This window comes from Cyanistes caeruleus, chromosome 1, assembly GCF_971803275.1.
Source record: "Cyanistes caeruleus chromosome 1, bCyaCae1.hap1.1, whole genome shotgun sequence".
Taxonomy (NCBI): Eukaryota; Metazoa; Chordata; class Aves; order Passeriformes; family Paridae; genus Cyanistes; species Cyanistes caeruleus.
Genome location: NC_141701.1, coordinates 120,604,299 through 120,726,194, shown reverse-complemented (window position 1 = coordinate 120,726,194; position 121,896 = coordinate 120,604,299). Strand labels below are relative to the sequence as shown.

Below are 121,896 nucleotides of genomic sequence, written 5' to 3'. Positions count from 1 at the left end.
GTGCTGGTGGGAGACACAGCTCCTCCCTTGGCACCGTGAGGCTGCACAAGCTGGGAGGGCAGGGGGTGGAAGCCAGATGGTGCTCCTGGGTGAGACAGGGATCACAGTGACACCACAAGTGTTGGAGGCTGGTGACTAGGTCTGTCCCAGGCAAACCACCAGGGCAGGAACCATGAGCTTTCTGCTGTGCTTCCAGGGATGTTTTTCCTATGCTCTCTCCTCTGTGTACTTCACAGGACAAGTGGGGAAGGAGTAAGAAATCAGATGTTGCAGAAAAAATCATCCAGACCAAGCCCCAAAAGAGAGCAAGATCTTATGGAAGCTGGAGAGTTTTTTATAGTATCTCTGTGATAAACATAGCTTTCCAGTCCATCAAAACCTTAATAATTGCTTATAAGACATCCCAGTTACACCTCTGGAACCCCTGCCCCTGTAAAAGTGCATGGACTAAAGGGTGAATCCTGCACTCAAATCACCTTCAAGCAACAAGCGTTTCCAAACTTGTGAAGGTTGCAAGGGCACCTCACAGCACTCAACAGCTAGAGCACTCCTGAGGCAGTTTTCTACTTCTTCAGCCTTCTGCCAAAAAAAATTAACATAGGGAATGGTTTTATTAGTGTAATAATACATGGCTATCCAACAAAAGTTACCTTAAATGCTTGGAGTGTGTATGGAGTTGTGGAATGGATACATTCCTGCTCCCATCCTCCTCTTCCCCATCCTGCTCTTCCTCCTGCTTTCTCATTTTATCACCTCTGTTTCAGCAGACTAACAGTTGCCACAGGAATTTAAGAATCTGCACCTGTTCCAAGACAAAGGAAGCTGCCATTAAAATTTCCTTAAAAAACAGATATTACCTGAAGTTCTGGTCAAGAAAAAAAGATGAAGATGTATTTTAAAAGATCAGAGAGGTTGGATCCAGGCTGGAGCAGACTTTGGTCCTATTCAGACAAGCAAAAGCTGAGGTCTTGCCCCTGGTGACACAAGGAGTTGCTCCCCCACTCACTTTTGCTGTCTCCCCCTGCCAGGAAGGAGGAGTCCCAATTGCTTTGGATTGTCAGGGGGTTTCTGACTACCCAGTAGGGGAAATAAGTCACTATTTTTCTCCTTGTGCCGAAGTGGAGCAATAATAAAAATTTTTGGGTGACTTGTATCAGTAAGGGGCAGTTCATGTACCTCCGTCAATAACCTAATTCTCATCTCCAGCCTTACTGCAGGAGTCTTCTCCGGGGCACTGTCTGTAGATCTGCCTCCTTCAGATCTTTGTGGTGCCTGTCTCATCAAACAAAACCTTTCTCTGACACTGGCTTTCTTTCCCAGCTCCAAAGCTGATGTTAAAACTCTCCATCTCCTCAAAGTTACGTTTCTGCTTTGGAACACCAGTGTTCTGAGGCAAGTTAGTGCAAAACAATCAGCTCTTCTACTCATTGCTCCATGGAGTTTGGGCTCAGGATCCCTTGCAGTGGGATAGGTTCATGGTTAGAAAACAAAGGTTTTGCTTTTAGATAAGTTTTGGGTTGCTCATTTTTCTCCAAATTTTAGTAAAGTTGTTCATTTGACTGGTTCCTCCACACTTCCCCTACTGTGGATACCCCTGCCCTACTCTCTACTTAATTCTCACTATATTTGCTTACTTACCCCTCTTATGCATTAGAGTTCTCTTGCCCACTTTCTCCTTTCCCAGGCAGCTTACAATGCTCCTGAAAGTCGGACACTACACAGTGGCCACAACAGGAATCGGAAAAACTGAGAACTGTAAAATGTTCACTTGTGAAAAAATATTTTAAAGATGCTAAAGGAAGAAATAAGCAAGTAAACTGCCCACTGTGGGTGTTCATTTAAAAAACAGGCATATCCTTCACAGGTCTAGCAATTGCCCAGCTATCTGCTCCTATTAGTGAATGAAATTGATTAATAATATTCTTAGTCAAAGAAGAGTTGCAAAAGTCACAAAGAAAAAAACAAAAAGGCAGGCAGAGGCTGCTTCTGCATTCCTGGTTGTGCAGTTCCAACAGGCAATGAAGTTTTCCTCTGTGAATAGCTGGAAATCCACTATTTCCCAGAAAAGTTGTTTCTTTTTGCAGTTTGGGAGCTCAGGTAAAATTATTTCTTTCAAAGTTTTCTCAGTTTGAGGTTTTGATACATTCTAGCCAGGTATCTGCCTCTTGATTTCACTCTTCTCTCCCCTCAGGATTTCAGGTGTGCTGACTGAACAGTGTTTGGTCTGGTTGTGTCACCACACCAGGGTTTGAGTGAGCACCTCTGCTTTTCTGCTTTTGGAGACAGCTGAGACGCACACAGGCACGGAGAGCAGCAGCACCTTGCTCATCTCGAGGTACACGTGGAGGTGCCAAACCATCTCCTGCTGTTTCACCTGGGAAGTGCCCAGGTGTGGGGTCCAAGCTCCCATTCTGGCTGATCTCTGTGCAGGCTTGCCTGCAGCCCCTGCTGTACTGCAGCATGGCTGTGCCTTGAGTGAAGGCTCCACTGAGTCTTTCTCACAGATACAATGCAGAAATATCTTTCTCTAACTAAAAAGAAAAGGTTGGAGGCATGGCAAGGCAGGGGTTAAGCACAGATGGAAGGGGACAGAAGCAGACATAGATTCTCTTTCTCTGTGCTCCCCTGTCAGAGATGGGCACCAGGGACCCTCATGAGGAAAAAATTAACTTTTTTATTCATTGATTTCTGGACTCCTCTGGTCATTTAAAAAGAAAATCTGGAGCACAAGTAGCACCTTCTTTCCAAAGGACTCAAACAACAAGATGGCCACAATTCAAGCTTTCCAAATACTTCTGCTCCCCACAGCCCAAACACAATACCAGTTACTTCCAATCCTACCTGCTCAGACAGCCACTGGAGCAGCTGGGCTTGCAGCACAGTGTGGTTGGTGGATTTGGAAGCTGCCCCAGAGTAGGTGATGGAACTGTTGAATCTCTGACCGAGCACTTTTCTCTCCCTCTCTACCTGGGACTGGCAGGGCAAAGGATGGGAATCCCCAAGGTGCTCCTGGCTGGCATCAGTCAGTGCTCAGCTGCAGGAGGTCTTCAAGCTTAGCAATCCTCAACCCCCAGCTTTGGCAGCAGAGAAACAGGAGACTATTTTGGCAGCAGCAAGATGGGAGAATGTTCTGTCCTTCCTAGGGCTGGTGGTAGGTAGAGGAGCTCCCAGGTTTTGCCCACAGCAGTCCCCCAGATTTCAAGGTGGGGAACAGCTGAAGCCCAGGGACCTCTGTTTGACAGTGGGGAGCTGGGGGGTCATCAGTGGTGGGGAGTGAGCCAAACCCACTTGGGTGCTACTGGTGGGAGGTTTAGACTGTATGGTCAGCCTCTGGACTGGGCTGTACAACTGCTTTTTGATTAAACCAGGGATAATCACTGTCCCGAGTGACTCTGATTTCTGCAGTTAAGATCTCAGGTTTCTCTGCCTTTGAAGGCCTAAATTAACTCTGTGGTACAATCAAAGATGTGCTAAACTGTAGAAGTTTAAGGGAATATTAAAATGTGGATTCTGTAATATTTTTTAAATGTCTTGGTGTTTGAGTGCTCTGCAATGTGCAGCTTGCAGACACTGCAGGGGTGCTCAGCAAGGAGTGGCTTCCCCACCAGCCCTGGACTGGGGACATCATGGGTGGGGTGGAATAAGCATGGATTGAGACATGGGGCTCAACCCTCTCCTCAAACTGAAGCTCTTTGTTCCTTCATCATCTGCATCCACATGAGAAAGAAACCTCTTGTAATTTTTAGCTCCAGAACTGGATCCTCTGAAAACTCATCTCCAGTGACATTTGCTTGGGACCAGACAGCCCAGTCCTTATGGCTGTCCCTATGCATGAGGCTACTCTTATGTGTTCTGTCAGTATTAGCTTAGGCTTCCTAAAGTTATTTTTGATTATATAACATTGTTCAATCATCTTTCACAGATCCTCTTGCGAATCGCCCACCATCTTCCAAAGCTGAAACAGACAAAGTAAAAAAGCACTGGAAGAAGAGCACTTATTAACTTCATCTTCATATGTGGAAAACTGAGAGCAAATCTTCTCTCCAAGGTTACCCAAGCACTCATCCAGTTCTACATTCCCACCATATCAGGTATAATTTCAGTATGAATTTTCCTTTCCAGGGAATATTTTCAGCTATATCAATATTTAGTCCAGTTGTTAACTTCCATAAGGTTTTGTCTTTTTATATTTTGAAGACCTATTGTTCTTAACTCCTTTCTGCGAAATTCACAGACGAGTTGCTGTATGGGTTCCCTTCTAGCCTCCAGTAGATAGAAATTATAAAAACAGACAGTATATAAAACCGTCTGGAAATCAAGACTTCGACAGAATGTTTAATTTTAAAACAATAAAAAGCCCTACACTTTATGTTCTACTCTGCATGTGAGCCCAGCAACAGAGGATTTTAGGGTTTTTAATGAAGTTTGGTAGCTCTTGCTACCTTTTCTCTCAAGTGCCAGCAGTGGATGTGATGGTATCACACGCAGCCTTGGCAGAGCCAGCTGTGTTTGGAGGGGTGTTCAGGGCCACCCTGACTGCACAGCAACATCCGTGGTTATTTGTGCTACTCTCACTGCTCAAGCAGAAGATTTGGCATCAGCCACTTTAAATATTACTTATATTTGTTGTAAACATATGAAGGATACTTGGACACAAGCAAGAATGTGGTCTTCAGCTCGGCAAATAACCCTGCCTTACCTGCTCTAAAGAGGCAGCAGATCTGCTAGATGTTCCTTTGGACACGGTCCAGTGGGATGAGGCTGGCATCTTCCCTGTTCAGATGTCCGCTGATACATGAAGAAGAAAGGCTTTGGAATGTGAAATGCAGGTTAGGACCTGTTATCTCTGCTTTTTTTGCCCTCTCTGCCAAGGAGAACAGAGCATTTGGTACATTTTCCTGTGCTCCACACCTTGCAGTGGGAGGAGAAGAGAGCCAGTGAGAGCAAGAGGTGCTGAGCAGCAACCCCACACCTGGCTAGGGGCAGCAGCTGGGCAAGTCAGTGTTTAGCTAATGGGAAGTTTGACTACCTGTAATTAACCTTCCTCTAAAGTTAATTAATTGCTGTGAAGGAAGAAAAATATTCATGCCTCCTAGAACTATAAATTGTCAGATTGAAGTTGTATTTGATGCACTGTTAAATTCTTTGGGGCTTGGGGTGTTTTTTCGTTGCGGCGGTGAGAATCATTGTTTTGAGGGATTTTCAAGGTTTTTTTTTTTTTTAAGAGACCAGTCCCTAAGCATTTACCACACAAAACTGTTAAAGATACAACACAGAAATACAAATTAGCAGCTCTACCTGGAAGAAAGTATCATCAGCCAAACAGAATTCAGCTGTAAAATAATCATGGGATTTGGCATTTGGGATTTTTCAGTGCAAAAGAGATCACCTTTTTGTTCCCTAAATGATACTCCTCTCTCCCCAGTCCTGCACTGAATCCAGTGGTCTGGAGAAAGCTGAAATCTAGATCAAGGAGGAGACAAGAAATAGGAGCACTAGGATAGCATATTAGATTGTGAAAGGTGAGAAGCAGGAGACAGCTGCTGGCTAAGTCCTCCATTCTGCTGCCATCCTACCACAGCTCAGATCATACCAAAATACCCCAGCAGTGCACACAAGAGTCATCAACCAGTTGAATGCTCCCTGGTGAAGGCAGTTTGTGTGTTTATTGTGAGATTAGACACTAGGCAATATTTGTAATGATGTGTGTTGTTAGTGTAGTGGAATCATGTATCATCAACAGTGATTTAGTAATCAATGCTCCATGGTTCCTCTCTCCTGCAGTTGTGGGAGTTAGGCATCTGCTTCCACAGAACCTGCAAAAGACAGAGTCACTGCAAATTATTAAATCCTAACATCATATAGTGTATAAACATCAGCTACCTTTAGCCATCCATCAGGTTGTCTATCTCCACAAGTTTTATGGGATTTCTACCATGAGACAAAGAAGGCCATCTTAGGATTCTTGAGGTAGTACTGAAAATACACATCTCCCTCATAACCTTGGATCCAAACTGGCAAAAGACTGGCTACTTATGCTGAGAACAGGAGCAAAATGGAACAGTGAGAAAAAGGGGTCTGCGCAGTCCATGGTTCTTCTGTCTAAAGAGCTGCAAGACCGGACTTCACACAGAACTGATCCACTGTTCTACCCAGTTACTTTATAGATTTTATTTATTTATTTGAAGAAAATATAAAGTTCTATACAAGCTCCTGTGATACACTTGAAAGCTACTTGAGGAGTTCTCTGTCTGTACTTCAGGGTAAATCTTGAAAGACAAAGAAACATGATGGAGGATTACCCTGTGCCACTTACCACCGCTGCTGTAATCCAAGTATTATGGGACTGGGTCAGCACGAGAAAATTGAGCCTGGAAGTTTTGGCAGATTCTAAATTACTGAACTTGAACCTGTGCAGAGAGTGCATCCTTGTCCTAATGCAGTACTGGAAGAAGAACGAGTGTGGACTCACAGATCAGACTGGTGGAACAATTAATTACACCAATATTAGCTTTTGGTAACCACAGTTCTCCATTCTTGACCCCTAATGTATCAGATTCCTTCACAGCTGGAAGGCTCCACCAAGTACAAAAGAAAAAAAAGAGAAAAAGGGGGGTACAGAGAAACAACTACATTTTAAGCTTAAAAAATAATCTTACACAGGAAGCACCACTAGCCTTTTGTGCAGTGGGACAATTATTTGCACCGTAGCTGCTTGTTAAGAACTAACCTAAAGAAAATTTTGCAGACCTTTGTTGACAAAGATCTTCTTTTATGTTTTGCCAAGACAACTTAGTTGCTATTTGAATGTGAAAGAGATCTACCATTAGATATCAAAAATGTAGCCTCAGTTGCTACCACAAGGGTTAAGAAATGATTCTGTGTAAGGTGGTCTCTCACTTCCTCAGGAAATTCAGCAACAGACCCACTGAAGTGGCTGGTAGCCTTTCCCAAGGCCATTAGTGTATCTGCCAGTTTTAGTGAATGTTTCAACTTCTGTATCTAAAGCAATAGAAGGAAAAACATTAGGGTTCATTTGTTCCAGTTTAGTAACAAGTTACCTCAAACTGAGAAAGTGTGATGATGCTGTTTTTTGAGCTCTCTGCACATACCAACCTACTTAAGGCAGACTGTTTTTTACCTTTACTTGATCAAAGTGTTGTATTTACAAATACAAGTGTATGAAACAGAGAAAAACATTCCTCTGCTGAACCTAACAGTCCCTACCTGTCCATGTACAGATGCAGTACTACCTGAAAGATTTTATACAGAAGTAAAATGTCAGCAAGCAAGAAATTGTCTTCAAGTCCTGCAGGTGAGGCGGCTTAAGTGCATTTTGTGCTCTCCTTTATGCTGCTGTTTAAAAGGCAAGGGCAGTGACTGTGAGAATGAGGGAAATTCACTCACATCATTTGCGCAGCCAAAAAAAAAAAATTGCTTTTGTAGAAAGCAATAGAAAATGTTTAGCCCAGATTGTTTTTCTTCTCTGGTTATTCACATGAGTTCTAGAGGACTGCAGCAGCTAAGGAGACTGACAGTAAAGGGTGGCAGTGGTGTTAAGTCTGCCTGACCTGTTGTTACTTTGCGAAGCCCTGCAGAGAAGGTGTTTTCCCAAAAAGCATTCTCTAGATGCCTGGGCCTCACCATGCCCACATCATGCAGCACTACAGTCAAAAATGCTTTGCTGAGTACTGCAATACCAAGTCTTAACGTCAGTACAGATTTGAAGTATAGTTACATAGGACAAATGACTAAACAACAGTCTTAATAAACTTCACCTCATGTGCATTGTCCATACACACAACCCCTCCTGGAAGATATTCTGTCTCCACATGTAAACCAGTATGTCTCTTAACTGTTGTCATTGGGTGCAAATTTTCCATTACATACACAGTCTCAGACTAGCCTGGGTAGCAGCTGTTGTGAACTTCTTGTGGCCACTTCTTGGAAGCATTTGGGAACACAGCATATTTAAGAACAAATGTTATCTTGCATTCTCTAGGCTACGCCTAGAATTGAGGCTATACATAAACCTTGATAAACGTCAGGTTTGTCTAAAGTCAGTATTTAAATATTCCCTGCAGTTCATTCTGAACTTCAGCTTGTGTACTAGCACAGAGTATTATCAAGTTTGTTTTTTTTAATTAGGTTGACTTGTTTTCATTTTGTTGCAAGAGTGTAGTATTTGTTCAGAGTTCTGACTACACTAATAATTCACCTAGGACTAAAAAGTACAAAAATGTCTAGAGAAAAGTATGTATGTTTCAGTAGCTGTGTTTGGAGAAACAGTATAAAAATGACTTTCACTAATTTATTTCATATATAGAACCTGGAGCTTAAAGAAACAGTGTTCCTAAATCCATTGACAACAAAGCAGAGATGAGGCTTCCATTCCTGGGGAGAATGCAAACCACAAAAGTTAAAAAAAACCTGCTAATCCAGAGATCTTTGCCCAAGTGATCTCAGTTAAAAAACCCCAACCAACCAACCAACAAACCAACCAACCAACCAAAAACACCCCACCCACAAATGAGGAAACAGCTGCAAATTACCTTGTCCTTTTCAGGACTGCCAGTTTTAGAGATGGCCAATTAAGTCCAGCAATTATTCATACATTTCAGACATCTACAAGTATGTCCAGGACAGTAAGAATTACCACTTTCACCTGTTCTTCAAGTTGACTGCCTTACATCACTGAACATGAAGCATAAAATGAGCCATGTAATGCAATGCTGCTGTCACTGATAACTTTATATGGACTTGTGCCAAGTAGGATATTTAGGCCAACAGATCTATCTGTTGGAAACAACAATCTCCAAGCTAAGTGTTGCAACACTCCTTCAGCTTCCAGACACCATGTTTGCTGAACTGCTCTCTAGCCAGCGAATACAACTTCTCAAGCCTTGACAATTACAGGCCACAAATACCATAAACTACAGTAAGTAGCCACCTCTCTCTCACTTCCTTTTATCCTAATTCCCTGTGCCTGAATGCCTCCCTCAACCTGCACTGCAACTGCCCATGCTGTTGCATCTGGCTGCCCCACTGTTCTGATACACTGCTTTCCATAACTCACACAGAATGACCCAGGCTGGAAAAGACCTCTGAGATCAAATCCAACCTTTGACCAATCACCACGGTAGCAGTAAGTGCCACATTGGAACACACCACCTCCCTGGGCAGGGAATCCATTCCAACGTGTGACCCTTTCTGTCAAGAGACCCCTCCTAATGTCTGACCTGAACCTCCCCTGGCACAGCTTGAGGCCATGGTCCTCTTGCTCCATCACTTTCTGGAAGAAGAGACTGACCCCCTCTGCTCTACAGCTTCAGGCAGTTGTAGAGTGATGCAGTCTCCCAGAGCCTCCTTTTCTCCAGGCTAAACCCCCTCAGCTCCCTCAGAGATTCCACACAGGACTTGTGCTCAAGACCCTTCCCCAGCTCCACTGCCCTTCTCATGACATACTCCAGCACCTCAATGTCTTCCTTGAACTCAGGAGCTCAAAACTGTGGCCTCAACAGTGCTGAGCACAGGGGATCAACCGCTGATCTTGCTGTCTACACTATCCTTGATCCAAGCCAGTCTGCCATCGGCCTTCTTGGCCAGCTGGGCTCACTCCCAGCTCAGGTTCAGCCAGCTTATGGACCACCATTCCCAGGTGCTTTTCTGCCAGGCAGCTTTCCAGCCACTTTGCCCCCAGCCTGTAGCACTGTCTGGAGCTGCTGTGACCCAAGTGCAGGACTTGGCACTTCAGCCTGCCCAGATCCCCCTGTAGAACCTTCCTATCCTCCTGCAGATCACACTCCCACCCAACTTGCCATCATCTGTGAGCTTGCTGAGGGTGCACTCAGTCCCCTCATCCAGACGCCTGAGAAAAGATATGGGAAGTTCCCTGGGGAACCTTCTGTGACCAGCCAAGAGCTGGATGTGGCACCATTCCCCTCCACCCTCTGGGACCAGATATCCATACTGTTTTTCATTCAGTGAAGAGCGCTCCAGTCCAAACCATGGGACTGCCAGCTTTTCCAGGAGATTGCCAGGGGAGACAGTATCTATCCAAGGTATTGCTGCAGTCCAGACAAGACCCACAGCCTTTCCCTCATCCACTGAGTGAGTCACCAGGTCACAGGAGATCGGGCTGGTCAGGCAGGACCCACCTTTCCTAAACGCATGCTGTTAGGGCCTGATCCCTTGGTTGTCCTGAGTTGGCACCCAAGATACCTGCTCCACAACCACCCTGGGCACCAAGGCCTGTAGTTCCCTAGATCCTCCTTCCAGCCCTTCTTGTACCTGGGTGTCACACTGGGTAACCATGTTTTGAAAGAACAAAACCAAAATTAAATATACCAACAGTTTCTTGTCTTGCGATATTGGGGCCTTGCTTTAAAGAAAATAATTTTCTTAATATTTCCTAATTTGTCTGGATCACCAATAATTAAGTGGTAAATTCATCAGAGTTGAAAGATTTAACATCACTGTTTCAGCTACTCTGCTTTCAATTTACTAAGAATTTTCAACTGCAACTTATGGATAAGACATCCTGGATTCAAAGGTATTGAGAAGTAACCAGTTAGAACTTGTTTTGTCACCAATTTCTCCTGGTATATTCTATCAAGCTTTTAAGATGCGTGATGGTGTTTTTTTTAACTACTTGTTAAGAGTTTCTGGAACCAAGACTAAGAAATAGCTAATGCAATTACATTTCATATACTTACCCTCTTAAAATCATGACAAACTCTTCTGGTAGCCTTCCCTGACAATCAGGATGGAAATTTGCTGCAAGGGCTTTGTGGTCTTGTTCCTTCTGCTGCGGCAACATCAACATTCAACCAGCCACTTGCCAGAAAGCTAAACAAAGTCAGTAGTGTTTCTCTCATTCAACCATCTCACCACAACTCCAGCAAGTGACAAGGATGGCACAAGAGAAAGCTGGACTACCCACCCTGCTTAGCCATCCCACATAACCACATACTGATTCTCGGGGAATACAAGGTTCCTGAAAAGACAGGTAAAAGCTGACTGTATCATCCACACCCCAGTACCAAGTATGGTTTAACCTATATTCCAAAGTGACACAAAATGCAGAATGAAAGACAAGAAACTACATTATCAGTGGACTTAACTTTTATTGAGGGGAAAAAAAAGGTTTACATGTAGCTGTAGGTTTTTCCATCCATACTTCCAAAAGTTCAAAAAGGATTGGAAACAAAACTTGCTCCATCATTATTTCAATACCAAAAAGTTTGTGACTTTTTCTTTCATGAACAGCAAATTATATAACTAATTGCTATGTTCAATAAATATTTTTTCTTCTGCACCAATTAAGGGGAAATACTCAGCCAAGTACCACAAAGACCCCAGGAATTAAACAATTTTAATTTCAACTGTTATCCACTGTGTAGCAATCCAGAAACTTTTTCTATAAAACACACAGCCTTAATTTTGAGTGTACAAGGATCTATTCTCCCAGTCAGTCAAATACCAAATTCTGATCTAGCTCAAATAGTCTACTCTCAAAGCAACTACTTGACACATTAAAAAAAAACAAATCCAACCAAAAAACCCCCCAAAAACAAAAAAAAAAAACCAATCCTCTGGTTCATGACTATCTAAGCAAATTTATCATTACAGAAAAGGCTCAAAGTCATTACTTGTTTATCAAAGTAATAGGTAAACATTTTAACAGAAAGATTAACAAGTTACTTGGAAATGCAGGTTTATGTTAAAGTATCCGAGTGTGTATACTACATATGACATGCAAGCTTTAAAAATATCAACGCTCTCTTCTGATTAGTCAGGAGTCCAACTGTTGTAAAAACGAAATAGGAATGACTTCCAAAATGTATCAGCACTTCGGGTTTCTCTATTTCATTTTACTCAAGATGTTTTACTACACAAAAACTACAACAATTACAATATTTAAGAGTATTACAATAAGAAGGGATGGAAAATAGGAATACTTCAACTGAAAATATGTATATTCTAAATGAACCAAAGACTTCTGAAAGAGCCGGAAGGAGAACAAGAAAGGGAAGATGGAAGGGAAAGCAGTAGGGATGCTAAAGATCTGAACTTTGTATTTAAAAATCAAGTCCTCAACTGTAACTCTTCTAATCTTCAGTAGCGCCCTGGAAAAAACAAAAGATGACACAATTACTAATTAAACAATCATAAACTAACTGTACACATTATCTCAGCTTAACTGTGCCCAGCTTTTTTTGCTTTCACATTCAGAATTCCCATTGATCAATTCATATAACAATGTTTATGTCAGCCAGACTCTGTTTATTCACTTGTATTTACTTACTTGGACTATAGGAACGGGATCTTGATCGCGATCGGTATCGACTATAATAAGGCGATGGTGATCGTCTCCTTTAAAGGAAATTAAAAAAGAAACCAAACAACTTCCATTATGAAAGAACCCTTATTCACATCACTTCTACAGAACAGAACCACTTCCTTAGCACTGAAAGACTTGGCCTGCATGAATGATTTCTGCTTTATTTGGCTGTGGCTTATGGTTATTTAACAAATGCTTTCATATTTCTCTATTTGATGTATTTAAACTTGAAGATATTCCCAGACAAAGAATTTAATAAACTCTCACTAGCCTTACATGAAGTGCTTTTCCAGATGCCTACAATTCTTGCTGAACAACATTCTCTGAAACCAGATAACTTTCTAAACAGCAAGATGGTTATGAAATGTCAAGCATTAAAAATCCCATCTACAAATAATCCCTTTTTAAACAGCAGTGTGTATCAGCTGTCCCTGGTTCTATATACAGCATAGAAAAATGAGTTCCCTTTTTATCTGTCCACTTGATTCCTGGGGTATATGCTCTACACCTCCTTCACATAGCAAAATTAACGCCCTGCCCAACAGAAAAAACAAATTCCATAAACACTGAAGATTCTGACTACTTTAATCCCACAAAACATATGTGAATGAGGCTCTAACACACAACAGGCATGAATGTAGAATATTACTATAAACTGAATAATGTGTTTTGTCATCCAACTTTTCAACAAATCACCAAACCCACTGTTAAAAAAATAAAATAAAGATTAGGTACCTGTATCTGTAGTCATATTCTTCATATCTGTCATATCCTCTGTCATACCCCCTGTCATAATATGAGTCCCGGCGACGACCTGCTCCACCGCCACCACCTCCTCCACTGCTATTAGGGGAAAAGATAAAACAAAAACAAAACCCCCTTTATATATCTAGTCTTCACCTTGAGTTAAATTATTAGATAAATTATTACAAATTATTTAAAATATTTTTAAAGTGGTAGGGTAGTAAATCAGACACTGGAAGACTATACCACAAAAATATACAAACAAAATACATAAATAAAAACACCTGCAGAAACTCCCAGAAAAACAATGGATCTGACTCTAATTCCCATCAAAATCAAAGGCAAATGGCCACCTTAGTATTTCAGCAGGCTAAGGATACATCAATTGATGATGCTAGACATTGTTTTTTAATAACAGGTCCTTCAATATTTTTATAAATAAAGATACAATAAACTACAGTAGTATTTAAGAGTGTATGTGAACCACAGTACTGCATTCTTTATATTAGTAATTTCTTCAACCAGAATCCAGCATTCAGTTTAATCCTATTGAACTTACTGTGTTGGCCTGCCCATGTAGATGCCTGGGGTGGGTGTATGTGCTCTCTTGGTGATGGAGTAATCCACTCGAATCCTCCTGCCATCCAGCTCCATTCCATTTGCATGCTCCATCGCCTGCAGGAGAGACAAGGACTGGTAACTATGGAAGGCAATGTAGAAACACATTATATTCCACCAGAAATACAAGCCCAGGACCTGTCTTGTTTAGACTGGTTACTAGTGCCCCACTGTGGCGACTGGCTCATCTCTTGTCCCCATGCCTGTCTGCCGGTGGTTACAGGACTGCACTGGGGTGCCGAACTCATGCGACTCTCAATCCCTTCTTAAGGGAGCACAGGCTAACCACTAACACAGCCACTCTCCCTAGACTTTATCTTCTACCCATTTGAAAGGTAAATTCAAAGTCAAAACAGCATTTTTCTGAAAACTGCATCTTTCCTACCGCCGTCTCTGACCCAGAGGGGACGGGCGGATTCAAAAGCTGTGCAAAACAGTGGCTTCCTGTAGGGTGCATATGGCCGGATTACTGCTCGTCGGCTGCCATTTCATGCTCTCCCAGCCTCCTGCCATCTCCCTTACAAGGACCTACTTCAGCAGAGCTTAGTAAAATGGCGGGTTCAGCCTACATGGATACCTAATTACAACCTTCCTCCCCACTCCCTCTCACAATAGCAGCTCGCTTAAGTGATACACACAAGGGTCTGCGCTCAGACGCCCGTGCCCTCAGAACCGCCCGCAGCCCCTGCACACACTCGCTGGGTGTTCCAGCCCCAGCTTCTTCACTCTGAGAATCAATACAATGGCCTTTCACAAACTCAAACCATCAAAGTAAGTTTTTCAAAGGAGCACAGCGTACTTTTGAGAATTTTATTCAGGCAAAAGTAACCTAAAAACACAAACCCCAACAAACAACAAATCCACAACAGTTAATTTTAACAGCTAATGATGACTTGAAAGGATTTTTAAAATTTTGCTTTTTGAATTTTAATAGATTTTGTTAGCTTCTACAGGATCTCTGAAATACCAATACACACCTCTTACTTCTCAACACTAAGCACAGCACTTAGTCCAATACACATGATTTTAATTTTTCATGTGTGGAGAAGACACACTGTTACAATCTTGAGTAAAGAACATAACCACTTTGCAATTTTTTTATCGGCAAAAAACAACAACCAACCTCAAAACATGAAGCTGCCTCTTTAGCATAGATTTTTTTTTTTGTTGAATAATTAAACATTTATTCAAAAATCTCAACTCTAACAAGAGCCTTACTGAACTTACATACGTGCCATAAAGGAGACAGAGAAACCTGACATCAACATGTTTTAACTGCTGTGCCCAAACTGGGAAGTGACTGATGATCACTAATGCATTTATCAAGACTGAGTTTGTATTTTAATAATGCTGTTTGTGTCCATACTATATCGCCATCTAGTGATTTGTGTTCCTGTACAAAACTAACTACATTTAGCCAACTGCAAGGCTTAGCAAAGAGCATTCCAAGTCCTTCAACATACACTAAGGTATACTTTGTGACAAAAACACACTCCTCATCTTTAGCCTTCTAGCCTTAACATCTTTTTTTTTCCCATAAGGATGACGTAAATTAAAATAAATCTGTGCATGCATCCTAGAAAAGTATGTGTGCACAAACCTAACAATGAAGGTTGCAAATGTCTGGCTGAAAAATTACCTTTATGATGAAAAGCATCTTTCTGGAAATGCAGCAAGTTAACTTTTAAGTAATTTTCTGCTGCATGGCATTTTTAAGTCCAGTCAACAACTTGCACAATAGTAAGCTTAGCTGACAAGAAGCCACCCCAAATCCAGAACATCTGGCATATCTTCTTTAGTAAAGCCAACAAACACCTCTTCAAGAGGAAGAATTCTCTGACAGGGGGAGCAATACAGAGAAGAGCAACATACCAGCAAGAGAAATGAAGAATTAAATTTGAGAGTTGCCTGTTTGTTTTAGAAATACCAGGAAATGTGTTACATTTCAGTGGATTAAGATTCGTTCATGGTTACCAGACTGCACAGAACTCCTGACACCCTGGTCATAATGTCTAATGTCCTAACAAATATTAAAACATTAATTTTCTTATGGTTCAGCAGCTGTCAGAAATAACCGCCAACTAAAAAAATTTAAAATAAAGAAAATCTTTAATAGATAGACAAAAACAATAAAGCCTCTTGAAATTCTGACAGCATCCCTAAATGCAGGAAAGCCAAAACCTACAACAATTAATAGTATGGATCACTCACATTCAGTAATTAGCAACTGGAAATACCTTCTAAAGGGGTTCCCAGATTCTCTGCACCACTCTCAACGTGGACGCCTCAGCTCTTTGAAGTAAAGTATTTAAGCTGACATTATAAGGTAAGAACTGCTGCAAGATGACCAAAAGACCTCTCTGAAAAACTGTGTTCACATAACTGATACAACAGTATTTATTTTGTATGAAGGCTGTAAAAATATATTAGTGATCCTAATCACTGGCATTTCTGTGCTTTATTGAAAGTTAAAGGAGTTTACAAGAAAATTTTGGATATTACAGTCTTCTTGTATGCCATATTCAAAACAAATTTCAGTTTCCTTTTCTTGCTGGTTTTGGGAGTGCATGACTGCTGTGTTAACACTATTTGAGTGTCAAAGAGAAAAAATTGCATATTCTTTCTAACAATGCTGAAGACATTCTCAAATACTGTTTACAGTGACAAAATGAAACTTTAAAAAAAACCCCCAAATATTATTTGATTTTTAAGACACACAATGCCCTCTTAGGAGTCTAACTGTCACCAATCTATTTTTATTACAACCTGGATTCTTCTCCAAATATCTGAATGTTGTTAAAAGACTTGTATGGTTTTTGCAAGAGGACAGTAAGCAAGAAAACAGCATTCCTATAAACATGTATTAGTTCTGGTAGCAAATTCTATGGAAAACTTGATTTTTGTAGTCTAGAACACACATCTATATGTCTGCAGTCAGAAAATAGAACTAGGACTGGGAATGGCATAGGTTCAATCTTGGATTACATTTTTCAAGTTTTACAGTTTTAAACCTTCAGCAGACTATCCATAACAAGAGAACTGATTATCTATAAGGTGTTGGTTTGACAAAATGAGCAGTTCCTGAACTACAGGAGGCATCTCCAGTGGCTCAAAGACAGAAAGCATTAAATTTAACAAAGATTTCAATGTAATTTGATATTTAATAAAGTATGTGATGTTTTCTACGTGTATGACCAGTTAAGGTAGAGTATAACAAGTTTGGAAACACAACTTTTAATTAAATGCACAAACTTACATGGGTGGCTGGTATTAGTTAAGCAATCAATAACCCACTAAAAAAATTAAAGACTTTCAGTCTGGGTAACTATTTCAATAACTTGACATCACTACAAAGTCAGCAAAATACAGACTGAGTACACTTATATAGTCAAACATGAGCAGCTTATATTGTGACTTATTTTGAAAATGTGTTCTCACAATTTAAAAATAACACAAGGTAGTGCCTTTTATTTTGTTCCCCTCACTGTAGTTTTGTGAGTTTGTTTTTTTTTACCAGAAGTTCTTCTCTACTGCATTTAATGCCACTGACAAAAACATCACTTCTACTCTATCACAGGTACAGCAAGGGATAAAAGACACAATGGATTGGATTTTCCCCCTCCAGTGTATCAATTACCCATTCAGTTCTGGATTTACTGAGAATAACTGAAAGAAAATAAAATAAAAAAAAAAACAAAACAAAAAAAAAACCAACAAAAAATCTGATGGGAATTAATAAAGAAATTAAGAAACTCATCTTTTTACATCTGCTGCAGTCTGTCAAGTTCAATTCAAGTGTCCATTTCACTTTTGAACAATACTCCTTTTCACTTCTCTAGTTTGAGATTTCAACTTTTAAACATATAAAATTATGAGATTAAAAACACTGACAGATTTAATGTATTACCTTTAAAGCATATTTTAGAGCTTCAGAGTCAATACAGGATTTTAGAGAATATGAGGAACTGGATGTTCCTTTACGTATCAGTAATTTCATGGTATTTCAGAGTCTCCAGAAGTAACTTGTAATTCTGAACATTTAAGACCTTCTAGTACTCTTTCCTGTTAGGGCTGTTTTTGAACAATACTTTAATCATTTTTTCAACAAGCCATGGGAGTTTTGTTCAATAACATTGGTTCTAAGCTCATCTGCTTGTACCACAGATTATATGTTTTTCAAATTGAACTGATGAACTCCATAATTATTCTGGTCTTTGGCAACTGAATGATGTTAATGGTTTGTGCTGATTATTAATTACTGTTCATTATTAATGAACAGTACATCAGAAAATGGTTCTGGAAAGATGGTAAAAACTTTTTGAAGAACATTTAACTAACATTAGAAAATTCCGTATTGCCAACAGCTGCTGTAGCTGCTGCTTCTTAGATGAGTTCCTCCTACAGACAGTACATTCACAGTAGCCTCAGTTTAAACAACTAACACTTCACAGTCTGAGCTACTGAAAAGCTGATTTAGCAGCATATGAAATCCCTGATAACTGTTTTAAGTTACTAGAACAGCCCTAGAACAGCCAGCACTTTTCACTCGTGATTTTCTCAACTTACTGTTAAGTAAGACCCTGACACAATCAATTCCTCCCCCATCAACTAATTTTTTTTCTCATCAAAGTACATAGAAGTTTGTGATCCTCTAAAACACAGGAAGAAAATCCTTATGTGATGGGCAGATGAATATCCTCTATAATTTAGTGAAAATATTGCAAAACAACATTACAACACTGGCTCCATGCCAGCATTGCCAATACTGCAAACTCCGTAAGAGTGTGAGAAACAAGTCTTGAACTGATGTTTACAGATTTTGCATGTTGCCCACATAGTTCTAACTTGGAAAAGAGTGGCAAAGACAAGACACTGCACCACCCAAGGCAAAAAAACAATAGCAAGTATTTTTTTTAAAAAACAACTTTTTGAAATAAAAGAACTTCACAAAAAATGAAACCCACTATACCCATTCTAAAAATAGGTACATAATGACAGAAGCTTTTCAAACAGGCTTTGAACAAGGTGACAGACAAGAACATCGACATACCAAAACCTCACATTTCTAGATAATGATTAGACATTCATCAGTTGTTTCCTAAGACATCATCAGTCCTTGATATTTACTGTTATCACACTTTGAACTCAAGACAGTGTCCATGAATATCTTCAATATGGATCAAAACCTAAGAATCCAGTCAAGTGTTATTTTGCACACACTATACCACTGCAGTAAGACATCTGATGGGAAGGGAACCTTCTGTCTGATCATAAAGTTTCATCTTAACCTCAGCAGAGTTTCAAACAGAATAGAACATATTCCACAAGTAATCTCCTGGATTGGACACATGCTTTGAAAACTTCCTCAGCCCTGTTATAGTGGAATGTCTGAAGCTACTGTGATGCTTTTGACAGCTTCTCTGTGTAGTAATCAAAAGCTAAGCTTGTGTTCCTCTTTATAACCAAGATGCTCAGGAACAGCTAACAAGGCTGCTATGGTGTCAAAATCTGAGATTCTGAAATTTTAAAACAGTCTAAGTAAAAATAAATTTTAAATCTGCCCATTCAGTGTTTTCAGGACACTGAGAAGTATCGTATCACTCTGAAGAAATTCTATTTTACATTGTCTTTGGAGTTCCAATACATAGAGAGCTAGCTGACAATTCAAAATGTCTTTACCAACTTATGGTACTGTACAACTTGGTTTCATAATCATGACCCAAAGCAACATTTTAATTAGTTCAATAACTGATCCAGTTTTTAAAAGTGGTAACAGGGATGACAAAGATCCTGTGGGATTTCAGCTCAAGAGAATCCATGCACATCTGACACTGATCAATCTTCAAGTTATGAAAGTTTAAACAACTACTCACAATTAATTTGATGTAAAATTTTAGTACTACCTGTATTTCAGAGCATGTCTGCTGAGATGCTTCCCCGTGTTAGCCTTTCTGAAGGGCGACAGTGAAGATTATGGAAAATCCTCATTTTCCTGTAGAGTTCTACTCTCATTTAATCCATCTATCTTTAAAAGGGCTGGAGTTTAGTTCAACAGCTCATCTCTTTATTTAGATGTTTAGCATGTTGAAGGTTTGGAACTCTGGTTATTGTTTTTGGTTGGTTGGAGTTTTTAAAATTATTATTTTTAAAAAGGGTTACCTACTCAGAACAGAAGTAATTCAAGTACCATTGCTTTAATGCAAACTCAGCTTTTCAGACTATCTTCCAAACAGAGAACAAAATGCATACTCAACTTTCCAGACTCTCTTCCAAACATTGCTTCATTTCCTTCATTCTTCTCCTAAAAGGCCTGTCACAAAATTTCACACCTACAGCTAAATATCTATCTATACCTACATTTGTATGTATGTATGTACCTGCATTTATGTATCTCCCCTTTTCAACAACAGTTGACATTTACTGCAATCTTCAAATCTGTCCTCAAGGCCCAACAAATAAGTCAAATAAACAAGTTTTCCTTCTGTCCTTCTTGCCAAAGTATTTCAGTTATTTAAGTTCCAGGTGTTGGGAGGGTTTGCATCCTTTCCCCCGCTTCAGGCACCAGCCCATTGGAGAAAAGAAAAATGGGTTTAATTACATTCCAAATTATTTCAGTTTCTGCTTCAGGCTCTAATCTTGACCTCCATATTTCTGAATGCAAGTAACATCCCTTTTTGTTTTCCTTCACATTCCAGTTTCACAGCATCTGCCAAAACAGCTTTATACTAAACAAATTACTTCATGCTATTTACATGGAACATTTTAAGAAATGCATGGTCTCACGCATGACCATTGCCTGTGGCAACCAGGAAAAAAAACTACTTCTAAAGACATATGAAGCTGTAAGACAGACAAAACCTGTATATGACCGTGCCAAGGAATACTGTGCAAATATTTTGGATGTGAAGTGTTTTACAAAACAGCCACTTTTTAAAAAACCCAACAAATTCAGTGCGAACAGAAATACAAGGCTAGAAGTTAGAAGAGAGCAGGCCCTTAAAGACAGATGGATATACAGCTATGCACCCCATGAACCTCTTTACCAACCTGTTCAACTGAGACTTCAAGAAAATATACAAGGGACACTAAAGTTTTGCGTCCTTTTACATACCTCTATAACCTGCAACAACCACATATAAATACATACACAAAGACTACTCTTCCCATAAATTGATTCTCAGTTGGATCATACTAGAAGTCAGACAAGAAGTACAGCTCAATCAAGTAATCCACAAAACAGGTTTTTTTTATTAAAATATCAAGTAGCATCAGAGTTCTTATTTTTCAGCTCCTGATAGGTTCCAGAATTGTCATTCTCCCTGTCTTTAATGCTAAATGATCTTTAAAGAGAGGGGTTGTATTTAGTATCTCCTTATAAATAAACTTAACAAATGCACACAGAATCAAACAGCACATCTGCCCAAACCTATTAATTCATAAACAAGATGAAGTGTATGACTCAGTTTATCCCAAAGAAAGAGATAATCACACAGTACAGGCTTGAAGACTTTTTTTAGAGGGCACCTTTACTTTTAATAGCAACTTAATCTACAAATTTCAGTAAATGTGGTTAAGTTTATGGTAGCATTACAGGGGTAAAAAAGTCTACTGCTTATTGTATATTGTAATGTCATGAATTGTAACACAGGCTGCTGTTCATATTCTGATTCTTTCCTTACAGATCAATTATACTAACAACTCAGTCTAGCTATTAACAGCTATCTGTTAAACAACCAGGAAAACAATTGACCAAGGCACAACTCAAGACAAACCCCACCGATTTTCAAACGTACAATGACATGCCTAAAAGGAGAAAATGCAAACGGAATGTCCAGAATTTTGATCCAGAAAATGTAAGATTTTCATTTCCAAAATATTTCAAAAATACTTTAGATATAGAAGCCTCAATGATTTATTTGCATTTTGAAGTAACAGACTAAAATTGAAGTCCAGTGCTCACTGGTGGTTTAATACAGACAGCTTATGCTCAAAATCTGCCCATGCATCTGAACACTGGACTCAAATGCTTCATTTGTTTAGAAGTGCCACATGACTTGAACAAAACATTTTAAATTAATCTCAGTGTGAGAATCTCCTAAAGAATACACACTCAAAAACTTGTTTTCTTTTTACAGACAATTAATGAAGATAATGCATAAAGAGCACACCTGAAAAAAGTAGCAAAGCATGCATTTACCTCCTTAGAATCATCAATTCTCTCAAAATAAACGAAAGCAAATCCTCTTGATCGTCCAGTCCGTTGATCATAAACCACATTGACACCAGTCAAAGGTCCGTAACGGGAGAAGACCTCACGTAAATCTCTCTCAGTAGTGTACAAACTGAGACCAAACACTCCAAGACAGGTATTAGGATCTGGATTAGCCTGGTAACACAAATATTCAACTCCAATTAATTTTATTTTTAAAAAAATAAAATTAAATATTCTTATATCAAAAATCATCAATTATAAAAAAAAATAATCTGAAGAAAACTGAACAGGCTAATACACAGCTTAACACTTCAACAGTTATCACTCTAATTATAAGATAATTTCAAAAAAAGCAACTACTTTCAATGGTTTTAATTTTATAAAAAAGACCAAGACAGATTTCGCATGTTGGTAAAAAACTCAGTTGATAAAATTTAAACATTCTGATCCACAGAAAAGCTACAGAACAAGAGGAACCCATGTTATTAGTATTTCATACCGAAATTACCAAGAAGGGGCACAACAAGGACACGACATAAAAATCTGTGCTGAGAACAGGTCTGCCAGCCTTAACTCCAACCTTCAGCCCTTTTGCATGGTCATCATAGGCACTATAGAGCATACACTGCCTCCAGCTGCCCACACTACACGTGAGCACTTGAGCTTCTAAGCACAGACAACTGAACTATTATCCAGCTTCTACTGATACTTCCTCCACCTCAGCATTTCCTATCCAACTATAGTGAAAGTCAATATTTACATTTGTAAGTTAATCTTTCCACTTGTCAACTGGATAAAAGGCACCTGCTTCTTTCACCTAGAGAGCAACATATGTTTAAGGCCAGTAGTGTGAAACTGTAATCCAAAAGCATGCATATTTCTTTAGCACAAAACTCTTGACTCTCTAACATTATGTGGGATACTTCACAGGTCTCACTTCAACTAGATAAAGTCAAATATGTAATAGTACAAGGTACAAGTTCTCTTTTAGGATTAAAATTTCTCTACATGCTAGAGAATTCATAACTAATGCCAAAACCTCTGTAAAAATTATTTTGATCAATCAACATGTTTTTCACTTCTGTGTCTGGTACCTGCAATACTAGAGACAGCAATTTAAAATACCAGCAACAAGCACAGAGATTTAATGTTTCTCCCAAAATAACAACTGGAAATTGACACATCTGAAACTGAAACACAAATTTCAGCTAAGCATAATAATTTATGCCTCAGAGCCTGCTTTTCAGCCTTATTCAAAGACTGAAAAGGTTTAGATCTCCTGTTGTAATTTTTTTAAGAGCATTTGTTCAGGACTCTATTGTGAAAAAAAGATGTCCACACTATTAATATATTTGAAGTCCCTTTTTTCCATTTGTCCAAGTTCAAACTTCTGCTTTAAGACATGAATCTTCTGCAATTCCTCACTATAGTGGAAGAGTAAAAGACCTGGCAGTTTGTAATTCAAAAGTTTTAATTATACACATCAAGATACGTATTTTTTACTCCATATTTCAATCTGATAGTTCAATGGCACTGGCAACTATGCTCATTTTATTACTGAACTCCTCTAAGTATAATGAAAACTGTCTTTTAAATCATTGTTTGGGTAAATTCCTCCACACATCCATACCTGTTGCCCTTTTTTAACATCTCTCTTACATATAAAGCGTATTAATTTTTCTGAGGCAAGAGATGTCCTGAGATCAGTCTGCAGACCTTAAGTGACAAGTGACAACTATACAACCACTGGAAGGCCAAAACTGACTGTGGAGGACTAAAGGGCATTTGTATTAGGTTTCTGTACTGCCTCCCATCAACCCAGTATGCAAGCTCTCTCTACAAGAAAGGAAGTGGCAAAATTGCTAGCAATTTTCCTGGTGTCATTAGGACCTTGTTATAAAGGGGATTTCAAATCTTGTCTGATTTTAATTTCATTTTGACACTGTTAGAACTACTCCTTAGAAATACTGAAAAATTCACTGTGAAAACACTCGTAGTGTTTCACAAAGTCATTTCCAAAGGCAGAAAAACATCTTCACATAGCAAAGCATCCTAATAATTCCTAAAGTAGTGAAGTGGATTCTTCTACCTTTCCACAGAAAGATGGCTAACCCTCTTGAAGTTCAGCTATTCCTGCCTATTTTTCAACTCACTAGATTAATATTTACTTCATCATGATTAGATGCTGGCAACAATCCATAAAAAGCTACTATGTACATTGCTTCACCACAGCTTCAGCCACTGCATGCTAGCACTGCTGGAGTCTTGCCTCTTCCCCCTTTTTTCTGCTCCCTCACATTGGTACTAACCTGCTCCTGGTGATCTGCTTCACCAAGATAGGACAGCAAAAAAACTCTGTATGCTTTTTGAAAGAATTCATAAAAAAATCTGCAGACCAAACCAGATTAAAACTAAAAGGATCAGAAATATATCACTGCCCTCAACAAGGAAAGGGAGAGCTGTGTAGCTGTGTGCAGTGACATTCATTTAGATCAGCCTGGAGTGATGTGAAACAAGAAGCTAAAGCACTGAAACAGGTTAGACAAGAAACTGGAGTGGAGGACTATGAAGATGATTAGAAGATTGGAGCGCTTCCCTTATAACGAAAGGCTCAGAGAGCTGGGCCTGTTTAAATTGGAGAATAGATGACTGAGAGGGCATCTTATCAATGCATACAAATATTTCATGGGCAGGCATCACAAAGATGGGGCCAGACTGCCCTCAGTGCTGCTAAGCAACAGGACAAGGGGCAACAGGCACAAACTGAAACATGGTACATTCCATCTAAATGTGAAGGAAAATTTCTCTGAGGTTGTCTGAGCACTGGAACACACTGACCAGAGAGGCTGCCAAGTCTTCTTTTCGAGAGGTGGTCAAAACACACCTGCATGTGATCCTGTAGAACCTGCTCTAGGTGCACCTGCTTTAGGGGGAGCTGGACTAGCTAATTTCCAAAGATCCCTTTCAAGCCCAACCATTCTGCTGTTACAAAGAAGGACACAGAGAAATATCAGAATGATAAGATTAGTATTTTAGATTTTGATTGGTGTAACTATACTCTCTCCTGCTCATACAGAGACACTTCTCATTTACATTTTGAAAGACTGACTGTACCTCCTTTTCACAACTGTGAATTCTTCTAGTCCACTATAAAGATTTTCATATTACCTAACAGCACAGGGCTTTACTTCAAGATAAAGCAAATTAAATAATCAGAAGCATAAAATCACAAGCAACTTGCAACATATTCTCTATAAGCAAATAAACATTTGGGGATTTCTTTCTATGGGTCCCTATGTCAATCTTATCAATACTGTCAGGTTGCCAGCACACACAGAGGTGGTCTCATCTTTGTAAAGGGTACATATACTTGGAACTGTACAGAAAAAAGGAATCAGAACTGCTCAACTTCTAGAGCTGATGGGAGCCCATGTCACTGTATCTGCACATACTGACTTGCAATAGAATGTTTTTCAATTAATTTCCACAACTTCCCTGTCAGTTGCAGGCCCAAGAAATAAGTGCTCAGCTGTAAGGATAGTGACTGCTCCACACACAGCCCCCACTCCCAGCCATTTCCCATATCCTCCAGTGATATAACAGCATGTCGAACTCAGCCTGCAGGTAACCTGGACTACACTGATACAAGCAGCAATTGTTTTGTCGATACTCAGCCCTTTTGAACATGACATACTCTGCTGCCAGTGTGCCTTCTCCTGTTGGACATTGGAGAATGACTACGGCTCCTTCGACGACGGTATTCTGGTGTGTACGATCTGCTTCGAGAACGTCTCCTATGGGAATGAGAATGGGATCTGGACCGCGTGTAACGTCTGTGAGAATGTCTTCTGGACCTGGATCTTCGACAAAGACAAAGCCTTTAGTCAGGTCATGCATATGGTCATATTTTATTGAACTGTAAACAGTACATTTTCTAGAGAACCAACTTTTTTTAGATGATGCCTACAATTAAAGCCATTGAGCTTCTTCTACCTTGCATATCCAAAGATTGCATGGATCTCTAATAACCTGCTTGACAGCACCATTTTTAACTCTTTGAGAGTACTTCTCACGTACACTGAGGACTATACTCACAACAGTTTTCAAGAATTTCAGAGGAGTTTAAACTTACATGAGCTTGGCTGCTTATCTAACTAACAACTGTACAGTGACACAGAAACTAGATATGCTACACTGAAAGGGACCATTTTGACTGAAAAACTGAAAAATTTGGCAGGACTTCTTCAGTGCTGCAATATCTACAAGCAAAAAGCAAAGCAAAGTCTGTCCAGGCAAGAAAATTACTCCAGACCAAAAAAAAAAAAAAAAAGCCTGCTCTACTCCTCAATCTTGCTGACAATAAGCTGTTTAAAACAGGTAATCATCTGGCTAAACATTGCAAGAAGAGAAATTGTAATATTAACTGAACTTCGGCAAATTCAGAGCACAGCAACTCTTTCAGTTGCTCTGGTATAAAGCATATAAATAAAGATGTATTACTGAACTCTCCCAAGAACTGGGAAGGAGAAACAACATAAGACTATTCCTTCTTCCCCTGTAGCACTACAAATGCTGTCTTCTGGTTTCTCTCTTGGTTATTAGATTTGGTAGCTCTCTCCATTTTCATCAGTATGTTGGTAAAAGGGAATAAAGAAGACAGGTAGTATAAACCAGGTAATACTTATGGCACATTTAGAGAAAAAAGCCCAAGACATTCTCTTCTGATCTGTGCAAGCTCCATCAGAACCAAGAGCTACAAAGCTTTATCTCCACAAATCCATACTTGGGGCAGAGAAGTACAGTGAAAGACATGTGCAGCATTAAAAAATGAATTAAAATCTCAAAACTCTCACAAATCAAGAACCTATCCACACCCAATTTAAGACATAGTTTTTGATTATATTTTTAAAGCCTCCAATGAAAGAATGTCAAGAACATTCACACACACTGTTTTTCCCATATTTCCAACAATTAGACAGCTTACACTTCTTATCTAACCCTGATGCCTTTGCACCAGGTCTCACCTGACTTGGTTTCTTCCCCCTAAAGGAAAGGTCCACACAAGAATTCCCCCATAAACAGTTTTGGGAGAAGGAAGCAGGAGCTCCACAGAACAGAAATGCAATTCATTCTCTCTCTTCTGGAAGAGACAAACCTACGTATTTCAATTGTGAGTTCTACATTACTACTTCTAATTATAGTATTCTCTCTATTCATACCCATTAAATAATTTCCCATCTTTGTCCACCTATATGAGAACAAACAGGCAAATTAACATATCCCTGTTAAGATATTCCAAAAAGTTTATCATTTTACAACAGGGGAAAAGAAATTTCATCAACCCACTAAAATAACAGTAACATTGAGCTGACATGAATAACTTTCTGAACATACCTTGACTTTGATCTTGACCTAGAGTGCGATTCAGAATGTTTGGAAGCCCTCGACGGACTGCGAGATCCTGACCTGCTCTCTGATTTTACACGAGCAGGACTCCCAGCTGGAGATTTTGACTGGGAGCGAGACTCCTAACAAAAAAGACAGTATTAAAAATGGTATTGGTTGTGTAAATGCCTAACTCCTAACATTTAAAGAACAGTAATTCTATTATATTGATTGCTCCTGAAAAATAAATGGTTAGGCAATACCCTCCAAAACAAATTTCATTTTGCTAACCCACTGTTAATATTGTATGCTCGCCTCAAATAGGTCCCTGCTTGAACCAGATCACCAATTCGCTATTAACTAAGTAATCATGCAAATTCATCTACAACTTGATCATACAGACACTGGAACATAAACCATACATTTACTTAACCTAGGACCCATTCATTCTTCCAGATTCTTTTAATTCTACTTCACTCTTGCTTTCTACTTTTCTTCATTCTTCATTGAGTTTTTCATTTTTCATACTTCGTGTATTCTTCCCCAATTCAAACAATTCATTATAGCCTTAAAAAAATATTCAAGTGCTTCTATCTGACCAATCTTCTGTTCAATTTTTTCCCCCATTCAATTTTAATTTTCTGATCTTTAATACTTTTCATTAGCCTTCTTTTATCTTGATTTATCTTCCACATTCTTGGAAAAAACTCTTCAATTTCTTCACGAACATTAACCTTAATGGAAAAAGAACATTTAGTATATTTAAGCACGTGGGGATTATAAAACTCTGCTGGAGTTCAGATGTTATCTACCAAATTGAAAAGCCAGCAGGTAAAGTGCAAGAAACTATTTTATAAAACAACTTTTTAAAAAAATATCTTTAAAACTGTATAAGTGTCTATGTTCTAACAATAAGCTTACTGAGTTCTCAGTGTTTTACTGTATTTGCAAAGCTACCCTCCTCCCCTCTGAGATTTTTTTGGTAAGATACATAGATACACTAAAAACTAATTAGCACAAATATATTCAAGTATTAGTATCAGTGATTCCCCCCCCTAAAATAGTAACTATGTGCTTCTCAGTATCAAATATCCCAAATTTTACTCCTACAGATTACTAAGACACTCTCAGTTCAACAGAATGGCCAAAGATTTCCACTCAAAACCTATCTATGCACATACTTACTCGCATAATACATGCACACAGGTATAAGCAACATAAATTATTATTCTTGCTAGTTTTTCTTCCTCATTGTTATCCTGTTTTCCTTATATAATCCATATAAACTAAGATGTAGAATCATATAGTTAAAGCAATCCAATAGAAGTAAAAACCGGGAAGGGTTTTTTCTTGCATGGCAAGGCACACAAGAAAAAAACTAGGAAAACAAGCAAACAAAGAGCAGGTTAGGATTTCCTCACATTTTATAGTGTACAGCATTTCTAGGGGGCTTAGCTATAAAAATCCCTACAGAATAGTATGCTATATACATTTGCAACTTCACAAAATACTTAATGAAAAAAATGCATAGCAAGTTCCCCTCACAAAGATATTACATTTCATGTTTATTTGCATGATTTCTCCTCCTGACTGTCCTCAAAATTTCTTCTTTCTTACTCTACCTACGTCCAGATTTGCATTTTATTTTGCAGTTAAAAGTCTTCATTACTTTGCGCTGGAGTTCCTTTTCAAAGGATGCTGTTCTCCTCTTTCAAGACAGTAAATTCACCAGAAATGGAACCTGAGAGGCTCCTTATGAACAACTATTAGAGCCACACTACTATTCCCCTTTACCTCGATAAAAAGGATGAAGGATTCACAGAAAATGTCACCTACTAGGATGATGGGCCTGCCAAACTTAAACAATGAAGGCCAGATTCAAAGCTTGGCTGTGAAAGGCAGACCATGTCATCGGGTCTGCCTAACATGTTATCCTTATGAAGATGGGCATGTTCTGAGCTAACCACAGGACTTCAATGAAATAAATTATGTACATGCCTTTAAATATTACCAATTGGTTGTTTTGACGTTTGAAATCCACTGTTTACAATAAAGAAACATTTATCTTATAATCACTAACACAATTTTTTTATCACCTCGCCTCTGTCTTTGTACTGTTCAATGTTTGACAGCCTCCTAAATTCTTCTTTTTATAACTCATCCCTTGCAACAATTGCCAATTTCTCTGGGAACTATTTATATTTCTCTCCCTAGTAAAAATCATCAGTAATAAAGAAAAACATTCAAAGTGACATCAGATTTAGAAAACACCTGTAAAAAGACAAAGAATTCACCCTCCTCAGACACTCTTCCTTCATAAGGATACTGCATTGTCCATACTTTTTACATCTGAAGGATCAATTCCTGAACAAGAACTCTGGAAACTTGAACAAAGGCAACCTCCCCACCCCCACCCTCCTGATCCTGCAAAATCTAGAAGTATTGGGAGATGCCAAAAATACCATGGACCAAATTGCTCCCATACAATGTTGAAGTCAGTTTAGTTCTTAGTTATTCAAGTGAAGTATCTTACAATACCACCCACAGAGCCTTTAATAATATCAGCTAAGACACCAAATCTGTATAAAGTTGACAAAAGTAAATATAATATAATATGGGTTAAGTCCTTTTGGAAATATCTGTTTAAGACCTTTAGGGGCTGTATTTACAAACATACAACTTGAAAACTGCAGTGACAGACGGGACCATGCAAATTTTAGAGATTTCAAACTTCCTCAACCAAGTAATTGTAGGTGTAAACTGCAGCTGAAGAGAGATTACCTGATAGCAGTTGCACATTGGCATTGGCAAGCAAGTACATCTCATCTTCTGATGCAGCATAGTTCACCTAGTTATAACTCCTACAATGCTTCCTTCTAAAAGAGACTAAGGGGATCACAATAACCTGCAAAAGTTTAAGGACTTAAGGATTGATGCTGAAAAAGTACCTAGTAGTATCTGCATCAACAAGACTACAGGCAGGGATTAAGGGATTCAAGGAGATATAAGGGGAAACTTCAAAGAATTTTTCTCCTCTACTTCCCACTATAATTAAACAATTAGCGAGCTGTATATTAGTCCACACCATAGACCAACGCAATTGTTCTTCATAAACTATTTATATCCATTCTGCAATATGTATGACAGAAGTATTCAACATTCTTAGTGTATCATCTCTAATGTAAGAAACCAGACAACTCTATTACCCCAAAGCACTAAAATACCTCAATTTTGTACCGGTCTTAAAGCAACCTATGCATTCTCAGCTGTTCTTACCACAAAAACTAAATATTTTTTAGTGGAAGAGGAAAGACTAAAATTGCACTTTGGATCCTCAGAACTTTATCTTCCTGTTTTGAAGATCCCCAGACATTTAAGGGCCAGAGACCAGACTCAGCTTAAACTCAGCTCCTCATCCCACCAGCTTCCAACTAAACAGTACCTATCTTAATGCCTTGGGCTTCATTATGCAGCTGTCCAGTCACTACTTTCATCTTTACAAACTTGTAGGCAGATAATTCACTATCCCCATTTCAAACTATCTATATTTGCTGTCACTAGAGCCTGCAGGAAAAGAAACAGAGCTTTGTAATATTCTTCAGATCAAACTTCCCTTTCACAACAAATCCTGCATCTGCCAATAATACTTTTGCCAGCAAACACCTCTCCCCAAAACACCCACCCACCCACATAAAAAACATACACCCTTCCCTCCCCACACAAATACCAAAAAACCCAACTGATTGTAACAGTGTGCTTCTTGAGTGCATCTTCAGATGCATCTTGTGCATCTTCAGAGTCAGATGTAGTGGTTTCCTCAAAACACACCAGGAAAGGGAACTAATGATTCACCAAGAATTACAACTTAGATACAAAATCATAGATAAAACACAAAATCTAAGGTTTCAACTTACTGATTCTCTGGATAAAATGCACAGCTAGAAGCATTTAAAGAAAGCACCGATGAGAATTTCTTATCCTTGTTACCTTCTTTCTTCCCAGGAAGAGTTACAAACCAAAGTGATATGGAAAAGATCTCTCCTCCTCTCCCATTACTCCACAATCATACAAACCCAGACACTGAACAACTATCAACAGTGTTAATGATCCATTTGAGCCAGGCATCAGTCAGTCCATGTATTTCATCCAAACCGTTTAACTGATCCAAAAGTTCCATCTAACACTTAAATTCCTTGAATTTTTTCAAAAAAAATCCTATTTAACAAAGAACATGGAGGGGGAAACACAACAAAACAAACTGACCAACCAACCAATATTCCCATCAAACCAACCCCCTGTTTTTCAGACTGCTCTTCTGTCCTGAACTTGTCATGCCTTTACCTAACTCACCTTACAATTTCAGAGTATGACTGAAAGGCTATCAAAATTTAAAGTGAGATGCTAAATGAAAAATAACAATGTAAAGTTAAATTAAACTTTCTATAGCAAAGCAAGGGAAATGAAAAAAAATACCCAAACCATTAAGCCACACAGAAATTTCAGGTGAAATTAATTTGATCTGGGGTGAAAAAAAGGCCGGGATAAATGGTCTTGCAAGACCATTTCCAAAAATCCTGTTAAAAAATCCTACCCAAACCAAAAAAAAAACAAACAACCAAACAAAAATGAAGTCGAACTGTATTAAAAAGGGACAGAAAAATATAAGCAGTCAAAAAAGAAACATGAATTTAGCAGCAGCCCACATTTGCTGGATAAAACTGTTAAGCTACTGACATCTCACTTATGAGGACAAGATCACACTTTGGCAGCAATCTATCAACTTTCCTTGAGACTCACAAGAGAAGTTAAATCCTTTTTGCTTAATACTGTGTTCCGTCCCTATACTAAAAATAAAATGAATCCCTTAATTAGCTACTCTTCTATAAATGTTACAATAGTACACATAATAAGCTGTTGTATAAAAAGTATCACATAAATTGTTACCTTGAAGACATGGGTATTTTAAAAGCTACTAACACAAGCAAACTATGTCTTCCTCAATGATCCCCCTTATGAAAACAAAGGAAAAAAAGAAGCTTCAACAATAAACTATTTGGAATTACAAGTTAATCTTCTCACTGAAGGAAGAGTTCTGTAGTCATTCCTCTATCACACATGGAAGACAGTAAAGAGAATTTGTGTTCAAAAGGAGCAGTCCTCCCAGCTGACAAGGTCCAGAACAACGCTGAATATATTAAGTTTGATTAAAGCAACAAAAAATAAAAATTTGACTTCCAGAAAAACTCCCACACTGGTCATTAAACACTGCAGGGTGATCAGAGCACCCTCCAAGTAAGTGCAGAATCCCTGAGCATTAGCAGTCCATTGTGCTTGTGTTTGAAAAGGTGTGGGAAGCAACATTCCTTCTTTTCTGTAGAGGTGGCAGACTGCCACTGCAGGAGAGATGGAAGAGCTAAGCAAGCCCGACCCTGACACCGCTGGGGTTTTTACTGCCAAAGAAATCAATTTAAAGTTCATCAGTTAGGTAATTCCATACTTGTTTAAGTATTTTGCATCCAAATTTCATGAAGCAAATATAAGGCACTTGCACAGCTAAACTAACCCAAAACCAACTTGTGTACCTATGAAATATACGTATTTCCTTCAAAAAGATGGGCCTTGTGCAAAATCCATTTGAAAGTCCATTTATTGAAATGTTTCATTAGATTATACTATTTATGTCACTGTAAGATCCTGCATAGTGCAGGATCATTTAGAATGAAAATAACAAATATAGAGTTGTAAAATGGAATTTTGCCTTTGTTCTGATAAAAGTTTTTGCCTATTTAGACAAAACAACATATTAATACTGGTGGAAAATGACAAAACGGTTAAGATTGCAGAAATTAAATGTTACCAGAAGCTCAAAAAAAAAAAAAAAAAAAAAAAAGTCAAAGTATCAAGTTGAGCTACTGAAGTGCACGTCTGTTCAGACTCCCTTTTGTCCATTGCTCTGGGAAACAGAATATTGCACCACAGACTGAACACGAAATAAATAATAGCCTATAAAAAATAACAAAAAATATGAAAGGAAGTAAGTGTTGCCTGCTATCTGACAGAAATAAAAGATAAAAAAGGCCTCATTTGTCTAATCTGCTCACAAAAATCTTTCAATGATGACAAAATACTTTCATGTTTGCAAAACCAAGTCACAAGATAAGAAGCACAATTTAATATATTTTTTATTCTTAATGTCTAGAAACTTAGCTCTAGCACATCTACTATATTTTTAATTCTTCTGTCAATTTCTTTCCATTAAATCATCATGCTTGAGGAGGGGGCTTTCTTCTGTTCAATCAGCCACATTCTTAATAGAGAGCTTGCTTAAGTTGAAACAAAATGACACAAAAACAGAGCAGACAGATATTGATTACTCCGAGCATATTCTATTAACATTTGCTTTTAAAAAAAGTGCAAAGGAATGAGCTCAAGAAGGAAAGGCCCTACAGTGATTTTATGCAATACTTTAGAAATGGAAGTTTTTGAAAGTGCAAACTAAGGTATTTCATTGGGAAGTTATTTCCATAATTATTAATTTCCTGTTCAGATTAGTTAATATGATTTTAAAATCATAAATTAGAGACAAAGCACACACAGTATCTTACTGTTGATAAAATTAGCATTTAAAAAAATGATGCTCATCCTCAACTTTCGCTGAAGCACTTTTAGGACAATAAGCATCTACACAAATATAAAAGGCCTTAAACTAAAAACTCCCTTACTCCTTTAGCATTCAGTTTTTAAAAGCACATCACACTAATTAGCACTTAAACTGAGAGGGGGTGGAAGAACTGAAAGGGTACTCAGAATTGTTATTTGTGCCTAATTCCACAAAAACAGGTTCTTTACAAACTTTCTTCCAGATTCTGCAGTTCTTTCTCCCAGTGAAAACTTCTGCTTTACTTTCAGTGCTCCGTGCCGGGATGTAGCAAACATCAGGACATTCAGTGCGTGATAGAGTCCTATCCATTTGGGAATAGCAGACTGAACACCACAGCTTCAAAATTACATGTACTTAATTTTATGTTTGTGTGCACTTTCATTTGAAAATGAAAAATAAAACATTAGTCTGAAATATAATTTCTTATTTCGAAAAATTTAGTGCCATCACAACAAAGCAGTATTACTGAAGATGGAAAGAAAAAAAAAAAAAAAAAAAAGGCTTACAAATGTTCTTCAGTAGAACTACAAAATCCTCAACTAGAAATCTATGAAGTACCTGCCATTATGCTCAGTTATGCCATATCGATTGAGAAATTTCAGTGCAGGGAGCAAAAACAAAAGTAGTTTTCCAAATGAAGACTAAACACAGTCAGCAGTTCTTTCCAACAGGTAAATTTTCCATCACAAAAAAAAAAGAACAACTGATAAGCCGAAGTCACAGAAACTGGTACTGCAGGACTTTTCAGACTTCAGGTACTCTCAAAACATTTTACTTCTACGTTTGGCAGGCGGTAGTGTGCAGAAATACTGAAAGTACAGAGCTGTAACAGCTTTGTAACATAAACAACAGATCCATCAAAGATTCCAATACCAATGTTCTGACAATTAACCTAATTTCTTTCCTAACAATTACCCACACGGTGAATACAGACAAGAAAATAATCTTTAATATAAATCTTGACTGTAAAATGGGAGATTAACATTATCCTAAAAAAAGAGAAAAAAAACACCAAACCCAAGCATACTCATTGCTTAAGTTGCTGAGACTTAGTTGTTTCCCCTACAGAGATCTGTTTATTTACCCCAGTATTGCTTAGCTACGCAACCACCTTTTGTCCAAGCAATCAACACAAGAGCAGATTTTGTTTACCTCACTCAAAGAAGCAGCAGCAGTTATTGCATAGGTAGGTAAAGAACTTGCAGCCTATGAATTCGTTTTTTAATCACCACAAAAATGGCAACAATAGTCATGTAAAATAAATTTTTGGAAGGTAATGCCATTCTTTCAAGATTTTATTGCTTGTTTCCCCAGACAGTAACTACATATGTACTGCAAAGCTGCTGTCACTGGATCATCAGAGAGAGCCACCAAGAGGATGCTCAGGTGTTCCTCTAAAGAATCTCTTAAAAGCACAAACAAAAAGAAAACCTCTGCAAATTAAAAAAAAAAAAAAAAAGTAAATTGCGATGGAGGAGCACACATTTCGTTCCTGTTTCAAGCAGCTACTAGTTCTTGCTTGCCTTGATCATTACTAAAAAAAAACAAAACAAAAACAAAACCACAAAAACACTGAAAATGGAAGGGACCTGTCACACGTGTACATGAAAACCCGCAGCCATCAGACGGAATACATAGGCCTAACGAGGTTACAAAGCCACAGCAGCTCGTTCGAAGCCTTCAGCTGCACGATCGATGACTTTCAATGGTTTAATAACGACGGCCGGACCTCCCCAGTGGTCTCTCTCCTGAGCCGGGAGAGACCGCGCACCTCGCACAAAAGGACGCGGGGTCCCTCCTCTTTCGGGCGGGAGGAGGCCTCGGCGGCCCGGCCGCGGCCGGGGAAGCGGGAACGGGCAAGACAGGGACCTCCGGGCCCGGCGGCAACAAGGGGGCTCGGGACCGCGGGAAGAAAGCAGAACAGCGGGGAGGAACACCGGGGCTACGGCAGCGCCGTTTGCACAGGATCAGCCCGCGCTGGCTGGGCGGGGGCCGAGCCGCAGCACCGGGACCCGGCGCCCGCACCCCGCCGGGGCGATGGGAGCGGGGAGCGTGAGGGAGAGACGCGGGCAGCGGAGAGGGACGCGGGCCGTCACCCACGGCCCAGGCAAGCCTCGGGCACCTGAAGGAGCCATTTTAGAGCCAAGCTGCACTGCCCCCACCCCCGCTAGGCCCGAGAACGCCAAGTGCCGCCACCCACCGCCCCCCGGTCCCATGCCCCTCTCGACACGGCCCGCACAGGGGAGGCCACTCACCCTCCCCTCGAAGTTGTTCTCCTCCACGTCGCTCATATCGGCAGAGTCCTGGCCACGGGGCTGGGGCAAACGGGGGACACTAGTCCCGATTAGCAGCAACAACACCCACGGCCACTGTTATCGCCGCCGTTACCGCTATTGCCGCTACTGCCGCTATTACCGGCACCTCCACCGCCACCTCCCGCCCGCGCCTCCCGCACCGCCGCAAAATGGCGCCGCCGCGGCCGCTCCGTCTGCGCCCGGCACCGCGCTCGGGGCGGGGCCGCGCCCGCCCCTCACAAAGGAGGCGACGAACGCTGCGGGGAGACCAGCCGCGCATGCGCGTCCCCACCGCCCCGGGAGCGCGCCCGGGCCGCAGCGGGAACGAGCGCGCTGCTCCCCGGCCCCGCCCCGCCAGGTGTGGGGGTGTTGTTGCTGCTGCTGCGAAATGTGGAATATGTAAACAAATATCCTTTGAAAGGATACTTTTTGATGTCTGATATTTGTGAGCTTTCAAGCCTAATCAGTATGAAGGGAGATTTAATCCCTGAAAGAGGCAGCTAAGAAGCAAGCGCTAAGTGATGTCCAGGCGTTAAAAAGACAAGTTAGCCGTCGATAGAATTGCTTTGTGAAGGCTCAGGGCTGGACTCGTTTCAATGATATCCCACCTAGGGGGAGGTTAACAAAGCTTGGGAAGAGGGATGTACCACTGATAGTAGACACAATGAATGCAGAATTCACGGGCCACAAGGACATTTGGCAGAACTCCTACGATAAGGAAAAAAATATTAAAGACAACTTGGCGACTGTGCTGAAGCAGCTCTGACTGGGTGAAAGGTAATTCCGGCAGGGGGAGATCTGTGACCGACTCACGGACCACCGACTCAAGAAACCCACCGACCCAAAAGAAGAGAAAGACTAAGCATGCAGGCTAGTGAGCCAGAGAAGTGAGATAATAATTAACCAATAGAATATAGAATACTAATTAAGAGAACGAGTTAACTTGTAGCCACTGAACATTGGCGCCTTTGTTTGCTAAAATGTATAAATAGTGAAAAGTTTCGGGAGTCATGAAGGCTTTGTAGATTTCCTACCGGGCGCCCCTTTCTGCACAGAGCTGTCAATAAATCAAATACCTCGATTCTGTGTGTGTGGAGTGGCCTTTTGCACACCGGCTGAAAGGAGCTTATTTCTGGACAGCCCCATACCCCTCCTGCCACTCCACACACAAAGGCCTCCTCCCGTCTCCTACGAGGGCTGCTCTTGAATGTGTTTATGCAATCATATGAATTTGTATGGGTCTGTGTTTTTTTATGGCAAGAGGATATTTAATATGCAGCGCTGGAGGGCTGCTTTTATTGTACACACATGGAGGCAAAGTCACAGGATCTGGTCTTGTAAACTTCTACGAAACAAAGGCCTAAATTTTGTCTTTATGAGAATTGCATTTGAACCATGAGTTTGCTGAAAACTTTATCCTTTCTGCTCAGTCACCACAGAAAGGTTTCCCCGACCCTGGATCCTGTGCAGTTTTGGTGCTTCCTCCTCTAGCATGCACCAATAGCTGTAGCAGCTGGTATCTTGCAGGCATTTCAGACCAGGTATGTAGTTCCTTAAGTCAGAAAATTTCCCAAGATGAGGAAACAGCTAAACTTGCTCTGTCAGTGCAGGAAAACACTGGGTTCACAACAGGTGGTTTGTCCCAGTGGAGATGTCATAGGAACACTGGTAGCCAATGGTCACCACAGCTTGAGCTTCTAACAGAGCCTTGACATACACTCTTCTTTACAGGAATAGTTCTGTTTCTTCCTACCTGGACCATAAATGATGTTACTTTGTGCTTCTGTTGTAAAGGGAATGCTGGAACTGTACATGCCAGCCCTTGCTCCTTTTCCTTGGTGATTCAGATGGAAATAATTGACTAACGAGTAAATTATCTTGCAGTGGTAAAGAAGGCGGTATTGAGGAAAAGTCTTCCTTGTCATCTAGGTCTGCAAAATATTAAATTTTGTGTAAAAGTTTCTTGCAAGTCACTTAAAAAGTTTCAGTCAATTCCTTAGTCAGTTCCTGTTTAATTACAATTAAATTTTCATTCCTAGGACGCTGGCCTGAGATTTAGCCTCTGCTGATGGCTCACTTTCCAAAACCAATTCTGTATCCATGTCATAATCTGCCTTTTATAGCAGCTCTACTCTGTTCAGCTCTGGTAGATGGATTTGGTCATCTCCCTTTTCAAATGTAACTTTATTAGTAAAGTACTTATTCTGCAAGATCACATACTGTCCTGGCATATTCTGATCCTGTTGTCTGTATTCTAACTACAGGAACAAAAAGGAATGAGCATGAAGGACATGCTTAAATTCTGAGATGAAAATGCTAATCAGTCTTCTACCATAGAATGGATCACAGGAAAAAGTGGAGTATGTAGGATGTACATGAGATCTAGCTATAGGTCACATTGTGATTTCAGTTCCTGAAAGTTAGACTAGGTCTGATGCACACATTCAAGACATTTGCATTATTCCAGCAGAATTTTTTAATTTCTGTTATCCTAAAATGCTCTGGCAATTAAATGTAAAATGAAAATAGCAGTTGCTGATAAAAATACCTATTTTTCAAAAATCAAATCAATTTTACATTTTGAAATGAAAACTACAAGCTGCCTTCACCATTTTTTCCATAACTTACCTGCCTTCATTGTTCTCTGCGATGACTTCACTGTAGTTTCCTGGACCATAAAGACAGTAATTATTTTATTTTATTTCAGTTTACACTAGTTAATTACTAAGACTACAAGGTTGATCTGGGTCTTTGGGAGTGTCTCTCCTAAATGGAAGATGATTTTAACACAGAAAACATCTAGACATGGCCTAAAGGATACACTGACATGACATAATTACATGTTTTCAAGCATGCCTTATAGAGGTTTCTCAAGAAATATTGATACAGTAGTTTAATACAGTGTTTGCTTTAATGCAGTAGTAAGTAAGAGTATTCAAAAATTTTGGGAAAAAATGTATTTCTGGGGGAAAGATAGGCTCATATCAGGTCCATTCCCTAAAGTGAAAGGGTATAAACCACTGGTAAGGGATCAGGAAGAGGGAAAAATAGTAGTGGCAGTAAGGCAAGTACAAAGTTGAATGTATTCTTATCTGCATATACAGATTATAGGATTAACTGGTTAAGTGAGGAGGTAGAAGCTATGCTAATCACAGAGCATATTGATTAGTGTGCTGTTCTCTAGCCATTAACACTTAGCAGTTTAAACATATTGAGAGGAAATTCATAGTACATATTTGAAAAGGACAGAGCAATAGCTATGCAAATTAAATTTGAAAGGTCTACAGATGATTGGCAGGAGAGGAATGAAATAATGTTGCAGCAACAATCTAATTCTGTTTTTTGTTTGTTTGGGTTGGTTTTTTGTTTTTTTTTTGACAAATAATACAGAACACTGCAACATACCTGCAGTCCTAGGCTTTTATCCGCCCTTGAAATTATACCAAGAATATTGTTACCCACAAATATAAGGACTATATAAATCCTTTTATGGTTTGATTTTCATATGTCACTGAAGAGAAACATGGTGCTTGATACTATTTTGTCATGAAGTTTTTACCACACATCTCAGATTCATCATCTAGTACCTGCCAACAGTTTTGTCTGTATACTTAGGTCTAGGCCATTAACCACTCTGATGTATCAATATTCCTTTTTGTAGAACAGCATTGCACTTAAATGACGATTTGTCCCGCATCTAACCTGTGCAGAATATGAAGGTTGAAAAGCAGGGAGAAGCCAGATGGCCTCTGATGTATGCTGGAAGGGAGACACGTGCTGAAGGGATTGAGATAAGGTGACCAACAGGTACTTCTGAATGCTATCAACTGCGCAGCTGTTGAACGTGTTCTTTACTTTGCCCTTATGTTCACCTTTCTTTAACTGATACTAACTTACTTCCTTTAAACAGCACCTTGCAGGAAGGGCCTGGGGTGACTCTCTAGCACAGTCCTGCACTCACTATGAATTTTGTTTAGGCAATCATCACGGGTGCCGGGGGGAAGAAGGTTAATAACACCTCATCTACAAACAATCAGAGAATTGTTAGGGTTGGTTAGAAGGGACCCCTGGAGATCCCCTAGTCCAACCCCCAGCCAAGGCAGGGTCACCTTGAGCAGGTGACACAGGAACGAGTCCAACTGGGTTTTGAATGTCTCCAGAGGGGGAGACCCCATGACCTCCCTGGGCAGCCTGTTCCAGTGCTCTGCCATCCTCAACACGAAGAATTTCTTCCTCACGTTGAGGTGGAACTTCTTGTGTTTTAGTTCACGGCCTTTGCTTGCCGTCCCGTTTCGGTGCACCACCAAAAAGTCTGGCACAATCCTCTTGGCACTCGCCTTTGAGATATTTAAATGCACTGATGAGACCCCCGTCTCAGTCTTTTCTGGACTAAACATGCCCAGTCCGGTCCCGCTGCCCAGAGCACGGACGAGGTCGAATTCCACGCAGAGCCGCGGGGCGCGGCGCCCATCCCCTCACGCCGCTGCCGCACCTCCCTCCCGCCGCTGGGGGGCGCTCGCGGCGCCGGCCGGGCGGGGGGCGCGCGCTGCGGCGGGGGCGGGGCTTCGGGCGCGCGGCGCGGGCGGAAACGGCGCGCGGGCGCGGGCCGGGAGGAGGCGGCGGAGGCGGCAGCGAGCGCAGGTAGCGCGGGGCGGCCGGCGGGGGGCGCTGCGCGGGGGGCGCCCCGGCCCCGGCAGAGCCCCAGAACCGCGCCATCGGCCGGGGCGGCGGGAGCGTGGGGGGAGGCCCGTCCATCCGTCCGTCCACCCGCTCGTCCGTCCGTCCGTCCGTGCCGTGTTTTCACGGGGGAACGGCTGGGGGGTGGCGCACGCTCGGGCGGGACCGGGATGGCGCAGGGCGGCTGCGGCTCTCCCGCACACGCGGGTCCGCACCGCGCCTGAGCGGCCGCGTTGGTCCGCCCCTCCTTCGGGAGTTGCGGGACAGGCTCGTCTTCCTTCGGGCTTCCTTGCCGGCGGGTCCCGGCAGCTGCGCGGCTGTCGAGGCGGCTGCGGCGCTGTCCCTGCGGGCCCCGCCGAGGCGCGGTGAGTTGTGCTGGGCTTCCTGCGGCCGCGAGCCGTGTGCCAGGGCTGTGATGCAGTGTCCTTGGGTGGCGAGGAAGCGCTGGAGCAAACGAGGGTGTTCTGGTTTCCTTCACCTCTAGCGCTGGTCTTCCAGTCTTAAGCTGTGCCTGCAGTGACTCTGCAAGATCGATGCCTTCTGCTGTAAGGATATAACTTCCAAATAGGCGCAGCATAATTGCAGTGATGTGATGGAACTTACAGGAAGGAAAAAAAATAAATTCATATTCAGGCAAAGGCAGGATCCCTAACAATGTCAGATTAAGTGATCTTCCGGCACTAACAGGTCTGTATAAAAAAACCCCAAAACAAACGGGTTTCATTTCACTGAAATTGGTCTCTTTGGTACTATTGAAGAAATAGGAAAAAGTAATACTGAATGATGTCTGCAAGATTTGAAGCATTCAGTTTTAGGAGATTATAATGTATGGAATTTCCTGACAGCAAGTGTTGCAGAATAACACTTCCTTCTTACAATATAATAAAATGGCTTTTATCTGTAACATCTGATGGTGTTTTGACTGCACTTACCTTAGATTAATTTTATTTTGGTAAATATATATAATGTACTATTATCTCTTCCTTACTTTGGTAGCTTTGTTCATCATTCATTATTAATAAACTCTCTCTTAAGTTCCCTAACCTAACATGGTAGTATCCTGTAAATTCTCTCTTATGTCTCTTGTCATCTAAAACGTACTGACAGCGAGAGTGGAGTGTAATTTCTGTGTTGGTGTGCCACAGAACAAGCAGAGAAAATTTTTGTTCTATGCTGTGACATGATGTGGGGTTTTCTTAGAACAGTTCAGATTGGGTTAACTAGTTATTTTTGGTTACTGTTTTGCCCCCTCAGTGGGTGACCTGGGGCCGGACAAATGTGTTTTTTCATTGTGAAAAGCGATCTTTGTAGGAATTGCAACCTCTTTTATTTTAAGAGAACTTTCAGAATATGAACATGATGTACATCCTAGTGTGCATGTGATTTGTCCTAACTGTAATATAGTGTTAATTTTGGAGCAAATGTAATGAATTGCTGTTTTACTGTCATGAGAATATCAGAGAAAGGAGACAGTATGAAGATATATTAGATTGTGAGTAGCATCTTCTGGTAGTGTCTCAAGCAGTGTGGTTGCAGTTTTAGATCAAATACAGAAATTTATTGTTATCTTTGTTCCTCTTTTGACTTTATGGACATGGGTATATGCACATGTGTATAAAGCCTAAGTTTTTCTGGCCTCTTTTTGTTATTTTAGGTGTTAAAATATATAGGCATTTAATAGGTACCTGAGAGCTCCAGAGAATTAAGTAATTATGCTGGAATTCCTTTGGTCTGTTTCCTGAAGTTTTTTACAGTTGGAAATAAAGGTACTTCCTTTCCTCCCTCCCATTTCCCTTTTTCTTTTTAAAGCTTTTGTAGTATCTGCTTTTAGAGACTCCTTTTGGCTGTTATCTCCTTGAAGGAGGCAGTGGTATCAGCTAATCACAGATTGTGATGTATCTTGGGGATTGGATGTCATTTAGCTGCTAAAAGTAAGATATTTCCTCTGGAGTTCATGATCACTTGTACATTTTCCGAGAATAGTAAAGGGGACTAGTTCTTGCATCTTGCCTAAACTGTAAGTAGGATAAATGCATGCTGTCAGCTAAAATTGTCAGCTGTGTAGTCAATGTATCTGAAGACTAGTAAGTGTCAAAAATAGCCATTTTCGAGTAGGTGTCAAAAATTGCTGAGGCTAAGTCACTCAGATGAATCTGTTTTTCCTGATACAAGTTTACTGCTAAAATATATTTTATATGCTATTTGGGTTTTGTGTTTTTTAACTACCTCTTTCACCTGTGATTGATAATTTGTATCATTTTATGAGCTGGGTTTTCTCAACTGAGCATTATTAATAACAGCCTCTTATATTTTCTTCTATGGTTTTCAAAAAAACTTTACAAAAAAATAGGTATATTAGCATTTGCCTATGTAATTTAGGAGATTAATTTTGGATTGCTCAGAACTGAATGGGTACTTTGCCCATGTAAAATAGGGCCTGAAGTAGAGGCCTAGACAAGGGAATGTAAAACTTATTCTAATGAAATTGGTGTCTTCAGTAATACTAAAGAAACAGGAGGCTACCATGATATAAATAATCCAGTTAAATTTCTGGGTGCCTTTTCCTCCATGTTAAGAATAAAGTATTTTGCAGTGCATACCACTGAGGTGTTACAGTTAACTAGTGTCTGTCATAACCCATTATTATGCTACATTGAGCTGACAAGTCAGTCTAGAAATAAGATTGTAGAAGAAAAGATGTAGAAAAAGATCACTTGTCTTTAATATTTCCTCCAGTGTTACTTTTCTCAAATCTTCACTTGGGTCAGCCTACCGGGAAGGAGCATGAATCCAAAGCCTCATCTGTATTGCAGTTTTGCCATAGAAACATAATTTTGTTGGACAAATTCATATTCAGATTGAATTGTACAGGTTTCTTGAAAGAAAACCAGACAAGTTAAATTCTTCCTCTCTCCCCAGTGGAACAAGTCCTTTTTTTTTTGTTGCCATTCTACAGGAACAGTGCTTGTGTGGTGCACGTGTGGCAATTTCTCCCCCATTGCAGCTGTCACTCTGTTAGTTGTCTGTGCCCTCCCCTCTTAATTCTCTTTAAACATCTGCCTTCCTTTTAGGTCTCTTTAAAATGTTCAGTGAAAGTCCCTCTCTTAACAGTAACTTATGTGCATCATGTTGTAGGCTTGGCTCTCTGTAAAACTAGTAAAAATTAGCTAAACATTATCATCTCAGGAGGAAGTTTTGGAGTCTCAGGGGCTTTGGAAAGAGAGATACAAAGACAGCTGTGAAATTTCCCAAGGGAGTACTATGGGGGTACTTGTCATAGCCTGCAATTAATAAATTGTGGCAGTGTTACTGGGAAATGAGAAGCCAAGAAAGTGCCTTGTGCTCAGTCATAAGTGACTTATCAAGGAGCAAGGATACTACAGTGACCTGATTGGTGGCAATAAAGCATGAAGAGAGAAAAGTATCCCAGGGAAAATGAAGCTGAGATTTTTTATTTTTTTTTAATATTTCTTCACTATTATTATTTTTAAGAATCTGATACAGAGATAGATGTAGAAATGTTTTGGGGCCCAGATGGACCTAGTGGGAGGAGGGGAGGTTCAGCAGGTGTAACATACTGTCGTTATTGATATACTGTCCCAATTGATATACTGTCCCAATTGATAGCTGCTTGCTTTAATTTTCTTCACAAGCCTTGCCAAGCCATTTCCCCTCTCAAACTCTTGAATCTTGGCTGACTGCCCATAGGCAAGGAACAAAGAATTTCTGTTTTTAAATGGTTGGTTTATTTGAAAAGCATTCACTGGCACTAGTAGGCAAAATAAAGGGGAAGGTGTTGGAAAAAAAAAAAGATACTCTTAGGTACTTGAGGAGTCTTCTTAGACACAATGTAAAATTAAAATAATTATTGGTAGAAAGTGTAAAACAAAAATGATTAAAATAGGAATGCACATATTTAAATAGAAACAGCTCTCCAGTATTTCTTTAGTACTGACAAAAGGTAGTCTAGTGTTTGGGCTCTCAGATAATTTTATACCAGAGCCACTGTAAGCTTGCTGTGTGGGTTTTCAAATCTAAAGCAGTATGTTTGTGCTCTCAACTCGAAGTTCATCCACAAGACAAATTGGTGCTGTTCTTAGAAGCCTGTAGGAGGTAAAACCGTTCTTGGTTTAAGATATGTCTGAGGTAGTCCCAGCAGCTCGTCAGCAGCAACGCTGTGTCTGCTTGATGAGCTGTGACTTTTGTTGGCCATATATCCTTCGGCTGTCTTGAGAGACAGGAACTGTTGGGAATGCACAAGATTTTCTTCTTTCTTTGTAGAAGAATAGGTATTTTTGGTAGTTACACGTTTTTGCTATTCCCATAAACCTCATGTTTCTTTCACTTGGAATATCCATTGAAGGTGTTCCCCAAAAGGCAGCTAGCAATAAGGCAAAAAGATTTTTTTTTCAGTGTACCAAGGTAATTGCAGGTCTTGGGCATGTAGAAGCAGGGAATGAAGGAACACATGCTGTAGGAGAAAGTATAAAGATAGATGTCCTGGAAAAGACACAAAAGCAGACTCCTTTGGCAGCATGCTCTGAAAGTGATACAGAACTGCTAAAACCTGCAGCCCAGCAGCCTTCATAGTGATAGTGCAGCCCTTTTTTTGCCCGGAAGTATGCCTTCTTACCTGTTCTTATGATAGCAGCATGTTTTATAGTACTGTTATTTTCACTTGAATCTAGCAGCTATTAATATAAACAGTCTCTACTTATCTGTGATGCAGTCTGACCCTTGAGTTTCATCAGCACATTTTGGTGGGCTCTGTTTTGTCAGGCATTGCTGAGGTTTTGTCAGTAGACTATCCTCTTTTCCCTCTATGCTGTGATGCTTTTCTGTTGACCAGATTTTACAGCAGCAGTAGTAGGAATACTTGAGGTGCTAAGAGTAAATCTTATCAAAAGGCAGCTGAATGTGTATGGGAACTGGCACTGCTGTTAATGGTTGGTTCTGAGTGGAATATCCTGCTCTTTCATGGCGCTGTACAGCTGTCTGAGTGAGCCTGATTAATGAACCTGGGAGCCAAAGTACAGTGTTGGTCTGCAGCAATCACCAGTATGGATGTGCCAGTACAGGACAGTAGTTTCATTGGCATCTTCTCAAGAGCTTGTGTACTCATAAAAATATGAGGAATGTGTGTCTTCCTTATGCAGCAGTTTTAATCAGGGCTCTGTGTAAACACTTCACTTCTTTGGGCACCTGTTGGTCAGCTGCACCTCATGCAGATTTTTCACCTACAGCCAAACAAACAGCCATCTAAGACTGCAAATTGCCCAAACACAAACATCATTTTTGGCATTCCAAAAAGTCTCAGCATGTGAGCTTCTGGGCTTCTAGCTTATTTTATTGTCTCAGTCTTCTAAAATTAATTGGATAGTGAATATGTTCTCTGCTGTTTCGATGTGTGTCAGTCATTCTTTAGACTCCCCATTTTCATTGCTTCGCAGAAAGGACTGAGGGTTTTCCAAATAACATAGAACCAGCCTGTCTGCTTTCAGAATGGTCAACACGATTGAATAGTGAGCTGAATGATGCTCAAAGTTTTCTGTAGAAAAATTAGGAAACAAAATTCTTTGGAGGCCACAGAGGTAAATGGGCCAGAGGGTGCACTCTGCAAATAGATGCAAAAAAAGGGAAAGTAATAGAATGGAGCTTGATGCTACTGTGGAAATTTTTTTCCTGGTGTTCTGTAATGCCCAGTGATTCTTGTCTTCCTGAAATGTTTGTTGGCTAATGCAATGAAGTATCACTCTGCATTTTTAAAGACAGTTTCTTGTTTACTGATACAGTACCCTCTCTGTACTGAGGGATGTTTGTTGCCATGAATTTAATAGTAATTTCTTGTACCTATGTAATTTTAGTACGGTAATTTTAAATTGTTAATAATTTAATAATATTTTTTGTGCTCCCACTGAGATGGTAATAAATTCCAATTTTGTACTGTACAATTATTTTATAGTAATTATTAATGTCAGCTTTTATTTGTACTGTCCTGATTTCTGTCTGCTGGCTGTTCTATTGCAAGATTTTTTTTCCACTTCCCCTTTAATTGGAAGCATGCTTCTGTGACTGTATATGGCTTTTCTTTTTTAAGCTCTGTCTTGATAAATCACTTCTTTTTATGCAGTTAATATCCGGTTGCAAAGCCAGACCTGCTTTTGAATGCATGGTGTCATGTTGTTGTTGATTATAAATGAGTTTGTTAGAGACTTGTGTAGGTCTTTAGAACATCACTGAGGCACTACTGCCTTAATATTTGAGATTCTGTCTTTCAAAACATATGACCAAATAGGTGACTTTATTGGATTGTATGTTAACAATATTCTTTTCACTGCATTTTTCTTGGCTTTATTCTTAGAAATATTTTTGATCTTTGAATGAAATGGGTTTCTCTCTGGCTTTGGTTTTCTGTATGCTTTGCATCTGCAAACTGCTTATTAATAGCTACCAAAAATACCTTATGGACCTGCTGCTTTCTTTTTCTCTTACAAATAATTGCTGTCATCAATCCTGTACATTTTTCAAAACTAGAAGGTACACAAATCATCTCTACAGGACAGGTTTAAATTAGCCCTACAACCATTTCTAGTGGTTTAGGAAGGCTGGAGTCTCTTGGGCAGGCTAGAAAAATTATGATGAATATGTGCTGGTCTTTCATGAGCCGATTGACCAACAGAAGTGGCAGTGCTGTAAAGTGCATTAAGCTTTTAAGGATTTAGGTATGCCTTGTTTTTCTGATAACCTGAGGTTGTTTCAGAGCATGTGTGAGGCATTCCTTTGCATTATAAACAATTTAATTTTTATGTTGTATGTTAATACAATCTCTTGGTTTTTCTGGGAATGGGTAAAGCAGAATCTGAGGAAGACTTTGCAAAAAAATTCAAGAAGGATGTTTTGTAAGTATGGGCTGGTTTCCATGGAGAAGGGTCAGTATTCAAACTGAAGTCTGATATTACTTAAGTAAGTTAACTTTCCTTTGTTATGGAACATATAATGCGTTTTCTGTAGCTCTTTCTTTTGCCTTTGCTCCTTTTGTTTCATGCTGTCAATAATATAATTTATATATGACTGATTCTGAAATACAGGATAGAGACATTATTTTGTTTTGGAGTGGATGAGTGCCTTAGTTCATTGTTTTTCTTGCCAGACGGATGTCTGTGTTGTGGTACCACTGGATAAAGTTGTATCCACACTGGTAAGTTTTGGCAGTACTTTTTGACAATCAGCAGTGGCAACAGTGAAGAAAACCAAGCTCTTTATATGTCTGTGGAAGGCAAACCTAGTGTCAGATCCTCATTCAGGAATTGGTTGTTTGCTCCAAGTTCTTATGTTGTTCCTGGCTTGGGCTTGTAACTTTTACAATAATTTAAATATGCATGCTGATTTAAAGTACTATGCTGATTTAAAATACTTCTGAAAGCTGGCACTTGAATTGGTTACTTTAGGCTGCTTATTGAAAGGATTATCTGGAAGACATTCTCTTCTTCATGGATTCTTGGATTGCCATTTTGTCTGAAGTCTACTCAGGACTTTTGTTTGATTTGGGTTTGTTTTGTGGAATATTTTGTTTTGTTTTGGGTTTGCTGGTTTGGGGTTTTGTTTCTTTTCTTTCCCTCCTCAGATTTTCAAATTTTGTTCTGGTTGTATTCCTTCATCTTCACGGTTGTCTTGTTTGTCTCAGTCTCCATGTTTGGAGATGGTAGGAATTGCAGCAAGGTGTAGCTGTGACGCATTGTTTTTTCCTGTTGCTCTCTGCACTGCTTTGCCTTTGCCACAGAAGTCCCTCAGCTGCATTTGGGAGAGTGGTGTGCTAGCATTTCTATCCAGGATAAATCTGTGAAGAAGATTTCTCAGCTTCTTTTTTTTCCTGCTCAGGGACGATTTCCAGCTCAGCATATTGTGTGCTTTTAGATAATGAGGAAGAATAAAGATCACGAGAGGCAGTGTACCTTCTTTAATATGTGCTGTTATCTTACGGGCTACTACCTCTAAATTACTGAAAACAAAGGTCCATTCTGAGTCCAAGTTTTGTTGAAATGATAATGTTCTTGTAGAGAACTGCTGACCCCTCAGGGCAATGAGAGGTACAAGAATATTCCAATCCATCCATTTTACTGTGCTATTTCCTTCCTAATATGTATGCTTGCTGCTCTGGGACTCTTTTTTTCCCTACTTCCAAATTATGTGGGTACAAGCTTCCTTTTTCTTTTTCCTTTTTTAAGCCCCAAGGGTCTTGCAGGGAGTGTCTTATGAGTCACTAGGAGTGCATGCAATTCAGGGGGAAAGAAGAGATCAAATCTCCAGACCTTTGAGATTATGCTGGAATTCATGGAAGGGGAATGGCCTTTAAAAGTTTGTAGGAAAAGTGACAAGTACGAATAGTTGCCTTCATTTTGGTAAACCTTGCTCCCAATTCCTTTGCCTCGTGTCAGTATGTGGGTGTTATGCAATTTCCCAGCAGGTTAAGTCCTTGATTTCCATTAGTTCCAGTAGTCAGCGTGTGCCCTGTGAATCAGATATACATGGTGATGGCCCAGTCTGCAATTCCTGCTGCTGCCTGGCAGTTTATTCAATCTCTTCCACTTGGCTAGACCTCTTATCCTGGCTTGTGGTCTTATTTACAGTGTGATGGCAGAGTTACTTCTATTCCAAATGACTGTAGTGATACTGTCTAAATGCTTCAGGATGAGATATGGCTGGAGCTCTATGGAGAGCTGAACTAAATTTAAGTTTTATAAGAGCTATCTGTTCTTTTCAGTCTTTTTTTTTTAATAGAAGAAGTAGAGACTTGTGGGAATGGGGTTTGAAACTTGTGGTCTCTTCTTGAGAAATACTGTTTGGTCTTCTGAGCCATCACATGAATACTCTTCTCCTGGACCTCATAATGTTTTACATCATATTTGATACTGTTTAGAGATTATGTAGATGCATATTGATGTGTGTACAGTTTATGCTTTAAAGTCTGAGTTCAGAGTCACGGATTTGGCACAGAGCTAGGAAGAAGAGGTTTTTGTTAGTGCATGTTTGGGGAAGATCTGTTTCAGGAAATCTTAAACCACACAGATATTCGTGCTGTGGAATGTAAGTTTTTACTGTTTTCCCTCTTATTTTATGTACTTAAGACAAATTAATATCTTAAAACAGTTTTGGGGGGGATAAGCACATTCCTTGAACAAAGTACATCTGACTTACAGTGGGAGTTGAAATTACTGCGTGCTGTCTGTCTGTCCTTGTGCAGGGTCATACCCCCCAGTGCAGGGTGAGCTGTTCCTCGCTCACTGACTTGGGATTGCCACTTGCATTAGTGCAGCCAGCAGTAAGGGTTTGTGTACTGGCAGTGGCTGCCATAGGGCATTAGACACTCAACTGGTTGTTACTTTACGGCAGCTTTGGTGTCCAAGTCCTAATGTTGCCCCTGCCTTGGGTTAATAATTTTCAGAATAATTTAGATATGCATGTTGATTTTACAGCACTTAAAACATTTGCCACTTGAATCAGGCATGCTGGCTTGCCTGTTGAGGGGATTATCTGAAGAGTGAAGGTGAAGGGTAAGCGACAAGCAGGGCTCGGCGCCCTGCTGGCCGTGCCTCTTGTGTTGGCAGCAGACAGCAGGGTGTTGGCATAAGGCCGATGGAACTGGCCAGTGGAGGGGATGAAAAGTGCCATGGAGGCAGAGTTAGGTTTAGATGAGAGCTCAGCAGCACGAGAAACTCGGTCTCAGTGTTCTGATACAAACCCAAGGCGTAAGTGCCAATACAGAAAGTCTGGTGAGGAACTCTATTGCTTGTGTAATTTCAGTCTAAAAAATGCTTGTGTGAGGTGGTATGTGGGGAAGAACTGGGAATAGTGAGGATAAATGTAACTATTGTATAAAATGAGTAGCTTTATCTGTATGATGTTAAATAATTGAAATTCTCTTTTCAGAAAATATTGAATAATTGGAGTAGTGCCAGAGATGGATGAAAAATGAGAAATATGAGGTATACACATGGAAAGAGTCTAAAAATGTGGGATCTGTTTGACAGTTAACAATTAGTAAGAGAATGATGCCTATGTAAATATATGTGCATGTACATATATGATGAATCTGGAATGTCTGTTGTCACTGTCTTATAACACAAGAAGAGATGCTGAGTGAGATTCTTACCAAGCTTTCTTTTAAAAGGATGTTGAATTATATTGGGCATTCAAATGCATGCATTCATAATAAAATGGAGAGTAATTCTATGGTCTCCCATAACAAGTGCTTGAAGGTAGGTTTGAAAATGTTTTAAAAGCATGTAGCTTGAAGCCTTCAACTGCAACTACTCCACAGGTAAATGAAGATATCTTCACTTTTTGTTTATATCTTTCTTTTTTTCCCAGTACAGAGATCCCTGAAGATGTGTGGCTCAAATTGCTTCAAACTGTCTGAACATTTGTTATTTAACTGCTGAAGCTTTCCTACCATTTGCTTTCCTCCTGAAGCCTTAATCCCGTTGAAGGATCAGAATTGGGTACTATGGTAAGACATTTCTTAAAGTTGAAGTAAAATGGTGAAGTGCAATGTGCCAATTTATTTTGGTTATATCTCTTTATTCAATAGTAAGACACCAAAACAAATAAAAAACCTTAATGGTATACAAAGCCAGGAGAGGAAACTTTGAACTAGCTAACCAACCAAGAAACATCATTCCATGTGTTGTCTGTTCACACTTGCACTGTACTTTAAAATTAAGAATGAAAAGTAAATAATTTTACAAGAACTTATGTGTAGATGTATGTGAATAACTCATCACAATGTTGTACAGAAATGTTATACAGGTCTCTTCTAGACGCTGCATTTTCTTTCAAATGCATTTGTGTTTAATGTCACTTTAAATTCAAGTATTTAAAATACTTAAGGTGCTTTGTGGAAGCACAGAAGTTCTGATTTTTGGAGAAAAAAAATCAGTAAAAATAGGAAGAACAAACCCTGTAAACAGGTGACAAGAAAATATAGCTGAACCTTGTAACTGAATTGAACCTTATGACTGAACTGAAAACTTGTTTTCTAGATGATGCAATACTGTATTTGGAAACTGATACTTGTTCTTAATCTCAATAACTATAGCAGTTTTGAATAACCAAGTGGTACTTTGCAAATTTCAGGAATCAAGACCAGCTAAAACATGAGAAGATATATTCAAGATGATCCAGGCAGAAGATTTTTCACTTCATAAAAATACTATTTTTGTTTAATATGTAATATAATTTGACAAAGCAAAATTCAGTTACTTTTCCTGAAATTAGGACGTGCCTGTGGCCTTCATCAGAAATGTTTCTAACATTTTCAAGGAAGAATATGTCCCAGAAACTGAGTATGTTTTTACTAGTCTTTGGAATCATTTGGGGTTTGATGTTGCTACGCTACACATTTCAGTATCCAAGACGCCAAAGCAGTGCTGAGTTGCGTGGACAGATACTAGATCTCAGTAAAAGATATGTCAAAGCACTGGCAGAAGAAAATAAAAACCTAATGAATGGTGGTGGTGGAGCCTCTATGTCAGGATATGGTAAGAGGAAGAAAGCCATACTTGTTATTTGAATATATTCTTTTTCTGAAAATTGTAAAGTTATAATTTTTTTTTTTTTTTAAGTAGTATATGCTCTTCATCAGAAAAAAACCTCTCTGTATAAATTGATTTGATTTTAGTTTATTCTAAGAAGTTGAAGATTAAGATGAGTTGCAATATCAAGCTTCAGATCCCTTCAAGTACATGAATACAGTTACTTACAGAAGTAACAGTACATTTGTCCTCCTTTGAATCTTCAGCTATTGAGGAATAAGCATGTGCTTGACACAGGGACAAAATTTTATATTAAGTCACGTCAACATTCCTGATTCTTCTAGTACCTCATTGCTAACTTCTTGCTTTTATTTCTTCAATTTTCTTCTTCTTAAAAAGGCAATGACAAAGCAACATATTGAGTTTGCAGTCTGGAGACTGCAAGGCGATTAGGAATTTGGCAGAATCTCCCCTTGTTTTAGAAGCAGCCATAAGAGATAAGGTCCCTTGTCTTGCGAGCTGTAATACTTGGTGCATCATATCTCTGATTTGCCTGTCTTGTAAATATATACCTAACTTGATGAATAGGTTGCCAGTGTTTACTGTCTTCTGAAATACTGAAAAGATAATTAAAAATGTTTATTTTTAAAAATAGTATCTCAAAAGGTGTGTAGTAATGAACTTTGATCCCCTTAAGATTTCCTTAATGGATCTGCCTGTTATAGGATGCCCTTTATAGGCATTTGGTGAGAGTGCAAGTAGCAAAAACATGCCTGAAGTCTTTTTGCTGCTGCTAAGGAAGAAGGAAGCAAGTCTGTGATGAGTTGACTAAGATGTGAAGGAGCAACCCAAGAGGAGTAGGACAGCAAAAAGTGTTAAAAACTTTAATCCTTTCATTCTCAAAATTAATTTTTATGACAGTAGGAGACTGCCTTCTCTTTTCTTCCCTGTTTTCTCCTCCTACCTTTTTCTTTTTTGTTATCAAGGACTTTATTTATTTATTTATATTTATTTATATTATTTATATATATTTATATTATTTATTTATTTATAATTTATTTATAAATTAAGTTTCTCTGCCATTTAAAAAAACCCAAAAAATCCTCATGTACTGCAGCTTTCTCCTCTCTCTAAGTCTTACAGTGTATTTCCAAATGAGACTTGTCTTCTGCAGTTTTGTCTGAAATTTAATATAAGTCATCTCTTGATCTGACTGCTGATCATTAGAATTAAAACTTGACAATTCCCTCCCTCAGACTGTTGAGCAGAAAATGATACTACAGAGTACGTCCTACCCTCTGTTATTGACAGCAGACCCTGTTCTGACTTGAATTGTTAAGCATTTTTTTTTATTTTTTTGAAGTTAACATTACTTACTAAACAAAAACTAGTTAGAGAGAGGTACTTCTTTATTTGAAATTTAATTTGCTACTAATTTTTAATTTTACCTGTTTTAGTCCTATTTTTTCACTTGGATGCCTGTGATTCTTCTACTCCTTCTGCTTTATTTAAGAACTGATTAGAAGGCAGTGGGTAGAGAGACAGAGCTTGTAGATGTCTTCATGTGTAGGGGGAATCTAACAGCTTGAAAAACCTGGTAACTTTGTTAATGTTTTTCAAATCTGAAATAAGATGGTGATTGGCAACAGTGTAAATCGTTTTTTTGTTGAAAGATGTTACTGGTTTTTTTTCCAGAACATGGTAATTTTTTTACCATCTTTCCTCTTATTTTTCATTCAATGAAGATGTAGATAGATGTTTTTTTTTTACCCGTGCTTTATAGCTTACATAAGAACCAATAAGATAGCTTCTAATAACAGTTTTTCTATGGGCTAGAACTGTCATTTAGGGGAAAGCCATTAACTACCTTTTTTTATGCTGGAAAGTACTTAGATATAATCTCTTGCATCCGGGGCTAAAACATGACATAGCTGAGTATTTCGATGCTGTTTGGATGAAATTTGAAATAATACCTTTGAATAGCCACTTGTAATGTTCCAACTAGTGGTTTTGGTCTCACACTCTAATGTTTAATCAACTGCCTTCACAGTTCCCTGTTACAGTGCTATCTGCCTTCCCTAAAATAACAAAGAAATGTTATTAAAGAAAAATTTCATTCTGTACTTCTAGACCAATCTGCACTCCTTTCCAAAAAGTGTGGTAGGGAGGATAGCAAGTCTTAAGATGTGTGAATACATTGAAGTGGCAGTTCTTTTCCACACAGAGTAAATAACAGGCTGTAAATTGTTTTTTCCATTATCTTCAGCTGATCTTAAGAGAACAATTGCTGTTCTTCTGGATGACATCTTGCAACGCCTGGTGAAATTGGAAAACAAGGTTGATTACATCGTTGTGAATGGCTCAGCAACAAATAACACTAATGGAACTAACCATCAGGTGCCAGTGACTTCAAATAAACGTGTAAAGCCAGCAAGCAACATTAGATAGCAAACAGGGCCACTTTGTGTTGCTACATCATTGATGGATAATATTTAAGATAAGCTTTTTGTCTCTGGTTAGGGCAAAGCAGTAGTTGACTCTAAAACAAGCGTAAACTATTGTATTCTACAATGTGCTTGGATCTATGTAGGCCTAACATGTGCTTAGGTTCTCAAAGCATTATTTCATTGCCTTTGAGCAGTGCTTCTGAAGTGATCTTTGTTGTCTCTAAAGATATTTTGATATGATTTGATGTAGTAGGTCATTGGATAATTACAATACGTGGAAAGCAACAGGAAACTTATAGGTAGGTTTCTAAATATATTTATTTAAGTATGACTATAACATATCTTTTGGATAGGTGAGCAGTATTGTAGCTTATTCATTTTTTGTGATCTGCATTAGGCCAAGGTAACTGAGGAAAATGTGTTGCTAAACAGATGCTAGAAGATGTGTATACTTAAAATATTTTCTTACTTATTTACTAAAACGATATTAAATTGAGGATAGCAATGGTGGTAATATTTTAAAATTGTGACCCAAAGAATGTCTTTATTTGCACTATCTGTCAGAATAGTTAAAGAGAATTTACTGTATATTTAAGAAAATTTATTATAATAGGAAAACACTCTAGGTAGTAACACTGTCCAGGTTTATCTTTATGCCAGAGATAGGGCAGTTAGATTATCAGAAGCAAATCATCATCTGTGATATCTTAGATGATTATTTCTTAAAAAGATATTTAAGTATATGTATTTTGTAATTGCAGATAAAATTATTTAAGTGATGGAAATAAGTTTTGGATATGTGAATACAGTTTATTTTTATTCATTGCTGTTTGTTATTAACATTTTAATGCCTTGCAGTTTGTGTTTGGAAAAGCACACCATCTCCCTGAATTGCTTTCTTGATCAGAAGAAAAGCAATGAAGGGAATCAAGGCATCTCTGCATTTAACAGAAGTATATGTACTAAGGGTGTCTAATCATGGCATATTTGAGAGCTAAGGTAATGTTTGCCTTATGTCTAAGTCAGCCTTACAGCAAAGTGAACTGCATGCAGTGTGGGTGCACTGTATCTCAAATGTTACTGAAATCATGTTGAAGTGCCACTGAACCTGTTTTTTAAACTGTACTGAATGTTTGAGGGGGACAGAATGTTCAGGGACTTTTGCCAAAAGTGTCCTGTAAGTGAACTTTTGGGGATGAGTAAAACCAGAGGCGCTGGGTGATATACCAGGCAAAATTATGTGATTTTTTTCCTTTCTGTTTCCCTGCTGATAATCTTGATGGTTATAAAAGAAAATACAATTGCAATCTTAGTTAGTACTTCTTTAGTATCCAGATGATTTTTTTTTGTCACATTGTGTGTAAACATGTACTCACTTCAATGCAGAAAGAGAAAAATAAATTTTTAATTGCACTTGTAAATGTTCCTGGGTTTTTTTTTGGTTGGTTGGTTGGTTTTTGATTTTTTTGGTGTTTTTTTATGTGATTAAATGGTCTTGTCATTCTTGCTACACGTGCTCTATCAGTTTCTGGATTGGAAAATTGTACATCTCTGAGTTTTAGTAGTACTCTTTCTGGTATTCTTCCTTCTTAGTCACTGAGTTCTTCTGCTCTTGAAATTCTAATGCCCTGAAACTTTCCTCAGGTGAGAGGTGAGGGGAGAAAATAAATGAAAATAAAAGAACTGATTTAGATATTTAATGGTGGAGACTTCACTGTTTAACCTAAGAGTAAAGAAGATACGTGCAGAACTTCTTTTGAGCCTGAAGATTGACAATGTGAAGAATAGAAGGATAGATGGATAGAAGGATAGATAGATAGAAGGATAGATGGATAGATTTTTATAGGTTTATTTCCTAGATATTTGATTGTTATAAACCAAAACCTTTGTGCTATAAACACACAGTTCTTTTCTGAGTGGCAAAACTAAACTTAAGGTGTGCAGACCAATGTAAAAAAGGGTAAAGGAGGGATCAAGGGAGGGTCTCAGCTGACTTCCCTCTTAACAACAGTAGTAGGAAAACATTCGCATGTTCTAGCCTGCAGCCTCCCATATAGGACATGTGAAAGGTGTGGCAGCCCTACAAAGGTAGGAGGTTGTGTAAAGAACCCAAGGGCTTGTGAAGAAAAGCAAGAGAAAGCCTACAACTTAGCCCAGGTCCAAAACACTTGATAGTATCACAGGATTTGATTGTATTGCCAAACGTATTTTTTCTTTCTGAGGAATATTTAAGTAGTATTTCTGCTGTGCTGCAGTTTTTATGATGTAACTGTATTCTCATTTCAGATGACATCATGAAGCCCCCCAAAGTGACCTCATTTGAGTTTTGTGTATATGGAATCTCCTTATGGTTGGTTGGTTCTTAGGCTGGTTGGGGTTTGAGGTATTACTTCCTTTTCTTTCTTCTCCTTCTGTTCTTTGAAAGGCAGGAGGACATATAACCTCTATTATATAAAAAACTGCTGATTTGGGGGATGGAGGTGTGTTTTGGTTTTGCTCTTGAAATCTTTTGGTAAATTAGGGGACATTAATTTTCTCAGCTGTAATTTGCCTCATGAGTGTTTAACAGCTGATTTCACTAGATAATTGGCAGTACTTCTGTGCTGCTGATTGATTGCTTAATGTAGGTAGCAAAAAAATGTTCAAGATCCACTTCCAAACAAAAGTTCTAATGAAGGAAAATAGAAGAGTATATATTGATTGCTGTCTAAATAGAAAGAAACAACAGAGGTCTCAGTACAAGCCCTTGAGTTCTACAACTAAATACCTGGCAGGCAAAAACTTGGGGAAACTGTCTTTTTTTCTCATCCTTTTGGTTGCTTTTCTCATCTAAATAAATAGTTTGGAATCTCTGCATAGTAATCTTAACGTAATGAAGATATTGAAGCATTTTCTCACAATGGTATGTGAAATAGAAGTGCTGAGTGGTTCCACATGAACTTCTGGGATTAATGGATGGACACATGGACAGACACTCCTCTGAAACACTGAGACAGCTCTTAACAAGCAGCCTATGCACTGTTAAGATCACAGAAGTTTCCTGATACGGTTTAAATGAAATAATTTTAAAAATACAGAAACTTAGCCCAGGATATACAGGTTCTTGTGCTTAGTGTGGTGAAACATCAGTTGTCTGATGTTGCGTAATATTGCAATATGATATTGGCACCCAATATTATGCATCACATATTGCACAGTTGTCTGCTTTCCCCAAGTAACTTCTAAATCCTGGGTTTTCAATAACACAGTCATTTTAAGAAGCTAACTAGATAGATCTGAATTCTAATTGAAAGTATTTGCTAATGCAGAGGTTTCCAAACTGTGTCATGTTTGTGATGTGTGCAAGTTGCTTTAGCAACCAAGCACCTCCTGTGCAGGTACATGTTCTGGGGGTATTTGAGGTGTCACAGCCTTTGTTTGTGGGAATGCAGAAGCAGAGTAAACTTGGGAACCTCTATCAAGAAGTTATTTAGAGAAATGATTGCATAAAATTAAACATCCCTGTTTATTATGTTTTCTTGAAAACCTTTTAATTCCTAAAAATACACTGACTAATGGAATGAGCTGAATGTCTAAAACATTCTTATGTAAAATAGGTGTATTTTGAAAGGTGATCTATAATGTCAATTAACAATCCAAATATTACCCTTCTTACCTAATGATTGTGCTCTTTCATAATTTTGTACTTTACAGAACAAGGAGTCTGCTGTCTTTGGGGTTCAGTTTAGTGTATCTGATAGCATGCCATCTTCAAAGGCAAGAGTGAAATGGGGGACTTTCCTTTGTAGCAGCCAAAAAAATGAATTAGACTTCTGCTGTTTTTCATGTGGAAAAGACTGGTACTGAATGGGTATTTCACTGATTTCAGTTTGAAGAAAGAAGGAATGACATACATAGGCATTTGAAAATACCCTTTAGGTTATTAAAACGAAGCCAAATTTTAAAAAAATTAACATTACATACTGTTGGAATGCATGAAATAGAAGCCTCTCTGAGTCCCTTAGAGACAGAAAGGAATGCAGGGATTGAACTGGAGCCTTAGAGAAACTGAAATATATTAAGCCACAGACATGAAGTAGGAGTGTAAGTTTTAGTTTTAAGTAAGTAGAAATATATCTTAAGTGCCTTAAGAGACTGTGTTAGCTAGTAAAAAGCCCTAAAGCCTAGTTTACAGTTTAGTAGTGTTACCTTTTACAAAACCAACTTAGCTCCAGACATAACAAAAACATAGTAGAACATTGCTTGCATTTCTAGATAGAACAGGTAGAACTATTTGCATAAAAAGATAAAACTATATACATAGATTTTGGGTAACAACTGGCGCTACTTTCACACATTAGAATTAAACTCAGTATGGTGTAGGAAGAATGTGTTAGAATCGTGTTTTTAGCTGATTGGATGATTTATGAATAAAATCTCCCTGTATTGGGGTGAAAAAAACCCACATGAAGAAAGAAGGAAAAAAGAAGCTGCTGCTGCTTGGAACATTGGGACTCTATGCCAGAAAGCTTTTAGCACAGACTTTTAATACTCTGAACTCTTCGCCTTTGAGACTGATGTATTCATGCAATAAACAACTTTACAACAACCAACAACTGCTATTGCCTCTACTCAACAACATACATTCATGGAATCACATCTCTTAAGCAGCAGTGGCGTCACGTGCTGCTGAATTATCTCTAAGTGATCTTAATTACTACAAGTTTCCCAACTGTGTTTGTCAGTACCTCCAGCAAAAACCTTTCATTATTAATTGATCCTTGCTTACACATGAGCTTCCATAGTCCCTGTGGCATTCATCAACTTACTTTGTCACTTGGTGTCTAATTGGGTTCTGATTCTCTGATAGCAAAACTGAAGAAAAACATGTTAACATTTTTAAGTACTGTAAACTAGGTTTAATAATACACAAACTAATTTTTGTTGTAGCATAGTACATGGTCATGGTTAGAAGTTTATAAAATGGTACTTGCATTTAAGCATGTTGGGATATTGGTAACACATGTGGAGGGAACAATTTGGCAGAAACTGCTTCTGTTATGCTTTATGCCACTTAAATTCTTCTCATTTTCAGAAGAGCTAATCAGATAGTCATTGACCAGATCCATAGAAATACAATGACTGACTACTGCTTCAAAATGTTGGCTTGAGGTCTAAAATATAAAACCAGGTTTTTCCTAAATTAATTGTTTTTGCATTAGGGAAGTGGCTGTCCTCAATTTATAGATGTTTCACTAAGAATAATTTTAAGCACTTGTCAAACTTGTAAGGGTTTTAAAAAATTTAAAGGGTTACACATTTTATTGTTAACAGAGGGTGTTGAGGGAGACTGTCAACACCCTGTGAAGCATTAAGCTGTTGCCTTTGATGTGTAGGCAGCACCTTAGGTCTCAAAGAGCTGTACTGTAAGTATGTGTCCATATGTTCAACCCACTTTGATGTGTTCAGAGATCTTGGGCCAGCAGTATCCGTATGCTACATCACAACTACAGGAGGTAAAACATGCCATCTGGATTCCTGTTTTTACTTACCTTGTGTCATAGTTTCTTTACGGTAGCAGAAAACCTTCTCTTTTTTTTCTTCCCCACTACTCAAAATTATTTGGTAGTTTACCAAAAAAAAATTTGTTTTGAGCAGTCTTTAATGAATTTTATTTTGGATGTTTATTAGCAATCTCCTAGAAGGGATAAGAGACAGGAATGGGTTTTCTAAATTCAAAATGTGTTCCAATACTCATGCTATGACAAAAAAGGGAGTGCTTGAGATACCTTTATTAGCTAAGAACTCCATTTCTGAGTTACAAAGTGTCCTTTTTTGTATATTCCCAAGTAAGTCTATTGATCCAGATTTGGATCCAAGCAGATCTTGAGGTGCAGGGGTCTTATTAGCCTTGGGTGCTAAGAGACTGGACACTGTATGTATTGCAAAACTCTTGCTGTAGTCAAATCCAGGGGAAAAAATCCCCATTTTTTCAATGGGAAGTAGTTCATAGGACAGATGAACTCTGTTTTTAACAAAGATCTTGCACAGATGAGGCACATCAACCCATGACACAGGAGATCTGCTCATTCTGTGTAAACCAGGCTTGCCAGAGCTCTTCCTCCTCCCCACACCTCCCCCCTTTATTGGCAGTGCTGGGATCCCTGGCACCAGCAAAATGTGCATACAGATGAGGTATCTGAGAGATCTTCTGTTTTGTGCAGCTCCTGTGGAGCAGTGTCTTCCTCAGTATATTCAAACTCTCTGTCTGCAGAGCTTCTAATCTTGGTTTCAAGACCCCATTTCCCCCATTTGGTTTTTTTTTTAACTCTTGGTCACAAGAGGAATTTTCTCCTCTCTGACTTTTCCCAGATAATGCTGCTTTTTTTTCTGTGATTTTATTTTCTTCCACTGGGTTACTTGAAGATGTATTGACTGCAGTGAGGACTTGCTCCCATCTCTTTCCTTGCCTTTGAGGGTGACCTGTTTGTGTTCAGATCTCAGTGTGACAGAATGTGTCAGTGTTGCAGTGCTGTTTGCTCTGCTGGAATTTCTTATACATGTGGCATAGCCACAGGACAAATGCCCAGACCATATGCCCCATCACCTTATTTGGATACTGCTGGGAACCTGAGAGTGTCCCTGTTGTTTCATCTCTCTCTCTGGGGTATGTTTTGGCAAACCATTGCCTTGGTACTGACATTTCTCTTCACCTTCTGCTGCATTGCTGGTGGCTTTCCCAGTTCAAAACTATGTGGAGATTTTCCTGAATTGCTGTATCTTTTATTTCCAGGGAAGTATCATTGTATGGTGTGGGAAAAACCTTCCCTCTTGGATCTCAATATGACAGTCTGAAGGCTCATAGCTTATGCCAGCAGGCAGAGCACAATTTAAATACCAATTTCCTAAAGCTCTGATAAGGAAAATGTGCTATAGTTTTTCTTCACATGTTTGGTCATTTTGTGGCCAGTCTGTTTGTATCAAGGGGAAGCAGTCGATTTACACAGATAGTGCAGTGTCAGAAATAGCAGCCTGTGGTGGATTTACTAAAAATGCATTGAAGGAATTGTTCCAATGTGGTTACATTGATTGTAGCATATGGAGATGACTTGGGACCTGCAGGTTGCCAGTCTCAGAACCATTTTTGGTTAGAAATGTTTCCCAGAGTTGGCCTCCTGTAGTCCTGAACTATGAGCAAAAGGTGTTTTCTAATGGAACATATATTTTATTATGTAAAGGAAGAGGAATCAGTGACCAACCAAAAATACCTCTCACCTACCCACCAGAAAAGTGGTGGTCGAAGCAGCAGCAGCAGCAGAGGGCAATGTGGGTACAGAGCAGGCACAGGAAGGTCTTGGGTGCTGTGCTGTGTGGCTGGTGGCACCCAAGACTGTGGGTGCCCTTCTGAGTGGCACTTGTGGGTGTGTGTGAGTGTGGCCGTGCCCTGGCACTGCTGTTGGGAGCGTGTCCATCCCAAGGGGCACAGGGGGTGACTGCCTTCCCACAGCGTGCGCACACCACACGTGTCCCGTCCTCGGTATCGAGCCCCTCAAGATCTGAGTCAAACTTGGCAATTTTTTTTAGTTGTTAATCAGTAGCCACAGCTGGACAGTTATGGTTGAACAATTGCACTGAGAATTTCATTGTATGGTTGGTTAATTTTTTGTTTTAAGGAAAAGAGAAGACAATTCCAAGCTGAATGGACTGTTTGGATGAGAGCCACCGTGACTGAAGCCAGCAGAACTGAGCAGTAACTGGGGGAAAAGGTAATTCCAGCTGTGGGCCATGGAGACCACGTACTCAAAACAGACCCCAGGCTCAAATGGGCAGAACCGTACCTGTGTACTAACTAGCATGACAAGTGAGAGGTATGACTAGCAAATAGGGGGCTGAATACTAACTAGTAGAAAAATTACGCAATTTGTAGCCAACGAACGCCGATGCCTCCGTAAAATGTAATAAATACCACAAAGTTCTGATGACTCAGCCTTTTGTGGGCTACCACCTAGCTCGCTGCTTTGCGCAAGCTAGCATAAAGCCGAGAAGAATAAAGACTAGAATAAAGGCTCGCCCCGGTGTGTGACTCGTCGCCCGGTAACGAGCGGCAGGGACAGCGCCCGGCGCGGGGCTGGCCGTGCCCCGGCGGCCGCGCACACCTCCCGGAGCCGCCCGCTCCCCCGCCTGTCCCCGCTGTCCCCCGCCTCCCGCAGCCTCCCGGAGCCTCCCGGAGCCTCCCGCCTGCGCTCTCCGCGCTCGGGCGGCGCCGGGCCCGGCCGGCCGGCAGCGCGCTGCCGCGGGCATGGAGCGGCTGCGGGCGGACGCGCGGGCCCTGCAGGAGTACGCGGAGTACCGGCGGTGAGCGCGCAGCGGCGCCGCGCTGGGGTCGCTGGGGCGGGGGACGGGCGTTTCCAGCCGTGTCGCAGCCCCTGTAGCCGGCCCGCGGCCCGGGATTCCTCCGGGAGGGATGCTCGGCCCCGGCCCTGCTGAATTGGCCGCTTCGGGGTCTGTGCTGAGCCGCACGCAGCGCCCGCCGCTCCCTGGCGCGGTCGGAGGTGCCGTGGCTGGAGCGCCCTGGAGAGGACGCGTTGCAATGCTTGGCTGTCAGCGGTGGAGTCGCGCATCGTCCCTCGCATCCCGGCCCGCCCGGCAGAGGAGATTTGCTGTGGGGGGCCATCTGGTCTACCAGTGGCATCCCTGCCCACGGCAGGGGCGCTGGAATTAGGTGGTCTTTAAGGTCCCTCCCAATCCAGACCATTATTTGATAATCTGCCAGCCGTACTGCTCTTCCAGAGCACGCGGACTTCTGTGCATCACGAGTTCCGAGTTTTGCATTGCATAAATCCCCTACACTGCTGCGTGTCTTCACTGATCTCGTCAGCAGTCCTCTCGAAAGGCCGAATATACACGCAGTTGTAGTGCTGAGATGAGATCTTAGTTTAGTTTAGGAAAACCTGGAGTAAAACACTAGAGAAAGGCACAGTGGTGTTCCTTACGTAAGATGTGCAGTGATTCAGTGGGTGTTGGCTGGGTTGACATGCAAGTGATAGCGTTGTGTTGGCATGTTATTCTGGTGCTGTACAGTGCTGGCAGTGCACAAATCCACAGAATATTTGACAGAGTCACTCTTTCAGCATGTTTTAGCATAAGCAATAAAGAATAACTGAAATATTTACAGACATTAATGAAATCACTTTCAGCACAGGTAAGTGCTGCAGTTAAGTCTGAATTGTATTTTACATATTTTTTTATTGTCCTTTGTTGTTTCCATAAATGCAGAATTTGGATGCTGCTCCAGAGTTACAGCTACTCAATGACCTTGAACTTGAACACAGTGATTGCTTAAACAAATGGGCCTGTCTGAACTGAGGGATACAGCTCCCACCAACTTCAGCTACAGAAACTAGCATAGCCTTCTTGCAAATCAGAAGGCAACTTGGATGTGTTGTTTGTTACTTTGATGGCAGTGGGGTTACCTGCTTGCAGATGAATACTCAGACTAAGATTACTCTCCTGATACAAATTTGCAGTACACTTGGGTGTAGATGGGTGAAGTGACTTGCCAGAGGTCAGTCGAGAAGTCTGAGGCAGAGCTGACTGGTTACATGACCCTTGATGCTCATGACTTTTTTTTTTTCCAAAAGAACCCCTGGTAGTTTGCTGTATTAATTTTTTTCTTCTTTCTTAGAACTGGTTTCCAGTCCATCAGAGCAAATTTTTTAAAAGAGCATTATTCAAACAATATTCTCTAAAAATCAGCTATAGTTCTGTTAAATTATTAGAAGAGCAATATGAAATACAAGATTTGTTTTGCATTTACAGGAAAAGTTCTGTTATATATTATTTGAAAAAAAGAAATCTGCAGAAACCTACTTTTATTGTCTTTATTTTCTTATGGCTTTTTTTATGCCATGCATGCAGAATTGTAGGTGATGATGATGGAGGAAAGCTCTTTACGCCAGAGGAATATGAGGAGTACAAAAGGAAAGTATTACCAGCTCGGCTACAGAACAGGTTGTATGTGAGCTGGAGATCACCAGCTGGCATGGACTGTAAGCTTGTGGGACCAGAGACACTGTGCTTTTGCACTCACCGGTGGGTACCTTCCCTTCTTTTACCCTTTAGTATTTTTAAAAATCAGGAAAATGTGAAATATTCCCAGAAGCACAGAAGCAAGTTTATTTAAGGGTTGAGAAAATTATGTTTTAAATAGTAAGAACTGTTTGTAAATTCAAATGTCAATATATTTTTGAGACCAAAATGATTTTGTAGTCTCAATAAATTCGGCTGCAAGGCATGAGTTAACTTAGATCAGATTGATTCTGCTAGTGCTCTCAAAATGAGACATAAGGATACATGATATTTATGTAATGGATAGATGCAAAGCCACCTGCTATTTCATATTTAATTGCAAATTCACAATAAAGAGTAAATAATACAATTAAAGCTACTTCAAAACAAAACTTGTGAGGTAAATGGTAAGCCTTTCAAGTAGTTCTCTGATAAATGCTAACACTAAAGTAATAAAAGTTATTGCTTTTCCTGTTTTAGGTATAAACAACACAAAACAGACTATGAGGTGCTTCCCAAAGAGCGCCCTATCTGTGTGCCTTGCAGAGTGAAGGGCTGCCCGTGCCAGTCCTACCACTTTGTCCCCCTGAACGGCACCCAGCCCGTCCGCTGCCGCTGCAAGCACTTCGCTGACCAGCACAGCCCAGCACCTGGCTTTGCCTGCAACTCCTGTAAGTTACTGCTGGGCTTGCAGCACTCTTCGCCAGGAAACTCAACAGGAGCAGCGTGTGAGGGGGCTGTGCTCTGCCCAGGGTATTGGGTGTGTGCTGCTCTAGTCACCAATGTGTGTTTTCATCCTTGAGGAAGGATGAGAAGTGGGAAGGAAGACATCACCTTTTGCACAGGAGGGTTTAGAACAACATCCTTCGTTTCCCCAGGTCTCGTAAAGAGTTTAAATCTCCGAATGCTTCAGATAGGTGATCAGGTGCTTATGAAGACAGATGCCTGGAGATAGACAGTAAGAAAGCACCCTGTTTGCAGTTTGTCACTTCCATCTGCATGCACATGCCTTTTCTACCTGAACTTGGTAGTTTGAGGCCGAGAACTGTTGATCTCCATTCTTCTATTGACTAGTTGACTATAACATTAATATATTTTTATGTCTTTTCTCAACTCAGTAGGAAGGAGCATACTGTTCCCAAATAATTCTATTGCTAGCACTCTAACAAAGTGGCTCATGACCATAGAGATTGTGGGTCCAGAAATTCAAACGGGAATGGAGTTTCAGCAAGATCTTAAAGAATGGATTAAGAGGAATCTTTTTGCTACAGTTGTTTGAGGTTAATGTTATGAAACAACAGCAATTATTAACCACAGGAAATAAATAATGCATGAAGATGTTTTAGTTTGAAACCTCAAATTATGTAAGATGAAGATTTTCTTTTTGCTGGAGTTCTGTACTGTTATTAAATTTCATTCATGGAAAGTCTCTATTTTGTACAGAAAAAAAAGTAAACAAAAAAACCCAGTAAACAACAACGACAACAAAAAAACCCAGCTGTTATCCCACAGAATAAACCAAAAATATCCATATGACAGCCTTTCAGAATTTGCACTAAATAATGTGAAAATCTTAAATTGTTTATCTGGATAATTCAGGCTGAATGCATAGAACAGGCTGTTTCCAATGTTAATATATATAATGCTTTTTGCTTAGTGTTTCTCAAAAAATACCAGACACTTCTGAGGGCTTTACAGTTTTCAAAGTGAAGTTACAAGAATTGCTTCTATTTTGGACTTGTTGTTTTAATGTAAAGGTATTAGTCTTCTCCAGTGTTGATAAATCTAATGCGACAGATAAGTTATTACTGAAAAACTTAACTGCTTTTTGCTCTGTATATATTGCATATACTGTATTCTGTGTCCAAACACAGAGTTCTGTTACAGAGGAGTGCCCAAAATAATATGAAAAAGTCTTTAACATTACCAAGAAATGGGATCAACATATTACAAAAGACTTAAAGAAATCTTTCATGGTGCTCTACAAAACGAACTGTGAGCTGGAAGCAGGGTAATTTGCAACATAACTTCCTCAATTTCTTGGTCACATCATTGCTCTAGAGGGGTTTTGATGACAGTTTTAGATGTAGGTAGGGCAGACAGGTCACTTAATTCTTTCTGAATGTCATATAACATTTGTATAACTATTTCAATTACATCCTGTGGCTGTGTAAGCTTAAAAAAACCCTGAAAGTCAGTCTAATGATACTCCTGTATAGAACCCATTTTGTTGATTCCACAGTCTCTATTTGCTACTGAGAAAATTTTGCTCATTTTAAAAGACATTTAAATTGTAATTTGTGAAATAAATTATGATATTAAGTTTCTTAGCCCTGCAACACTGATATAGCCCTGCTAAACACCTTTGGAGGGAATGATGCCAAAATGATGGCAGGTTGTCAGCTTTACCCAGTATCAGAACATCTTTTCTTTTTATTCGTTGTAAGCGGATGGAAGGGCATCTTGTTAAAGGCAATGAACACAAGTTGCAACATAACAAATACAGTCAGACACCAGAAATTTCTGATCCAGCATTGGTCCAGGCTGCTCAGAGAGGTGGAATCTCCATCCTCAGAGGTACTTGGAACTTGGCTCAGTAAGATCCTCTGACTAATGATCTAATCCCAAGAGTGGTCCTTTCTCTTTTATACAGCCTTTTCATGCACCTGGATGCTTCAATCCCATCACCATCTCACTCATTTATTTGTTTCTCAGGTTCCAAGTGTTCAGGCTTTCATAGCTGCTTTACCTGTGCATGTGGGCAGCCAGCATATGCTCATGAAACAGTCGTGGAAACGAAAGAGGAGCGCTTAGCCCAAGGAAAGCCCGTGGGGCAGGATGTTCCTTACGCTGCCATGGGAGGACTGACTGGTTTTAGTTCGCTAGCAGAAGGCTACATGAGGCTTGATGACAGTGGAATAGGTATGTGCAGCTGACCTGAGATGAAATTTTAATTCTCCACCTAAGTTTTGAAAAGTGGAGTTTCAAATTTGGAAGGCAAATTGGATGAATAGGGCTAGAGCTGCAGAAAGACTGTTCCTTTACAGCTGTCCTCAAGTGTTAAGGGATCACATTGTCCTCCCTGTAGTGAGCTGATTAAAAAACTATTTTTCAACAATTCTGGTGTTCAACCCAGTTGCTTCTGCTTGAAATGCAGCATATCCTTTAGAGAGAACCTGTAAGTTCTAATACTTCCTGTAACCTGGTACTTCCATGTTCTATTTATGTTAGTCCTTTAGCCCAGTACTGCCCAGGTATTTTTTGGTTATATATTTACAGCATTTTTGTCTCCAAACTCAAAGGTTAATAGCTATTCAGAATTAAAAAAAGAGGTAATTGGTAGACCTTTTTAATGGATATCTTAGTTGGTCTTGATAATTTTTCTGCTCCTTGATTCTGTGTCATTGAATAATGCACATGTTTAATCTATATTATTTTATCTATTATTTTTACTTTTATTTATTATTATTATTATTTAATTTTTAATTTAAAAAAGGTATTTAAATTTTATAATTTTTATTATTATTTTTTATTTTATCTATTATTGCCACATACCCATAATTTATTTTTTAAATTCTGATCTGGATTCCTGGATTTGTCTGAAATTTAGAAACTAAAACATTACTGTGGTAATTGAAGAAACAAAGCTTTTCAATCCTTTTGAAGCCATCCTTGTAATGCTTTTGTTAACTCCAGTTTATGGGGTCTGTGCTGAGAGTTGTAGATATGAATCTGTAACCTTGTTTTGACCCCAGGCTATGTATTAGGACTGTATCTTCTGGAGTTAATTATTGTTTTCATTCAACTTATTTTCTGACAGGTGCTCCTTCTGCTGAACTTTTAGAAGCCCCCATTACTAGCATGGATCATCCATTTCTAAAAGCATTCCAGGGGCCTTCGAGTTCCGCTCAAACCGTGCCACAAATAGCAGGTGATGTATAAGTAGGATAATATTGTTATACAAAAAGAATTTTATATAAAATTAATTGATTTTATTAATGAATTGAAGGATGCTCAAGGCATTAAAATGAGTATTGAAGCCTTGCTGTGTGGTTAATACAACATTCATATAATTCACATCTTTGAATAACTAAGTGCTTGCTGATTTTGCTTGCAATGTTTTTTTTACCTTAAATTAGTTTTTTTCTTAGTGTTTCTTAGTGTTTCCCATCAATGGTGCCATGTATTCATTGGTTCCGTTTTTAAAATTCTTAATTTCTCTTAGAAACTCTTCATTTCTGAATGGGTTGTGCATATTCAGCACAATCCTGTGAAACTGCCTTCTGCCAGAAAGCTTTTTCTAAATGGGATTATGGATCACTTACACTTATTTTATGTCCCTTATTTAGTACAAAACATTTAGCAATTACTATAAGTGTTGAACTTCTTTAAGACAATTTAGGTGCAAGCCTAGATTAAAAAGGTTTCTCTTTGGTCACAAATGCTGGGTTTTGTACTTGCCTGTAAAGGTGAGGTGCCATTTTAAATGGGTTTTGCCAAATGTAAAATATAACTAGTAGAATAGCAGGTATCATTAATAAAAAAGGGGTTTTCTTTTTTGCTTGTGTTTTGTTTTTCAGGTAGTTCAAGAGGCACAGGGCAAGTTTCTCATGGGAAACAATCAGAAGCTGATGACATGGCTTACTTTGAAAAACGCTATCAAGAACGGGCAAGTTACTACTTTTATTGCTTAATTTAAATACACTTTCACAAGAGGATGTTTAAAACCCATACATGTATGATTTAAATGGCATGTAAATGCATTATGTAATTCCTTATCAATTCCTGAGAAAGCTAGCTTCTTAACATAAATTTTAAAATACAGTTATGAGCTACTATGGGATTTCGGAGGTCAGTCGTGTGTGGGATGCCATTCACCTTAATCAGGCAGATTTTAATTGAGGTAACTCTCTATTACAGAAAACCAAAACATTTTACTCTGTGGCAAAAAGAAACAACAATGCAGAGTCACAGAAACTCCCTTGTGACATTTAGGACTGTGTGTTTGCTACTTCGCTTATAAAATTTTATACTTTTTTTTTTTTAATGACTCTATGTAAGTTTGGCTAAATTTGGTCTTTATTAGATAATCTGTATCACTCACTTAGAGGTGCCTTCTCTACCACACCATCTTTAATTTAAATACCCTGTGTTACAGGTTATTCACATGTTTAAATACTTACTCTTTCCTCACATTAGTCCCTTAGCTCCACCATCTCAGCTGAAGTATGTCTTAACTGTTTATGAATTCTTTTGTAAGGCAATGTTACATATTTTTAAAATCTAAACTGTTTCACTATTTTGCTTGCTGGCTTGAAACAAGATGTTTGTTAAGGAGAAAGCTGTTCTAGCTTTGTGAAATTCAAAATAATTTTCTTTGTTTTGAAAATCATCACAAAATATGGACAGATGTTACAAATATTACATTGGATCACAGAAAATATCAAATTCAAATTTCTCTATTTCTTCTCCCACCCCTCAAGATTTTATTTTCTTTGCAAAAGTTAGTAGGAATTTTAGATAAAAACCTCAAGCCTCCAAAGGGGGAAAAGTGTTTTAAAATGCATTTTTGAGTAGACCAACAACATTTACTTAGCAGTGTGTTCATTTGTAGAGATCCCAATGAGTCTTGTTTCCTTTAAATTCTATTTTATGACAGGAAAAAGCATGCTAATTTTTTTTTTTTACATTTTTAATAGCAGCATATGTGTTAGATGGGATGCAAAAGTCTCTGCATCCCTTTTATATAATTGTTGTAAATATGATTTCACTCACAAGTGTGACAGTACTTGAGAAAAAACCCTAAAAACTACAGATACATTTGTTTGGATTAATAGTCTTACTTCAAAATGACAGAGTGAAATGTGTGTGTGTTGATAAGTTTTAACACGCTGCAAGGGGAAAAAAATCTTACAGGAGGAAGTCATGGCCTTGTGGGTCAGCAGGGAGGAGGTTCAGCACCATTCCTGTGTGGTTTTATGTCTGCAGGTTCATCCAACTGGCTCTGTGAGCCATCTGCAATAAAACTGCTCCACCTTTCATTGACATCGAGATAAACACGAGAGCATTCGTGAGGCACACTGGCCTTGAGGGGTACTTAAATACCTAGATTGCCATTATCAGAGAGATAAGGCAGCCTGGTTTCAACAGGGGAGGAGCTGCAGTGCTATGGAAGCGCTCCTTTGTCTTGTTGGGGTGGGATAATAATGTTGTGTACCTTTCTCCACTGCATGCATCACCCTGGTAAATTTGTGACTGGATGTAGAAGTTTAGTATTGTGTTGTTAGCCGATTTGCTAATCAATGTTTGAACCACTGCTGGTGTCTTTTTTTGTTACAGCTGAAAATGGAGAAAGCTGCTAAACGGGGAGAGAGGAATCCACTACCATCAAAGAAGCCGTGACATTAATGAATAAATATTTATTATTTGGCACATTGCTCATTATTGTGTTGAATATTTTTCTCTGTGCCTACCCACACACCTTTATTTATTCATTCATTCATTTATTGTTTTGTTCTTTTGCTGAAATTAATTTTTAATTATCTCTTTGTAATAAAATTGGTTCTTTAATCAGTGTGTTTCTAATCTCCAGAACTGTTACAAAGATATTTCTTTGAGAATGAAGAAGTATATTTAGAGAGCTGCAGCTCTGAGGGTTTAAGGTCTGAGAGAATAACCTTGTATTTAAATATTAGGTTGTAGGAGGGCAAAGAAAAGATATGTCTCATTTTTAGACTTTTATGTTACATTTTCTTTATTTGTGGAGTCCTTTAGACTCATCTTGGTTATGGATTTTATGTGGTGAGGTTTGTTCTGTTAATATTGACATTTTAATATTTTCTTTAAATCTTTTTTCTCTTTTTGTTGATTTCATCACCTTGACATAAAATTCAATTATACCCTTCTTCTCTCACACTTCTGTAGGCTCTGTTCTTGCCATCATATATATTTTTTTTTAAATATGACATTTTTTACACTTGCAAACCCCTTTCTACGCTTATGAGATATTTGAAGGGATCTTGGTTGTGTACTTTATCCCAGATTTCTCTGGTGGTGCTATTCTCCCAGTTCTGTTTGTCTGTTACTGTCCATAACAATTATTACACTAAACTCCTGAAAACCTTAAGTGGAAATGGATATGTTATTTATAGCTTATAAAGCAATAATTGCACGCTGTTTGGTACAAATAATTTATCCAAGAGATTCCTCATGTCTGATCCAACACAGACTGAATCACCTCAGGGAGGTGCTTTTGTATTCTTTGCCCATATTCAGAGCTGTGGCAACATATGTTGTATTTAAAGGTAGTGGACAGGAAAGTATAAAATTGAGTGCATGTGTGGTGGTTTAATTCTGCCAAGCAGCACAGCAAGAACTTGGTGCAGAATAACTGGCAGAGAGTGCAGCTTAGGAGGCAAAAGCAGAGCCTGAGTTAACTGATTCTGCTTTGAGAACCGAGAGGTGAAAGTCAGTTTGTTCTTACAAATACCTGAAGGTGTCTCTTGGGCTGGAGGCTTTACAGGAGGTGTGTGTACAGAGACTTTACAGCAAGAACTGGGAGAAGCCTACAAAGCTTTGTTTTGGAAAAATGCCTCCACGTGCCTGATGGGAAAAGGAGAAGAGGTGAGTCTGAAGGCATATACTGCAGGGCATCTTGGATTTTGTTCAGATATCACCTGTGGTGTGAAGGCTCAGTTTTAAGAGAGCTTTTTACCTTTAACTCTGACTTATGTTGCCATTTCTACAGGTGCCAATCAGAGAGGATAATCCATTACTTAAATTTAATTCCATGATACATCAAGGTGTCTAATTAATGTTTTAAAAGTACCTTTACTGTTCAGTTCTATAGTTACATGCTGCTTTAGCCTAACAAGTGAAAGTCCTAATTTGAGCTCCCTCTTCTGGCCCCGGCAAGCAATCCGTTCTACACATCCTCTGCTTGGTCTTGAAAATAAATGGGGCTTTCACAATGTAATATCAAGAAACAAATACAAATAACATTAATAAAGAATAGCAAAAAAATACAGAAAAAAATATTTCTATTTTTCAAAGAGATTGTTACAAGCTTAGTTGTGGAAGTTTACTCTGGTTTCCTGCTTATCCCTGTTACTACGCCCATGGAGGGATGAAGTTCTGGAAATCTGTGTGTGTGTTGCAGAAGTGAGCTTTCTCACAGCAAAATATTGTTGAAGAGAGAGGTTCTAACAGTTACAAAAACTTTTATTTTGTAACTGTTAGAACTTTTGATACTGAGAACATACGTTTTAGGATATAATGTATTGTTTCACATTTTGAGTTGACATTATTTGTCTACTTTAAATGCTAGCTCTGCCAAATTCAGTCCTACTAAACTATACTTTGATCATCACAAACTGGTTTTATTAAAGTAATTAAAAAAATATTCTGTACTTTAACTTATTTGCTGTTTCCACTCTAAGGATATAAAAAAGTTACTACATTTATTTACTGATACTTCTCTTTTAGTTGGAAAACAGGTTGGATGATAAAAATATCAATGGCATTAAATACTGCTTAGGAGTTCTGACTGCTTTCACTCATGTTGATGATGTCCAAGGAAAAGAAACTTGCCTTCCTTACTAGAAGGCATATTTTTGACTTCTTAGTATTTGCATACTACCTTTTTTTCTGAAATGTTATCGGTATCTATACATAAAAAAGCCATATACAATACATCTCGTAACACTGTTGGCTGTGAAAACTGGACAATGATACAATATCTTAAATGGAATTTGAATTTATCCTAAAAACCTAATGATCGGTTTGCAGGATCAATATTGCAACCTCCAATTCTACTGAAAAATTTCTTTATATATCTGCTAGAAAAGAGAATTTTTTTTTTTAAATTATAAAAGCAGAGAGTCAATGCTAGTATGTGTGCCAGTAGCAGGATCTGTTAAATAAAGATCTCGGTTTAACAGGTACTTGCTGCTGGTTTGTTTTCCTGAGAGCAGCCATGAACTTTGAACAAAATATTGTGGGACAGATAAGTTACCAATTCATCTGTGTGATTTATTGGGTGGGTGTGTATCTGTCATTCAGCTGGAAGCATGAACTATTTCTGACCCTAATCCAAGGAACCAGGGAAAAGGCTTTGTTCTCATGCACACGAGCATTCTGAGCTGTTCAAGCCTAATTGTATAGGCCCTGGGCAGTGCTCAAGCATGACTTATTTTTAAAACAGCTGGCTTTCAAATCAGTATTTTGCCAACATTATAACGTTCCTAGAGTGTACAACAGCATTTTCTTTGCTAGTTTTGATCATCCTGTGGAGAGGCTGAGATGTTCCTTGGCTGTTACGATCGTGGGCTCTGGTCAGTGATCCCAAGTGGAGCGCAAGGAGTTCCTCCCTGTTCTGTGTGTTTCTGACACTAAATATAAACCACGTCTGTCCGTCTCAGGTTGGGAGCGAGGGGAATGCCATGTGTGAATTCACAGCCAGTAATGGCATCCGTGCAGCTCCTTTGTCAGGTTGTCAGTGTCTTTGCAGCACGCTGTGCATATTAAACGGCTGGCACGTCTCGTGGCTGTTCGTCCCCCAGCCTCTCTCGTAGTTCATAGCATGTGGCCTAAGAAAAGAGACAACTTTGCAAGTAGGGATAGTATTTGTTCTTAGCACAAATATAATTGAAAAAAACAACAAAGGTTTTCCAGTCTAAAAGACCTCGCACAGGTGTACCTGTTATGGACGTTTTTTTGTAACTAAATATACCATTTTTGTCTATAAGTCTACACCTGCTTTGGAACCTTTAGCATCTCTCTTCTGGCAGAAGGAATCATTACTTGCTTTACAGTGTTTTTAGCTCTGATTTCACATTCACTGTACCTGTCTGACATGGCAGGGCACTGTCCCCATGGTCTCCTTTAGTTACCTCCCTAGGGAAGGTCCCAGACTCAGCCATTAACTTGTCACATGTGTGATGCTGTGTCACAGACAGAATGGGAGCCTCACACAAAGTTTATTAGTTGAGCCATGTGCTGCAGAGAAAACCCCCTTGCATTCTCCAGTCTTAGCCCCAGACTTAATCAACAGTTTATGTCTAAAGGATTATTCAAGTGTAATTGAACCTTTGTACAACTTTGTCCTGCAGAATTAAGGATGGCAAACCAGATATATTTATATAAAATATTTAATTTATTATGATTATGATTAGACTAAAATATTTTAATCAGACTAAAACATTTTAATCAGAATTATTTACTCCACAGGTAGAGCTACAACTATTGGTACAGGCTAGTTCTCTGCTTTTAAGCAATATTGAAGCAATTATGGGAAAGCTAGCAAAACAAATTCAGAACCAAAATCAAGTAGAGATTGATATTACTGACTCCTACCAAAGATTGTAGGCAAACCTCTTTTGCTCAGCCTTGAGGAATAACCTTGGGGGCACCCTCAAGCCACGGGAGGATCTCCACAGACACCCCAAGCAGGGGGATGTCAGAAGACCCTGCCATTAAAGATTGGGACTGCTCACTCAGACGTCTGCAGGCCAGCTGTGTCAGTTCAGCAGCTTTAGACAAGTTATCAGCAGTATCACTTTTTCCTTCTTTTATCAGGCACTTTACCAGGCCAGCTACATCCTCACCTCACTCTCAGGATGTTTAATTTTGGAGCTGATGAGTCAGTCTGCTTTCAGCATTATTCAACACCAAAAGCAGCACAGATAGCTTTGCAAATCGGGCGTTGTTCAAGTTGGTTTACCCCATTCTAGGCAGAGTATCCTGTTACACACCAGCTGAGCACTTTCAAAACTATTTGATTCTAACTGAGGTGTTTAGTCTTATCCTCTCTCTCCTAGCAAGTTTCTGAAGAAGTATGGGCAAAATATAGCGTTTCATTTTGGAAAAAGAAAAATAATCTAATTCAGATTGCTGAATTTCAAGTACTGTTGTTCCCCTTCAGACTGCTATCAGTTATTCTTTTCTGTAATATCAAAAATAATTGTTCATCAAATGAATACATGATGAGTGAGAATCTGTTGCACAAATAAGTTTGTACCTGTGTTTTCAGGAATATTTGGTAGGCCAAAAAATAAATAAATTGAGGGCTAAAATATTTGGTATTGAAGAATAATATAGGAGGCAGTTGGAGTCCCACTGGGAGTGTATCTCCTGCCCTAAAAACATCAATTTTTACATAGATGGGCAGGAGGATATTGGAAGGGGGGAGTGAGAAAAAGTAAAAATACCAAACAATGAATAGTTTCCTTTAATGAGAGGGTTGCAGCAGGGAGAGGGGAAAACCCAGAAGGAGTACCACAGGTTGCCTTTCCTCTTTGATCTGCTGGCTAATTGGTGCGTGCATATTGGTCAGAATCTGTGCAGCTTTAAGCCAGCTGGAGGAGGCAATGCTGCTTGTTGTGTCACCAGAAGGAATTTGGGGAGGTGGACCAAACTTTGCTCATTCTGTTTATGGAATAACTTCTTCTAATAAAGGGGTTTTTAGATTTAATAATCATAGGTAATTCTCCTTTGGGTTCTTATTCTGGCATTGAGGCTCAGTCAGAGTGTTTTATTTGATATCTTAAGGTACAGAGTGTAGGAGTGTGGTTCTAAGGTTATCAAAATATTCAGCTGCACAGGTGTTTTCTTTCCCACTCTGAACTCTGGATCTTTTACTTTGAATTACAAGTAGAATGTTGTCTAACAAAAGCCATATTTCTGGAACTGACCTTGTTTTACAAGGGTTCAGATTCTAAGTTATAAGTGGAGAAAAGATGCTTCTCTCAGCCAACCCAAACCCCAAGTCTTTCATGTAAAGGGAATGAGGGGTACCCCAGAGCTGCTGTCTCCTTTGGTTAAGGAGAGAAAGAATGGATGCCAGGTACATGCATACATTTGTGAGGAAGGATTGAAAAGTAAGATCTGCATACTTTCAGCTGGTAATTAAACTGTTAAAAATGTTCATTGCAAACTATTTCTCTGAGGTACATTACCTGTCCTGATCCAATTCATTAATTCTTGGAAGAAAATGAGACCAGGCTTGCAATTGCACCTAAGACTGAAAGCTTAAGGTGGGGCATTACTTGTCTCAACAGCAGTGAGACTGTTTTGGTTTAATTTTTGGCTGTTATAAACCATCAAGCATCTATGAAAAATGATAGGTGATAACTTGTATGCTCTCTCCACACTTTGAATGTCAGGAGATGTAATGACTTCTTGAAAACAAGTTGTGTGTTGACTGAAGCTTGTCCTTGGACTACTGATGTTTCTGTCAAACCTGTCTTTAGAAAGGTAAGTAATTTGTGTATGTATGTATGGAGTTTGTTTTTTACCTGGATGTAAAAGCTTTAATTCTACGCAACCACTTTTTAAGGTACTTGCTTCATCTTCAAATATGTTGTGGGTTATATTCTCTTAAGTTCTCTTTAAGGACTGTTGGCTCTCCTAAAGAAAATGCTCATTTTGTGTGAGCAAGTCTTGCTGAACTTCACACTTCAGTAAAATGATGTAATTCTTCGGGGTTTCTTTAACAATTCAGGAAATACTACAAGAAAGTTATATACCTTGAATGGTGAATTATCTTTCTTCATCCAGTATACAGTATGGACTTCCTCTAACAGGAGTGCAATGCTTTTTTAAGAGAAGTGGTTCTCTGCTCCATCTCAAGAAGTGAGAAAGATCTTTTAAACACCTGTAATGAATGTGCTGAACTCCTGAGAAAGCAAGTTCTATGAGAAGCATAGAAAGGATGATGTCAGCTTTTGGTTTTGTGTGTGAGCTATTGGTGGTTTTGCCTATTGCAAACTAATTAAAAGGTGTGTCTGAACTTTTTGTGTATGTAGGTAAATGACTTTCTACATTCTTCTTGGGAAAGGAAGAAAACAAACCCTGCATATTTATTTTGTGACTGGCCTGTTCCTTTGTCATGTGTATTAAGATGTCACTGTCAATAAAATGCTGTAGCAACACATTAAGAGAAAAGCCATGTGAGGCTGCTGTGTAACGTGTTGGTGTTTTTCAAGTCACAAAATTTACTTTGATCTATTGTTTTTAGAGGATGATGTTTTTGAAGCATTAGCATATATTTTAATGAGAGATAAGATATCAAATGCATTACTTTTTTCCCCATAATTCTGTTGGGATACTTGCAGAAAAGTGTAAAGATAAGATCTGTATTCCATTCCAAAAATACCAGTTTGATGTATGCTTATGTTTTCATAGTGGCATTCTTGATAGTTTTTTTTTCCTAATCTCCAAATTCCTAATTTCCTTCATTTCCAAATTTATGGTGGCTGTTTATCCGAAGACAGATGTTGATACAGCAAGAGGTCAACAGCGAATAGGTAGGAACTGTTTTATTAAGGTTTTTAATTATATGTCAGTTCTACATACAAAATTATAGTAATAAACGAATCTTTCTCTTTTTGAAACCTGCTACGTGAATGCATTTTAAAACAGTGAATAATGTGGGGCACACATTCAAATGACCTGCATTTTAAAAAAATTGCAATGAAAAGACTGGCAAACATGACATATTTGCAAAGTGCTGTTTGTATCTCTTGATAAAGGGATTCACCAGCGACAGTTAATGTTGGTAAGTAATGTAATTTAATTTCAAAACTTCTCTCTGATGAAAATGGTGGGCTTTGTGTGACATGTTAGCTCTGATGGAAATGACCTGAAAGAGCTGCTAATCAGCATTAGGAGACTGATACAGAAGGCTAGTCGTTCCTATTTAAAATGTTAATGTCTAGACAGGCTGTTTGGCATGGAAATATGGGATTACATTGCTTGTCTTGGATATTGCTTCTTAATTGTAGCCTTTAGAGAGAAAAGTTGCCAGCAGAGATCTATTCTGTTACTTAAAGTTTTGTCACTAAACTTTTAGACAGATGCCAGTGTAAGAGTTTTGTCTCAGTTCCTTCCTCTGAAGGGCATCTGGCCTTAGTATGGAAGATTCTGACCTCTGCAGTATGCTTATATTCTAGGAGTTGTCAGTGCACAGTTCTGTAGGAGGTTTGCATAATCTCCACTGATTTGTACGTTTTCTTATTAGGCTGTGTCAGGTGACTGTGGAAAAACTTAAATTGTGAATAGACCAAACATGTTTAAAATTCCACCAAACTTGCAATGTCCAAGCGTTGATGAGAAGTACAGGCTCTGGGCACTGCAGATACCAGCTGGTCTGAACTGAAACATGTGTGACTAGGTGAGTAACAAATTCTAAAGCGTTTAGATGATAGGACGTGTAACAGATGCTTGCAAATACCAGCACAGTGTTCCCTGGAGGAATCTGTTTAACTGAAAGCAGGGCAGGCTGGGAAGGACTGTCTGATCTGTTGCCATGAACATACTCTAGAAATTAAATGGTTTTGTCGTAAAAATGGTTCAGGTTGTGCTGGGGAAGTGATTTTTAGAGTATGATTTGCCTCAGGTCTATTTCTGTCTGACCCAAGTTCTTAAATACCTCCCTTGGTCAGAGAACCTGTGATAAATTCACTTGCACCTGTGAGCTGCTTGAGTGTCTGGGTGCTGTACAAACTTTTGGTCAAAAGAGAGAATAGCAGGTGGGAGTTTCCCCTAGCCAGCACTGAGCATGAAAGGCTCAGAGGCTGATGGCAACAGGACTTAAAAAAGCTTTGAGCTCTTCTGAGGTACACCTGTGACTCATGGACAAGTTCTGCCAATACCAGTATCCCTCTCTGGGACACCTTTCACAGCCCTAATAGCATGTCTCTTCAGGGAAGGGCACTGGCACTGCCCATGCTGCACCAGCCCCTGGCTTGGGAGCAGGGGCTGCCAGGCTGGGAGCTCCTGTCCAGCTTGCCTTGTCTATCCATCTATCATGTAGAAGAGGTTCCAAGAGCCTTTGTGCATGGCCTCCCTCTGGTCCTATTGACATTGCCAAATGTGATTACTTAAAACAGATGAAAATCTGTTGTCAGTTCCCTGGAGTTTTGTGTTGTCTTATTTTTTCTTTATTTTTTAAATTATTTTTTAAATTATTTGTAAGAGTTTGTATTGCTTGAGCTGCCTTTTTATTTGTTTTCTCTGTGTAGCTTTCCAGACCCTATACCATCCACTCTTGGTTTTCAGCAAAACTAGTTTGTTTTCAGAAGTGGACAGTCAAGAAGAGGAAAACCCTGTTAATAAAAGATTCATTTCTTCCAGAGATCCTGCAAAGGTCTTGAGTGCATTCCCCAGTCTTTAAAATTATTTTTTTTCTTTGATATTATGATGAAGCTGTTATCTGTCAATTCTGGCCTTTCCCAATTTCTAAATGAATAGTTTCAGCAAACACTCTGACTGAGTAGCTGCCAGCTCAGAATTTTACTGGAAACCATATATTTGGCCCAAATTAAGACAGTGGAAGGTCAAAGGGCACTTGGTATAAGTGATCTGATCAGCTTAGTTGCTGGGATGGGAGTATATGAAAAGATGGGAGTGAGTACCTAAAATATAAATTTTAATTCCTGTCTTTTCAGCAGCAGGTAGTACTGGTACTCAATAGAAAGAAAATACATGTGAGTATGTGTGCATGCTGTATTGGTGGGAATTAGGACATTACTCTGTAAAAAACTGTTCATTAGTAGTGTTGTAGCAAAGTAGTTTTGCTGGTTGGAGAGCTTGCTCTTCCTCGTTTGTCTCCCAGAGACAGATTGTTCTTACGTATCTTAGTGCAAGATTTTGGAAAGAAGGAAGGGGTAGCAGCTTGTAGGTAGAGGAGAAGATACCAAAAAGCTTTGTTGAAGGTGAAGGTTGCAGGACATTAGGCCTCTAAGCAGATTTTGCAGTGATGTTTGCTTTAGCATCCGTGTAATTTCCACAGGCTTGTCCTCGAGGCTTTCTGTAGCTATCCCCTCTTTATTTATCTCTATTAAAAACTCACTGAACACAAATACGGATTGCAAAAGCATGCTTGCCTATCAGGACAGACATATTATGTTGATTTAGTTGTGTGGGAATGTAACAAAGTGTGCTTATATGAAATAAAGGCAGCTATCACAGTTTGAAGCAAGCTGTTAGGGGATAACGGTTTCTCTGCAACTTGTAATTATATTGACAAGAGGTGCTGCTAAGTTGGCAGATACAGCTGTTGTCAGAAGTCTTTTTAAAGAGACTTGTCCTGCAGTTGCTAGGATTGCCATGGCAACAGGCTGCTGAGGAAAATGCTTGTGGGTGGGAAAAAAATGGTACTTGGCATTCAGAAAGTTGAGATGGTGTAAGGAGTATAACCGTTCTCCAAAAAAACTTGTTTAGGATTTGCTAATGTTCCATAATGTGAGCTTTTGGAACATGTTAATGAATCACCTGAGGGCACAGCCTTCCACATACCAGCACAGTATCCAATCCTGATTTAAAGTCAGATCATTTAGGCAAGTCTGTGCTGTTAACAAATACTAATTTGAAAAGAGGTGCTCTTCAAAATAGTCAAAATTTATAGCAAAATGCCTCATACCGAATTATTTTGATACTCTGATTTGCCCTTTTTTTTTTTTTTTTGAGTTATAGCTGTGAACCTGATTTTTTGAAAAGGAAGAGGGCTTTTTGTTTTTTTTGGCACACAGTGTAGAGATACTTTTATGTACAAAGCTGCCCTGACTGGCCTGAACAGGAAGCAGCCAGCAGATTCTCTGCTCCATTTCTGTATGTTTTGCACATCACAGGCATTTTTGGGGGAGCATGCCTGAGAAGGAAACAAGCTGGGCTGTAACCAAGGCCACGCAGGTGAGGATGGAGTTTGTGTTGGGGTGCAGTGGAGCTTTGGTAGTGTGCAGCACCATCACAGTACTCAGAGATAGACTGCTTCACATCACTCTTTTTTTGTTACAGAAACAACTTTTAGGGTAGAGATTCCAAACACCAACCATAATGAGCTTTGGCTTATTTAGTAGATGGGACATCTGAGCCACAATGGACTTTGACTATTTCAGGTCTTTCATTACAAGTGTGTATTGTAAGGTATAAGTGTATTGTGAGATGGATTTTGGATGAAAAGGAGTTTTGAGTTAGTGACTGGGAAAACACAATGAGTTCTCTGTATTTTTTTTTTTTTTCTCCCAGCCTAGAGGGAAAAACAGATATCTGTGTGTTTGGCTAAAAGCTCCTAAGCATCATAGTGTTATAAATGCAACGGCAAATTAAAGATTAACAAAGATTAATTTATTATAAATTAATAAAGCAACAAACAGTGAGGAAAAAAAACCACAATAAATGGACAGCGCAGCGCTGGGTGGACAGGGTCTATACGCAAGGTATAGGTGTTCCCAAATCCACGTCTGAGGGTCCTCTGGCCTGGGTTTTTATAGGGATTTTATGTCCCCAGGCTAGAATTCCAACCAGTTTCCATTCACCAAATGTCCCTGATTGTCGGGTGAATGGATTTCCTGGCCTAGAACATTGAGTCAGTAAGTATCCGGGCAGAGTCTCCTCAAATGTAAAGTGAGTCTGTATGTATTTTAACATATTTCATCACAGCGGGATTGAGAGATCCGGGCTGGTGCCGATGGATATCTCAGAGGAGTAGTCTCTTCTTTGTCTTTCTTGATTGAGTTTCTGTAGTATGGGTTTGGCAGGTGTGGTGTTCGATTCTGGCAACGACCATCTTCCTGGGGCTCGTCCCTTTTGTCTTGCTTGATGGTCTTCGGCCGAAATCGGCCGGGCGTTGCCTTTCTCTGGAGGTAGACTTTTAGGCTGGTTCTTTTGTTCCTGTGATGGCCTGTGTCCTGTCTTTTCCTCCGAGTTGATGAGTCTGTTGAAACCTGTTATCTGGGGGGGTTCTTTTGCAATTCGTGGTTTTTGGAAAAGGAATTCTATCTCGACCGGGAGGAGAATTCCTTATTCCATACTTACATTTAGTTATAATTATACATACTTTATTTAAACTTCTTATTCCGAATTTTTATTTACCCAATTCTTTATTACAGTCCCCCACCTAATAATTTGAACACATTAAAAATTCGTGTTTTCATACTTTTTCAGAGGAATATCAGGTTAAATAATGTCGTTTTCCTCTTGGTCTAATTCTTCTATATTTCCTGTGGACAACATATGTTTATTTTCAAATTCCCTCAATGCCTTAACCGCATTTCTATTCTCTTTTTCTTCCTCTAACTTCATGATTTTCGAAAGAAGGGTAGTGTTTCCCTGTGCCTTTTCTGGGTCTATTGGGAGAGAGGCAATCTGCATTCCTTGAACGACAGAATGTATCAGTCTGATCAGACAAGGAATCAGGCAGGGTAGGAAGATGACTCCGGCAATAGAACATCCTATAAAGAATACTAGCTTTTTCCACCATGCCCCTTGCCCAAAAATTTGATCCCACCAAGAGGCTTGGAGAATCGAATTCCACTTCTGGACGGGTACATGGGCTACTTTCTTTATTTCAGCGGCTAGACCCTTTATAGTTTCTCCGAAGTCATCTATCTCCATGCAACACTCTGACTCGTTATATCTGCCACACACTCCTCCCTCCTCAGCTAGCAAATAGTCGAGAGCGAGTCTGTTTTGGTAGACAAAAGCTCTCATCTGAGAATGTTGTTTTGCTAGGAGTTCCAGGGCTTCTGAAGTGTGATTTGAAACAACTTCTACCACAGCCTGTAACCGAATGAGCCGATTAAGGAGGTAGATTGGGGTCCTGTATCCCCAGCTGCCATCATTTGCCCATGTTGCCGGTCCATAATATTGTATGATTCTTTCGGCGGGCCATTCCTCCCCCTTCCACTGGTGGTTACCTCCGGCTATTGGTAGTTCCCGTTTCAATTCCCTCTTTTGTCGGGCTAGGGTTTCAAAGAGGGGAGCACCTAAAGACCTGCTTTCATCTTTAGGTAGTGTAAAGAAGAAAGGCCGAATTATTCCGAGTGTGCATGACCCTTTCCAATTTCTGGGCAATTCACTGTATGCTTTTTTCCCGCATATCCAGTAAATCCCATCCGGTGCCTTCCAATCTCTGTTAAGTTTTGCCGGGTCCTCCCAATATTCCCTCAGGCCAAGAAAGGCATGGAAGGGATTTGCCCCGTCCTGTTTGTTCCAACATAGACCAATTAGATCTATCCATTCGCAATTATTTTCCCGAGATTGGCTCCAATAGCCCTCGGGTGATTCCGGCTGCCAAATTTTTGTTTTTTTATCTGAATTTACCGAGAGAGTTTTTACACACGGGGTGTAACCAACTAGCTCGGTGAATTCCCTTCCTTCCCGACTGACACAAAAAGTTCCAATGATCTTCTTGTCAATTACCCACCCCTCTGGTCGCCGGGTTGTTTTGGATAATTTTAATCCTGTCCACTTAAGTAATTGTTCTGGGGTTAATCCTTCTCCCTTCCATGGCCATCTTTCGGCTGATTTCAGGCCACCACATATCCAACAGTTAGTCAATCCCAATTCGGTAGCTATTTCCTGCATCAGATCTATGAATAGATTCTGATTAGGGCTAGGTAGCTTCCAATTATCGTATTGTTTTTCTAGTTGTTCGTATTGTTCACTGAGAGAGTTTAACCTCTCCTGTTCGAGTCTTTTTTTCTTATTTTCCATTTCCTGCCTTTTTAGTTCAAGAGTTAATTGTTTTATTTTATTTTCGGGGTCTGAACCATCCTCGTCTTTTGCGAAACAGATCACCTGATCAAACTGCAGACACACTCTATCATCGTCATTTTTCAGTAAATCTAAAATTATCGGTTCATTACTGAATGACACTTTTGTTTCATGTTTCAGGTTCTTCCCTTCCCAGTACAATTTCCCCCCCATGGCACAATATTTTAAGTTTGCTTTATTGTAACACAAGGGGTTGACTCTGTGGTACGCAATGAACGTTGACTGTTTCTTTCCTCCAATCCAGACAGTTTTATTACACTGCCCGCAGACCGAGATTGGGGAAACCCCTCCTATATCTCTCTTATTTCGTAGGTGGGTCGCTTGGACCTCTTTTTCCCCTGTGTTATGGGGTTGCCTTTTTCCAGTACCTATCCCCGGGGTGGAGCACCAAATTTTTCCTTCCAGCTTACACAGGTCCATTTGGGTACCGTTTGCCCAACATTCTCCTGCGTGCAACTCCGGAGGGCAGGCAATCCATGGCTCGGTTCGCGAGACAGTTGGGCACTGCTCACACTTCCCCGGGGAGGTCGTCCCCGGAGACGCCTCGGGGCCCGTTCTCTCGGTCCAGCACATGGCTAGGTTCAGGATCGTCAGGATTCCCCACAATCGCATCCCTCTGCCATTCCCTCCGCCCGTATAGGAACATACGGCGGGGATAACCATCTTCTCGGCAGCAAGGACTGTCTTCAGGGGCCCTTGACGTTCTGATGGCAAACCTCCTTTTAAAGGTTGCCCACCGAGATGCCTTGATCGTGCCGCTCCTGCACGGTACTTTTACGTTCCGGCGGCACTCTATTATTAGAGGTTCCGCCTTACAGTCCAAATGACCTCGTAATCCTTTTTGAAAAAATCGGAACCACTCAGGAGAGTCGAGTTCCAAGATACCCACCCGGGTAGCAAGTGCTAGAAAAAGGTTGGTCTGTTCTAATTCCTCTTTGTAACACGCGGCACACAACCCTTTCGGTTTTTGCCCTCCCAAACAATGAGTCACCCACGTTTGTTTACAATATGCACACTTAAAATGTACAAAAGGAAAGCAATAACATTCAAAATTGGTGCAACTTATCCTGTCTTCGTTGCTCATTTGTTGTTCCGCTGAAGCCTGATTTTCAAATTTCCCGGAGGGGTTACAATTTTCCACTCGGGGGAGTCGCGAACCGAAACTTTCTTCACTCGGGAAGAGTGTGTCCAGCCCTTTTCAGCTGTGCGAACCGCGGTGTCTGTAGTCAGGAGGACGAGGAATGGTCCTTCCCAGTGGGGACTGAGGGGTTGCTCTTTCCACACTTTGATCAGTACCTTGTCCCCTGGTTGAATTTGGTGGATCGGAAATCCCAACGTGCTGCTTTGAGGAATCAATCCTCTTCTCCTTAACTCCTGTAAGTTTTTATTTATAGAAATGAGATAAGGTTGGAGTTGAACATCCTCTGTTTGAGGATGTTCAACCGGCATACCATGCTTGTACGGCATTCCATACAACATTTCAAAGGGGGATAGTCCTGTTTCTGAGTTCGGCATGGTTCTTATATTCAACAATGCCAAGGGGAGACATTTGACCCAGGACATTTTTGTTTCAATTGTCAATTTGGATATTTGTGACTTCAATGTCTGATTCATTCTTTCCACTTGCCCCGAGCTCTGAGGGTGCCAAGGAGTATGATATTGCCATCTGATCCCTAACGCATCGGACAACTGTTTGATAATTTTCGAGGTGAAATGTGTACCCTGATCCGAATCAATATGATCTACAATACCATACCTAGGAATTATTTCCTCCAGTAGAATTTTAGACACTGTTTGAGCCGTGGCCTTAGCTCTGGGAAAGGCCTCTACCCAATGTGTCAATTTATCTACTATAACCAATAAATATTTATTTCTGCCAATTTTCGGTAATTCCGTGAAATCCACTTGGATTCTTTCGAATGGTCGATATGAGATTGGCCGACCTCCCCAATTGGTTTGCCGAAAATTCGCTCTGTTTACCTTTTGGCATATCACACATCCCTGTACCTCTTGTTTTGCAAGCTCGAAGATTCCCTTACACCCGAAGAATTTTAAAAATTGTTCAGCCAATGCCCTGGTTCCCCAATGGGTTTGTGCATGTAGTCTTTTGAGTATCCCTTTTGCTATTCCCTTCGGGACCAACTCCCTCCCGTCAGGTAACCACCATTTACCCTCTTTGAAATGTCCCCCTACCTTTTTGAAGTCTTCCTGCTCCTTTTCTGAAGGAAGCACTGAAACCTCTGGGGGTTCCCTTGGGACTAGCTCAGAAATACTTACGGTTAACAATGCCGCTCTTTTCGCCTCTTTATCCGCTAAATTGTTTCCCCTTGTATGGAATTGTCGTCCGGTCTGGTGTCCTTTTACATGAACCACAGATATCTCCAGTGGCTCCCTGACCGCTTCTAAAATTTGTCTAATTATTTCCTCATGTACCAATCCTTTTCCTTTAGTGTTGATCAGACCCCTTTCTTCCCAAATTTTCCCGAAGGTATGTACTATCCCAAATGCATATCTTGAATCGGTATAGATGGTTCCCCTTTTTCCCTTCAAGCCTTTGAGGGCTTTTAGGAGAGCAAAAAGTTCACAAGCCTGTGCTGACCAATTTGCTTTTAGGGGACCCGATTCTACAGTCTGTCCTGTTATACCATTTATGATGGCATAACCCGATTTACGTTTTCCCTCCATCATTCTCGAGGAACCATCGATAAACCATTTTTCTCCTCCTTCCAATTCCTGATCCTCCAGATCGGGTCTTACTTTAGTTTGTAATTCCACTGTTTCAATACAATTATGTAGTAGCTTTCCCGTTGGTTCCCCGTACAAAAATTGCGCAGGGTTTTGTGCAGAGGTTGTCCTTAATTCCAATCCTGGCGAACTGATTAACATGGCTTCATATTTCAGAAGCCTTGAATCGGTCAACCATTTCTCCGCTTTTTGTTGTAAGATATTTCTTACATCATGTGGAGTATAAACTATCAGGGGAGCTCCAAACGTTACCTTTTTGGCTTCCCCAACCAACAGTGCTACTGCCACAATTGCTTGCAGACACGTGGGCCAGCCCCGACTGACTGGATCTAGGATTTTGGACAAAAACCCTATAGGTTTCTTCTTTTCTGCCCATTCCTGGGTTAAAACTCCTTGTGCTGTTTGTCCACTTATGTCGACAAACAGTTGAAACTCTTTTCTGATGTCTGGTAATGTTAAAACTGGAGCAGTGACAAGGGCATTCTTTAGTTCTTGAAATTTAATTTCGTCTTGCCCTGTCCATTTTAATCGATCTGTATTTAGCCTTTCATACAGAAATTTCACCTTTTCACTGTATCCCTCAATCCACTGTCTGCAATATCCCATGAGCCCTAAAACTTGCCTAATTTGTCTCTTGGTTTGTGGGGCAGGAAGTTCAAGGATTCCCATCACCCTCTCGGGATCTAATTTCTTTTCCCCTTGTGATATCCAATGTCCAAGATATTTTACTTCGGGCTCAGTGAATTGCAGCTTGGATTTAGACACTTTCAACCCCTTTTGTCCCAGAAAATTCAGCAGGGAAATGGTACATTTCTTCACCTGCTCTTCCGTGATCCCGGCGATTAGCAAATCGTCTACATATTGTAACAGTTTTGTCCCTTCCTCTGGAGTGAATTGGGTGAGTAGCTGCTCTAAGGCTTGTCCGAACAAGTTCGGAGATTCAACGAATCCTTGTGGAAGGACCGTCCACCGCAATTGCTGATTTCGATTGGTATCTGGGTCCTCCCACTGGAAAGCGAAAAAATCCCTACTCCCTTCATCTAGAGGACATGTCCAGAAAGCATCTTTTAAATCAATTACACTATACCATACATCCTCTGGTGAGAGTCTGTTTAGTAAAGTGTAAGGATTTGCTACTACCGGAAACCTGGTTCGGGTTCTAGCATTTACAGCTCTCAAGTCCTGAACCAATCGGAAGTTCCCATCGGCTTTCTTTACTGCCAGGATGGGGGTGTTATGTGGGGACATGCAGGGCTCGAGCGTGCCTCCTTTAAGCAGCTCGTCAATTATTAATTTCAAACCCTTCCTCCCTTCGGCGGGGATGGGGTATTGTCGGATCCTTATCGGATTCTCTGGATTCTCAATTTCAATTTTGATGGGAGCAATATCTAATTTTCCCACTTCCCCCTTTGAGTGCCATACTCGGGGGTCAATTTCCTTTTCATCTTTTGAAGTTAAATGCAACACCTTCACTACTAATTCTGAATTTTTCACAATGATATTTATTCCTAAAGCTATAATCATATCTCTTCCCAATAGGTTGTAGTCGGCTTCTTCTACAAGCAACAAATTTCCTAAACATATCTTATTTTCTGACTCGATTTCCACCTCCTTGATTACCGAGACTTTGAATGGATCTCCTTTTGCGCCAATTACAATTACTTTTTCTTTACTCGTTTCACACCCTATAGGCAATTTCTGCAGGGTGCTTCTCTCAGCCCCGGTATCAACCAGGAAACTCATTTCCTGGCGGTGGGGACCTACCTTCAATTTTATCAAGGGCTCCTTTGCTGTTACAGTCTCCATTTGGAAGAGCCCAAGACCCCCCTAATCTTCTTTAAATATTTGTTCATCTTTTATTCGTTTCCTGCAATCCTTTTTTATGTGTCCTACTTTCTTACAGTAGAAGCACTCAGGAAGATCCTTTCGAGGAGGAGTTTCCTCCTTTTGGGATCCTTTTTGTTTTTTAGGTATCGGCTTTCCCTGTTTCTGTTCGTGTTTTTGAACTTCTTTTACTGCAGCCACTAATATTTTGGCTTGAAGTTTCTGTTTTTCGTCTTCTCTCCTCATATAAACTTTCTGAGCTTCCCTTAGAAGCTCTTGGAGACTCTTCTCCTGCCATCTATCAATTTTCTCCAGTTTCTTCCTAATGTCCTCCCATGATTTAGCCACAAACTGCGTTTTCAGCAGGACCTCCCCCACCGGAGAACTGGGATCAGTCCCGGAATAAATTTGCAGACTTCTCCGCAGCCTTTCTACCCATTCGGTAGGGGATTCCTCTTTTCCCTGACATTCCCCAAATACTTTGCTAATGTTCTGTCCTCTGGGGACCGCCTCTCTTATTCCTTGCACGATGATATTCCTCAAATCCATCATGCTTCTTCTCCCTTCTTCGGTCTGGGCGCTCCAACTCGGGCTTACGCTCGGCCACTTTTGGTCACCGGGTGTTCCCTGCGGGTGCCGCCTTTCCCAATCCCTGATGCCCGCCTGTTTAATCATCTCTCTCTCTTCCTGGCTAAACAGGGATCTCAGGATGGCCATGAGATCTTCGTAGGTGTAAATACTACTCCCTAGAAAATCGTCTAATCTTTCGGCCACTCCAAATGGGTCATCTAGCAGTCGCCCCATTTCTTTTTTGAATGCTCGTACATCCCCTGAGTTAAGGGGCACGTTTACAAATCTAATTACTCCGGGGGCGGTTGGCACTTCCCTGAGAGGGAACATTCGGTGCCCACTTTCTGTCTCTCCCCATTCTCCATTCCCTATTTTTGATTTCCACCGAGTCCTGCTTGCAGGAGGGGAACTGGAGTTTGCGGGAGGGTTTCCCCTCATTGCTGGCGGGATGTCTGCCGCAGCTAAGTGACTCAGAGGGTTCCCTTCGGATACTTTCAGTGGTCCTAGCTGTGGTGGCCGGACCGGGATTTGTGGAGGGGGTAAGCCCCATCCTTGCGTCAACACCGACTCCAAAGAGGGTGCGGTGGCTGGGTTTTCTGCAGGTGGGGGGGTAGTGAGGGTTTCTGGCACTACTCCCGGTGGTTGAGGGGAGCGTGCCTCTGCTAGTTGCCCCATGGAACCCTCGGGTGCTGATGGTACTACTTGGTCCATCACCGGAGGCTCTACTGGCCCGCGGTATGGAGGGGGTAAGTGATCCAGGGGTTCCCAGGTCTCTGTCTTATGTTCGTTTTTCTGTTTCACTGGAAACAGCCGCACTCTGGTATTTAACCAGAGTTTGGCATACTCTTTCTCCTCGCCGTCTGGCGAGACCTTTTTCTCTACGTGTGCGAGTAATTCCCTGCACGTCCATTTATCAAATGTTCCCAATACTGGCCAAGTGAGACATTTTCTCAATTCTTGTCCTCCCCAGATCTCGGCACAGTAGTAAATCATTTTTGCCTTTGATTTTTCTCGTCTCTCGGGACAAATTTCCCAATTTCTCAACATCCACCCTAAAGGACTCTCTGGTGGGATGTCTAGCATTTGCTTTGATTCTTCTGATGGACTTTTCTCGTTATCTAGTTTCTGCGTTTTACTTTTTCTCTGTCCCATTTTCTTACGATTCTTACCTGCTCTGCGTTGTGTTCGTCTTTTTCTTCGTCTGAAAGTCCTAGATCGCACCAATACTTACCTCTCGGTTAGCTGTACCGGGGTTTTCTCGATGTTCCGACTTTCTAAATCTTTTGGCTGAGAGAGTTTACCAGTTCCAGAGCTCGACTGGACGTCCCTTCCTCTCTCAGCCCCCTTTGATCGGTCCCCTGAGACTCCCTTTAGCCTCAGGCTTTACGAGTAAGGAAAGAGAGACACTTTCACACAGAATCGCTTCCTTCGCGGCCGGCCAATTCCCTCGCGGGAGGATGGAAACGCGGCCTTGAAGTCCACACTCGCTTCGTGACCAGGTCACGTCTCTCACAAACTCGCCCGATCACCCGCTCAACCTCACAGTACTTACAGCAATTTTCTTGCGAGGGCGTCTTCGTGCACGTATGACTTTTTATGAGCTACCAAGCCGCGGCTTTCCCGAAGGCTCCTGCCTTCCCGAGCTCTCTGGATCCGTTCCTCTTTATTATGGTTTTTCCTCAGCCTAAATTTGGTTCGGCAATCGGAGCGAACTGCGGAGGGTCTCTGCTCCCCAGGCCGCTGAAATCAGCGGGGGTACCCCCCTGGACAGCGAGATTCTCCCACAGTTTCTTCCGATCCGAGTCACGGCACCAATCTGTTATAAATGCAACGGCAAATTAAAGATTAACAAAGATTAATTTATTATAAATTAATAAAGCAACAAACAGTGAGGAAAAAAAACCACAATAAATGGACAGCGCAGCGCTGGGTGGACAGGGTCTATACGCAAGGTATAGGTGTTCCCAAATCCACGTCTGAGGGTCCTCTGGCCTGGGTTTTTATAGGGATTTTATGTCCCCAGGCTAGAATTCCAACCAGTTTCCATTCACCAAATGTCCCTGATTGTCGGGTGAATGGATTTCCTGGCCTAGAACATTGAGTCAGTAAGTATCCGGGCAGAGTCTCCTCAAATGTAAAGTGAGTCTGTATGTATTTTAACATATTTCATCACAGCGGGATTGAGAGATCCGGGCTGGTGCCGATGGATATCTCAGAGGAGTAGTCTCTTCTTTGTCTTTCTTGATTGAGTTTCTGTAGTATGGGTTTGGCAGGTGTGGTGTTCGATTCTGGCAACGACCATCTTCCTGGGGCTCGTCCCTTTTGTCTTGCTTGATGGTCTTCGGCCGAAATCGGCCGGGCGTTGCCTTTCTCTGGAGGTAGACTTTTAGGCTGGTTCTTTTGTTCCTGTGATGGCCTGTGTCCTGTCTTTTCCTCCGAGTTGATGAGTCTGCTGAAACCTGTTATCTGGGGGGGTTCTTTTGCAATTCGTGGTTTTTGGAAAAGGAATTCTATCTCGACCGGGAGGAGAATTCCTTATTCCATACTTACATTTAGTTATAATTATACATACTTTATTTAAACTTCTTATTCCGAATTTTTATTTACCCAATTCTTTATTACAATAGCAATTGTGGAATTTTAGAATATTTCCTTAACTGGTGCCTTCTAAAAAGGATGGTTTTTCTTCTTCCTGACATTATCTGAGAAGCACAGTATTTATTAATAGTTACTGATATGGTTAAAAAGGCTGTGAATGGTTTTAAGTGTGATAAACAGCAGAAATATGAAGGGATTGTGTGTAAAGATGCTGCATTTACATGAATTCAGAAAAATGTTGCATGAACAAGAGATATGAACGGAAAATCTGCCACTGTAGAAATGCCTTTGATACCCCCAAACCTGAACTAGCATACAGCTGTTTCTTTTTCTTGCAGACTAAAATTAGTCATAACCAGCTTTGCTATTTGCTTAACTTTTCCTAGAAATCTGTTTCTACATAAACCAAACTGTAATTGTGTGGGTTGTCAGTCCACTGAAGAAACAATGTTTGTGCAGTTCTATGCAAACTAAATTTCCAAAGAACACAGCTAAGAAAAAAATATTTTAATGTAAGGAAATCGAACATACAGCCTGATGATTTTTTAAAAAGACTGTTTTCTATGAATTTTGATTACTATTTTGTGTTGAATTCCTAAGTGAGAAAATATTTGCTCACTGCTAAAAACACTATGGTAGGCAATGATTTATTTGAGAAGGGTGATTTGTGGTGTTGGTGCCTTTGAGGGATACTTTAAAAAAGTGCCATCAGAAGACTATGGGTGCACATCTGAAAATACAGAATTATTTAAATCCTTCTTTTTAATTTTTTGTTTTGTTTCTTTGTTGTCATTCTTGGTTTTGTTTTTTGTTTTGTTATCATATAAGTGAGTCTGAGAGGGTAACAAAATTTAAAGACTGTTTCAATACCTAAAGAGGACTTTATAAGAGCATTTCTGTGGAGTGAGAGCAAGAGTTTTTAAATTTAGGTTGCCCCTTGAGGGATATAGCCTGGTGTGATGTTTGGGCTTTTTTTTTTTGGGTCAAGAATATTCCTTATTTTGTTTTAAGAATATTTCTTGTAGGAAGGTCAGGCTGGCTGCACACAGAGTGAGTTTTGCTGCACCACTTTGAGGTGTGGCAGTGATGGGCATGAGGAGTTTAATGAGGCCCTGGACTTCATCTCCCTGAACTAATGGAATTTTTAGCTAGGGAATTAAAAAAATTCCATGCTTTCTGGAGACCTGCTAGCAACTGGGGAGTAGTTGGAGAAATGCAGTACTGAAATGAGAGGAAGGAAATTAACCATTAATCTTTTCAAAACTATTAAAGAGAATAAAATTATTCTCATTGGTTTGTATGTCTTTCTAGGCATTTTGTTAGTGTTTTGAGGAGGGCTAGCTCTATGTGTGTTTATCTCAAGTTTTCAAAAGTCTAAACTGTGGTCTGTGTGTTAGTAACACTGGCTGGCTGTTATGACTCTTGATGAATCTCTCCCTGGCTTTGTTGAAACACTGTTCCAAAAATCATAAATAATTCATAGGGAAGGAAGCATCTAAGAAAATTGCTGAAAGCTTTGAACAAACCCTACATACTTATGTTATAATAAAAGCATGAAGTTTGGCTGCTAGGATGAAAGCATCGAAAAAAGCCAGGTATGATTTTTTTTCCCTAAAACAGGACTATTAATCATTGCCTTATCTCTTGAAGCCATGCCTGTTTCTTGTTTCCCAGAAGTTTAATTTTCTTAATTTTGTAAGAAAAATGTAGTGTTGCATGTATGGAGAGTATTTCCCAAAAGCATGGCTGGAACCTGTGGTTTTTTTTGGCAGCTCGTTTTGGAATTTGCATTATCTGTCTCTTGGTGTTTATCAGATGACTTTGGTTCCTTTCTGCCCCTTTAATAGAAGAGCTTTCACTTCCATTTCCAAGGAAAATGCCAATTAGTAAATGCACCTAGTTGCTAGAAGTGACTGGGTAGTCAGAGTTCCTTGGGTGTTTGCATTGCTGTGAGAGGTGTATTTCTTTGGGTAGCCCAAATTACTTTCCTAGTTTTAAAAAAAGAGACGAAAGTGCAGCGGGAAGAGACTTGAAATAGAAGTGGCCATCAGCTCCTTTAAGGAGGAAAGTGTGTATTGGTACATGTGAAAGTTGAGTTAAAAAACTACCAAGAGAGGAAATAAGATAAAAGGGAAATTAGGAGCAGGAGGGAATTGCCACGTGTAGCCTGGTCAATACTGAGGTATAATGAACGTATTTTTGGTCCTTCCACATTCCTTAAAAAACCCAAACAAACAATAAGTGATTTAACAGCTCAATGAGACAAATTGCTGCTGCTACCTTTTGAAAGAAACTAAGTTATTAACATGGCAGGTGTTATCTGAAAATCTGTATATTCAAGGGGCAAGAATAGAGTTAATTTTTAAACTACTTGAGTTGTGGGGAAAAAAAATCCTGGTAAAATGTTATTTCCTCCTTACAACTTAGGCACTACAAATAAGAACATTTATTTTGGGGAGAAGTTGTCACAAGCCATAAAGGTGGTTTGTCTCTGTTCTGTGTTCCTTGGAAAAATTGCTGAAGATTTGGATGGAGGATGACCTGTCTCAATAAAGGATTCATTGATGCAGAAATTTGGTATTTTGGAATTATTTTTTTATTAGAAACCAGAACTTAACAGCTATTGACATACTATTTTAGTTTTATACATAGCTGGACAGCATCAGCAAAGCATGGAAACATCCATCCTTCACTAGATAACACGAAAGGCTTTGCCACCTTTGCCAAAAGTGATGTATTGATGGAGTTTTATTTTTTGTGTGTATTAAACCTAGACTTTTTGACACCCTTGCTTATAAAGAAATGCAAGGAAATCAGAGCAGGGCAACTAAAATGTTTCTGTTCTGTTCTGTAATAGTTAAAAACCTCTTCAGTGCCCTCTCCAAAAGCAGAGTGTCACCACCCAGGGTGGGCTCCCCTTCTGTGGGGAGGCGCAGGGGGAGCGGTGGTGCGGGAGGATGGATTTGGACAGGGGGAAGCTGCCATCTAGTGCAGCTTCTCTGGAGCCACAGACCTGGGAAAGCGCCTGCGTGTGCGCCAAGGATGCGGCTGTGCTGCTTTCGGGAGCGGGGCTGGTCCCTGCTCTGTGGCAGGCGCCTGGAATGGCAGGGAAGGGGTGGTGGGATGGTGGCTGTGCATCTGGGACAGTGACAGCAAACACGTTGTGGCTATTTTCAAGTATAACCTAAACCACTTTACATGTGTTTGCTTAAGAAGCTTTGCGTTTTATACTGAATTTTATGGCTTGCGGACTAGAAAAATGACGAGCTACAAGGAGAACCCAAGTAAATTCTGTTTTTGTTGCTTGTGGAGGGACAACATCTAGAGCATGACATACATTTGATTGCTCTTGGAGAAATCATTTTGTTTGCTAAATCCCAATTTCAATGTTTAAACATGATAACATTAAGGTGTTAATGAACAGGTGCATTTTTAGTGTTGCATCCTGAATGGGGGAGTAGTGTGTAGAAGAATAGCTAGTTTGTGAGACAGGGATGTTTAGGGATTGACTTTCACAAACTTTGCTGATCCCATGTGAAATAGTAGCAGTTGCAGCTTTCTGGAGATCACAGGGGTGGTTGAGCTCAGTGGGGTCCATGAACCATGTTAAACAACAGTCCACAACTAAAGCAAAGCTGTCTTGGAACTTGTTTTCATCCCATTGTCCAGTTTGGCTTTGATTCCAGTCTGGTTTGGATTTGATTTGGAGATAAAGGGAAAGAAAACTATTAATGTGGATCAGAGTTGGAACAAATGCAGATTCAGTGGTGTGACTGGGGAGTCTCAAAGGCATTAGTTTGGCAGAGGAGATAGTTTCTTTGGTGCAATTCTAATGACAGTGTGTGTGAGGTGCTTCGGGTTTTTGCTTTTGTTTTTCTTTTTTTTGTGTTCCCAACCCCAACAAGTAGCATTCTTCCATGATAAACATCATGAAAAAGGGCTTTAGTTCTTGAAGACTACTTGAGTGATGTACTAAATTGTTGAAATATTATACAACCTGGACACTGATACCTGTTTCAATTCTGAATAACTCACAGTGAAGTTGTGTCTGCATGATGCATTGTGTCTTACACTGCCAAAATACTTGAAATGCTGCTGAAATGAGCTTACAGTACTTTGATGCTTCTGGTAGCTCCATGTATATTTGTGTAGCCTTCTTATTTTGTGTCAACAATGCATGGCCTCATGTGTGGCTCGAAAAGTATTTTTATTCATGAGCACCACAGCCCCCACCCCATCTCCTCACCCGTTCTGACATTATTCCTGGTTGCCCAAGATAAGGTGCAAATGAATGATGACATGAAATCTTCAGATTTTCAAGAATATGCCATTGTAAAAAAAAATAAAAATCCTGCTATCTGAAGTGGGGAAGTTTTCATAGCAGTCTCACAATTATTCTAAATGGGGAACAATGGAGAAGAGAGGAGTTCTGCTGAATGTCAGGTATCCCCCGGAGTGTCTGAGTGCTGCAAAGGGTATGCAAAGGGTAATGAGTGTGCAAGTGTAGAACTCCCTGCAGAATTAATGCTGTTTTCAAGATGACTGGGTAGCAGCTGGAAGCAGGCTATCCTCAGACTCTTGTGGAATTTGTCCTAAGTATTTTGAGATCTTTGGTAGGTGAAGGGTACAGAACACGAATTTTGCTTGAGTAACGACACAAACGTTGCATTGTTTAACGATGCATGGCGTAACACGATGCATCAGCTTTGCATCACAATAGAGTTGTGGAGCCACAAAATTTGTGGCAGTGTAGTGACTTGACTTATTATTTTGCTGGGAGTAATTCTTAAGGATCTACTTTCTGTGTTGTACCATTCCACAGAATCTTGGCTATGGTATTTTCAAACAGAAGGAATGTCCAAGATGCACACAGTAAAAAGGTGTGGTTAGTATTCTGCCTGTCATACCCACTTAAATTTTACTGACTGTAGGTAGGCAAGAAAATATTTTTGATAGTGCAACCAAGTGTGATGGTGTCACTGATTTTGTTTCCAGCTCAGTTAAAATTCAGATTCGTTGTACAGGAAGCCCAGCAAACTCAAACAGATGGATGAGATAGCTGGCTATTAAACTGAAGCAGACTGTTTGATTCTGCTTAATCTGTCAACCTAACTGTCAAAATTGGCTTTACTGAGTTAAATCTTGCTGTTCAGTTGCCTAAGCAATGTGCTTTTCCTTCAAGATCCCCGAAGTGCTGGTGCCCCCTCTCACTGTCACAAGCCTCACTTGTTTTGAAGCTCTTGGAACTGAACATCTTGTCTTGCCTTGGGGAAACCTGGTGCACGTCAAACAGCTATCACAGGTGTGAGTAAACCCAATAAAGTCTGAGTGCAGAGTAAATGGCATTATTTCAGTTGTCGTTGCCTGTGCTTTCTTAGTTAGTTTATGACGGTTTAATTGTGTCTCTCCTGGATACTGTCCCAAAAACAAAGATGAGTGACTGGAACATTTGTTCTTATTAAAGTATTTATATAACATATGTCTTGGAAACATAAGGAGATAATCAGTGGACTGGGATATCACTGGGACATGGTGTGTATGAAAATAACAAAGACAGTTCTTCTGGAGTGGAAAGGCTTAAAAATAATTTCAAAACTAATAGAACTTGTTGTAAATTCTGTATCCGAAGAGGGATGTAGTGGGGCTGACCACTTTACCAGCTCTCCCATGAAACGTTGCTGAGAGGATGACAGCTTTACAGTTAAAATAAGAAAGATAATTAGAAGTTCCTTTGATTGCAGCTCAAGTAGGTACTCATAGTAATAGTGTGTAATATACATACTGACTTTTCAGACACTGTAGCTTGTTTTATGTGGATGTGTCTGCTAATTTGTGATTTTAATTTTGAAAAGTATTGGAGATTGTAATGTACATATTCAGTGTTTTTGGTGGGAAGAATTAAAAAATATTCGTGCTAATGTTTGAAAAAGGGGAGATATTCAATTGCTCATTAAAATAAAAAAGTGGGGGAGGGTGGGATAATTTGAACCATTGAAAGATGCAAGTTGATGCCAGATCAAGATTTAGCTATTCCATATACTGCAAAGTAGTAGCTTGCACTAAAGGGAGCAAAACCTGCTCTTATGGACTTTCTTAAGCATTGCTATAGTTATCAGAAAAAAGATGAGAAGCTGGCTTGGAAGGTGATGTGACTAAGCCTGGTGGTTGATTGTGTGGGGTGGTTTGTGTGGTTGTTTGTATAGTTTTTTTTTGTTTGGTTAGTTTTTTTTGTTGTTGTTCTGGGTATTTTTTTTAATAAACTAAATTTTGTAGTTTGAAAAACCTTTAGCCCGTTTTAAAGGAGTTGAATTCTACTGTTTGCTAGTGCGAGGAGCTTGCATCTTTGTAAAGCAGACTATTAAAATGCTGCCTGTGTACTTAATGACCTGTGAAGTTATCTAATGGGCATTATCTGAGCCATGAACTGTCTCATGCACACAGGTTGGAGGGAGATTTGTCCTGTTGCTCCCAAGCCATCTGTTGAGCTCCTGGATTTTCATTTAATCATGTATAGACTGTTAAATTTTCTCTACTGCTTGAACTGGTATTAACTGGAGTTTAGTTGCCTGGTTGAATCTTCTGCTACATTAAGTTTCTATTGCTAATGTTTTTGAAGTGATATCCTGCAGAAATCTTGTCTTGGAAAGTGTTCTTCATGAGATCGGGTCCTTATTATTTTCCACACAGTGTGTTACAGTATTTTTTTACAAAGTAACTCTTGACTTATGCAGGAAAACCAGAAGTAAGTCTGTAACGAAAGGGTGTATTTTTGATTGCCAGAGATGCCCAAAAGTGCAGGAATGCCTATTAGATCTTCTCTCTTGTTGTTTCATATTTTTAAGTGTTGAAGGAATAAATTCTGTTCATCTTCTATAGTAGAACTTAATCCACTGGCTTTTGTTATCCAGCCCATTAATGTCTGCCTAAATTACAGCAGCTAAACTTTTAAAGCAATGTGTGCTACAATTTGGGGATTTATTCCAACCATTGGATCTCATTCTGCCCTTGTTTGTTACAGGTAAAAGGTTTCTAGTCAATCTTCTGTGGATACTTAAAAAATCCTGATGAAGTCCATTTCTAAGATTTCACTAGATAAACTAAATTTAGAAACACTTCCGAACCTGCGTTTTTAGATACTTATTGTAACTGTATCTGCAGATATACTTATGTTGTATATTTCTTGTTAGTAGATGGTAATTTGATTGCTCATTGTCTCCCTGTGAAACTGGTATTAGTGCCATGTTAATTCTTCTGTTGTGTCCTGTTTCCTCACTCATTGCCCTCCACATCAGACTTTCCAAGAATTTGAGGTGAATCTGTGTGTGTGTGGTAGGGAAGAGAACACATGTCAGGACAGTGTGATAAAGGTACTTCAGTCATTTTTCTTACCTTTTTATTTTTGGAGATGAATGTAGAAGGGAATAGCAAAACTTTACAGCAAGTCTCTAAGGCTGTAGCTCAGTCTTCCATGTTCACATATATTTTCATATTTCTGTGGGCATGCTGGGTTAAGTCACAGTGAAAAGAACATTGCAAGCCTCCTTCTGAGTATGGATTTTTAACTTCCTTCATCCATTTCAAAAGTTTTGTTTTTGCTGAGTCTGATAGATGCCTTGTCTGGTATGAATCCTGCCAGTCATTCAACGAAGCTTTTTGTTTTTGTTTCTAGAAAATTATCTTTAGTTTAATGACCTTTCTGCTGAGAAACATTAGGGAGTTCAGAGGTCACCTAATTTTCCTGCTGGAAGGCAAGGATTTATTTTTATTCTTGAGAATTCTTTTCCAGCATGAAATCTTTTGTAGTCTGACTTCGTGGATGTTATTTTGGGTGTATGGACATGTGGAATATCCAAATTCTAAATTCTGTAATATAATAAAAAACTGGAGGACAGCTAGGACATTTTAAGTTTACAGTGGCAGTTAAGACCCACACTGTTACCAGCAGTCATGCAGAAACTCCTCCTTTAGATGTCTGATCATGTAGTCGTGTTTTTGCTCTGTGAAGCAAGGTAGTCATGTCATAGGAGCAGAGGTTAAAAAAATTTGTTTTTCGCTCATTTCTCATCAGGTATGTATTGTGTTATGTATACTTCACAAGGATTAATGCTTTTTTGGTATCACTTTCTAGGTTCTTTGGGTGAGAGGTTCTGACTTGCTTTTCCTTCTGCATAGGAAGAAAGAGATGAATTGATTATCAAGTGAGATGAGGTGCAGCAGAATTTGTATTCAGCAGTGACAGAATTAATTTTGGAAGGGGATCAACCGCCCTTGTCTGAGGACTCAAGAGCATTACAGGTGAGGAAGTTGCTGTGATCAGTATTGATTTTGAAACACTGAGAACCTGTTGAGGGTGTTTGCTCAATGTGAAACATTTTATACTTGGAGACCTGGCAGCAGCGGATGAAGCTTTAGGCTACACTTCCAAGTGAAGCTGTACAGCTGACACCTGTAGTTTTTAATAGAACTTTTGATCCTGGTCTCCTAGTGGTTTTGTTTCCAAAGGGGAATTTTTATCTACATTCTGGATTTGAGCATTAGCTTTTCTTTCATGGTACTGTGTTTGGTACCTGACAGGACTTCACAAAGCACAGAATATTTAGAAGTTGAGTGTTAATGAGAGAACCTACAATCAAAGTCAATGCAGTTTCCCTGTAAATTGTGGTAGTGTGTTGGTTGGTTGGATTGTGTGCTTCCCAACCAGGAGTCTCTTTTCCTCCCAGCCAGCCCAACAACAGAAAGTAAGGATATAGATGGGGAAATAGGCTCCATGGTGGCAGTAAGAACTTTGGCAGAGGACTTCTTTTTTACTTCAGAAATATTACTTCCCTTAATTTTGATTGCAAGTGTATGTGGAGAGGTAAAATTTTGTAGTTGGGCAGCTTGTCTGTACAAATTCCAGAGATTTATTCATCCACACATATATGAGATTGCATTCTGATGAATAATCACCAAGGTTACAGTCTGCACATAAGTTTGTGTAAGGTTGGAGCAGCAGTAATGAATTGAAGCATTCAAATTTTCATGGAATTGCTTAATTTCCAATGGATTCATTTTTCAATGTCAATTAAAAATGTTCAATACACTTTTTTTAATGGTCTGATATACAGATTGGTATCTAATATCTAATTGTAAAGACACTGGATAGGCAGCATTCTGTGGCTCCTTATTGCTGGAGGCTCTGTGAGCATCCTGCTCCTTCAGATGGAGAAAAGTTTGCTGTGTTTCTTGTATGTTTTTTATTGTTTTATAGTTGGTTTGGGTATTTTTGTCTGTGTGCATGCTTAAAGGTTATTCTGTGCAAATCCACTAGGTGGTAGGCATTAAGCATCTTCTAGATAATTGTACAGCAGTGAAATTTTAAGAGTGTTTTGAAAATATTTGAAGGGGTACTGAAATACTGCTAGTAATTTGATTGTGTTGATTCAATTTTGAGCTTTAGCTTAACAGTATTGATGGTCCTCTCTTGTGATAGGAGCTGGAACCTGCTTCTGCATCCACATGCTGGTGAAATTGCCAGTGTTTTAGAGAACTGTGTTTATAGTATGAAAAACAAATGGGAAGAAATAGGATGTAATTTACAGGATTCTTTCCTCAAGGAAAGATGGAATACATGCAGATACTGTTCTGGTGTGACTAGTGCTATAATTTTTGTAAACAGAGTGTGATATGGGATATGAAACTGTTACTGATCACTTTTCTCTGCTCTGTTACCCACTTTGGACTGCTGTTAAATGGGCTGATTTTTTCTCTCTCCTTCAGACTGCTCCATTTAAATCTGGCTGTTACCTTGCCCTGCCATTTTCTACCTATGTGTATCCTGGGGTACTGAACCCCAGCTATTAAGAAAACACGAGGAAATTATGTTGTGAACTTTAATGATTTAAATAGTCTCCATAAATACAACACAAACCTCTTCCTGGTACTTACTTATAGGGAAGCATATTTGCACAAAACCCATGCCACTTGGCTCAGTTGGAAATTGCTGTTTAAATAGCTGATTGCATGGAATGAATGCTGCTCATTGTAGCAGCTCTTGTTATTTAAAAAGTATATTTATAATTTTTATAAAACACTGTCTGTTGTGGATTTTTTTTTTGCCACTGTATTCAGTAATTATAATGTGAGGAAACTCTTACTCTTTTGGCCCTAATCTGAACTTTTGTTATGGTGTGTTTGTAGTTCAGGTTGTAGCATCATCATGCATAATTCTACAAAACTGGTTAGACTCACTTCCACACCTCCACAATACCTGCAGCCCTCAGAAAGGGGAGGCCACTGCTATTCCAGCCTCTGGTGGTGGTGTCAGTGATTTTACTTGTTGCTATTCTTGGTTGCTCTTACCTCTGCATTTCAAGGGTCAAAAGGCTTTACATTCAGAAGAATTCCTTGTCTGCTCACCTTGTTTCTCAGTACAAATACACTTTGTTTTCTGAATTTGTTTTTTTTTCTGAGTTTGTGCAGTTCTCTGAGGAGCATAATAAATTGAACCCGATTTAGCTCTTTATCCTGATGAGCATAACAAAGTCCATTGGGGAGAAGTAACAAGAATACAAATAACTTCTTATGAGCTGTTAAGCTTTTTGTGTTGTATTTTTCTTCCATGCTTTCAGTTTAAAAATTAGAGTTAATGATCTCTATGTGAGATTCTTTTCTGCATTACATTTTCTAATAAACATACTGGCACTTGATCTTATAGGAAAGTGGAATGTAAAGTAAAGTAAGATATACTTCACTGGATATAGAAAGAGACTTTTGTAGTGAAAGTACTTTTACACCAGCAGATAGTGCTATTTTTTTCTGTGTTAAATGAATCTTGATTTTAATAGGTCATATGTGGTCACAGAATTAATCAGATATTCCAACCTTTTTTTGTTTGATTCACCTGACACACAGGAGCTGACAGCTTCTCTGGAGATGATGTATGGTCAATATTCTGAAGCAGATGACTCAGGAAGTATTTCAACAGTTCTTTGAGTGGAAGAGTGTTAAAACAAAGAAATTAATTTGTGTTAGAAATAATATGGACACTGCAAATTCTTGCTGACTGGTTAAGTGACATCTAAAAGGTACGATGAACAATCAGTCTTTCCTGTTGGTGAAAATGATGAAATGTGACACTGTCTATCCAAGCTTGTGAGGCAAAGGGACAGCTGTTTGTGGCAGGGAGACTGTGCATATGGACAATGGCTCTAAATCTCAGTGTCTCAATACAGAGCAAAAGGTAATGCATTGAGGAATAGGGTGTTAATTTTCCTTTATTCCTGGTGCAATGAGCTGGAGTTTATATAAAAGATGTCCTTTGAAAAGAAAACAGAAATGTCAGTGCTTTTGTGCAAGTATGATTTTGGGTGTGCTCTTCCATCTTGGTTGTGTGACTGAAATGCTTGAATTAGGTCTTTCAAGTGGCCTTTCGATATAAAGGTTTCAGATTTTAAAAGGTTCTGTTTCTGAAGGTGCTGATGAAGGACGATGTGAAGAGCAGCTGATCGGACCAGATGTGATGTAGGTGCAGGCTGCAGACAAGTATAGAGATAGAGATAGATTCTCTTTCTCATTGAAATACTGAGTGTGGAGGATTTATACAAATAAAGTGCACACCATTCTGCAATAGCATTCTGATGCTCTGTCTCAGTCTGAGTTATGGGAGGTTTGGAGCAATGCAATGGGGTGCAGGTTATTTGTCTTGGAAGGGGGTGGATGGTGCAAGTGGATTACTATTCATTGAGTTCTGCTTGTAAAGGAAGTGCAAAGTAGGTAGGCATCTTTGAGACTTTCCTACCCCTGTGCCTAATACCTTTTTTTTTTCTCAATTTAGGACTCAGTCTTCCTGGAAAGATGGTCAGCTGCTCCTTCTCTGCTCCTGCAGGCCCAGCTTCCTCAATCTCCTTCTTGTGACTTGCTTGTAAATATTCTGTTTGTGTCAGCACAACCTCCCTGCCTGTGTGAGTTGGACATAATCACAAAGTTTGTGCCCTCTCACAGGGAGTAAGTTTTCTGCTCTTGCATTTCATTGTACCCAGACCATTTACTGTAGCCAGATGCAGCAGTTTAGACTTGGTGCATGTCATGGAGAGTGTAATGTTAATGAATATAATTACTTACAGCTGTTTATAATCATGTTGGTTATTAGAGGGGCAAACAAAAGTGCAGGTGGTTTTCTATAATTGCAATTCAGAGTGGTACTCTGCATGTAGAAGCATGACTAAAGTTTGTTAGCACAGTAACAACTTTGGTTTACTACTTCAAATCTGAACTCTTCTGCCAAAGCTTCACAGGTACAGGAAATGTACAGAAATTTGGTATGGATTGGTAGAGCACAAGCTGGTAGATCAAGGAAGAAAATTTCATTTATCCTTCTATGTCACTTCAACTTTTGGTATGCAGTTTTTCTGTTGCAATTTAACTTCTACCTCCTTTAAAAAAGGGTGAGCAATTGTGTAGAGGAAATACTTCTTTGAAGCATTTCCCTTGTCTGTGTTTTAAATACATACTCCTTTCCCTCTTTTCCTGAATCCAAATTCATCTACTGCAACATCTGTGAGAATCTATACAATAGGAAATGTATAGATTTGTGTCAGTGACAGACATGGAAAATTTCAGAGCTTGTATGTCTCCTTTCCAGTACATATCTCCAGGCTTTTGGGGGCAGCAGCGTTTGAACTCAGTGTTCAAGGTTTTTTTTTTTTGTTGTTGTTCATTTAAGCTTAAAACAATAAAACATTTTCACAATATTTAGTGGAATACACAAGTTTGATAGGTAAATGAACAAGGTGGAGTTTGCAGGTTTCTCTTATGACTGTGTATCTTTCCTGTTAAACACAGGACCGTATTTCTATTTTAGTTCTGGTTGCCAATGTAATATCTCTTCTTTTGCAGATATGAGCAACAAAATTTTACTAAACAATACTAATTATAATTATAAGCTGATCTTACTGACTTTTCTCTGTCCCTTTCTGCAATTTATATATTGAAATTATTTCTGATTTTTATGAAAATACTTATGATTTTCTGGTGAAATCTTTAACCTCATGCCACACTTGATAAACTGTGAAATAGATCCCAGGATGTGTCTTCATCTCAGGCAGTACCATATAGGAATTGAAATCTTGTGTACTGCTGTGTGGGCAGCACGTGTTGATTTTTAACATGAAACTCAGTAGGAGAGGGATTTTGATTCTTCTACTGTTCCATATTTTGATAAAATGCAAAATGAGATTAGGAAAATAAAACTCAATCAAGGGAATAATTAACTTTATTTTTGCCTGGTGAATCTCAAAGCTGTTAGTTCTAGAAATTGTTATATTACTCAAGTGTGAGGTGAGATCTGACACGAATCCTGATTATATTTCCAGTAGGTCTAACTCTTTGCATTTCTTACTTGTTTTTGCTGATTGCTAACTTCTTATTTTCAATTGCAAGGCTCACTGCTTGGGTAGGTTTGCTATCTATCTGCTCTTTGAAGTATTGTAACCTGATGCTATAAGCATCTTCAGATTCAGAGGAAGTGGTTTGCAGTGGGGATGAAATTCTTGAGTTGGCTTAACCAAAAAATATTGGAAAAACTGGTTCTTCCCTCTCTACATACTGAGAAGATTTCTTTGAGCTTTACTGAGTTTTTGTGTGTGTGCTGAAAATACAGGTGAAAGTTCTGTTTGAAATAATGGGGTTGCCTCTCTGGGTCCATGTGTATGTGTAAATTTACTCTTTCCAGTCTGAAAGACTAAGTTTTTCATCACTTTCGTTTTGCATGGGACAGGTGTTCTTGCCTTACCGATACTCTTTTTCTGTGCTGGTGTTAGTCTTTTTCTCAGTTATTTGCATTTTCCAATAAGCATTTCCTGCATTCTCTTTTGCTCACTCTGAGGCACTTGCATTGTCTCTGCAATGAGTCCCTGCTGTGCCAGAGAGTGGCCATTTCAGTCAATATCACATCCATCCTTTGATGTTGCATCATACCAACAAAAACCCAGGAGTTTAGCTTGTGACTGTGCTTTAGATAGAGCCAGTGACTCTCACTGCCTGCGTGCTTTACTATTCCATATATATTTAACTGTACTAGCCTTAAAAAAACCTCTTTAGTAGCACGTGGAATATGAAATTTCTTCATGACTTCTGCATAGAAGTACCAGGCAGTTTTATTTTGTTGATACTCTTGGATGAACTCCTCGACTTTCTAACTTCCCTTTTTGAATCTCTATAAGAAGAGAGAGAAAAATCTGATAAAACAATTTTTTTATTAACAATGGAATTTCTCAGTCAAGTTTTCACATCTTAAAGGTTGGTGTGCATAAATGAGGAATGACTCTCAATCTTTACTCCCTCACTCTAGCTCAGGATGCATGATGAAGCACAGAAGGGAGTAACTATGAGTACTTACAGTAAATCTATATATAAGTTCACCAGGAGCAAAGTGTATTCACTGTCATGCAAAATAGATACTTGGCCAATTTTGGGATGAGCTTATGCCTTATTAATTTCTAACCCTTTCTGATACAATTTCTTTTTGATAAATGTCCCTTCATCTTTTTAGAAGAAAATTCTGGGAGTATATTGGTGATGGCAGGTTGGTTGGGTTAAAGCTTCAGAATCCCAGTGGTACATTGCCTTAGTCAGTGCTTCATTTCATATATTTAAATACAAAGATACTTTCTTAAAAAGTAAAGCATTGGAAGATGGAATCTCTAGATTTGTGACAAATCAGCAATATGTAGCTTAGGGGGATTGAGCTTTAAGGAGAATGTTGGTTTTTCAGAAGATTCTTAATGTAATTAAAATGAAACACAATAGAAATCCTCTTCTGTGGGGAAGGACCTTGAAAAGCTGAATTCAAATAGGCTCCAGGCTATTTCTTTAACTCATTTGAATAGAGCATTAAAATAGAAAGATTTAACAATTTCTGATTTTTTTCTTTTCCTCCTAGTTCAAAAAAACAGGCAGAGGAATTGTTGAACAGAAGTCATGTTACTCACTACTTACTATCAGTTAAGAAAACTGTGAAAAGCTTAAAGACCCAGTTAAAGTGGAAGCTGTTTGATAAGAACAAATTTTATAGCATTGGAACTTCATCTGTTGTTGTTCAGATGGGTTAAGAAACATTAATTTTGTCTATTCCAAATAAGAGGTAACTATGTAGAACAGTTTTTTTTCTGAATTCAATTTTGCCTTTAAATATGAAAGTTTTACAGGCCCCTGAGACCAAGCTTGAATGGTTTAAAAACCAAAAAATCTCCACTAACCAACCATCAAGTGAAAAAAAGGACATGTACTTTTCTGTTTCAGTCTCCAGCCATGACATGTGCTGTTAACCAATTCCCTCTGGTGACAGGTGCTGTCCACAGCACGAGCAGTTCTGTCCAACTCTTTCTACTGTGCTGGTTACTTTTAACTTTGTTGATAATGTGTGTATCTTCTCCTTGGTGACAGAAGCCAACATCTGTCCCAGTTTTCAGGGTTCCCCACTATTCCTCAGAGAGCTTTAAAGAAGCTGAATACTACTTCAGCTTCACTGCTGTTGGTTTGATCGTATATTAATTATTCTAATGATGTGCTTAAGGAAAAAAAGAACCTGCACATTTGCCTCTGAGCATTGTAAAGGGGCAGAAAGCTCTCAAGAGGGATTTAAAATGAGATGCACTAAGGAAACCTATTGGGAAAAGGATTCTTGAGTAATGAGGTGACATGAGGAAAATGCCTGCCTACTGGAGAAAAAAAGTGAATGAATTATGGAACCTGGTGTTGCTGGTGGATTAATGACATTGCTGTTGCTTTTATATGTGACTGGCTAATTAAAATAAATTAAAAAAAAAAAAAAGTTCTTTGTCTTAGGAAACAAGTAGGCAAAAGGCTAGAACATTTGGCTTGTCTCATAAATAAAGGGAGCACCTTTCTCAGTGATTAGGTTTTCAGAGGTTCTCTTGGGTTTCCAGGAAGGAGACTGAGTAAAATATGCATTTGAGAATACATTTAACTCTAGAACTGTTATATGGAAGTAGTAGACTACTGTTGCTTGGAATAATAACAGAATGAGCATTATACACAGACTTTGCTATTCCTAATGCAGTCCGATGATTACAGTGATTTTGAAATGACATAAAAAACTTCTCTTTCACTTAACATAAAAATCAATTCCAACTGTCATAGACAGGGAATTGTACTGCCTGTTGACAGCTGAGTTTTCTGAAAAGTCATTCTAGGTACAGATAGTGTAATTTTGAAAAGTACAAGAGCTGAGGAAGACTTGCAGGTGTTGGCTGTGCCGGAATGAGCAGCTAGTGTGACAGAGCAGGGAAGTTTCACCCATGGTTCACAGCCTGGATCAGGTTTGTGCCTTCTCTCTAAGGATGTCAGTACCACTCAGTGCTCCTTCTTTCTGCCTGCTCACAAAACAATGGAGCTGGCAACTGGTCTGTTACCACGGGCTCCTGCCAATATGGTAAATCTGGTGCTGGTTGCCATCATGGAAGGGGGTAGAAACTCAGGGCCTGGCTTTTATTTTGACAGTTGATAGTCCCAAAATATGTTGTAAACCAGAAGGGGGGAAGCAATTACTAATAGGGAAAAAGCAGGAAGGCAGAGAAGAAAAAACAGACAACCTGGCAGAACTAAGTTCTTCAAAATAGTACTGAATGTCTTTTTGTATTTGTAATTTTTATTTTTTTTTTTAATTTGAGACATTTTTCAGTTTGTATTCTTTGCCACCTTATGAGATTTAATAGTTTCTTAGTGTATGGTATGCCAGGAAGGAGAAAGCAGTTTATTTTCCTGCATTAGGTGGTGTGTCAGCATCACCTCCACCTCCTTGTTGTCTTCTGGCACTGTATGGCTGCCTCCTCAGCTCGCTAAAGCTCCCAAATTTGAAAAGCCACAAGCTACCCAGCAAGTGCTCATGTTCCCATACAGTGATTTTGCATGAGCTTCAGGAATATGGGTGGGTCTTTGTGGGAAATACTGGCACTTCCATCATCTCCACAGGGATGGCTTCGGTAAAGTCTCCTGTGCTGCTGCATTTTAAGAACAATTCCTAACAGAGATGTGAACTGGAAGTTGATGGGTAACCACTATTGGTTACCTGTGCTGAAAAGGTGAGGATGATTCATATAAAAGTCACTCTTCATTTTGTTTTATTCCCCATTTAGAGAGCAATTGCTTAAAAATAAGTAATTTTTCTATTTGGATGAATGAGTGATGAAATAGATTGTAAAAAGTGTAGCTTGATATCATAGATGTTTATAAATTATTGACATGGTAGGATTTAGTTAGAACACTTTTGCTACCGTTATTCAGATCTTGCTTTGTTCTAGAGGGTTTTTCACAAAGAAGTGAGGACAAAAGAAAATGTAAAAAAAATGTAAATGTAAAAAAAAATTACAGAAAATGTAAAAAAAAAACCCCAACAACATCAAAAGAATGAAACAAAGAAACCCCTTCAAATAAAAAAACCCAAAAAACCCCTAAGACCCCATAACAAAACAAAACAAAAAAACTCAACAACAACAACCAAACAGAAAACCAGAAAAAACCACCTCAAAATACCCCCAAAAACCCACTCAAAACAAAACAACAGAAAAAAAACCCCACCAAAACCCAAAAGGAATACATTTTTACAAATGACTGATTCTTCTTGAAGAGAACAGCTGGGGTGCAGCAAGATAAGCATTTGGGGACTTCATCCAGGTTTGCCAGGTGAATTTCAGATTGCTCCACACCTAACTAATGTTCAGCTCAGACTTGGTGTTGCATTGATCATTTGATGGAAAATTCTTAGTATTGTGTTCAGAAGTTGCCAGTTTCATGTTGGGCATCTGAAATTGTGTTCTCCCTCATTTCATAGCAGTGTCACTTCAAAAATGGAGACAGTGATTTTTCAAATTCTCTGCTGATCTGTGTCCTAAGAGCCCAGCACTGACCAAGCACCTTTTGCTCCCTATGTAATCTCTCAGGACTGAGGCATTTTCAGCTTAACCTGCAGGCAGTGTCTGAAAAATGCTGTACTCATGCACACTCCCAGGCAATAGTGAAGACTGGGGGGATTTTACTTGGTTTATGAGTCCAAAATTCACGTTTGTCAGAGTGTGCTTACCCCTCAGCATTTCTTTAACATACAACTTGGACAGGGACTTTTCAGTCATATTTTTAAAAGTCTATTTCTTTTGACTTCTTAGAGTTTCTTCTGGCATTATATTTTTTTCCTTTTGTTTCTGTGTAAGGCAAACTCGAGCCCCTTGTCTGTTTTACCCTACTGTAAAATTAGAAAAAAATCTTTCCTTGCCATTTTTCATATCAACCCATTTTCATTTGGAACCTGGTGAATTGCCTTGACTGATGTTTGGTTTTGTTAAACTAAAGGGGGAAACCCACCAGTGTTATATATCTTTTCATTTACAACTTTGCATTCAAAACTAGGAATTTGGCATAAAAAGAGGATGAAACACATGAGGTAGATGTTGTTGTGGTAAGCCAATTGTCAGATGAGGAAGGTAAGGCTGTTCTTATATAGAGGTAGTTGGTTGGATTTTAAATAGAAATATTTCATTTGAAGTGCTGGGCTGAAAAAAATGTTCTTAATTGACTATTCGCATAATTTTGGATAGCCTGCACAAATATAAATTGAGAAGGTAGAAAGCCCCAGAGTTTTCTTAATATTTAACTCAGATCTCAGAAGGAACAACTAATAATTGAATGATACTGTGTTGTAGACTTGGAGAATAAGCCATGGAGATTCAGCCTCAAAGGAGGTACTTGTATTAGAAACCTATTTTTTTTTCTGAAGTCAGGAGGTTGGCTTTTTTCATCTGTCTTACTACACAATGACTGCACAGTGTTTGAGCATTATTAAACCAGCCAAATTAAATTTTAATAATGTAAATGCAGTTGAAAAAATGTACTGTGCCCTTTATTCTTTAAGTTTCTTTTTTGTGCAGCAAGTTTTCCTATGACTCTGAAACTAATCTACACATGTAAGTGAACCCTGCATGATACAAATCGTTGTCAATGTTTTCATTCTTTCTACTCTCAACTGTTATTCTTTGCCTGCCTTATGACAGCAACTGGTGTCTCCTTGAACTCTATTTGCAGACCCTTTTTTGAAGCTTGTCCTTGCCCAGGGTCTCAGTGACTGAGAATAAGAAGCAGATCTGTGCACCTTCATGCTTCACAATTTGGTTTTCCAACTTTGAAGTCAATTTTCACTAATTTACCTTTCTCTTGGATGCTAATCATTAGCACATAATTTTATAGACTCATATCTGGGCATTCTTTACCTGAGTGCTTGTCTTTCCTCAGGTTCATTTTCTCGTGTAACTATTTTCTATAATCTTTCAATCTTCTGGCCAGGAGTTAAGACCAAATAAAAAATTCCTCTTTCTTAGTTATACTTGTGGGGTTTTTTTGCCAGCTTTAAAGAGATGATTGCTTAAGCATAGAGTTAAATTGCAATTGTGTTCATTATGAGCTCAATATATCTTGTTTACTGTGTTTAGGTTAAGGAAATGCCATGATCCAGTACCAGGCCAACATAGCTGTAATGGCTGCAGTGTCCTGGCAGGGTAGCTAATGTATCACTGCATATCACTTATGCAGTACAGTAAATAATCTTGTTTTATTATATGCTTTCTCTACAGTATGTCTTTCAATAACTTCACTTTGACTATTTTCTGCAGTGGTGAAAGCATTACTGATAATGCATAATTCTCTCTAACAAATCCTTCTGCAGAATTATTTCCAATGGGACACTACCATGGAAAACAGAAGAATAAAACATGCAGCATTTGAGCAGAGAGGCTATCCTGTAAAGAGTGTATCTTATTGCTCATTATAATTGATGGATTTTTTATTAAAAATTAAATGAATCTCATGAAACACACAATACTATAGGAAAGAAGATTCAGTACTTCATGACTGAACATTAGGGCCAGCTAGGGGGCTTTAAACATATTTCACAAAACTTGTACAGAACCTTGTGCCCAGAGCAGCATTCAGGATTGCTCATAATAATCCTTAGATACTAAACCCTCTAACTTTTTCTCATGGAAAGGAAAACATTTACTTCAAGGATGTAGAAAAGATTGCTTGGGACATTAAAGCTGGTTGCTTCACTTCTGTTTTTCATAAAATTTCTGCCATGATAATGTTCTATAAATAAGGTCTGAAGTACACAAATCAAAATTTTAATGGCCAGTTTCAGGGAATTATACTTCTGTGTTCTTCTGTCACAGATACCTTCTGAAGTGGAAGGAGCTGCTCTTACCTCACGAACCATTAATGAATTTAGCTGGTATTGTTTTTAGCAGGGATTAAAATATTTACAGCTATTAATAAGAGCAAATTTCTTTGACATTTTTTTTTTTACCTGATGAAAAGAAATATTTGATTTTGACTTTGTAAGGTGATGCAATCCTAATCAGTACAGTTCTGCTTGGCACTGGTTAAGGATTCATTCTGGATGTGTGTGCACGCCTGTGCCCCAAGTACTTGAGTTCACCAGAAAGCAATCTGTGCTGCTTGCAGAGCACAGAAATACAGATGAGAGTTTTACTAAGAACGGTAATACTAATAAATATCTTTCAGCTGTTTCTTGGGGAGTCTTTTAGACCTCTGGCTGTTAATCCTTGTCCCAGTTCTTGGGGAAAATCTATTTTGCTTCAAAGTGCTTTATCTATAATCAGCTTATTCAGAATTAATCTCCATGCCCATCTGCAGGCTCCTGACAAACTGGTAATTTCCCTTCCATCTCAATCTCGTGCCCAGAGGAATTGCACACTTGTAACTAGTAAAATTTTGGTTGTTTTCAAGAAATGTAAAATTGCCACAGGAAAACAATGTAAGGCTTTAAAACAGGGATATTAATGTTAGGTAAATCTGTAGCCAGAGCAATGTTTAGCAGTAAGATCTTGCTGCCACTCATTTAGCCATACCAAGATTCAATGTTCAGTCTGTTTCAACATCCAGTTTTGTGTATTAAAAAAAAATAAAAAACCAAGTAAGATCAAACACAATGAAATGGAGTAAACACGATGAAATGTTGTTCTACAGCCGTATTCCTTGTAGAATCAATTTTCAGTTTCCTTTGTGTGAGAAGGGGATATTTGTTGTTGACAGACATTTGACAGTATCTTGAAATGCAAATAAGCAAGTACAAAGCTTTTCAAGCTTTTCAAATGCTCAGATTTTCTTCACTTTACTTCTAAGAGTGTAGTCATGGTTCACTCCTGCATTTCTTTGCATGTGTTTGGATCCTCTTTTCTAGGGATTTTCCTCCGAGTATTTAAAATGTTTTATAAATATTGAACAATCCGTTATGCCTGCAAGATCCACAGCCTTCAGATCTCATCTTTTAGCCCAGATTTCAGGTTACTTGGGAAGTGACTAATTCTCTGGAGTCACTCTGGTAATTAGTGAAAGAGTTGGAAATGGCTTGTTTTCTGTCTTCAAGTTTTTGACTACTTGTGTACAATCCCTTACATCCCATATCCTTCTTGAAATAAGGATAGGTGAGAGATGTACAGTTATCTTGTATTTTGCTGTTAATATTGACCCAGGTCAGAGGAGTTCCTGCCTTGGAGTGTGTGAACAAGCAAGACTTCCTGTGTAAAAATTCTGTGCCTGTTGAGTTTTGGTAATCTAGATTTCTAGATCAGCATTTGAGATTTTCTTTCTTATAGCTCCCTCACCCAAATCCAGTGTGTGCTGCTCCTCCTCAACAGCTGATGTTTATGCATCTGTATAGAGCTGAGGATTTATGTTTTATGTATGGAATCTAGTGCTGTTAATGTGCTAAGTATTTAGGAATGTAATCCCTTCTGATAAACCCAAAGAGCCTAAGTGTAAGTGATGGTTTAATAGCAAAACAGCCTCTGTTGATTGATTAAGAGTCCATTACTTTGTGTTTTTCTCCCCATTTGCTCCTGTAGAGAGATAAAACAATATGACAAAAGATAAAAGATAAAAGGAAAAGATAGAAGGAACCTGTTTCATTTGTTCTCAGTAGAAAAACCAACTTGGGTATTTGTGTAATTTCTAGTAGTTTGGTGAATTCATATATCAAAATTTCAAAACCTCACATTCTTCTGGCAGACCTGGTGCTGAACATTTGCTTAAATTTTGTTGCTAATGAGCACTATGATGCTGAGTGTTGCTGTCCATTGGGAATGCTATGGTACTACATCTTTTGAAGGCTTTAGGCCCTAAGAATTTAAAAGATGTATTCATCAAATGCTTGGTTGTTATTTGTAATCGAGTTTGTTTTGCTTCCTAATGAAATCCTTCTCCCTCTGTTTGCAGGATGATAAAGTTAAATCTCTTCTTCTGAATTTGTTCTGCTGTAACAGACTGATGCCTGAGCAGGTGGGGAGGAATGATTGCTTCCTCACAATTGATGTGATTCCAGTTTCACTGCAACCAGGTGAAGAGTATGAGCTGCATAAAAAGCAAAATTCTGAGACAACAAAGTGAAAAAAAAAGTGATCAACCAAGGAGAATGGAGCAAATCCTATTCCACAGATGAAGACTTTACCATCAGGTGTTTGAGACTTCTGTTTTGAAATCATTGACCTGATCTGAAATAGCAAAGTATAGAAAAGTATTTGGTAGGAGCACTCATTTTTTGAGATTCTACAGTCTTCACTGTGTTTTCTTTTTATCTAATTAAGTATTTGGGGTTATAAGTGTGATTTTAATGATTATTTTCTTGGTTTGTCAGCCTTTTTCTTTTAGTCATATGTAGGCTTTAAATTTAGAGAGACGAGTCTTGTTAGATGCCAGAGGTCTTTAAGATGAGGCTTTAGTGAGTTGGTTTTCAATTGAGTTTTCTATCCCTCTTCATGCTCTAAATCCAAATAACATATTCCTCTTAAAGGTGTTCTAGGGCATTATTTTTTTGCTGAAGATTTATTTTTATTGCATAGACCAGTTGTTCTTACAGTAACTGCCTTCAGGATTTAAGTCAAGACCCCAATATGCTGCTCTGAAAACTGGTAAAAGTAATGGTGAGCACCCTTCCTCTTTTCTTTTTGCCTTTGAAAAATGCAATTGACCTTTTAGAGAGCAGCCATTCTTCCAGCTGCTCCTTTGCTGTGCTGCTGCCAACCAAAATATTCTATACACACCTTTGCAAAAACCTACTGTTTACTTGCTCTGTGTGCGTATATCACCTATTATTAAATGGTTTTTTTTTGCAGTAGCTATGAGGGTGTGATTTTCATGAATGGGCTTGTTTGCCTGCCACACTTGGCTGTTGATATTTCTATTGAAAAAGTTCTGTCAGCTCTTTATCTTTACAGGAAATTGTTGTTTATGAAGGTTTCCTTTCTCCTCAGAGAGGAGCAGGTCAGTGTGCAGTGTTGCTGTAGCAGTATGTTTAGCCTCTGGGTGTTGCTCTTGGACAGCGCTGTTGTCAGACAGCAGACTGCTATTTTGCAGAAGAGTTACTGAAGCTGCTTGTTGTTGGATGAAGAGTGTCAAAATGCAGAATGTAATAGGCAAGCAGCAGCACCAGGGAAATTGGGGAACCCTCAGGTACAATAATATAGTCCACAGCAGATAGAAGATACCCTTGGCAGGCTCATGTTTGATATTATTCTTGGTTTTCTGTCCTTAAACCAAAATTAGATTTTTTTTTAATGTGGAATAGTGTGTAAGATTCTCATCCTCTTTTCATTATAATTTGCTGATTTTTTGATTTCTGTGAAGTGTACATAACCAAAGACAGTAAAATATAAAAAGTATTTTTATGACATAAAAAATATTTCTATGTAGAATTTTTGGTTAATGTGATAAATATTTTCATTACAGAAAATGAAGAAGAAAAATGCCTCATCAATGAATATAAACGTTTAAGAAGTTTTGTGGAATGCTTTCAAAATACTGATTGCACTCTTTCATTATTAATTAAAATTTTAATAATTTCACTATTAGAATTCTAATTCTAATTTCAATGTGTGTTAAACACAGAAGAGAGGTTAGACTAACCTGTTTGTATTGTGCTGTGTAACAAATGTTAGAATAAATATTTGCCTGGTTTTCCTGATCTGGTGTCCATGCAAACTAAAGTGTACTTAAATCCTCAAATTGTTAACCTCCTTGGTTTTCTGAAACCAGAAGTCTTCATGTATGCTTGATGAAAGAAAAATAAATTGCAGATTATTCAAAATTCCTTCACCAGTTGTAAGTACTCAGAAATCTTTTGTTATATATCAGCCTTTTCTATTTGAATTAAACGTTGATTAAAGTTTTAGTGTCAGCAGTTCTGTTTGTTTCTATGCTGGCATTTTCTATGGTAATTTTGTACCTCTGGCTTTCTTTTTCCTTTCTTATTTGCCAGAGGCCTTAAGAAAATAGGTTGGATCAGGGTGGTGTTGCACAGCTCTCCTGCCAAAGCTGAATACTAATCCATGGTAATGGACTGCCTGCTGTGTGGTTTGAGACATCTCTTTCGGCTGCAGCTCTGGTCAGCTCTGGAGACTCCTGCTCTTCTGCTCCTCTTATTCTTTGTGCCTACCTTAACATCCATAATAACACTGCTACATCTTTCCAGATGCTTTGCTGCTCACTTCACCAGTATTTAATACTTGTGACTGTGTAGTTTTGAGAAGGGTTGGGGTGGGTATCTTGTACTTCAAAATAGATTTCTGCTAGTTAAGAGTCCTTCTAACTAACACTCACTGGTATTTTAACAGTTTTTTCCTGCAAGTATGTATAGCCTGCAGGTTAAGTTATATTCCTTCATAGGTAACTCCTTCCACAGCTCCCCTAAATGGGCAAAGATTGATTTCATCTCTAGTCACTTAATTTCCCCAATTTTCAAAGAAACTGACATGAATTTATCCTGATTTCAAATCAGGAGTCTGATAGCTTGCAAGATGATGGCTTTCTAGACTGTGATGAATGTTTGAGAGCCTGATCTTCATTCACATAATTTAAAACTGGTGAAAACTTTCCTCAGATTTCTGGGTGTGTGCTGACAGGCTCTAGGATACTGTGGCGTGCCATAGTTCCTGCAGCACAGTCTTGGACTGTGTGTTTTTCACAGCAGACACACCATAGGTAGATAAACAATTTTCAAATTGTCCTGAATCTGCTCTTACTGCAAGTGGTGATGGCACACGGGATCAAGAGCTGGAGTCGGGTTTTGGCAGCTTTAGGTTCAGAGAGTGCAATACATCAAGACCACACCACATAGAAGCCAGAGTTAAAATGCTGAATTGGACTTTTTGTAAATATATTTTAGTATGTTATGTATGTCTAGCATCTGTGTTAATGTTGTAAGTTAGGTTACCAACAGGTGGAGAGAAAAAAGAATTGTTCTGCTGGGTGAAGACGTGATGTTGGTTTGTATTTGTCACCTCATGTGTAGCCACTAGCTATTTAGCTGCCTGAGGCCTGTGGGAGAGACCCCCTTCCACTTCCTGTACTGCAGAGATGGGAAAGCTTGCCAAAACTCTCTGACATTCCTTTCTTCTCTTGCGAACTTTTAGCTGCTCAACTTTCCTGCAACCTTACCAACTGGTAGCATGGTCAAGCAGACCAGATCTGTTCTGTCTCATCTTGGCAGTCTCAGTGTGGACCAGAAGTTTCTGGTATTCTGAATATGGTATTGTGAGTTTAATCTGTCATTTTAGCAGCCCTCTGGCTTCTTCCTGACCTCCTTTTCCAACCCCATGGCCCAATGTTTCAGCAAAGGCAAGAGCTGCACCACCTGGCATTGTTACAGTGGATACTGACAGATGTGTCAGCTCTGGAGAAACAGTCCTTGTTTGAAGTCAAAGATGATGAATGAGGACCTTGGGGCTTTGAGATGCAAGATGATATTCCTTTGGATGCCTCAGCAGCAGGTTTTGCCCTTATCAGGTGTGCCTTGGGTTTTTCTCCCATATGTGGCCTACAATGCCTGCGCTGTAAAAGTGCATGTTACAGCCTTGGGTGCATGCAGTTAGCTGCAAGAGCTGAGGGAACACCTACATCCTCTTCTCCATCGCTTACTGAGCCCTCCATGCGCTGCTGCAGCTTTTCTTTCTAACCAAATTCTTGAGAACTTTTCTTCTGTTCTCTCTCACTACTCTGGCAATAAAGTTTCTCTGTTGCTCTCAAAGATAGTCTCTTGTGGTGTTACCAGAACCTGAAGATCTGTGAAATGCAAGTTTTTAATGATGTTGCCTGATGTACCCTGGAGCAGGTTAAGTTATTGCCCTGCCAAAGCAGCAGTAGAGTAGACACAAGGACAATTCTCGAAGGAGAATAAGAGTTATGTATCCAGTAGAGACAGTATTTCCAGTGTCTTGAAGCTCTGTAGAAGGATTTTTAAATGATAATTAACACACTTCAAATTTTTATGCTGTGTTTGCATGAACTGTGGTAAATTGCAAGCTGTGCAAGTCCTACCAGCTGAAACCCTGAATAAACACACAAGAAGCCTTGTGCAGCGTGAAAGTCACACGCAGAGTGAATCTGTAGAGCCAGCACAGCTCGGAGGATTTCTTTGTGTGCAAGCCTTTCAGTTTCCAGGATCGATTTCATCTCCCTCAGGAGAGAAACTGTGAGAATTATTTTGCAGCAAGTAGAGTGAAGATTGTTTGGTCCAACTACTGTGATGAAAGCTGGGTTCAAAGGAAAAGCCTCTAGATGAGGAGATGCAGGTAAAGGCTGATGGAAGTAGAAGTGGTGCTATTTTAAAAACCTTTTTTTTTTTTTCTCATAGAACTTTGTTTAAAGTTGAAATCTGCTGTTGGGAAATGCAACTCTGTCTCACAGCAACTTTTTTTCCTTCTAATTTAAGATAATTTTCAAAATGGTGATTCTACAAAAGCAAAGCTAAGCCCTCCTCGAGGGCTGGTTGTGACTGGCAGGCACAGTTAAGGCCACAGTTTCCAACATATCACATGAAAGAAAGAAATGTTTCAAAGTTGTTCTGGATGGACAACAATATGTTTTCACTAATACCATTTTCCTAATACTTTTTAAAAATATTTTGTTAATCAGAGCCTGACTTTATTGTATTACAGTGGCATAACTTCAAAGCTGCTACATTCTTGAGACATCTTTTGTGGCTTTCTAGCTCACTCACTATGACTCGACAGACTTTGTGTTTCCATATTCCTTATGCTGCCCCTTCGAATGTTGCTATTGTAGATAGTGAGAATGGTTTGGTGCTAGTGTTCTCTTGGAGACACTGTTATTTATTTCATGGTGCCATCTGCAAGTAACGTGACTGCTAATGTGCATCAACTGTGAGGCTGAACATTTGGGTACTTTACAGTGATTTGCCTTTTCCCCTACAACTTAATGATAAACTTCCAGCCATGTCTGCACGTGTACTGCAGATTTTCCCACTGTTTTAGTAGGGAAGAGCTATTTAAATATAGGATCAAAAATCTCACTCTTATTTATAGTCTTTTCCTACTAGCTGCAGACAGAAATGATGTGAGGAATACGGGGAGATACTGGATACCAATGACTTGATTTTTGAATGCCTCTTTTTCCTTCCTGGGTATTTTTGTTTCAGTAAAAGTGTCTCTTAAAAAAGACAGGTTTTGCTAGGAAGCTTAATAAATATGCACAGGAACTTGCTCTAGGTAGTTCATCTGAGGCGTACTTGATAGCGCCTGTACCTACCACCCATACACACTTCCAAACACAAGTGGTAGGATTAGCTCCTGCTGCTCCTAACTCTAACAGAAGTTACAGTTTCAGTCCCTTGCAAGAACACAGTGTCAAGAAACAACCTGTTATTGCTGTTAGGTGAGCCAAAATGCTGAATCTATTTTATTGAATACTCAGTGTATTGAAAATTTCCTAGTCCAGAGCGTGCTGACAGGCTGGCAAGTTGTGTTAATATCTTAATACCTCAGGGCATTTATAAAGTTAATCTTTTGACATTTTTATTTGCTTTTTGGCTCAACATCATGATCAATTTTTTATCTTAAAAAAGTTCAGTTTATGACTGTCGTTTAATTGATGATAACTACAAAATATACTAGCTGCAAAGCAATAAATAAAAGAAATGCAAGTAGTATAATTTGGAACATGGTAATCTTAGTAGCCTGAGTCATGAATTTCGTCATCTGCTGCAGTTAGTATAATTTTATGATTCATAAATCTATTCATTTCTTTTTTTAGTGTGTCATCAGATAAACAGCTCAACAGTAAGGTGGCAGAATTGTCTTGTCTCACTCCAGTTGTAGGAGAGAAAGCAGGTCTGATTGTCCCTATGTATACATAGTAAATCTGTCCCTCTGACCTCTTAAATCTGCAAAAAAGCTTCCTGTGCCTCAGTGTTTCACTGGCTCATTAAGGTATTTAGATTATCAAATGACCACTACTTCAAGCTAAAATTTATAGTTCGCTCAAATTGTTTAGAAATTCATTTAGAAATAAATTGTTCATTTGCTGAAGGAGACCTTCCACTATGGATCAGTGCACAGACACTTGCAAAGTGATCCTGGGCTGACTTAAGCAGGAAGCAATCAGCACTTGCTTAATGTTAAGTCAATGCTACTACAGAAGTACTGTCAGGCCCTCAAATAGTTGATGGCTCTAATTTAATTACAGAAAACATGCTTTTCCCATTAGTCTCTGTAGATCCACTTACAATTTAAAATCCTCAAGTGGTGTGATTTGTTTTGGAATGTCCCCTCTTTCTAGGTGCCACACCAGCCACAGTACCTGACCTGCCACCTACTAAACCTGAAGTTTGGAAAGCCCTATAGAAAGGATCAATCTTCAGACAGATAGGTAGGTAGAGATACATTATTAAATCAGAACTTGCCTTACTTCGTGAGAATGAATTTGCTCTACTAATGTTGCTTTTCAGGAACCAGTGCTGAGAAGAATTTATATGGGCATATAAATCTTTGAACCCATCATTCACTGTAAAATCAGTGTCCTCAGTTCACAGAATCACAGAATGGATGAGGTTGGAAGGGACCACAGTGGATCATCTGGTCCAACCTCCCTGCTCAAGCAGGGCCTTCCTAGAGCACCAGGCACAGAATTGTGTCTCCAGTGAGGGAGCCAACTCTGGGCAACCTGCTCCACTGTTCAGTCACCTGCACAGTAAACAAGTTCTTCATATTCAGGTGTAACTTCCTGTGTACTGCATTGCCTCTTGTCTTATTTTTCAGCATTGCTGAGAAGAGCCTGGCTCCATCCTCTTGCCATGCTCCTTTCAGATACTGATAGACATTGATATATAAATAAGCTTATGCTAAGGTAAACGCCATACAAGCTGAAAGTGCTGGGGCATTGCCTCATGGCACTGTCTTGGCTAATTAATGATAATATGGCATGAAGAGGCAGCACTTTTCACTGACCCAAAGTCTGGGTTTTAAAAAGGCTTGCCAGGGTCCTTCTCCGCTGTGTGTCTGCCAATTTTAAGGACATCTGAAACTATCCTGCACTGGCATGCATACAGGTATGCATTTTGGTATTTGCATTTAGATTCCTCTGTGACTGCTGCTTTCTGGTTTTCATTTAATTCACCTACATCTCTGCTCTGTGGGCCTCTGAAAAGTGGTTCAGTTGTGCCATTGGAAAAGATATGTTAATTCTGGAATGGCCCATGAACTATCAGCCACTGTATAGTATCTCCAAATTTTTTCATTGTTTTTACAAATCTTAGTATGATAACTTACTTCAATTTGCATAAGTTGCAGTGCA

General features: G+C 39.5%; 3 protein-coding genes and 4 long non-coding RNA genes across 26 annotated transcripts; 4 read left to right on the top strand and 3 right to left on the bottom strand.

Moving 5' to 3' along the window:
- Window positions 1–5,642: 5,642 nt before the first annotated feature.
- On the bottom strand, window positions 5,643–8,722 carry LOC111924439 (uncharacterized). The gene is made up of 3 exons (XR_002861644.2): window positions 8,553–8,722; window positions 6,317–6,480; window positions 5,643–5,816 (listed from the first exon to the last, which is right to left on the bottom strand). It is a non-coding gene; the product is annotated as an uncharacterized LOC111924439 (long non-coding RNA).
- A 2,387-nt stretch (window positions 8,723–11,109) lies between these two features.
- TRA2A (transformer 2 alpha homolog) lies at window positions 11,110–36,541 on the bottom strand. Of its 4 annotated transcripts, none has more exons than XM_086853720.1 (8): window positions 36,219–36,541; window positions 27,312–27,445; window positions 25,612–25,777; window positions 21,903–22,091; window positions 13,647–13,762; window positions 13,079–13,183; window positions 12,308–12,375; window positions 11,110–12,128 (listed from the first exon to the last, which is right to left on the bottom strand). In XM_086853720.1, exons 1-8 carry the CDS (start codon window positions 36,252–36,254, stop codon window positions 12,118–12,120), a joined length of 825 nt encoding a protein of 274 aa, XP_086709846.1. In that variant the 5' UTR covers window positions 36,255–36,541; the 3' UTR covers window positions 11,110–12,117. The 4 variants fall into 4 exon arrangements, with proteins under 4 accessions (XP_086709846.1, XP_086709835.1, XP_086709853.1 ...); XM_086853709.1 differs by having other exon boundaries at window positions 13,079–13,186; window positions 36,219–36,535; XM_086853727.1 differs by having other exon boundaries at window positions 13,079–13,186; window positions 25,612–25,771; window positions 36,219–36,518.
- LOC147655864 (uncharacterized) lies at window positions 36,519–39,972 on the top strand. The gene is made up of 2 exons (XR_015277200.1): window positions 36,519–37,034; window positions 39,919–39,972. It is a non-coding gene; the product is annotated as an uncharacterized LOC147655864 (long non-coding RNA).
- LOC147655863 (uncharacterized) lies at window positions 36,827–40,761 on the bottom strand. The gene is made up of 3 exons (XR_015277204.1): window positions 39,960–40,761; window positions 38,886–38,925; window positions 36,827–38,188 (listed from the first exon to the last, which is right to left on the bottom strand). It is a non-coding gene; the product is annotated as an uncharacterized LOC147655863 (long non-coding RNA).
- A 59-nt stretch (window positions 40,762–40,820) lies between these two features.
- Window positions 40,821–56,333, top strand: CCDC126 (coiled-coil domain containing 126). 17 transcript variants are annotated; one of them, XM_086853668.1, is made up of 5 exons: window positions 40,825–40,898; window positions 50,862–50,917; window positions 51,308–51,441; window positions 52,068–52,471; window positions 54,732–56,333. In XM_086853668.1, exons 4-5 carry the CDS (start codon window positions 52,234–52,236, stop codon window positions 54,911–54,913), a joined length of 420 nt encoding a protein of 139 aa, XP_086709794.1. In that variant the 5' UTR covers window positions 40,825–40,898; window positions 50,862–50,917; window positions 51,308–51,441; window positions 52,068–52,233; the 3' UTR covers window positions 54,914–56,333. The 17 variants fall into 17 exon arrangements, with proteins under 17 accessions (XP_086709756.1, XP_086709794.1, XP_086709734.1 ...); XM_086853608.1 differs by having other exon boundaries at window positions 40,826–40,898; window positions 51,303–51,441; XM_023920482.2 differs by lacking the exon at window positions 40,825–40,898 and adding an exon at window positions 40,992–41,299.
- A 6,685-nt stretch (window positions 56,334–63,018) lies between these two features.
- FAM221A (family with sequence similarity 221 member A) lies at window positions 63,019–71,396 on the top strand. Its single transcript, XM_086853587.1, has 7 exons — window positions 63,019–63,246; window positions 64,810–64,983; window positions 65,440–65,630; window positions 67,675–67,881; window positions 68,780–68,890; window positions 69,540–69,628; window positions 71,299–71,396. Exons 1-7 carry the CDS (start codon window positions 63,191–63,193, stop codon window positions 71,359–71,361), a joined length of 891 nt encoding a protein of 296 aa, XP_086709713.1. The 5' UTR covers window positions 63,019–63,190; the 3' UTR covers window positions 71,362–71,396.
- Window positions 71,397–104,402: 33,006 nt separating this feature from the next.
- On the top strand, window positions 104,403–116,479 carry LOC111924440 (uncharacterized). Its single transcript, XR_015277166.1, has 2 exons — window positions 104,403–104,525; window positions 114,529–116,479. It is a non-coding gene; the product is annotated as an uncharacterized LOC111924440 (long non-coding RNA).
- The last annotated feature ends 5,417 nt before the right edge of the window (window positions 116,480–121,896 follow it).

Excerpts from the sequence above, each read along its gene's own strand:
- CCDC126 (XM_086853630.1), top strand. The coding sequence starts at position 52,234 with ATGTTTCTAACATTTTCAAGGAAGAATATGTCCCAGAAACTGAGTATG. Across the intron at positions 52,472-54,731 it reads AGCCTCTATGTCAGGATATG|CTGATCTTAAGAGAACAATT; the intron begins GTAAGAGGAAGA and ends CATTATCTTCAG.
- FAM221A (XM_086853587.1), top strand. The coding sequence starts at position 63,191 with ATGGAGCGGCTGCGGGCGGACGCGCGGGCCCTGCAGGAGTACGCGGAG. Across the intron at positions 67,882-68,779 it reads GCTTGATGACAGTGGAATAG|GTGCTCCTTCTGCTGAACTT; the intron begins GTATGTGCAGCT and ends ATTTTCTGACAG. Across the intron at positions 69,629-71,298 it reads AAAAACGCTATCAAGAACGG|CTGAAAATGGAGAAAGCTGC; the intron begins GCAAGTTACTAC and ends TTTTTGTTACAG.
- TRA2A (XM_086853709.1), bottom strand. The coding sequence starts at position 36,254 with ATGAGCGACGTGGAGGAGAACAACTTCGAGGGGAGG. Across the intron at positions 27,446-36,218 it reads AGAACAACTTCGAGGGGAGG|GAGTCTCGCTCCCAGTCAAA; the intron begins GTGAGTGGCCTC and ends CTTTTTTGTTAG. Across the intron at positions 25,778-27,311 it reads AGGTCAAGATCAAAGTCAAG|ATCCAGGTCCAGAAGACATT; the intron begins GTATGTTCAGAA and ends TCTTTGTCGAAG.